The sequence below is a fragment of the Macaca nemestrina genome, chromosome 8, assembly GCF_043159975.1.
Source record: "Macaca nemestrina isolate mMacNem1 chromosome 8, mMacNem.hap1, whole genome shotgun sequence".
Classification (NCBI taxonomy): Eukaryota; Metazoa; Chordata; class Mammalia; order Primates; family Cercopithecidae; genus Macaca; species Macaca nemestrina.
Genome location: NC_092132.1, coordinates 85,913,730 through 86,057,908, shown reverse-complemented (window position 1 = coordinate 86,057,908; position 144,179 = coordinate 85,913,730). Strand labels below are relative to the sequence as shown.

The 144,179-nt window shown below is 37.5% G+C and overlaps 1 long non-coding RNA gene across 1 annotated transcript; it reads left to right on the top strand.

The window, feature by feature from the left end:
* Positions 1-54,828: 54,828 nt before the first annotated feature.
* On the top strand, positions 54,829-100,496 carry LOC105482237 (uncharacterized). Its single transcript, XR_987483.3, has 3 exons — positions 54,829-55,864; positions 97,503-97,600; positions 98,316-100,496. It is a non-coding gene; the product is annotated as an uncharacterized lncRNA (long non-coding RNA).
* Positions 100,497-144,179: the final 43,683 nt, after the last annotated feature.

Sequence of the window (144,179 nt, the reverse complement as noted above, 5' to 3'; positions counted from 1 at the left end):
CTGAGCCCTATGGGTAAATACTGCATTTTGGAAATGCATATTCTCCAAGTGGAAATTAACAATTGTTGAAGAGGGGGAATAGAAACTGAGGAGGCCGCCAATAGACCAGTGGGTTACAGGAACAACGAGTTTATTCTAGGATTATTTTGGCATGCAGTGAAGTTTCTATGGCAGTCCTGAGGCCAACCCTAGTATAACAGCCCATATTTTGAGAAGGCCAACTGTAAAATGGGAGGTGAACTGGCAGGTCAGAGGCCAGCTGATCATTAGGGAACCACAAGGCGAGATAAGCTGAAGCAAAAGAAAGGCCTTGGTGGGCCTAAGGAAACTGCAGTGACCTTCCAAACAGAGCAAACAGAGCTGAGTGCCATGGACAATGTGGAGGGGTGGCATGAGAACAAGCCAGGCCTTGGTTGTGTTGGGGCAGGTGCAAAACAGGTTGAAGGACATTAAACAGCAGTCCCTTATTGGCATTTCCAAAATGGCTCTACACAGCATCCCCCTCTGCTGGGAGAGGTGAGGTCATGCCGCCCTGCGCTCAGCTGCAGCGCACAAGGCCCTAACGACCGTCATTGTTTCCCACAGTGGTGTCCTTCACACAGTGAGGGAGTTCTGGGAAAGAAGGGCTTGCATGTGTGCACCAGAGCACCTGCGGTATGACTGGCATCGTGTTTCATTTGGCCCTGTCTCCATTTTAAAAAGAATGCTGAGCCCAGTCTTAAAAATGGTTTTATCCGTGAAAAATAATGTTACCTGTTTGTTTTTGACTAGAAAAGATAGGAACACAGTACCCGCATTTCTACAGGACAACTGCCTGGATCCAGTGGTTGCTACTTATTTTTAAGGAGTCTGTGGTGTGGCCCCTTCAGAGCTCATCTGGATAGTGCACGCAGTGGTTACACTCGCCTGCACCCTTGATTGACTTGAGTTTGGAGCCTTTGTAAAAACTAAGCAGAATTAATCAGAGAAGTAGTTAAAGGACCTAAGCCCATGGTTTGTTAATGCCTAGAGTAAGAAGCAAAATTATTGGTATCAAAGGCACTCTCCATTCCACAATAATTGTAAGCAACTTGAATCATCATAACAGATGGATAATAAAACGAAAAGCCTCCAAGACTTTGAAAGTGCTTTTTGGGTGGCAGACACACCTCTGGTGATAGCCTAAGGCATGGTGAGGCTGAGCCAAGGCACTTGAATTTCCACTCACCTTGTAGAGCCTGTATAGTTTGTCTCTTGATACTGTGGCCTAGCTTATAAGATAAATAAATATAATTAAAAACTTGCTTTTCAATAATCCTTTATCTTACTAACATATTTAATCCTTCTGTAGTGGGAACACTGAGGGAGGAGAAATTACTCACATATTTTTCTTTTTCTAATACGCCATTTATTTTCCAGTTAAAAAAGCAACATATACTCATTATAGGAATTTGAAAATATAGACTAATTACTTATCCACTAAAAATAAAAGGAAAGAAAACCACCCTCCAACAGTTTCGTCATCCAAAGGCAAACTTTGATTTATTTACAATTCTCCTTTCACCTCACACATTTCTCAATTCGCCTTTATCTCAATCTCCTCTCCAGCTGTTGACCTCTTTCTCTGCTGCTGTTTACGGAAAATGTCCTCAAAATAGTTGGCCCCTCTGTCTGTAAATCCTCCACTCCCCTTCTCTCAGGGGCCAAATCCAATCCTGTTAATACCACACCTAGAACTTTTGTTGTTCAGGTCACAAGTGAACTCTGGTCCTAAGTCCAGTGTTCAGTCCTCAGACAGGATTGACACATTTGTTAATTACTTCCTCCTTGAAACATTGTGTATACTGGCTTTAAGGATGCCATTTTTCTCTGGTCTCCTCATATCCACCTAGCTGCTCTTCCCATTCTTCTTCTTTGCTGTTTTCTTGGTCTTTCCCGTCTCTAAACGTTGACATCTCAGGGCTGACTCTCACTCCCTTGTATAAACTCATCCAGCTTCAAGTCTCTAATGTTATTTAGATGGCTTCTACCAGAACTGCTTTTCTCAGACTCACCTTTCCAATTGCACATCTTGATAGGCATATTAACTTGAACTATGCCAAGGTTTTTTTTTTTTTGATTCACAATTTATACATAGTTATGGGGTACATGTGATATTTTGTTACATGCATAGAATGTGTAATGATCAACTCAGAGTATTTAGGGTATTCATCACCTTGAGTATTTACCATTTCTATGTGTTGGAAACATTTCAAATCCTCTCTTCTAGCTACTATGAAATATACAATACATTGTTGTTGACTATAGTCACCCTATTCTGCTATCAAGCATTAGAATATATTCCTTCTATCTAATTATGTTTGTTCCCATTAATCTTCATCCCAACTCCACCTACACACATACTCTTCCCAGGCTCTATGATCTATTCTTCTATTCTCTAATTTCATGAGATCAACTTTCTTAGCCCCCACATATGAGTGAGAACATGTGATATTTGTCTTTCTGTGCCTGGCTTATTTAACTTAACGTAATGATCTCCAGGTCAATCCAGGTTGCTGCAAATGAATAACATTCCATTGTGCGTATATACCCCCTTTTCTTTCTCCATTTGTCCATTGATGGACATTGAAGTTGGTTATGTACCTTGCCTATTGTGAATAGTGCTGCAATAAACATGGGGTGCCAGTATTCCTTTGATATACTGAATTCCTTTCCTTTGGTTAAATACCCAGTACATGGATTACAAGATTGTATGATAGTTCTAGTTTTACTTTTTTGAGAAATCTCCATACTGTTTTCCATAATGACTACACTAATTTACATTCTCCCCAACACTGTATAAAAGTTTCCCTTTCTCCACATCCTCACCAGCATCTGTTACTTTTTTTCTCTTTTCCTTTTAATAATAGCCATTCCAACTGGGCAAGATGATACCTCATTGAGGTTTTGATTTGCATTTTCCTGATGATTAGTGATGTTGAGCCTTTTTCCATATACTTATTGGCCATTTATAGGTCTTCTTTTGAGGCATGTCAATTCACATACTTTGCCCACTCTTTAACGGGATTATTATTATTTTTTACTGTCAAGTTGTTTGAGTTTCTTATATATTCTAGATATTAGTCCCTTGGTGAATAAATAGTTTGCAAATATTTTCTCCTATTCAACAGGTTGTTCTTTCACTCTGCTGATTATTTCCTTTGCTGTGCTGAAACTTTTTCATTTAATATTTGTTGATTTTTTTGTTGCCTATACTTCTGAGAACTAAACCATAAAATATTTGCTTATATCAATGTCCTGAAATGTTTCTCCTATGTTTTCTTCCAATGATTTTATAGTTGCAGGGATTATGTTTAAGTTTTTAATCATTCTGAGTTCATTTTTGCATATGGTAAGAGATAGAAGTCTATTTTCATGCCTCTGCATATGAATATCCAATATTCCCAGCACCATTTATTGAAGAGAATATCCTTTTCTCAATGCATGCTCTTGGTGCCTATGTTGAAAATCAGTGGGCTGTAAATATCTGGATTTATTTCTGGGTTCTCTATTCTGTTCCATTGGTCTATATGTCTGTTTTTATAGCAACACTATGCTGCTTTTTTTACTTTAGCCTTGTAATATATTTTGAATTCAGGTAGAGTGATGTTCCAGCTTTTTTTTTTTTTTTTTCCCTCAGGATTTGGGTTTGTTTTTCTTTGGCTATTTGGGCTCTTTTCCAGTTCCATATGAATTTTGGTTTTTTTTTTTTCTAATTCTGCAAAAAATGACATTGGTGTTTTGATAGAGATCACATTGAATCTGTAAATTGCTTTGGACACTATGATCATTTTAACAATATTAATTCTTCTGCTCCAAAAGCATGGGATGTCTTTCCATTTGTTTATGTTCTCTTAAATTTCTTTCATCAGTGTTTTATAGTTTTTCTTGTAGAGGTATTTTACCTCCTTGGTTAAATTGATCCTTAGGTATTTTATTATTTTTTTTTTGTAGCTATAATAAATAGGATTTCCTTTTTTTTTGTTTTTTTTTTTTTACATTTTTTTTATTATACTTTAAGTTCTAGTGTACATGTGCACAACGTGCGGGGTTGTTACATATGTATACATGTGCCATATTGGTGTGCTGCATCCATTAACATTAACTCATCATTTACATTAGGTATATCTCCTAATGCTATCCCTCCCCGCTACCCCCTCCGCACAATGGGACCTGGTGTGTGATGTTCCCCTTCCTGTGTCCAAGTGATCTCATTGTTCAATTCCCACCTATGAGTGAGAACATGCGGTATTTGGCTTTCTGTTTTTGTGATAGTTTGCTGAGAATGATGGTTTCCAGCTGCATCCATGTCCCTACAAAGGACACGAACTCATCCTTTTTTATGACTGCATAGTATTCCATGGTGTATATGTGCCACATTTTCTTAATCCAGTCTGTCACTGATGGACGTTTGGATTGATTCCAAGTCTTTGCTATTGTGAATAGTGCTGCAATAAACATACGTGTGCATGTGTCTTTATAGCAGCATGACTTATAATCCTTTGGGTATATCCCCAGTAATGGGATGGCTGAGTCAAATGGTATTTCTAGTTCTAGATCCTTGAAGAATCGCCATACTGTTTTCCATAATGGTTGAACTAGTTTACAATCCCACCAACAGTGTAAAAGTGTTCCTATTTCTCCACATCCTCTCCAGCACCTGTTGTTTCCTGACTTTTTAATGATTGCCATTCTAACTGGTGTGAGATGGTATCTCATTGTGGTTTTGATTTGCATTTCTCTGATGGCGAGTGATGATGAGCATTTTTTCATGTGTCTGTTGGCTGTATGAATGTCTTCTTTTGAGAAGTGTCGGCCGGGCACGGTGGCTCAAGCCTGTAATCCCAGCACTCTGGGAGGCCGAGGCGGGCGGATCACAAGGTCAGGAGATCGAGACCATCCTGGCTAACACGGTGAAACCCCGTCTCTACTAAAAAAAATACAAAAAACTAGCCGGGCGAGGTGGCGGGCGCCTGTAGTCCCAGCTATTCGGGAGGCTGAGGCAGGAGAATGGCGTAAACCCGGGAGGCGGAGCTTGCAGTGAGCTGAGATCCGGCCACTGCACTCCAGCCCGGGCGACAGAGCGAGACTCCGTCTCAAAAAAAAAAAAAAAAAAAAAAAGAGAAGTGTCTATTCATATCCTTTGCCTACTTTTTGATGGGGTTGTTTTTCTCTTGTAAATTTGATTGAGTTCTTTATAGGTTCTGGATATTAGCCCTTTGTCAGATAAGTAGATTGCAAAAATTTTCTCCCATTCTGTAGGTTGCCTGTTTACTGTTATGGTAGTTTCTTTTGCTGTGCAGAAGCTCTTTAGTTTAATAAGATCCCATTTGTCAATTTTGGCTTTTGTTGCCATTGCTTTTGGTGTTTTAGACATGAAGTCCTTGCCCATGCCTATGTCCTGAATGGTATTACCTAGGTTTTCTTCTAGGGTTTTTATGGTTTTAGGTCTAATGTTTAAGTCTCTAATACATCTTGAATTAATTTTTGTATAAGAAGTAAGGAAAGGATCCAGTTTCAGCTTTCTACTTATGGCTAGCCAATTTTCCCAGCACCATTTATTAAATAGGGAATCCTTTCCCCATTTCTTGTTTTTGTCAGGTTTGTCAAAGATCAGATGGCTGTAGACGTGTGGTATTATTTCTGAGGACTCTGTTCTGTTCCATTGGTCTATATCTCTGTTTTGGTACCAGTACCATGCTGTTTTGGTTACTGTGGCCTTGTAGTACAGTTTGAAGTCAGGTAACGTGATGCCTCCAGCTTTGTTCTTTTGACTTAGGATTGTCTTGGAGATGCGGGCTCTTTTTTGGTTCCATATGAATTTTTAAGTAGTTTTTTCCAGTTCTGTGAATAAAGTGATTGATAGCTTAATGGGGATGGCATTGAATCTATAAATTACCTTGGGCAGTATGGCCATTTTCACAATATTGATTCTTCCTATCCATGAGCATGGTATGTTCTTCCATTTGTTTGTATCCTCTTTTATTTCACTGAGCAGTGGTTTGTAGTTCTCCTTGAAGATGTCCTTTATATCCCTTTTAAGTTGGATTCCTAGGTATTTTGTTCTCTTTGAAGCTATTGTGAATGGGAGTTCATTCATGATTTGGCTCTCTGTTTGTCTGTTACTGGTGTATAAGAATGCTTGTGATTTTTGCACATTGATTTTGTATCCTGAGACTTTGCTGAAGTTGCTTATCAGCTTAAGGAGATTTTGGACTGAGATGATGGGGTTTTCTAAATATACAGTCATGTCATCTGCAAACAGGGACAATTTGACTTCTTCTTTTCCTAACTGAATATGCTTTATTTCTTTCTCTTGCCTGATTGCCCTAACCAGAACTTCCAACACTATGTTGAATAGGAGTGGTGAGAGAGGGCAACCCTGTCTTTTACCAGTTTTCAAAGGGAATGCTTCCAATTTTTGTCCATTCAGTATGATATTGGCTGTGGGTTTGTCGTAAATAGCCCTTATTATTCTGAGTTCCATCAATACCAAATTTATTGAGAGTTTTTAGCATGAAGGGCTGTTGAATTCTGTCAAAGGCCTTTTCTGCATCTATTGAGATAATCATGTGGTTTTTGTCTTTGGTTCTGTTTATATGCTGGATTACGTTTATTGATTTGCATATGTTGAACCAGCCTTGCATCCTAGGGATGAAGCCCACTTGATCATGGTGGATAAGCTTTTTGATGTGCTGCTGGATTCAGTTTGCCAGTATTTTATTGAGGATTTTTACATCAATGTTCATCAGGGATATTGGTCTAAAATTCTCTTTTTTTGTTGTATCTCTGTCAGGCTTTGGTATCAGGATGATGTTGGCCTCATAAAATGAGTTAGGGAGGATTCCCTCTTTTTCTATTGATTGGAATGGTTTCAGAAGGAATGGTACCAATTCCTCCTTCTACCTCTGGTAGAATTCGGCTGTGAATCCGTCTGGTCCTGGACTTTTTTTGGTTGGTAGGCTATTAATTATTGCTTCAATTTCAGAACCTACTCTTGGTGTATTCAGGGATTCAACTTCTTCCTGGTTTAGTCTTGGGAGAGTGTGAGTGTCCAGGAAATTATCCATTTCTTCTAGGTTTTCTAGTTTATTTGCATAGAGGTGTTTATAGTATTCTCTGATGGTAGTTTGTATTTCTGTGGGGTTGGTGGTGATATCCCCTTTATCATTTTTTATTGCATCTATTTGATTCTTCTCTCTTTTCTTCTTTATTAGTCTTGCTAGCAGTCTATCAATTTTGTTGATCTTTTCAAAAAAACAGCTCCTGAATTCATTGATTTTTTGGAGGGCTTTTTGTGTCTCTATCTCCTTCAGTTCTGCTCTGATCTTAGTTATTTCTTGCCTTCTGCTAGCTTTTGAATGTGTTTGCTCTTGCTTCTCTAGTTCTTTCACTTGTGATGTTAGGGTGTCAATTTTAGATCTTTCTTGCTTTCTCTTGCAGGCATTTAGTGCTATAAATTTCCCTCTACACACTGCTTTAAATGTGTCCCAGAGATTCTGGTATGTTGTATCTTTGTTCTTATTGGTTTCAAAGAACATCTTTATTTCTGCCTTCATTTCGTTATGTACCCAGTAGTCATTCAGGAGCAGGTTGTTCAGTTTCCATGTAGTTGAGCGATTTTGATTTTCTTAGTCCTGAGTTCTAGTTTAATTGCACTGTGTTCTGAGAGAGTTTGTTTTAATTTCTGTTTTTTTACATTTGCTGACGAGTGCTTTACTTCCAACTATGTGGTCAATTTTGGAATAAGTGTGATGTGGTGCTGAGAGGAATGTATATTCTGTTGATTTGGGGTGGAGGGTTCTGTAGATGTCTTTTAGGTCCGCTTGGTGTAGAGTTGAGTTCAATTCTTGGATATCCTTGTTGATTTTTCTGTCTCATTGATCTGTCTAATGTTGCCAGTGGGGTGTTAATGTCTCCTATTATTATTGTATGGGAGTCTAAGTCTCTTTGTCAGTCTCTAAGGGCTTGCTTCATGAATCTGGGTGCTCCTGTATTGGGTGCATATATATTTAGGATAGTTAGCTCTTCCCGATGAATTGATCCCTTTATCATTATGTAATGGCCTTCTTTGTCTCTTTTGATCTTTGAAGGTTTAAAGTCTGTTTTATCAGAGACTAGGATTGCAACCCCTGCTTTTTTTGTTTGTTTGTTTTCCATTTGCTTGGTAGATCTTCCTCCATCCTTTATTTCGAGCCTATGTGTGTCTCTGCATGTGAGATGGGTCTCCTGAATACAGCAAACTGATGGGTCTTGAATCTATCCAATTTGCCCGTCTGTGTCTTTTAATTGGACCATTTAGTCCATTTACATTTTAGGTTAATATTGTTATGTGTGAACTTGATCCTGTCATTATGATATTAGCTGGTTATTTTGCTCGCTGGTTGATGCAGTTTCTTCCTAGCATCAATGGACTTTAAATTTTGACATGTTTTTGCAATGGCTGGTACCTGTTGTTCCTTTCCATGTTTAGTGCTTCCTTCAGGGTCTCTTGTAGGGCAGGCCTGGTGGTGACAAAATCTCTAAGCATTTGCTTGTCTGTAAAGGATTTTATTTCTCCTTCACTTATGAAACATAGTTTGGCTGGATATGAAGTTCTGGGTTTAAAATTCTTTTCTTTAAGAATGTTGAATATTGGCCCCTACTCTCTTCTGGCTTGGAGAGTTTCTGACAAGAGATCTGCTGTTACTCTGATGGGCTTCCCTTTGTGTATAATCTGACCTTTCTCTCTGGCTGCCCTTAACATTTTTTCCTTCATTTCAACTTTGGTGAATCTGAAAATTATGTGTCTTGGAGTTGGTCTTCTCGAGGAGTATCTTTGTGGCATTCTCTGTATTTCCTGAATCTGAATGTTGGCCTGCTTACTAGGTTGGGGAAATTCTCCTGGATGATATCCTGCAGAGTGTTTTCCAACTTGGTTCCATTTTCCCCCTCACTTTCAGGCACCCCAATCAGACGTAGATTTGGTCTTTTCACATAATCCCATACTTCTTGGAGGCTTTGTTTGTTTCTTTTGACTCTTTTTTTCTCCATACTTCTCTTCTCACTTCGTTTCATTCATTTGATCTTCAGTCGCTGGTACTCTTTCTTCCAGTTGATCGAGTCAGTTACTGAAGCTTGTGCATTTGTCACGTATTTCTCGTGTTATAGTTTTCATGTCTATCAGTTCTTTTAAGGTCTTCTCTGCAATGATTATTCTAGTTATCCATTCATCCATTGTTTTTTCAAGGTTTTTAGTTTCTTTGCGCTGGATACGTAGTTCCTCCTTTAGCTCTGAGAAGTTTAATCGACTGAAGCCTTCTTCTCTCAACTTGTCCAATTCATTCTCCATCCAGCTTTGTTCCATTGCTGGCGATGAGCTGCATTTGCTGGGAGCGGGAGGCTGGAGTTGTTCCTATTTGGCCATCTTCAGGATTGCCTTTTAAATTTATTTCTCAGCTACTTCATTATTGGTGTATAGAAACACGACTGATTTTTGTACACTGATTTTATATCCTGCAACTTTAAAGAATTTATTTATCAGATATAAAAGTTTTTTGGTGAAATTTTTAGGTTTTTCTCTATACAAAATCATGTCATCTGCAAAAGCAGATAATATGAATTACTTTTCTCTAACTTGGATGCATTTTATTTCTTTCTCATGACTAGTAGCTGTAGCTAGGAGATTCAGCACTATGTTGAATCAAGTGGTAAAAGTGAGCATCATTATCTTGTCCCAGTTATTAGAGGAAACACTTTCAGCTTTTCCCCATTTGGTGTGATGATGACTGTGGGTTTGTCATATGTGGTCTTTATGTTTAGGTATGTTCCTTTTATGTCTAGCTTGTTGAGAGTTTTTATTGTTAAAGGATGTCAAATTTTATCAAATGGTTTTTCTGCATCTATGGAGATAAACATGTGATTTTTGTCCTTTATTCTATGGATGTGATGTATCCCATTTGTTGATTTGTGTATGTTGATCCATGCTTGCATCCCTGATATAAATTCCATTTGATCATGATATATTTTATCTTTTTGACGTGCTGCTGGATTCAATTTGTTAGTATTTTGTTAAGGATTTCTGTGTCTAGGTTCATTAGAGGTATTGGCCTGTGGATTTTTTTTTTCTTTTTTAAATAATTGTATTCTTTTCTTACTGGGGTATCAGGGTTTACTGATCTTGTAGAATGAGTTAGACAGAATTCTCTCCTCTTCAATTTTTTGGAATTGTTTGAAGATATTGATGTTAGGTCTTCTTTGCAAGTTTGGTAGAATTTTGTGGTTTCATTCCTAATTCAACCATTTCTCATGATTTCCACCTTTACCAGTCTGATTTCGACCACCACCCTACTACTGGGTTATTGAAATTACTTTCTCAGCGATGTTTGTGCTTCTGTCTTGCCTCCCTGTAAAACCCAAATCGGATTACAATACTCTTTTGTTCATAACTTTTCAATGGGTTCCAAACTCCATGTTTTTAGCCTTACATAATCTGGCACTTGGATAATTCTCTAATCTCATCCCCATTCTCTCTTTGCCTGCTTTCTGCACTCCAGCCATATGGTCACATTTTGTTCCTTAAACACCTATCATGCTCCTGTTTCATGGTATTTGCTCTTGCAGTTCCTTCTCCCTGGAACCTTCCTTTTCTGGAGAGCCTCTCAGCTAATTGCTGCCTTGCTTCATTTGCATCTCTCTTTGAAGGAATTTTAATCTGTGAAATATTGAGTTTTCTGTCACATGGCCACAGTATATCTTTGTTTATTTAGGTCTTCTTACATTTCTCACCAATGTTTGGCAGTTTTTACTACACAAGACTTAGACATCTTTTGTCAGACTTATCACTAAGTATTTCATATTTTTTGATGTAATATTAAATGGTAGTTTTTTATGTCTGTTGATGTGGTCATATCAGTTAATGCAGAAAAAGCATTTGAGAAAATTAAGCATCCATTTCTTATTAAAGTTCTCAACCTAGTAGGGATAGAAGGGGAATTTCTTAACCTAATAAATGGCATCTACAAAACCCTAAAACTAACAGTGTACTTAATAGCAGAAGACTGTCAAGAATAAGAGTATTCAACTTTATAGGGAAGGTTCTACCAGTACAGTAAGGCAAGACAAAGAAATTAAATGCATCCAGTTTGGAAAGGAATAAGTAAAGCTATATTCACAGATGGCATGATAGTTTTATATAGAAAATCCTATATTATCTACTAAGTACTGAAACTAGCAAGTGAGATTGGCAAGGTTGCAGGGTATAAGTTAGTATACAAATATTAATTGTATTCCTAACAAAAGCTGTGGAAAACCTCTACCCTAAAAACTATAAAACATAGTGAGAAACTATTTAAATATGCTGCAAGCCCAATCAATAAAAACTTAAACATATCTTTTAATATCACATCAAAATACAGAATAGCTGGCAATAAACCCTTACTTCTCTGGGATTAATTATACTTGATCTTTATATGTATATGTACATATAATAGAAATGTAATATATATGTATAATATACAGGTAATATAATCCTTTGCTGGGATTAATTATAGTTGAACATTATATGTATGTCTTTTTATATATTTTGGAGCCATTGTGCTAAAATTTTGTTTACAATATTTACCTCTACAGTCATGAAACATATTGGCCTGTAGTCTTCTTTTCTTAAGCATTTTTGTCTGGGGTAATGCTGGCATCGTAGAATGAACAGGGAATTATTCTCTCCTCTTCAATTTTCTGGAAGAAATTGTTTAAAACTAGTACTATTTCTTCCTTAAAACTGTGGTAGAATTCACCAATGAACCTATTTAGACCTAGAGTTATCTTTGTGGGATAGTTTTTAAGTGAAAATTAAATTTCTTCCATAGAAATAGGCTTATTCAGGTTATGTATTTCTTTCTGAGTGAGGTTTGGTAGTTTTTAATCTTATAAAGAATTTTTTCATTTTATCTAAGTTATCAAATTACTTGGCATCAAGTTGTCCATGATAAGTTCTTATTATCTTACTGTTAACTATAGAATCTCTACCGATGATGCTTCTTTCATTGTTATTATTAGTAGTTTTTTTATTCTCTCATTTTTTTTTCCTGATTAGTTTGGATAAAATATATCACTTTTATAAATCTTCTCAATAAAAGAGATTTTGGTTTCATTGGCTTTCTCTAGTATTTTTCTATTTTGTATTGCATTGATTTGTTTGTTTTTGTTTTTGAGGAGAGATCTCACTGTTTTGTCTAGGCTGGCCTCAAACTCCAGAGCTTGAATGATCCTCCTACCTCAGCCTCCTGAGTAGCTTCGACTAAAGGCATGTGCTACAATACCCAGCTGATTTTTGTTTTCATTTTTACTATTTTCTTTCTTTTGTTTACTTTAATTTGCATTTTTTTTCAAATTTCTTAATGTAGAAATTGAAATAATTGATTTAAACCTTTATTATTTTGTAACATATGTATTTAATATTACAAATTTTCTATAAGTACTGCTTTAGCAGTATTCTTCTTATTTTAATATATGTGCTTTCATTTTCAGTCAGTTCACTTTACTTTCTCTTTCCCTTTTGGTTTTCTTCTTTGATGCAAGTGTTATTTAACAGTGTTAGTTTCCAAATATTGACGATTTTTCAGAGATCTCTCTGTTATTGATTTCTAATTGAATTCTATTGTGGTCAAAGAAAATACTTTGTATGTTCTCCTTTAAAAAATATTAAAACTTTTTTATGACCAAATATTGTTTATATTGGTAAGTATTTTGTGTGTACTTTAAGTAAATATATATTCTGCTATTTTTGCTTAGAGTGTTCTATAAATACCAACCAGATCAAATTGATGGATAGCATTGTTCAAGTCTTTTGTAAAAGTCTTACAGATTTTCTGTCTACATGTATTATCAGATATTGAAAATAGGATTCTGAAATCTCTGACTATTATAGGGACATTTCTATTCCTCCTTGCAGTTCTTTTTTTTTTCATCATGTACTTTCAAATTCTGTCTTAAGTACGTACACGTTTAGAGTTGTTATGCAATCTCGATAAGTGTACTTTATTATTATTATGAAATGACTTTTATCTATGACAATATTCTTCATTTTGAAGTCTTCTTTGATGTTAATATGGCCACTTCAGCTTTCTTTTGATTAGTGTTGTCAGTTTCCCTTTCCATCTTTTATTTATTTAAATAATTTTTTAAATATTTAAAATTTTTAAATTTCTTTAATTTAAAACCCATTGGTATCTTTATGCTTAAATTGTGTTCCTTTGATGTGGCATATAGTCAAATCTTTGTTTTTTAATCCAGTCTGACATTTGCCTTTGAATTGGCATGTTTAGTTTGAATTTATGGTTAGATTTAATTCTATTATCATGCTATTCACTTTCCAGTTGTTTCATCTATTCTTTGCTACCCTTTCCTTTATTTTCTTCTTTCTTTTGGGTATCTTTTATGATTTTTTAATTGTTTTAAAATAATTTCTTTTTTTTTTTGGTTATTGCTGTTGGCTTATTCGCCACAACTTGTTGTTTTGTTATTTTAGTATGTTTTTAAAAAATATACAGGTGGAGCATCCCTTATCTGAAATGCTTGGAAACAGAAGTGTTTTGGATTTCAAATTTTTTTCAAATTGTGGAATATTTGCATTGCGTATACTTACTGATTGTGCATTCCAAATCTGAAAATCTGAAATCTATAGTGCTTCAATTAGCATTTTATTTGAGCATCATGTTGGAACTTAAGAAATTCTGAATTTTGGAGCATTTCAAGTTCTGGACTTTTGGATGTGAAATGCTCAAAATGTGTATCTTTAACTTTGCACACTCTACCTCCAAATTATATTGAACACATCATGTATAGTGCAGGAGACACTCATTTGTTCCCTCCAGGCACTTCTACTATTGTTGTCATACCTTCTACTTTCTCCAATATTTAAGCCCCACACTATACTCATATTATTTTTGTTTTAGCAGCGAGTTATTTTAAAAAATGTATTTTTTGAAAATCTTACATATTTATTCAAATAATTAGCATTTGTGTTGTTTTGATTTTTTCTGCAGATCCATACCCTCTCCATCTGATATAATTTTCCTTCTTCTTGGAAGACTTTGGTATTTCTTATAGTGTAGCTTTGTTCTAAAAAAATTTTTTTTGAAAAGATCTTTTTGCTGGGTATAAAACTGTACATTGGGATTTTTTTTTTTCATTGCTCTAAATATGTTGTTTAACTTTTTCTTGTTTTTGTTGTTTGTATGAGAAACCTGCTCTCATCCTTATCTTCTTCTTTGATGTGTAACCTGTCTTTTATTCTGGCCACCTGAAAAGATTTTCTCTATCACTAGTTTTGAGCAGTTTGATGATGAATTGCCCTGGTGTCATTTTCTTCAGATTTATTGTGTTTGAATACATTGATTATCTTGGATCTGCAGATTTATAACTATCATCATATTTAAAAAATCCCTGACCATTATTTTTTCAAACTTTTTTTGTATAATGCTCTCTTTCCCTTATCGAGATTGCAAATACTTGTATATTAGGCCACTTTGTTGTGGCCTAAAGCTCATATATTTATTCAGCTTTAAAAATTCTTTCTCTTTATATTTAATTTTGAATTGTTTATATTGCTAAATTATTAAGGTCAATAATAATTTCTGCAATGTCTACTCTGCCATTAATCTTATCTGATATAGTTTTCATCCCAGACACTGGAGTTTTCATCTCTTGAAATTTAATTTAGTTCTTTTTCAGAACTTTCATGTCTCTGCTTAATGTTTTGAACATTTGGAGTGCAATTATATGAATTGTTTTAATGTACTTGGTTGCTAATCCTAACATTTATGTCAATTTTTGTTTTTTTCTAAATAGTTAACTTTCTCCTCATTAGAGGATATATTTTCCTGCTTGTTTGCATGTCTGGCAACTTAAGTGGATAACAGACATTATGAATTTTATCCTTATGGGTAGAAGGATAATTTATAAATATGCTTTTGCTTGCTTCTCAGTCAATGTTAAGTTACTTAAAAATAGCTTGATCCTTCAGGCCTTGCTTTTAAGATTAGGAGAGTCCTAGACTAGTGCTGATTACTTTCCTCTACAGAAGTTTTTCTACCATTTCCTGTATCTTACCCAGTTCCACAAGAATTATGAGTATTTGTAGTCTGGTTGGTCAGACAGGTTCCAGTCCCTGTGTCATGTGAGTGCTGCTGGGTACTGTTTTCTCTAATTCTTTCAGGTGGTTCTTTCCCCAGCCTCAGAGCTTGGTTGCTTCTTTATAAAATAAAAGTTAGAGAACTATGTTTACAAAAATAAAACAGAGAAGACAATAATAAAATGAGAAGTAAAATTTCTCTTTCATTGTTTTTGTTTATAGCAAAACCCTCTTCTAAAGTTAATTATTTATGACTTTTTTAGTACAACTTTTATGCATTTATTAGAAAGATTCCATGTATCATTTTATCCTACTGTATTATACTTGTTTATCTAGTTTCTTTGATTAGAATAGCACATACATAGTTATCTTTTATGAATAAATGTAAGTGCACAGCATATTCTGTATTCAGTGTTAATCATTTATTAAATTATTTTAGGAATATATTAATTATCAAATGAGATTTTTCTCATTCCCTTCATGATACCAAATAGATCTAGGTCCTAGGTTTGTGTTTTAAAATTAGATATATTAAAAATATTTTGGCAATTTGCTCAAGGAACCTAGTTCTTGGTCTTAATGAGGATTTTATAAGCTGTGTGCTATGTGCAAGTCACTTAGTCCTCCTCAGTCTCAGTTTTCTCGTCTGTCATTAAATCGTTTTGAATTAGGTTATACCTAATATTAATTCCGATTGTGAATTTAGATGACATCCTTAAATTTCTTCTTTAGGGCATTATCAATAAAAGGAAGAGTTTTGTTGGCAACCTGGCTTGTCATTGGTGGGTGATGATGAGGACACGTTTGCCTGATCTTCATACTCACAATGGTCTTATATTTGGTTTCATTTTTTAATTTTCAACTTTTATTTTACAATCAGAGGGTACATGTACAACTTTGTTACCTGGGTATATTGTATGGTGCTCAGGTTTGAGGTACGAATGATGTCATCATCAAGGTACTGAGCATAGTACCCAACAGTTATTTTGTTTATTTACTTATTTATTTTTTAACTATAATTTAAGTTCTGGGGTACATGTGCACAACGTGCAGGTTTGTTACATAGGTATACATGCACCATGTTGGTTTGCTGCACCCATCAACTCATCATTTACATTAGGTGTTTCTCCTAATGCTATCCCTCCCCCAGACCCCCCACCCCCCAACAGACCCCAGTGTGTGTTATTCCCCTCTCTGTGTCTGTGTGTTCTCATTGTTCAGCTCCCACTTATGAGTGAGAACATGCCGTGTTTGGTTTTCTGTCCTCGTGATAGTTTGCTGAGAATGATGGTTTCCAGCTTCATCCATGTCCCTGCAAAGGACGTGAACTCATCCTTTTATATGGCTGCATAGTATTCCACGGTCTATATGTGCCACATTTTCTTTATCCAGTCTATTATTGATGGACGTTTGGGTTCGTTCCAAGTCTTTGCTATTGTGAATATTGCCGCAATAAACATACATGTGTGTGTATCTTTATAGTAGAATGATTTATAATCCTTTGGGTACATACCCAATAATGGAATTGCTGGGTTAAGTGGTATTTCTAGTTCTGGGTCCTTGAGGAATTGCCACACGTCTTCCACAATGGTTGAACTAATTTATACTCCCACCAACAGTGTAAAAGCCTTCTTATTTCTCCACATCCTCTCCAGCATCTGTTGTTTCCTGACTTTTTAATGGTCGCCATTCTAACTTGCGAGAGATGGAATCTCATTGTGGTCTTGATTTACATTTCTCTAACGACCAGTGATGATGACATTTTTGCATATGTCCCCAACAGTTATTTTTTTAAACCCTCGCTCCTGTCCATTCCTACACCCCACCCCCCATAGTCCTTAGTGTTTATTGTTCTCATTTTTATGTCCATGAGTATCTAACACGTAGTATTTGGCTTTCTGTTCCTGCATTAATTTGCTTAGGATAATGACTGCCAGCTGCATCCATGTTGCTACAGAAGACATGATTTTGTTTTTTTCTTAATGGCTGCATAGTATTCAATGGTGTATATGTACCATATTTTCTTTATCCAATCCACTGTTGATGGGCACCTAGATTATGGTTGCTATTGTTAATAGTATTACAATGAACATACTAGTGCATGTGTCTTTTTGGTAGAGTTATTTGTTTTCTTTTGGATATATACCCAGTAATGGGATTGCTGGGTCAAATGATAATTCTGTTTTAAGTTCTTTGAGAAGTCTCCAAAATGCTTTCCACAGTGGCTGAACTAACTTATATTTCCACTAACAGTGTATAAGTGTTTCCTTTTCTCCACAGCCTCACCGACATCTATTGTTTTTTGACTTTTTAATAATAGCTCTCCTGACTGGTGTAAGATGGTATCTCATGATGGTTTTTATTGCATTTCTCTGATAATTAATGGTGAGAATTTTTTCGTGTTTGTTGGCTGCTTGAATGTCTTCTTTTGAGAAGTGTCTGTTCATGTCTTTTGCCCATTTTTTAATGGGGTCATATGTTATTACCAAGTGATGATGTACACATTATTACAGAGAAACTCTGACATAAATGAAAGAAAATGTTAGTCATAGAGCTTTATGCTCTTTTCCTATTACTAAACACTCCATTTGCAGTAATTTTTTTTTGTAATTATCACATGAGAAGCACATTTATATTGCATTGGATTTTTAAGTTAAAATGTTAATTTGTTAAGTGGAAATATTTAAATTATGGTGCGACTTTTGTAATATTGTTTTGAGATTTCCTTAATTTTTAATAAATTCTGAGTGTAAAAAATATCAGTGCCCTTATCCTCTCTTGACCTGACGGTTGCTGGAGTATGTGTGTCAGAAGGATTAAAGCTAATATGCAGCATTTCATTTAAAGTGCTTGGACTGGCTCTCACAATCCTACCAGCTGAGGCTATATTTTGAGTTTGTTTTCCTTCTACTTATATGCACATATACATATGGTAGGCCTGAGATAATGAGATTCTTTTCAATTTAAGCTGCCTGTAGTTAGACATATGAACAAAACACCTCCGTATAATTTGACTTCCTTCATGACATTTACATGGGTAGATGTGTTTTGATTTGCTTTTGTGTAGCAAATACTGTGTTATCTGGGCCAAAAACATTTCACCGTCAAAATTAAAGATGGTAAGCACAGCTGATTTTTAAGAGTATTTTGGGCAGCTGCAGAATTCTGATGACTATCCACTAGGCATTTTATTTTTTCCTTGCCCAAACTGAGTCGCTTTCTATCTTAAGGCTAACTTGATACAAAAAAAAAATCATTCTTTGCCTACTGATGAAATAAATATACAAGTAAAACAAAACTAAATAGGAGGTACATTTAATGGAAAAGCCTTATGTTTAAGAAATGCATACATAATTTTGAAATTAACATAAACCAATACCCACCCATGTGTCACTGGGCCAGAAGTTCATCATTTTTAATTCCATCAGTAATTGTTATTTATTTCTCTAAAATTATGTATCATTAGATATTTTCCTATTATAATGAAAATAAGATATATGGGCTAAACATATATTTAGGCTAGAATGTAATTGAAGAAAATTAATACTTGATTTAAATTTGCATGAGGGAAGATTTGAATCAGATGAAAAGTGATAATTGTGACTAAATTTAAGTATAGTCCTTGAAACCACTTTCTAAAGTTCTCTCAGATATTCGATTTATATAGCTTTTCCTATTTGTCATAGTATATTAGTTACTTTGAGAAAATTAACTTTATGCTTTCACCAATCCTACCTCAACATCATTAACCCCATTTTACAGCTGAAGAATCCAGAGCTTACTGGGCAACCCACGCAGCTGGAAAAAAAAAAGGCCTGGATTTTAATCCAACTCTGTCTGAGGCAAAGGGCCTGTTCTTCCACGCTGAGACACCCATTCTGCCAAGAGTTGTGTCTTGCTCTGCAGCCCATTCACTCTCCAACAATGCCTAGTGGTGAGGGATTGGGCTTCATGTGGACATGACCATGAGCTGACTCTCGAAGGGCCCTGCCAGCCCTTCCAGGAAATGGCCCAAGGCTGGGCATGCTGTTCTCCCTCCCCCATCTCCAATCTCGAGTTACTTTCTTTGTGCAAGGAGCTAATTTGAGTTGGGGTTGAGTGTTAATGGGTCACACCACTCAAGAAATGGCTGCTTTCTCCCCTCAACTCTCTACGCTAGCCCTGCTGGGGGAAACGCCTGAAGTAAGTACTGTCCAAAGTGTTTTGAGGAACTAGTATGTGTTAGAAGAAAAATAGACTTTGTGGTCAAAGAACTGCAAACAGTTGGTCCGAGTCAAGTTTAACAGGGTCAGAGTCTTTAATGTGTTAATCTGCTTTACTGGTTTCCAAGAGAGAAAGTTAATGTATAAGATACCCCAAATATATTTGACCACATCTAGCTGTTTTATTTTTTTAAATAGAGGCTTTTAGGGGAATAGTATTCTGTGTAAGATACTTTAAAAATCATTGGCTCGACCTAAAGAAGTGGTGGGAATTTCTGAAGCCCTTGATAGGTGATTAAGGGACAAATTTTGGGAAGTTTTCCCCTTTGTGATATTTGAGTTATATCACATTGGTAGTGTTTGTTTTTATATGGATGACCCTACTTCTGATACTCTCCTTAGTATCACCTTGGGCATCCCTTTTGGGGGAAGCTTCATAAAGTAGACATCGTCCTGGAGTGTGTGAGTGCCCTGGCTGAGAAAGGATGGAAGAACAGAAACAAGTACCCAAAGCCAAGAAGAAACGCTGAATCCAGGAGGTCCCAAGCACAGATGCACACATACGCAGTCACCAAATAAAGCAGGCAAAGGTTTCTTTTTTCCTTTGGAAGCATCGCAAAAAAAGTGAGTCCTGAGCTCAGTTTTATAGGAGGGGAGACTTTGGCAGGAGCGTGCTAAGTCTCCGGACGAGGCAGGGAAAAGTGTGAAACTAGAAAAGGTGAATCACTTCCTGGAGACAGTAAACAATTGATTTCTGTTCCCTCTATGTCCAGGCACTCTAATTAAGTTTATTCCCCATTCTAGAAGAGGGGAAAACATGGGAAAAGGAGGACACCTGTGATCTCATAAATCTTTCCTGCTGACCCTTTTATACTATAGCCTTTCTCCTTGGCTCCAGGTACTTGTTTTTGTTCTTCTACCCCCATTCTCAGCTAGAAAATTCCTGAAGAGTTTCCTCTAAGTAGACACATTCATACTTTAAAAAATATTGTTAATTGAACAATCACATTAGAGAAAGTGCATATTTTTTAAGTTCAAAATTAGGTTCTTGGAAATTAAAAGAATAGAAAATAATGTGCAGGAGCAATAGCCCTACTAGAAGAGCCTTAGAAGCAGCAAGATGGAAGATACCTTTAGCCTGCATGCATTGAGGAGGCATGACAGAGCCCTGCAAAGGAAGGAACAGGTGTTCATCCATCTCCTGTTCTCAGCCAGCTCCACTCCACCCTGTCTGCTCACCCTCTCCCGATTCCCTCTCACCAGTGGCACCTTCTGGGCATCACTCTCTATATAAAACTCATGCTAATTTTCTACACAGGAGGGAAACTGGCCTTTTAACAACATAAATTGGATTATATTATTTCCCTCGCTCAAAACTATTCAGTGGCTTTCTGCCTTTAGAATAATGTTTATATCCCTCACTGCCACCAATGAAGAATAATGTTTATATCCCTCACTGCCACCAATGAAGCCCAGCACATGGCCCCCCAGCCTCGGTGGTCTCCTCCTTTCTGAGGTGAACACATCACCTGGACTGGCTTTGATTTTGCACCTTGGGACCTTTGTGCATAATTGTTCTCTGGCTCCTATCTTCCTCTTTTGTCATTAGGGGTTGGCAAACTATGGCCCACAAATTGGTTTCGGCCTTTGCCTTGTTTTTGTAAGACCCTTGAACTAAGTAAAAATCATTTCTATGCTTCAAAAGTGTTCCAGAAAAAATATGCAGTAGATATGAAATGTGGTCTCCAAACTCCCGAATATTTACTATCTTGCTTATTATAGCAAGTTTGTCAACTCCTATCTAAATTCATTTGTCTCTACTAATGCATTCTAGTTATGTTCTTTATATCGCATACCTCACCTTGCAATTATATTCTTTTTAGGGTCCTTAATTGTTGAAGGTCTGATTCCTTTCTGCCTCTGCAAGGACAGAGGCCATCCTTGCAGAATTCTTGAGTGTATGGCTCAGTGTCTTCCACGTGTCTTGCTGCCATGAGTGCTAAATACATATTTCGGTTTCACTTCCCCATTCAACTTCTCAGATGTCCTTTAATGGTTGGTGCTCCTGCTCACATCACAGGTTAGTTACCAGGTTAGTTACCATTTCTGTGCTTACTTTTGTGTAATTAGTCACATGAAATTTCTACATTAGGAAGCCCAGTTCTGTTGTGGGAATAAAATGTGTACCCATTCCTTTCCAGCATGTGTGAATTCAGCAGTGTGACCCTGCATTTCTAGGGTTGTGCATAAGGGCTACCTATTGTGAGTTTCACAGACATCAGTATTCCTGTGGGGAGTCGGGAGGCTGGCCCCCGTGACGTGGTAGTTATAGCATTGCATAGGCAGGCTGGAGACCGTTCTTGTGTTTGTCTGACCGCTGATGATGTGTCTGGTTGAATCCTCTGTAACTGAAACCTAATCAAGAGCAACAATTCTGAAATGTTAGAAATTGGATTACTGTTGATAATTGTCTTTCTATAACCATGAAAGGTCCATGTTAATAATTCTTTGCCATACTATTCAAAGGTGACATCTGTTTAAGCATACATTATAAAAGTCAGATTCGTTCAACAGAGAATTTATTAATTTGTTACCTTCCCTGAGCAAATGTGACTGCACATTGGTTTAAATATTTACAAATGCAGGTGAATGAGCAGCAGAAGAAGACAAAATTAAAGCCAAATAGGACACATGTTTTTAAAGAAAGATAGGGTTTCATAGACTTTGTTGTTGTGTGAGTAATAATGCAGTACAGAAAATGTGATATGTTCACACTGTGCTTCTCATATTCACTGATTGAAAAGGGACAGTTCCATTTTCTGCAGTGCAAAACCAAGTCATTCTTATTAAAAGGTCACAGGAAACTGAGGAGAAATGTCAGGCACACAGACTGACCTATTCAGAATATAATCAAGCTTGCTTTAAAAAGACAACATCTACATTATGAAGGGGAGAGATCTGATTGTATTCTGTGTGCCTTCATAATGCAGTTAGTGCCGATAAGACCTGAGACAATGTTGCCCTTCAGAAAATGAGTGTTTGTGGTGGGTGTGGGTGGGTCAGAGGGAACCTCATGCTGTAATGTGGCTAAGATCATTTCTTCAGACACCGTTTCCTTTCAAATTATTGAACTTACCATTTCGTTACAAGATGAATTTCTTTTTTTACTTCCAAGATAACTTTGCTTCACTTTCATTTTCTCTTAGATTAATTAATTTCATAAAGGGTTGATGAAAGTGGTCCCACGGATCCAGTGGCAGATTGACAACCATGCGCTCCAGTCCTCTGCCCAGAGACTAAATGCGGTGCAGAGGTACCATTTCTGCAGTGCATCCTGCCATATTCTACCATTCCGTTTGAAGAGACCAGCTGTAAAGGCAAGATGGTAATTCCATTTTCATGCCAGTTCATCCTTGGCCTCTATCCAGATTTCTAGTATTTAGGGCTTGATTTTGCTGGCTGCCTCATTCCTTGTGTGCACAGAGCTCCCATTTACTTCATTATGATAAACAGAATGATGATAAACTTCAATGGTAAACAGAAGGGTTCTTTACTTCAATGGGAATTCTGCATGTATGAAGAGATATAGTCCAGTAAAATCAACTCATTTCATATCAAATAAATAAGCAGAACAGTGTGTGCAATGCCAAGTTGGTGTCATGTGACATATGTCTAAGAGAATGTGAACACTAGAGACTCCACTCCTGTGGTTACCAAATTACCATCTGATGGTTCATACTTGATTTCTTCAGTCTCCTCGTTGGAAATCTTCAGCTGGTTATATTTTCTTGTGACTGGTATGACTCTTTCAGCTGATATATAGTATTGGATATTATTATTATTTTTTTCCTTGTGAAGATGGATCACAAATAAGGCCCCCTGAAGCAGGTAGTTTATGGAATTTTAAATATTTGTTATTTCTTCATTGGTTCAGATGTGCATGGCCAACAATCTGGTATATATTTTCTCCTAAGGTGGTAATGTAGCAAACTGACATCATGTGGATGGCGCTGCCTGGTTACGTATTCAGGGTTTTAACCAAGAGGCTTGTTTAGGTATGCATAATTAGTTGAGTCAAAAACTTTAGCATGTATTTTTAATTGTTGTTAACTCTCTGTAAAGTAGTATTTTATTCAAATAACAAAATGACTTTTGCTAAAATTATTCATTTATTGTATTTAAAATGAGAAAATCCAAACTGGAGTATAATATAAAGAAAAAAAGGACGCAGGTACAGTTAGATATCCATTTTACTAATGACAAGCTTTTTTTTTTTTTTTTTTTTTTCTGATACAGAGTCTTGCTCTGTTGCCCAGGCTAGAGTGCAGTGGCACAATCTTGGCTCATTGCAACCTCCGCCTCCTGGGTTCAAGTGATTCTCCCGCCTCAGCCTCCCAACTAGCTGGGATTACAGGAGCACACAACCATACCCAGCTAATTTTTTGTAGTTTTAGTAGAGACAGGGTTTCACCACGTTGGCCAGGCTGGTCTCAAACTCCTGACCTCAGATGATCCACCCACCTCGGCCTCCCAAAGTGCTGAGATTACAGGCGCAAGCCACCGAACCTGGCCACTAATAGTGGAATCTTGTTAGTTAAATTGGATTTGTTTAGATTTATTTTCCCACACATATGGAATAAACTTGGCTTACTGTATATTTTTCTCAGCTTAGATAAATCTTCAATAGCTTCTATTAGCATCTACGGATAATAAACTATTCCATCAATTTTTTTTTCTGTTAAGTTTTCCTTTCAAAATGTATTTCCTTTTTTCCTCTAATAAGAGAAACCTGACAACTTTCTAGGTACAACCATTAAGGGAAATCCCCCTTTTGCCTTTAGGTTTCTTTACTTTCTGCTTTCTCTCTTTTCTTAAACTTTTTAATACTTTTTTCCCTTATGTTTCTTAGTAGCTGGCTTCTTTGTCTCCTTTTAAAAACACTTTACAACATTTCCCCTAAGTATTGTTGCTATCTTCCCCTTTCTGGTAGATTGATTAATCTAAATATCACTGGATTATTTATTAGCAGACTAAAATTTTATGGATGGTTTGCAGCTTGGCCTCTGGCACAGATTACATTTTTCGAAAAAAAAAAAACCTCTATTTTTATTTTCTTAGTATTCAGTTTCTGAACACACATCTGAACAGGTTTTAAGAAAGCATTTTTTCCAAGAAATACAAAGGGATTTCTCTGCAAAACTATTGTGTGGCCTAGATTCAAAGGCTCCACTAAAAGCAGCAAGACTATAAATAAATGAGTCATAAACAGATATTTCCATTTTTATTATATACTTTGTGAGCTACAACTAAGTGGGAGAAGTAAAATACTGCCGAGTAAACCTTAAGAGAAATAACTTGGAAATTGGAGTTTTAACAAAATTGGTATAATTTTCAAGGCAAACTTTTTTTGCCCATTTATTGGCCTATTTCTCAAGAAAAATTTCGCTTAAGAAGGCAAAAAAAAAAAAAAAAAAATTGGGAGACATATGGTCCTTTCCCTATAGCTAAAAATGAAACAAACTGAAAAGAAAAATGAAAGAAGAGTGAAAATATTTTGTCACCTCAGATGATGAACATCATAATTTTTGGTCTAATTCTTTATACCGAAGAATAAAAGATAGTGCAAATTTCAAAGCACTATCACAATTGTTTTATTAAGTTCCACATTGCCACTGTAAAGTCAAACATGGAAAAAAAAAGCCATAAATACAACAATTTGCTGTGTCTGTGTGTGAGTGTTGTTTTGGCAAAATAAGTTCATCAAATGACCGCCTGGAAAGGTGAGACACAAACAGGGATGATGACTCACTGCAAAACCAACAACGAGCTCACGCACATTAATGTTTTAAAGTCTCCAATTTCCAAACGTTGTTTGGACAATTCATAATACTGTTTGGACCTTCATTATATTGCTTATAATAGTGAAACAAAAAATGGAAAACTAGATGTTCAACATCAGAGAAGTGATCGAGGAAATTAGGGTATATCCTCTGGATGTAATAGCACGTCGCCATTAGCCCAGGACTTTTGGAGAGTTTGTCGTCACAGGGCAGATGCTTGTTCTGATCAGAGAAAAGGAGGATGCAAAATATCTGCAGGGAGATGCACAGTGAAGTGTTACTGTAAGCAAAGCATGTGGAAATGAAAAAAGAAGCATTTGAATCTGAATGGGATTTTGGGGAAAGGTTCTCCATAAGCCAGTGTTTCAACCAACCTTTAAGTGAATTGTGAAATTCTGCTAAATACACTGGTGGTGGTAAGGAACCAGGGTGGAAATAGAAACAGAGGAGTTCAGAGCCACATGAAATTCATCGATCATCTTTTTTGTCATTTTAAATAAATCATATGTCCCCGGATGCTTTGATTTTTCCTCATTTTGAGCTTCGTTTTTAAAAACTTATTTTTAAGAGAAATAGTACAATTTGACAGAAAAGTACCACCAGAAGGAAAGGTACTATAAAATACATATTGCTGTTTATTTTGTTTTCCATGTTTGTATTTCTATTACTTAATGAGAAAAAAAAGGTCTGTGAGCTCTGGCTTTAAGTGTCAACTCTGTGAGTTTTTCCAAGTCCCTTCCCCTAAGGCAGGCTCAGTTTCCAAATCTATAACTAATCATCATTATTATTTACTGATAATGCAAACACTAAATAGGGTTCATTGTATGCCAGGCCCTGTTTCAAGTGTTTTTTTTTTTTTTTTTGGACAGTTTAAACTAGATTAATCCTTATATAACTCTGTAGCAGTACTAATATTATCTCTCTATGCATGATGGGGAAACTGAGGCAGAGGACAGTTAAGTAATTTACTGGTGCTGGGAGACATGGGATTATAATTCAGGCAATATGGCTCCAGAATCTCTTCTCTTGAACTCTTCATTCTTCTGCTACTCACTAATTATAATAATGACATAATGATACTATTATAGAAATCTGAAAATAATGATAGCAGAATGATACAATAATGTTGCCTGAGAACACTAACTGGTGTGACCATGTGCTGTGCTCTGTAAATTTTCTCACATAATCCTAATCCTAATTCTCTTTCTGGGAACTGTGAGCAGTGACTGTTGTGAATACCTGCTGTTTTCTGTATCAGGGAGCTGAGAAACCTATGGTCACACAGAGACTGGATTCAAAGTAGGGTGAGTTTCTCTGCAAGTAGGGGTGCACCCCACTTAACAAGTGCATCCCAGTAGGAAGAGGGAATTTTCCAGGTGCTCTCTAGACTCACTGCCAGCTCTCCTTGCTGTGATTTTCTGCCACGAAGGTCTTTCAAGGCAAACTGAGAGGCCCTCTGGCTCTGGCTGAGCAGAGAGCTTGTTTGTTGACTGCAGTTAAGGGTGGATCTTCATAACAAGATGGAGGAAATCTGCTGCAGTGATGACAAATGAAACATTACAAAGCACAGTTTCAATATTATTTCGTTCTAATTAATGTGGGGGAAATCAGTCTTATAAAAATTATGGTGTATTTCCAGTGCCTAAGCAAGGTGCATGGCCGAGTAGGCACTCAAGGAATGTTTGAAGAGTGAATACATATTAAGATAGAAAAGTACTGGCCTCTTTCCATGTACTCCTCTCAGTTGGTAGACATTTGTTAAGTCATTAGTTCTGTGACTCACTTCTAGTAGGGTTGTATGTCCTGTTGAAATCCAGCCACATCAAGGGACTACTATACTCTAAGGAGATGAAATCCAAGGAGGAAAGAGCTGTTTCTCAGCATTTAGCTTCTCCACTAAGGGCATGGGATCTACCCCTTTTCTTCTTGCCGTGAATATGCATTAGCAAAGCTAGAGCCTTCAGATGCTCTGTGTTTGAGAAATATGCCTTAAAATAATCTATCTTTGAGAACAGAATTTTGTAATAGCATTTCACAAGCCTCTTGAAAGACTCTGTCTTCAGTGATATTGTGAGGCTGGTGTCATCAGCTCTGAAAGCAGGCATTTCTTTGCCTTCTGTAGAGAGTATAGGAGTGAAATAATAGTGAAAAGTAAAATTTGTCCCCAAAGTATTCTATATGTACCATAAGGGTGAGGTAGTGATGTTAACGCTCTGGAGATGAAGCTATTTTTGTGCAACTCATTATGTATATTTATGCCTGAAAAAAAAAAAAAGAGAGAGAAGTGTCTGTATTTCTTTCACAGTGTTCTTTTTAATATTTTATAGTATTTAGTTACAATGAAAATAAATATTCAACAGTAATGGAAGTCAGTAGAAATTCTGTTTATAAGAGTCTATTAATATACCACTCAGGAGGTTAGGGAATAGAGATGTGTTGAGTGGAAACATAGTAATTAAGTGGCTTCAATGTGACCATGTAGTTAAATTAGGTTAAGAATCATAGCAACAACAAAAAAAAAAATCCATAGAAACTTTTTTTTTGTGTACCCGAAAATAACTGGACAAAGAGCATAATGTATCTGTTATTAATGAATGTATTTAGGCTCTATTATTTGAACCTCTAATGGCATTTCACTGTAGCAACAGTCCCTGGAATCTAGCCTCCGAGAATATCTCAGAGATGAATGCTTAAAAAATGAAACTATTTTGACTTCAGTAATCTAATGTGTCTGGCCTAAAATCTCTGGTTTTTACTTGAACATTTGAATTCCTATTTTTCACACATTTTCCAGCTCCATTTTACTGTTCTTGAATTGTGGCCACTAGAACTATGTGAAATTTCACAGGCACAAATGCACCAGGATTTGTTTTACTTCAATACCCTCCAAGATGACACTCACCATTTGTTTGCCTTTTGAGTTGCAAAGGTAAAAAAATACTGGCATCCCTTCCAGGAAGGTATCATTTTATTGTCAGTATAACCCCTCTATCGAGGAATTGAAGTGCTTAGTGTTGCCTGATGGTCCCATGTCCCAGAACTAGAGTAGCTCCACACTGGTGGGAAATTGCAAAGACCTTTGATCAAGTACAATGGCTCATTGAATTGCCTGGGGAGTTTTAAAATCTGCTACCCAGCAAAAGGCGTGGAGGAATTACATAATACTTATCAAAACCCAGCTTTCGGTACACCTACAAGGCTTGTATTTTGTGATGGGAACTGGGAGGAATTAGAGTTGAAGTATGCCAGTGGACAGAGCCTCCAGAGAATCTCATGAATAGTAATCATGTTAGCAACCTTTTGCTTGAGTATTTCCAATGTCCTAGTCACACCGTATCTATCTACCAACCTACCTACCTGTTTATCTTTATGTATATGTATGTGTGCTTTGTGTGTTTCTATATATGGTCTGATTTCCCACCTGTAAAGGGTAGCATGATAACATGTCAGGCAAATCAGATAAGCCTGCCTGAAATATTATCATGCTACCCTTTACAGGTGGAAAAACATGGTCTGGAAAGTTTAAGTAATTTGCACTATTAAGCTGCCAGATGAAGGTTTGAAGATTTGAATTCAGGTCTGTCACTTGCACAGACCATGTGCTTTTTCACTATATTGAAGTGAGCCACGCATGTTAGACACTGCAGCACCAAACCTGAGTCTTAGGTATTAAAACCATCAATTACTAATCAGTAGACAGCAGGCAATCACTATAGTTCTTCATATACTTGGTTATATAGATATAAATAAATATAGATACAGATGGTTGCACAGGGATATATTTATAGATACCTGTATATACACAGGTTAATATACACACACATTATTTCCTTGCCCTGTAAGTTGAGAGGGCTCAGAATCAATGATACCCCAGAAGGAAGGAGCATACCTAGAGTCCAGATCTTGCTTTCTTTTTAGAAATAATATATATTCTAAAATAATATATATTTTAGAAAGAGAGATATATATATGTATAACCTATCTACAGGTCAATCACAATCACAAGTTGTTATTTGGGAGATGAAAGCCAATTGCTCTCAGTGGAGATAGAACAGAAGCCTCTAAAGTGATTGGCCTTCTCTTCACTGGTGTGTGCCTAAGGGCTGAGTGCACAGAGGTCCTTGAAGCAAATTCTGGAAACTAGGGTTGGTTATCAGGGGATCATAGAAGGATTTTGTGGTGATCTGAGACTCTTGAGTGAAAGTTTTAAATATGCTGTGCTTCTATCTCAGTGACTATCTGAACATTGAACTATTCTGTGTCATCTACAATATGGGTATTATAGAGCACAGTCGTGATTTAACACACGTGTGTTTATGATTAAATTGGTGTCAAGCACTCAACCTAAAGTAACCATATTACATTTTTTGATAAACATTACTTTGGAACAGATTTTGATCTTCATAAAATTGAAAAGAGAGTAGAGAGCTGCCATATACCCTTCACCTAGTTTCCTCAATGAATAATAACAGCTTGCAGTAGTATGGTACATTTGTTAACAACAAATGGACAATATTGATACATTATTATGTTTATACTTTATTCAAATTTCCTTAGTTTTTACCTAAGGTTCTTTTTCTCTTCCAACATCCCCTCCAGGTTACCACAATCACATTAGTTGTTGAGTCTCCTTAGGTCCTTGTTGGCTATGACAAGTGATCAACCTTTTCTCAATTTTTGATGAGCTGACAGTTTTGAGGAGTTATTGATCAGGTATTCTGTAGAATGTGCTTTAACTGGTATTTGTCTGGTCTTATTCCTATGATTAGTTTGAGTTTGTGGGTTTTCAGAAGGAAGATCAGAGAGATAAAATGCCATTTTTAAGTCTTTTTTTATTGTATGTATTGAAAGTATTCAATATGAGGTTCTGATATATGTATATATGTATATATATACACACACACACATACACATGTGCATACACATACACAGAGTGATATGATTACTGTGGTCAGGCAAATTAATATTGCCACCACCTTTATAGTTGTGCGTGTGTATGTGTGTGTGTGTAGTGTGGTAAGAGCACCTAAAATCTACACTTCACACATTTTAGTATCCAATACAGTATTATTACCCATAGTCCTCACACAGCACATGAGATCACTAATAGCAAGTTTGTAAACTTTGACCTACTTCTCCCCATTTTCTCCTCATCCCCATCCCTGGTATCTACCATTCTAGTCTCTATTTCTTTGAATTCAGCTTTTTTCTTCGAGTCCGCAGATAGGTGAGTCAGGCAGTATTCTTCTTTCTGTGTCTGGCTTATTTCAATTTATCACATCATATCATGGGTACATATTGTCAACATGACCGATCACTGTTGCTGTTGACTTTGATCTCCTGGCTCAGATAGTGTTTGTCAGATTTCTCTGCTTTAAAGTTATTCTATTTTTTTCCCTTTCCAAGCTTTACTTTTTGGAAGGAAGTTGATGTATTGAGCCCACATTTAAGGAGTGGGGAGTTATGCTCCATCTCCTTGAGGTCAGAGTATTCACATACATTGTTTGGAAATCTGTCTCTTCTCCCCTATTCACTTACTTATTTAATTACTGTGATTATGTTAATATGCATGTACAAATATTTATTTCATAGCTCATATTATAATTCTATATTATTCTATTTTGTTGCTTAAATTGTTCCAGATTTGGCCATTGGGAACTCTTTCAGCTGATTCCCAGGATGCTTTGACATACCTCTATGTTCTTTTATTTGAGAATGATATTAGAAAGCAAGATCTGGACTCTAGGTATGCTCCTTCCTTCTGGAGTATCATTGATTCTGAGCCCTCTCAGCTTACAGGGCAAGGAAATAATGTGTGTGCATATTAACCTGTGTATATACAGGTATCTATACATATATCCATGTGTAACCATCTGTATCTATATTAACCTAAGTATGAGTTCATGCTGATGTCCTCAACTTCAATCCATTGCCACTTGGATAATTGTAGCCTCCTACCTTGCTTATCTGTTAACTCCCACTTCAACAGTGAGAACCTGGCTCCCACCAGCTGCCATCCATTTACTTAATCGTTCAATTAAACATACTTAATTTCTAGTCCAGCATGTCTCCAAGTTGTTCTCTGCAGTTGTATTTTCTGTAAGTTCTCCCTTTAACAAAAAATGCTTACTGGTAAGTTGTTTGGTGTTGATACATTTGAATGTATTTGCATGAAGATATATTTGCATCGTGATTATTTTTTTGGCATATGTAAAAATTCTGAAACCAAAGCCCTTTATGTGTTCAGTGATTAGGTCAAGATCTCTAAATGCAAATTTCCACTACCTACAGCAGAACAAGCTGGCTTAAAAATGCTGTTGCCATCTATCCAGATGAAGTCATTCTCAGTGACAGGCACTGCTGGCTTTGGTGTTCTCTTAGCTACTTTTTCAGGATTCTTACTCTCTTCCTCACGATCCCCTCAACCAGGTACCTATGTGGAACTCATTTCTACAGGCCGTCCTTCTGCCATCTGTCAGTTAATTTCCATATGCTGTAGTTGAAACAGTTAGGAACTACCCTTTCCAATATATTTAAGATTTAATATGAGACGTTTAAGACCCTAAAGCATTCTGTGCTTATAGAAACATGGAATATAAAGGATTTAATTTTTAATCGTGAAATTCCAAGTACAGATATTTCCAAAGAGAGGACCCCCATCTAGTGCTCCTCAAGTGATGCCTACATACATACCTACTTATGTAACCGTCCAAATGAGGACACCTTTCTGTGTGTACATGCCTTTTATTTTCTTGCTTTTAAATAGAAACTTGAGAGCCGTTTTTGGAACTGGAATCTCACTTTAAACAGATGTGTGATTTGAGCATTTTTATTCATGTTAGAATTTAGTCTGAAAAAGCAACCACTTGACATTGTTCAATAAGCATTTCAACAACCAAAGGGATATGTTGTCAGACTCTTAATTAGAGTGATGTGACGGGGCACGCTCACAACACAACGTGAGTAATTGCATAAAACAATCGCCCACACCCACAAGTACCAACTGTCTGAGATACAGCATGTGAGGAATATGATGGCAATCTTTCCAGATTAATTGAGATCTTTTTTTTTATAAAACCGATTAGTTAAAAATAATTGATATAATTGATATAATAAGACAGCCTATAGTCTTTTTGCTTTTTAGACCTTATCCATTGCGAAATGACATGCCAGATAAGAGAATTCTTTTTGTGGTGCATATTACAGAATACTCACCATTCCAGGAAAAAGAAAAAAAGGATAATGAAGGACATGAAAATTAACTTAATTAAAGTGGAGAAATTATAGTGGAACATTTAAGAAAATTGACACAGAAAAGCTGGGTTTTTGAAAATGTAAAATATCCCTATACTTAAAAATATTGAAATAAGTGACTTGAAAGAATTGGACTGACCCCAGGTAAGCTGCTACCAAAGTCAGTGGCAAATAAGAAGGCTAAAGGCAAATTAAAAAAATTAAGTTCCTACTCACAAAACACAGAAATAATCATGGGAAAGTATTTTGTATTAGTATTCATGTAATCGCTGATACTTGTTTTAAAATTATGCCAATTGGTAACATATCTCTGGGTCTTAAGTGAGGAACACCATCCTGGAACCCGTGGCTTTCTTAGTCAAAGAGAGAAGCTTCTGAAATTTCACATTAGCCAACTTTCCATCCAACCCAGGTGAAAGCTCATTATACAGGTTTAGTTCTAATATGTTTACATTCTACTTTTACTGTGAAGTTTTCTTTCAATGTTTAACTATGGTTATTATTTATTTTGAGGTACTCTAGACATCCCAGCCTTACACTGAGATGGCGTGGGGATGAGGTGGATCATGGACAGTAGCTTTAAAAGCAAAAGTGAATGGTAAATGTTATTAGAGAAGAGCAGTGCTCTTCCTGAAGGAAGGGTGCAGGAGTGGTGGGTAGAGCGCTTTTTTCATTTTTTTGAGCAACTGCTTCTTGTTCTGACTTGTGGTAACCTAATGATGAAAGCCTCAGGCCCTCAATCTTTTGCATTTTAAAAAATCATCAGCTTTCAGATCTCCTCTGTCCTCTAGCTACCTTGCTCTGGATATCTTGTTCCTACAGAAAAATAACACCCAGTATGCAGAGACCATAGCAGAATTTTTGATTTCATGGAACTTAATCACACATTTGCCCTGAATGTGGTGAGTGAGCAATGCAGAGACCCAACACTCAAAGCAAAACAGACAGCAGTGCTTCATACAGTCATGATGACAACAGAGGCTACTCACCACACAAACACTTGCTGTATTCTGGGCTCTCTGCTTTCCACCTTCCAAGCATCATCACATCTAACTTTCCGCTTAACCCTATGAGGCTTACTCAAGCACTCATTCATTCATCTGATACTTCAGTGTCTCTCACCAGAGGCTTGTGAAGCCAAGGTGGCTAATAGGTAGCCCCTGATTCCGACCACTCACAATGTCACTGTAGGTTAACATGTTGGTGGAAGGTTGTATAAGTCAAGAAGGGAACAAAAGAGGGGATAGGCCTGGAAAATTCTGGGGCTCGAATAGAGAATAAGAGCTTGCTGGATAACAGGGAGAGAAAGCACACTCCAGGCAAAAATAACAATATGCGAAATCCTTTGAACAGAAAAGAACAGGTGTGTTGGGAAAAAGAAGCTCCCGTGTAAGGAGCATGACGGGAAAGGGAAGTCTGTGAGATAGTCAGCAATGGGTCCTGGAGAATCTCTGTGAGAGCTAAGAAGCTTGGGACTTTTTCCTCTAGATAAAGGAGAGTCAATTCACAATTGACTATTAGAAAACTTTTACACATGACAAATGTTTATTGGGATTAAAAATAGAAAAGCAAAAATAAGACAGTATAAATTGACACTAACCCCACCACATGAAGTAATCACCTAGCATAAATATGCAAATATAAATATCTGTGTATATAAATATAAAATACATATATATTTATATGAGTATATGTAGTCCTACATTTTTTCCATGTGTTTATGTATGTTTGTGTTAACATAATTTTTCTACAGATTTAAATTATAGTATACATGCTTTGGAATCTTCCTAATCATATATCATGAACATATTTTTAGGTCAGTAAATATTCTATTGCAAATTTAATTTTAATTGCTGTGTGTGAGGGGGAGGGAGGACAGTGTGATTGGTGTCAGACCTAGCTGGTGTGAATGGCAGGACTGGGCAAATCTGAAGGAAGCAGAGAACTGTTCACTTTTGAAGTGCCTCCTTTAAGAGGTCTGGACTTGGTTGTGTGTCTGATTTCTCTCTTGGGAAGTGAAGTATTCCCTTGCAATGGCTCTTAACTTTCCTCCTCATCTCCATTTATCAGATTAATTTTGGTTGCAAGGCTGTGCCCATGTGGGGCTTGCTTTGAACAGTGCTGGCTTCCAAGGCATATTCCATGGCCTGTCCTGGTCATGATAACCCTGGTATTATGATGGCCCAGCAGCCCTTTATTTTACAAATCCTTTGGTTCCACTTTGAGTAAAAGTGGCATTTAAATGTTGGTGAAAAAATAAACAAAATGGCAGCAATTTTTAACTTGACTTTAAACTCAAATGTCTGAGAATTAAGAATTAAAAGTATAATCCTTGAATCAGGCTAATTGCATACCATCGAAAGGGATTAGTTTGATAGACTATGTTTGGTGTATGATGTCAGAGGGAGACAAACTTTCCTCCTAAATTTACCTTTAGGCAGTTGTAGGGCTCTTGTTGGCTTCTTTAAAATAGAAAATGAAACTTTCAGCACATGTATCAAAAGATATATATATAATTGCTGAAGACAATTTAGAAAATTTAGAGGAGGAAAAAAAAGAGAAAAGAAATATTCCAGAATTATTAGATTTTAGTTCCAATTGAAAAGTAATTTTGTATTAATATAGTTTGATGAAAGTTGACAATATTAGTGTCCTAAAAGGAGAATAAGCCTGAAATTGAGTTTCTTCTGTGAAGGAGATCCTACGTGGTAAGTTACATGGTCATAAAATAACAGACCTTCTACATTGATTCTACTGGCTCTGGAACTTTGGTTTAGGAACCCATGGTTGGCTGTTATTTCAAAAGCATACTCATTTATATAGCTGGGCATATCAATCCAATTAAAATATAAAGAATTTACTAACTGTTGCCTGGTATAAAGAGTGTGGAAATTTCTGTGGGAGGAAACTCAGCATAATTTTTACTGCTTTATTTTGACAACCTAATATCTTCAGAAATATAGGCAACCTATAGTTTGATTGTGTTATTTTCATCATGGAAAACGCTGCTGCTTAAGTAGAAACAAAATGAATTTGGTAAGATACAGTATTAAAATTCTAGGATTCTGACTTTCTGTAATTCTGTACCAATCTATGTAAGAATAATGTTCAAAGCAGGTGCTAATGGTAAAGAGACATAAAATCAAGTTTATAGTTGGTAGACCACGATTAGTTAAAATTGTTGAGAAAATGACTGTTTCAATGGATATGTACTCTACTTCTTAGGAAACTGAGAAATTAACTTATTTCAAATATACTACTCTCATTTCTAAACATGAATAGGGATTTTAGAGAATAAAAAGCACAAGACTTTTTAAAAAGGAAAAGCTATGGTAGAAATTGAAAGGTTGTTGAAAAAGTTTTAAAATAGCTAATTGTTTAAAAATGTATAACTTTCTAAAAATCTTGAGATACTAAATATTAACTGATACTTTTGCCCAGTATAATTTCTTTTCTTGTCAAGGGATATACCTGTTAATTAAGGAAAAACAATTTTTATTAATGAATATTTTCACGAATGAATATTTTAAAAGTATACTTTTTATCTTATCAAAACTGAGGTGAGAGAAGGGCATAAAATATTATAGAATCTTCCGCCATGGGGTATGGGAAGGAGGCAGGGAAAAGAGAAGGAAATACCATCAAGAGAAACTTGATTCTAGCATTGTCTGTCCTAGATGGAGCTCCCACCTCAAATTGAAAACATTTGGGTTTTAATAAAAGAATGATTTTTTATGTAACTGCGGTTTCATTTTTGCTTGGATAATTGGAGGGTAAAAAGATACTGCATGCGTTCCATATGTAACTCATTAGGCTGCAACAAAGATTCCAAGCACAATTATTTTGTGAGTCAAGATTTCAACTAAGGGTAAGCTATGATCTCAAAGTGTACAGTCACAAAGCTCACCTGTGCTGCCAGGTTCAGTGCAGGGTGCAATAATAAATCTCAAGGAAGACCAGTTATCTTTAGACATAGAGTTTCTATTTGTTCATATATGTTTGGCATAGGAATTCTATGGTTCACCAATCAACTCTTCCTGGCAGTGCTTTCTGTGGTCTCCATATAAACTTTCAGGAAATAAGGCCATACGTTACATGTTCAAATTTAGAACTTTAACTTCACAGTATTTGTCACATATAATAACCTCTGACAAATTGTAATCTATGGGTTACTTAAATGTGAAAAATTCTAGCACTCAAACCACAGATAGCATAGTAATTAGACAGTTGAAATTAACCTTGAGTTAGATTATGAATTAATATCCCACAGAGTATGGTTATTATTATCTATGATTGTGGCTTAGGAATTTTCTTTTGGTAGGCAAAATTCTTTAGTTTTGGATACCATAGTAGGTAGATTTATAAGATAAGTAATAAATATATGCACACAAAAATTTAAAAATATAGACAATCTCATAAATACCAGGTAATTTTTTTTTTTGATAAATTAAATAACATGCTATTGAGCCACTTCTTTCTCCAAATTCTGACCAGAATCAAGATGATACTTCGTAGGTTTGTGATTGGCATACAGTGACTCATCCAGGGCTACAGTAAGTCTCCCAAAAGCATGGTTTTTGTTTTTTCCTGTTGAGTATTCCTTACTTCCTGTAGGTGTTTCTTACAGGAATTCATTGTTCTCTTGTTTGATTTTGGCCTTTAAATTATTGATTCATCATTTAAACACTGTTGGTTGAGTGTAAATTAGTTCAACTACTGTGCAAAGCACTATGTCAATTCCTCAAAGACCTAAAAATACCATTCAACTCAGCAATCCCATTACTGGGTATATACCCAAAGGAATATAAATCATTCTACCATAGAGACACATGCATGCACGTGCTCATTGCAGCACTATTCACAATAGTAAAGACATGGAATCAACCTCAATGCCCTTCAATGGTAGACTGGATAAAGAAAATGTGGCACATATATACCATGGAATACTACACAGCCATGAAAAGTGAGATAATGTCCTTTGCGGAAATATAAATGGAGCTCAAGGACATTATCCTTAGCAAACTAACACAGGAATAGAAAACCAAATATCACATGTTGTTACTTATAAATGGGAGCTAAATGATGAGAACTCATGGACACATAGAGGGGAAAACAGACATTGGGGCCTACTTGAGGGAGAAGGGTAGAAGAAGGGAGAGGATAAGAAAAAATAACTAGTGGATACTAGGCTTAGTACCCGGATGATGAAATAATTTGTACAACAAACCCTGTGACACAAATTTACTTATATAACAAGCCTTCATATGTATCCCTGAACCTAAAAATAAGTTTAAAAAATAAAAATAGAAAAGAAATGTGAAGTAATAAGGCGATTCCCTCCAGTAAAAATATAAAAATTAAAAAATGAAATATTTCAATGTGACTCTCAATCTTCTCCAGTCTACCCTGCCATAAATTGATAACAATCCAATAATTATATCTCATCTTATTTCAGAAAATTTCCCTGACCCCACAGACAGAATCCTTTTCCTAATACTTGTCCAAAATGTAACCTGAAATGATTCTCCTAATATTGTGAGAACATCTATTGATTAGCCAATTGTGTGCATGTAGCAAATTATAGTTTATAATGCATTGAATATATATAGGAATAGTCACACTTTTAAACTTACTTTATACTTCTTTATTTTACAGATTTTTAACATTGAACCAGACACCAGACTCTCAACGATCAGATTGCTAACCTCTATGCCAGATGTAATACCCATTAAATTTTCATAAGAATACCTTGAGGTGGAAATTTGTATCCCTTTTTACACCTGAGGAAGTGGAGTTCAGAAAAATTACATAAATTCCCCAAGGGGGCAGAGCTTTATCTCAACAGTGAGAGGTCCTGCCACACATGGTTTGTTTTGAGACAGAGCCTTGTTCTATTGCCCTGGCTGGAGTGCAGTGGCATGATCTTGACTCACTGCAACCTCTGTCCACCTCCTGGGTTCAAGCGATTCTCCTGCCTTGGCCTCCCGAGTAGCTGGAATTACAAGCATGTGCCACCACGCTTGGCTAATTTCTGTATTTTTACTAGAGACGGGGGTTTCACCATGTTGGCCAGGCTGGTCTTGAACTCCTGACCTCAAGTGATCCACCTGCCTTGGCCTCCCAAAATGTTGGGATTACAGGCGTGAGCCACCTCAACTGGCCTCACATATGGTTTTGCAAATTGACATCCCCTAGAGTTGTGCAGGGCACATGAAAGCCCCACGAGGATACAACTCAGGTGTTTTCTTTACAACCAGATCCCTTTCTAGTATGTTGCGCTTTTGTGGTAGGAGAAAGGTGAGGTTAGAGAGGTTTGTCTACAGCACCTCGGTGCCATTCCCCTTCACCTTCCACCTGGGTCTTTACTTTGTCTTCCCACTGGCCTGTGACCTCTTGCTGACTCTGTGAATGAGACTTCTAACCACCCTCTCCAGGTGTGGTCTCTCCCCTGGGAAACAATACCTCTCTTGAATCTCTCTTTGCAGATTCTGGCTAAGGACTATTATGGCCCTTGCAAATTCAGACTTTCTCATTGCTGTTTATTGGCTCTCTGACATTGAGTAAGCGATATATCCACTCTCTATCTCAGTTTCTCATGAGTAAAATGAGAATACAAATAATAGTAACATTATTTTTTACAAAAGTATTTAAAGAAGCAAAACATAATGTTATTATTACAAAACTTGGAATGTAGTAAGCTCAACAAATGTCTCTTCTTTCTTCTTTGTCTTGGTCTTCATCTTCGTCTTCTCCCCTCATTTTAACATATATGCATTTTAAATTTGGCGTTTCTCTCTTTGCAACCTACTTTTGTAGTCTATTAAAGTAACTAAGCAGTGGGATTTCAGGCTAATCTCCAAGGGCAAGGAGGGAACCCAGGTAGACTAATAGAAGAGTCATGAGGCTTTTTCGTTTTTCTGGCAACCGTCAAACCACACAGGTCCTGGCGGCTAATATCATCCGGTTTGCACTTAAATGTTGAGATGCTCTCACAGGTTTTGTGTTTTTCATAAAGGATGTAATTCAGAACACTTTGCTCCATCTCAGGAAGTTTAGGCAAAAAGGCAGATGGAGACTCAATTATAACACTGTCCTTACCTACCGCTTCTCTCAACTCCTTTCCTCAGAGCGTTCTACTGCCGCTAGAACTTGCCTTTAATCCCTTACCACTCCTTTCCTTCTCTAACCGTTCCTCTCTTCCCTTTCCTCCCTTGCCCTTCCCTTCCCTTCCCTTCTTTTCTGCTTTCTTTCCCTTCCTTTCTTTTTTTTGAGATGGAGTGTCACTCTTTTACCCAGGTAGGAGTGCAATGGCGCAATCTTGGCTCATTGCAACCTCCACCTCCTGGGTTCAAGTGATTCTCCTGCCTCAGTCTCCCGAGTAGCTGGGATTACAGGCACCTACCACCACGCCTGGCTAATTTTGTATTTTTAGTAGAGACAGGGTTTCTCCATGTTGGTCGGGTTGGTCTTGAACTCGTGACCTCAAGTGATCCACCTGCCTCGGCCTTCCAAAGTGTTGGGATTATAGGTGTGAGCAACTGTGCCCAGCCTCCCTCCCTATCTTCTTTTCTCCCTTCCTCCTTTCTTCATCCCGCTTTCCCTCTTTCCCTTCCTCCTTTCCTTCCTTTTTTAAAAAATTTCTTTTTCTTTCTTTCTTTGTAATAAATCTGATGCTACAATGATATTCTCATTACCTATGCTTCCTAACTTAAGCCATGCATATATTTCTGAGTAATGGTAGTTGTATGTCTAGGCTTGAATTCTATGAATATTATATAGGTTAATAAATCTAGCAAAGAACACATTTAAAAAATATTTTTTTCTCATGGAGCCGTTGCATACACTAAGAATGCCAGAGCATTTTCCCCCTTCATCAAACACCTGGTAATGAAATTTATTGACATATAAACTTAATAAGCTACTAATTGAGTAATTATCGATTGACGGAAATGTGTTTTTAAAAGTCACATTAACAATTGGCAGAAAGACAAAAATAGAACAGACTCAGTTTTCGACTTACTTTATAGCATTACCTTAAAATTGTAAAGAGTTAATCTTATCACACTACACATGGCTGAATTTATAAAAGATAAAATCACAAACGAGTAATGCACAGTTACTTGTTACATATTCTTCCCATTACAACTGACAGGTTCATTAATCATACAGTGTATTTTACTATTAGAAGCTATAAAGGAGATCAAATCTCTTGTAATTTTTCTTCTTCTCTTTCATTTGATAAGTGTGTTGTTTCAGTGTGCAGATAAAATATAGTGTCAGTCAGCAACAGTCTCAGGAGATTTTCATTTTTCCAGTAAGAATATCCTTGCTTATTTGCAATGTAAAAAGTCCCTAGATCATGCATCATTTCCCTATAACTTGACCATCAGATTGAGTAAAATGTCTGTAACCACAGAAGTGGCCATCCAAAAGGAAGTGCTGTGGGAGAGGAACACTGTTTTTGGCGATAGCGGTGTTGCTTACTGAGCGGTGAAGGCATTAACGACGAACACCTCTATTCATAACGAAACATTGATTCATAATTAAGGTTCATGTAAATTACACAGAGAGCTGACAGATTTCATAAGCTGTTCTGGGGAGAGGTGGCAAATTTTACAGCTTGTCACAGATTGCCAATGAAACACTTGAAAGCATAAATGAAATATAGGACTATTTGCCAATAAATAAGGGAGGCTATGATATCCTTTCATAGAGAGTGATGAAAAAAATATGTCTTAAAGGGCTACATTCCTACTTTGAAAACAAAGGTTTTTTTTGTTTGGTTGTTTCTTTCTTTCTTTTTTTTTTTTTTTTTTCAGTCTAGGAAGAAATCCTGAAAAGAGAAGCAATCAACCCGTAGAGCAAAAACAGATGGGCACATTTTAATTTTTTTAATCAGTTAAAAAAATGAGATGTCTTTTTATCTCTTGTCAATTTAAAGAGGGGAGAAGTCAACCATGAAAATTCTTCTGTGTTTCTCAGTGTTTTCATTTTCTTTATTTTTAAAAGTATAACTTATAAATAAAATTCTTAGGATTTCTTAGTTTTGGTGATTTGTGTGACACTGATGTACTGTAATTTATACAAGAACTACTTCAGTGTATGTTTTTCAGTGCTTCTTGCCAACCTAAGTATTCTAAATATAAACTGAAGAAATTCAGTCTGGCACAAAACAGCTGATGAAATATTCTGGGCTTGCATTCCGCTATTTTCCCATAAGACCTTCTATGAGAAGCAGGGAATGTAAAGAGATCTTGATTAAAGTGCAAAACCGTATGCAGTCCAGTTGGTTGTAAACTCAATTTAAAGTCTACCATGAGTGGCCTTTCAACTCCATCGTACAGCGCTTCATTCCTGACTGGGACACAGCCTCATAATTGTCTATTCTTAAGCAACAGCTAGTCCCACATTATAACTCTCCCCGAGATAGTTGCAATTTTGTCATGTCTGCATATTAGGATTTCTGCAGAGGCTAGATTGGTAAAGCTATTTACTCAGCCCGTAACTAATTTCAAACTGCATTTTCACAGCACACTGGAGAACTGAGTAATCATTGGGTGAAACTGAGGGGTGTAAATAGTCAATCTCCACTTGTTCCTCCCATAGTGCTTCTATTTACACAGATAATTGCCCCAGTTCTACATGTTTTTATTTGTGTATAAGTACCATGCTTTATATTTGAGATATGAGTCTTACATTCACTTTGCTTTACTAAGGGTTACATATAGTAGATTAGCTCGACAAGTTGACTAAGTGTTCCTATTCAATGAGATCTGAGGCTCTAGCTTGCCTGGGAAGTTCAGCCTGCATAACTCCACCCTGGAATTTTACATAGGTTCTTACACCTGGATGCTTTTTTTCTTTTTCTTTTTCTTTTTCCCGTTTGCAAATGTGGAGATTACTTATTGGCTTTTTGGCTAAGATCAAGCGTACAAGTGTAGAACATTGTTTAGGGGTCTGTGTGTGTGTGTTTCCTTAAAGCGCACAATTATTCAGTGGAACATTCACTGGAAGTTGCCATTAGAAAGACAAAGAGGGAATTTCTAAATGAAAAGATTAAATGGATTTTCCCACAGTTATGCTTACTGTGCTGAAACGTCAATTTGAAGATGTGATTTGATTTTGCGGGAACACCCAAACCAATGTGTCTGCTTCTCAAAGGGTCATTAGGATGAATGGGTGCATAGAAGTTTAAGAAAAACAGTCACTTTAAGTGCCCTAATTTCTATGTCTAGAAGAGTTTATTGTGATTTTAGTTCTAGACTTATTCTTTACCTGCTTCAGACCAGCCCACAATTAGACCTGAGCAAACAGCGTCCTGCCCCAGGCCTGAGTTTGGAATGTCTTCCTGGAACTTCTTGTCCCGAAGGGGAGGGCAGGGGTGTGTCCCACAGCACCATCTCTGCAGAATAACAGGGTGGCCCCAGAGTGGACCAGACCTGCTGGGTTCCTGGCTGAATTTCTCCTCTGCCAGGAGATCTTCAACCCTCTACACCACAGGCCAGCGGTGGGTGCCTTGGCTGGCCCTGTTTCTAGTTGGGTGGCCTGGCAATCTGCTTGGCTCCCTGGATCACAGGAGATTGGGCCCCTCATTTAAATAGGACACAGGGCTCTTACTTGGGCTCGAGTCGTGTATAGGGTGAGAGGGAGGTTCCTGGGTTGGCCACAGCATCCATGGTGGTACAGAATGCATTCAGGGCGGTTGCCCTGTCCTTTGAAGACTCCACACTGCGTGTCAGGCAGCCCTCTGTTTTGTCTGAGGGTCTTCCAAACCCAATTCCCAAGGGCCCTTCAGTTTGCTGGCCGCTCTTGCCTGCAGTGGCTATGGTGACATTGCCCTTCCGGGTGCATCTTACTTAGGCCGTGTTGGGGTGGACTGATTGCTTTTCTCACTTTGTGCATGTTCCTCCTGTTGGTGGCCTGGTGGAGTAAACACCGAAAAACATCTCATTTTAGGAATGCAGTGAGTGTAACCTAAAGCTCATACTTTGGAGGATATGTTGCCCTAAGTTGATGCTAGAAAATTCTGAAAGGTAAATGTAATAGGAACAGAAAATGAATCAGCGTTGCAATTTTCCTATGTATTCTGGATAAGACTTGCATTTGGGGTCACTATCAAGGAAGCAGGGTAACAACTACTGAGAGTGTCATTGGCAACCAGAGTGCCGTACACGGTGGCTGATTCAGTTCATTAGCAGTGATGTAACCAGCACTACATTAATGGTGCTGGGAAATGCAAAGGTAAGATCAAGATTTTCAATACAAATATGTTCCAGAAAGTCCTGGCATTGCTACCTTTTCCTGCGACAAAGAGATTTGAAATTCTCCATCCAGGGGTGACTATGCCTCACATGGGCCCCTGAATTTTGCAGTTCATTTAAAAATCAAGTTATCTATATAGACAGAGTCCCCACTGACAAATATTACACAAAGCCCCACACAATCTAGGAGTGGCTCTCCTTCAAGCAACATATATCAAGGGTCTAGAGACGTTGGAAGTAAAGGCATAACGTGGTGTTATTTTGTTGTTGTTTTGATTTCATTTGCTATTGATGTGCAAGATTACCACATTTGGCTTCCATTACTATCATCTCCAGCTTCAGGGTTATTGAGTCTTTTCTCAGATAATCTTCTTTAAAATTATAAATATTTATTACTCTATTACATCTGATTCTGCCAAGTTTAATAATAACTTAATATGGAGCAATGCCAAATACACAGTGGGCAGTCAATACATTTATTTGGAAGTAAGGAAATAGTGTGCCATATGTAACCACACGAGAAGTCCGAGTCTGTCCATTTTAACCTCTTTTTTTCCAAGTAATGGATGGTGATGAGAAGGAGCTTCCTCTCCCTAAATGATGCAAATATATCTTAATATATCTCTATAGTGGATAATATATACGGTTTCCTTTGGATACAAAAAGGGAAAAAGAGGGCTGGTTTAAATTCAGAGACACCCAGGCTTTGATATTTAAAATGCATTATTAGAAGGAGAAATATTTTCCGTACTTTGGGTGTCAACGCTTGTTACTGTGGATCCCCTAAGCAGAAGGGAAATGGTTTAGAAACAACTAGCTGAGTTGACCATCTGACTCCTTCTTTTGGATCTTCAGGGATGGAAACATTTTCTTTTAGACTCTGCTAAACATACTGGGTCCTTCCCTTTGTCTCATTCCCTGTTCATAAGTTCTGCTTCAAACAATGTATTTGCTCATTGTATATCATTCAGTTTTCTCTGTCATAACTGTCTTCACACCATTTTCACACTTTGAATCATGCCCGAATTGGATATTTTCCTTTTCCCCTCCAGTTCTACTTCTTTTCCCTGCTTGGTACCTTGCTAGGCTGAACCTTATGAACTGGCGTTAACAGACTCTCTGCTCTTTGCCTCTGGTTGGATTTGCCAATGGGAGGCCCCAGCAGGAGACGAGTGAGCATAAGGAGATCTCAGGGTACTCATTGCCTTGCCTCCCTCCCTGACAGGACCTAGTTGCTGCATTTCCCTCCTGAAGGTGAGAGTTTCTGTCAAGTGCCTGGTGGTTAGAAGGCAGAGGTGGGAGCAGTTACTTCCAGTTACTTCCAGTAACTGCTCCCACCTCTGCCTTCAGGCCTGAGAGTGCCCATAGCTTCCTACTTTGCTAGTTCCCAGTGCTTCATTAGTGCTGTTGGCTTTGCTTAACCCTGCATTGTTAGATAAACAATATCTTCATTGCATTCTCTTAATCGCCTCTTTTGAGTGTGCCTCTCACTTGGGCCAGGAGCCCTACCACTAGAGATTCTTTCTGTCTCCTCCAGTTTTCCAGAATGTATATTGCTTCTCATTTATAAACAGAGAAGGACCTGGATTAGGCTCAGATTGCTATGTGAATCTGTTTATTTTATTCATTTGTTTTATCTCATCCCTGGAGCATCCTGAGTATCATTGATTAAATGTTAGGATTAGGTTTGGCTGATAATAGAAATAGCTCAAATAATGCATGCTTAAACAGGATGAAAACTCATTTCTCTCTCACATTAAGGAAGTTGAAATGTATATGCCAGCGATGTTATGGCATCAGGGAGCCAGGCTCCTTCCTTTCACTACTCCAGCCACCTGAGGAGCACCAAGATGACCGCGGAATGTCTAGGCAGTCCGTCTGTCTTAGGGTGGAAGAACAGGCAAATGGCATGCTTGGGATTTGCACCCTTTCTATTAAGAAGACATCTTGGAAGTAAAACATCACACTGATTACATATCAGTAGCCAGAACTGAGTCCTATGACCACAGTTAGATGCACGGGAAACTGGGAAATGTACCTGTATATCTGCCTGACAGTATGCTTACTGAAAATAAGAGTTCTAGTATTAAAGAAGGAATGTATTAATATTGGGAGACGATGGACAGTCTCTTAAAATGGCACCATGGTCTAGTGATCCTGTGAGGCTGTCAACACCTTTCCTACTGACTGTGCTTATGAAGTAGGTAGGGAAACTTCAGTGGTGGCATCTTGTCTAATTATTTACTATTTCTTATTTATTTAAAGTCGAATGAATTGTCCATCTTCATTAACTCTTCTTTCCTACACTATTCTCTGTTAACCTTCTGCAATATGATTTTTATCCTGACAAATTTATTTCATCTGTTTCTTGAAAGATATCCAGTTACTTTCTTCTTTAAAAATTCAGTGTTTTCTTTTTTGTTCTCATTCTTTTTAGTGTTGTCACAATGGATACTGCTTCACTGATCAAATCTCCTTCTTCCTTAAATTTTCTTGTCACTGGCTTTGGACATACAACAAGCTTTCTGTCTGTCCACCACCTCTCTGGACAGACGTTTTCTTGTTTGCTTTGATGACTTTTTTTTTTCTGTTTCCATTTCCAAATTCTGGCCATTCTTGGAAGGTTTAGGCCTCCATTCTCTTCTAGCTTCCTTCCTTGACTTAATGATTAGATATCCTCTTACCGGTCAACCATGTTTTTCAATGGCCCAAACTTTGGCACAAGCTCTAATCTCACGTCTTTGAATGATCTTTAAACAATTTCTCAACGCTTCAAAAAGGATTCCTGAAACCACAGAACTCTTCCTTCACAAATCTCTTTCAGAACTACTCCATTTGTTAACACCACCACGTTTTTCCTAGTTTTCTAGGCACAAAACTTTGGATCCATCTTTAATTGCATCATTTTCTTCTATCTATCATTGAGTCAAATGGACAATTCTTTGAAATTTCTTTTGGCTGCATCCTTTCCCAACCTATTGTCATTCACATAGTAACACTGACTACTAAATAACTATAAAAACTTTTTTGTTGATCTATTTGAAGAAGCTGTGTGTGTGTGTGTGTGTGTGTGTGTGTGTAATCATTGGTATATAATAGCAATAGCCTAACTTTTATTGAGCATGTACTATATTTCAGGGACTATACCTGTTATTTTATAAGTATTAACACATTTAATTCTCATAAGAACCAAAGAAGGATATATTATTGTTATTTATATTTTTGAGGAAACAGAGGCACTGAGATGGGAAATAATTTGCCCAAACTCACATCCAGCGAATGAAAAATCTGGGACTTGTCTGAGGCAGTATAGCTTCAGAGACTGAACTCTTAACCTTTTTTCTGCATTGCCTCTCCTTCTGCTGCTTGATCACTAGATCATGCCATGCTATCACCTCTGTTTCCTAGTTACATCAAGTGTAAACCTAGCAGTCTCCTCTTCTTGACCTGCCAGGATCCATCCCTATCAACCCATCCAACCCTATTTGTCATTGCAGCCTAATAATGTATGTAGCATCCTAAACTACCTATTTCATTTTTCTCAGTTCCCCAAATTCCATTTCTTTCTTAAGCTACAATATACTTGTTTTCTCCTGGAATAATACTTTCTTGTTCTTGTGTCTTGGCAAATATTTTCCATTCTGTTTGGCCTCAGAAATCATCTCCAAGGCTGCCACTGAGGAGCCTGTCCCTTTGCCTATCCATCCTGAGAGGGGAGGGCATTCAAAGGGAGAGGGGTCACATAAACAGAGATGAGGAAGGGCACCCCACTTTGCTCGTTGTCTCTAGCATTCTTTAAACCAAAGCTCAGGTATAAGAATCTACTGCATGAATCAATTATTGATACTCATCATAAAAAATAGAAGTTTTGAGCAAAAGTGGTCCAAGACGTTCTTTTTGAAATTGAGGAAATGGTAGGGTGTTGTATTTAAATAATTGATGACGTCTTCACAAATTATAAGAGAACCAGAACAAAAGCCTGGTTTTCTGATTCCTAAACCACTGTATCAGTGTTGCTCCAGAGCTTCTCTGAAAGTGCAGTTACAGACAAATTGGGTGCTTCATTCTCCCTCCTCATGTTAATTTATTCATTGTCTTCATTGTGCTCCATTGCCAAGTTTCATTTGAACAAAGAAATCTGTCGCTGAAATCATTTTGAAATGCAATGAGTTATACTAGGGGTCAGCAAATCATGGCCTGTGGAGCAAATCTGACCTTACCCTTAATTTGTGTATGGCCTGTGAGCTTGGAATGGTTTTCACATTTTTTAATGGTTAACATAAATCAAGAGGAGAAGAGTATTTCATGACATGTGACAGTTATGTAAAATTTGAATTTCAATGTCCAAAAATAAAGCCTTATCCGAATACATGACACTCATTTCCTCATGTATTGTCTATGGGTCTGTGGCTGATTTTAATGGCAGAGTTAAAGAATTGCAACAAAGACCGCAGGGCCTAAAGAGCCTAAAATGTTTTTTAAGTGACCCTTTGCAAAACAAGTTGTCCCTGTTTGTGTTAAGCCACATTACAGAGACTTGTCTTACTGAGCCCTTCTTTCTCTGAACATGTTAAATTTGTATCACAGAATTTCGCTGCCTTGTGTGTCTGTGTGAATAACAGTTTTAGAGATTTTAATAATTGTTTCATGTATTTTACTTTGTTTTTTCTATCAGACTTGAAAGCTCCATGGGGCAAGGATGAGATCTTATCCAACCAATTTATCCTACTTCTCACTTACACCAAGAGTTCTTAACATGTGTTGATTGAAAGGACAGGTAAACTTTTGAGTGCACAGCAAATATTCATTGGTTAGTAAAGTCAAATATGTTATATTAGTTTCCAGCAGAATCATGAATATTATACTAGTTTGCTAGGGCTCCCGTAACAAAATACCAAGGACTGAATGTCTTAAGCAATAGAAATTTACTTTCCCACAGTTCTGTAGGCTAGAAGTCCAAGATTAAGGTGGCAGCAGGGTTGGTTTCTCGTAAGGCCTCTCTCCTTGGCTTGCAGATGGCTGCCTTGCTGTGTGTGATCACATGGCCCTTTTTTGTGCACATGTATGTCTCTGGCGTTTCTTTCTCTTTTTATAAGGCCACCAGTACTACCGGAACAGAGCTCCACCCTGTGACCTCATTTAACCCTAGTTACCTCTTTCAAGCTTCTACCTCCAAATACAGTCACATTGGGGGTTATGGTGTCAACACATGAATTTTGGGGGATACAATTCAATCAAAGCAGACATCAGGGGATGATCTTTTGGAATACTTCCTAATTGGAGTATGATATACTGGAGTAGAAATAAAGAGGTATGTAAGCATAATGCGATGGTCTGATTGTCATATTCAGCAATAGCAGTCTGATGAAAAATATGTGACTCTCTCTCTCTTATTATTGCTGACTCTAACCACGTTGTCTTAGGTGGCTGACAGCATCTCTTTTTCTCATTTTTCATCTCTAGAATGCAAAGGCTTTGTGTCTCCCTAGACAAATTACATAAAGGAAAAAGTACATTAGACACTTTGAAGGAAAAAAAGGCTGTGTAAAATATAAGGGCATTGTCAATACTTTCTAATGTCATTAGAACATTCTTCTGTGACCTCAGGTAGACATTGGAAGATGAGAATATGGAAACAAAAATAATCAAGCAGGTATACTGTCAATGCCAAGTGGTTTCTCTCTGTTGTCAAAGCCTCATTCTGATAGAACAATGATCAATGATTTGAGACTGTTAATAATTACCACTGAACACATTGAGGACTGGTCTCCTGGTGTATCAGACCCAAGAAATGCTTCCTCTAAATAGAAATGTCCTAAGTACGGAGCAAACTTGGTGTCTGACTTTGTCATGGAAAATTTGAAAATTATATAATTTTATAAAGGATAATTACTTAAGCTTGTGAGGTAGGGAAAAAAATAGAATAATTTTTAAACTTAAAAGTGAAAAAATTGGCCTAACCTAAAGAACATATGGAAGAACACATTTCTGAACTACATACTGCTAAAAAAAAAACCCTTCTTCAGTCTCAGTTTTTCTCCCCACCACTGTTATGCCAATTTCAGTTCCAAATATGTAAATCTTGCCACGACCATATCTGAGAGTGTGGTTGTTCAACCAAAATCACACCAAAGGATTCTTATTGCCAACTTCGACTTCCTCTGGTTCTAGATCTCTCCTTTTAAGTCGTTCATAGCCACTGGTTACATGAAATGGTGGCAGTGAAGGTGGAGATGGAAGTAGGTGTGTGTGTGCCGACATGTGTGTGTGCACACGTGTGTGGGAGTGTATATATGTGTGTGTAGACGTGTGTATTAGAGTGTGTGTGTGTGTATGTGTGTGTGTGTGTGTGTGTGTGGTATTGGTATTGGTAAAGGGACATATTCCATTTGACAGAAAACATGAAAAAGGTTAAAGCTTTTGAAAGCATCCAATGAGTATTTGATTAAATACTTAGAGGATGCTCATGTGATTTAAGGAAGTTGTGTGCTAAAATGGGAAAAGCATAATCTTGGGAGACAGTGAGCGACCTGGATTTCAGCCCCACTTCTGCCCTGTTCCAGTAGGATGACCTTGAGGAACTGGATAACTTCTCTAGTTACCTAATCTGTACACATAGGATAATTGTTTCTACCACAAAGGTGTATTTCCAAAAAGTTCTTATTTGGAAACAATTTTGGACCCATAAGAAGTTGTGAAAATAGCTCAAAAATACAGAAAATAGTTCAAAAACAATGCAAAAATAGTTGTTCCAGTAGTGTATTTTGGGGGTGAATAGTTCCATACAATTTTACCTCATGCATAGTTTTTCTAAGAACCATCTAATTGGAAAACAAAACTGTCCTATTAAGACTTAGAAACCCCTGAGGATGGTTTTGAATGAGAATAACTGCAACAGCCAGTATACTCACATACCTTTCTTTAAACAGATGCTTTTGTGGTTTTCCCACCTATAGGAATCTTAGCTATGATAATTAGGTGAGGTCTTTCTCATTATAAGACATTTTATCATAACACTGAGGATGTGTTTGAAATCGGGTCTTTTTGAAAATGACAAAAGGATTTGTTAAAACTTACTGAGCCCATTCTCTGTAAAGAGGGTAGTATTCAATATGTTGTACTAGAACAAATGCTAAAGGTTAGAGATAGGTTCTGATGTAACTAGAAAATTCATACCAACCCTAAATCTTTGTTCAACCAGCCTGCATCCTCTTTTGGGTGTTTGGTATGATCGGATCTTTTGAGTGGGCCATCTTCTTAACTTCAGGGCTAGAATTTTCTATTGCACAGTTCTTAGTCATTGGTAACCAAAGGTATCCTGTTTGCATTAGAAGTTCTTTCTCTCCTGAGTTCATTTATTCTTTCATACATATTTGCTGGGTACATATTCTGTGATGAGCACTGAGTCAGGTGCCCTCCATACAAAGGTGTATTCCTGCCCTCATGGAAGAACAAACCTGGTAGGAATGAGAGACAAGCAGAGAAGCAATTAATCATAATACAATATCCTATGGAATCCCCAGAAGGGTATCCAGCCTGAACCTGTGAAGAATCAGGAAAGGGTTCCTCAATGGAGCAACATGTAAGCCATGTCCTGCAAACCCCAAAGAAGTTATCCAGGCCAAGAAGAAGAGGGAAGGGCATCACAGGCATAGAAGGGAAACTGAGGCTCAAACGAAAGAATACACATAGTATGGCAACAACACCTTTGCAACACCATTCACACCAAGCTCTCTCAGTCCAGTGGGACCTGCTCTGTCATCATCTCATCACTAATCTTGTGAGGTTCATCCCATGCATGGTAGGGCATTTGATTCTAGAATGCTCCTGCTCTTGCTCTAATTATGTAACTTTTACCCTTGCTTTCCTTCTGGCTTGCTTTGATTCCTTTTTACTTGAAGGGAACCTCCAAAATGGAGCCTGTGTTTGTACAAACTGTATTCATTTCTGTTTTAGTAAATGAAGTTGTATATTCTTGTTTCTGCTTTTTTAAAACAGAAATTCAAACTCAGAAAAGCAAAGTACTCCAAGCCAGTTTACTTTTTCATTTAATGAAGCAAAGCTATAAGAAGTAAGGCTTCTTATAGTAAAAGTACTAAAATATTCACACGGGATTTTCAAAATATAGCACAGGAAAGAGTAGAATGCTTCAAAAAAGAATATATGTTTCAAGAAGAGCAAGAAAAATGATGGACTGAAACAGCTCCTAGGACACAGGTTCTATAACATCTGAAGGATATTAACTCTGACACCAGTCAACTACAATAAGTGACTAATTTTATTATAGCCTTTGAAAAGAGCCCTATACCCCAAGTGATTACAAAACAGCTGTAAAGATTTGACTTGACCCCTCTCTGGTACAGAAGATTTTTCTTGTTTCTCATCTGTTGGGTTATGGCAATAGCTTTGACCATCTTTATGCCTGTCTTCCATAGAATACTCTTAATTCTGTCCTGAAGTTCTTATCTCAAGTATTTTTAAGCAACAACATGAATTAAGTGTTAAACTTTTATGTTGCCCTTACAACAATAATTTCAAAAAGGCATATTTATAAACTTCTACCTTAACAATTGTCGAATTTAACAACTCTCTTTGAGTGCTCACCAAGTGGAAACAAATTTGGCATTTTATGATCATTAAGGGGCCAAATATTGGCCATATCCTGAATTTATCAAAGCAAAAGTCAGCTTGTTCTAGAGTGTTGTGCCTGCTAGATTCAGCCAGCAATTGCTTGGATTAAATGCTCAGGTTGTGCAATTTATCTTAATCTCCTACTAACAAAGCCATCCCCATTGTGCTGGTAGGATTTCCCTTGTTAGTAGTGTCTTTTCTGAGCTTTCTCATTATTCTCCAGAATTTCCATTAAGAAAACAAATATATATAAAGAAACCACCTAAAAATTAGACATAACACACGGACATTCAACCCATGGGTAGCTACATAAGACAGAAATTTGAGCTGTCATTTATTGGTTTATTCAACCAAAATTTATTGAACACATACTAGGTGCATGAAACTAATGCAGCCATCTATATGATGCCAAATATATAATACATTCAGTGTTTTCTTAAAACTTCAGCTTAATTCTGATTATAAAATAGATATAGATAAAACATTTTTTTGAAATTATTTTGAGAGCTGGGTGTCTCGCCTTAAAACATAATGTCTTTAGATGACTTGTTCACTAACGAGTTATGTATAAATAAAAGGTAAGAGCTGACAATATGTATGATTGACCGGAAAGGCAGTATGGGTCATCCAGACCTCAAAGTCTACCCCAGCCTGCCCCAGCCATCTAGAGTAATGGCCAGCATTGGCTGTCCACACCAATTAAATTAAAGTGTCAGCTCACTTCCACCCTTTACAATCAATGTGTAATGCCAAAAAAATTAAACCAAGTGGTCAATAATTTTTCCCAAATTGATTCAAACTTGGTTATGTGCTTTATTGTCAAATGTTTTATTTTGAGATTAAAAAAAAAAAACAAACTACCAGACAAATCTGAAGCATTTTATTGTCAAATGTATTTCGTACTTTACGTGGGAATAATTTCTATAGAGAGCAATGTATGTAATTGTAAGTGATGAATGGAAGTGTAGAAGTGATTATGATCCATCTGTCATTGATATTTTCCTAAAGTTGAATTCATTTAAATTAACTAATTGAAAAAGAAATTGTTGTAGTTGGCTGGGGAAAACTGCAACTACAGTCATGTAGAGCAACAAGTTTCCAAGTATAAGATTAGAAGAGGAGTAGGTTGTTTGTACTAGTTTTCATTCTTGTTACAATTGTTGTTATGAGAATGGATTCATGTTGTGCCATTTTCTGTTTCTTTGACATTTTTTGTCACAAGAACAAGATATGAGAATCTCAATGGCTAGTGTTATCTATGAAAGGCAATAAACTATTCTGTTTTAACCTTTTATATGGTCTCGTTTTGATTGACTACCTCTTTCTCCTAAGTTACCAATGCTGTTAAAAGAAAAGAAGAGAAATGGTTGCCCAATCAAATGGGAGAACATTAAAAAGGTCAGAGCAGTAGACTTTGCTGCTGGCTTTCACAGCATGGATGAAACATTTTTTTTAAAAAAGAAAAAAACTTATTCTTGTGACAAAGATTGCAATAAGAATAGAAAATGTCAGATCAAGAATCTATTCATGGGACAATGATTGCAATGGGAATGAAAATAGTGCACGCTTTACCCTTTCTTTTTATAATCATAGTAAAGTAACTTCATGTGGTGCTGCTTGGGAGCTCAACTTGAGAATTCTGAAACTAGAAGAAAAAAATCAAAAGGAATAGTGCGGCATAATGTAAGAAGTATCAACATTTAAGTGACCACCCAAGGTATCGGCATGTCTCAATTACAGAATGTGGGTGGTTTTAACTTAAGGGCTGGTAAAATTGGTCTGCAGATTAGCCACATGCAGTTAAACAGGAATTGTATTTCAATACTTACATTGCTTTTGAAATATCAAACTGTGGATCTTTCTTTATTATGTAAGTCATAAAACATGTTTCTAAATACCCGTAAACTAGTAAGTCATTAACAAACACTATAGACAGACACTTAAACATTTTTTCCTGTGACTACAAATGACAAATCACTCACTTGCTTCTTTTTAAGTTCTTCCTAGAACAGAACCCTAAATTGAGACTTCCAGTGTGCTCAAATAATAATTGTAAGATATAGAATTGGGCAGTAATAGCCCTTCCCAAATTTAAAGTGAATTTGAATGAATTACTTCAATATACATGACAGTTAAGATATTATTTCTAGAGTAATAGTATAATTAGGAAATCAAGTAATATCTCAAAACTATCATGTAGAACTCCCACAATACATTTACTGAGAAACACAACCAAGTAACAAAAAGAGAATCTTTCTTTTAGCTTTCTAACTTGATAACTCATCTATTTAAATACTGGGTGTATACCTAATATTTGCAACCAGAACCATGGTCCTGGGCGCACACAATCCCATCCTGGCTCTGTGGTTTCTTACCAAGGCACTGTAATGTTTCCAACCCCCCCCCCCCCAAGGAATCACATATATTTATACTTGTATTTATGAATTTTCATTAGCCTTATACATATTGGAGGAAAAAATCAATAGCCGACTGCCTTTTAGACTTCCAAAGTCAAGGAAATTGTTGAAATTAAGATTTTTTTTTTTCTGATTCTAAATGAGTGTTTTGAACAGAGAGCAGCAGACGTATCATCCCTAACTTGAGACCACTAAATTTACTTCTTGAGAATTTGGGGTTTCTCTTCCATTTGTGGGAAGATCCTTAAAACTCAGAGCAGAATCTTAGCTTTAAGCATAAACATTAGTTCCAAAATGGTTGTCCATATGCTATATTGGTATTTACATTGCATGATATTATATAACAAAACTAGCAAACCCTGCAAGTTCTGGAACACACAGATTTGAAAAAAAAAAGCAGTAAAGTTCGGTTCAAACTCCTACATGTGTTATACTTTTGAGTTTGCCATCACAGTATGACTAAAGGAAAAAATTATTTGGCTGGAGTTTAGACAGTAGCTTTTTTGAGGAAAGGGACCCTGTTTTATTCATTCCCAGCAGTGAAACCTGGTGGTACTCAATAAATATTTTCTGAATGGATGAATTAATGGCTATGTTAATAAGACATTTGTGGTCATTGAGGGTCCAAAGCTCTAGCATGTCCCAAACTCAGATATGGTGGGGGAGCTCCAGGTGCAGCTTTTCATGGGGAACTCTCATGATGCTAGAAGTCAATGAAGCATATTTATTCATGCCTGTTTCAGGGTAGGCATTGCAAAAATCACATCAGGGAAACGGCAGTAGCTGCTGTTATTTCGAAACTAGGAATTCATGGAGATTTCTAGGTATGGTTTGAACTTTAGGACTTTTTTGTTTCAATTATATATTGTTTAAAATGTATCTATATCTATCATCTATGTATCTGTTTAAAATGTATCTGTATCTATTATCTATGTATCTATCTATGTATCCTTGTGTCTATCTATCTATCTATGAATGACCCAAGGTATTATTTGACCCAATGTAATTGTACATGTCTACAGGGTACAGGAATTTTAGGATTTTTGGAACAGCCTTTTCTACCTCCCTCAGGATGATTACAACATGCTACAGAAGAGCCTGAGAACTAAGATCCCAAGTCTGTTAAAATGTGAGTATCCTGGGGATGGTTGACACCCAACACCCTAAGCACCCAGAGAATCTTGACAACAATAAAAATGTTTTCCAATGACGTGAAAGAGATTTTGACATGATCTGGAATTATTACTTACGAACTTGGTGTGAACTCACTTACCACGCCCTGTGCTGTAAATAGGCTTTAAGGGAGACACAGAAGACACCCAAAGGTGAGAGTCTGAGAATAAAGTGGGAATGTTGAAACAGTCTTCCTATTCACTATGTTGGGGGAACACAGGCACACTCAATGTATCTTGTTAGAGTTATTAGGATTAATGAAAGTGACTTTCTTTCATAAACCTTTACTGGGATCCAGTGCCAATACATTTTTAAAAATAGAGTTTTATTTTCTCTTTCCTGGTTGGTGTTTTTTGCCTTGACTAACTTCTACCTGAAGCACCTAAAGCACTCAGTATTAATAGCTCCTTGAAGAAAAAAGAGATAATTTGGTTACAGAATCTTCCTTTCTTCTCCACCAGGTCTAGTCTCTACTGTCAACCACTGACCCAAAAGTGCTTAAAACCAGAATCTAATATATGCTTTCGCTCATCATTTAAAATCTTTCTGCTCTACTAGGGAGAAACATTTTTCTCTCATAGCCTTACTAACTGCTGAAAAGAGCATTTTTATTCTTAATTTATGTTCTGAAAGCATGTCAGCTTTTGTCTCTGTCATTTAGAAGCTACGATTCACAAACATGGGTGAGTTCATTAGCTGCCAAGGTTCGGATGGCTGTTGGGGTGGCCCTTGGTTTGATGTAAAAGCACAAGTGCCTATAATATCCTGAGAGCCAGCAGAATGTTTTTCAGCTGCATAAAAGAGATTTTGATACGATCTGGAATTCTTTGGCTAACTGGAGACCAAATTGCATTCAATGTCTTAAAAGCCAGTATGAATGATTACAGAACATCCATTTCATTAGCAGATGGTCATTTGTTTTCACTTTCTGCTTAATTTAATGTAAATATTCAAATTGACCTTTGTTTTTCCACAGTCTTACAGACTGTCCTTGAAATATCATGTCAGAGAATCTGGTTTATAGGGTAGCTTTTCAGAACAGTAATTCTTGCTTTTAAAGGATCTCAATTTTATTTAAAAAATGTAAAATCACTTTATAATGATTTAATTCTATATCAGTGAACACTGATGAAAAATGTAAAATTTGTAAGAGTAAAGGCCACATTACATGTAATCACGGAAAGAAGCAGTGATTGATGGCAGAAATGCACAATGATCTTCCTTTCATGGATATCGTTTTGAGAAATTTTGAACTGGATATAAATTAACGGTTTGGCTTTACGTTTTCAGATTGGGGGAATATTCATTACAAACTCATCAGAATAAAGAAGAAAAAATGTTTTTCTACCTACTGTCTACTTTCTTCAATTCAGCTAAAGAATTGACCTAGTTATCCTTTTGGCTGAACTGTGGCTTGGGAGGTAGTGCATATTTTGTTTCAGAGAGTCTTGATTTGTTGAGAAATATAGATGTCCATTAATTTAGCTTGGTTCAAATGTAGAAACCCACTTGATAAGACCCATGATAGTTGACATACAGCTTCTGCTTGTATATGGTCAGTAATATGGAATTATTTACTTTTCAAATAAATCCATTTTATTTTTAATAACTCTTACTGTAGAATATTCTTCTTTTTAAAATCAAACTCGAAACTGCTTCTCTGAAATTTCCAACCTTTGCATTTGGTTCTGCTTTCTGGAACATCATTGAATAAACTGCATTTCACTTGGAGACTATTCATATATGTGGCATGCTGATTTTTCAAATCAAATATTCCAAGCTTCTTCAGCAGTTCCTCATATGTAATGGTCGAGGGATTTGCCTTTTTTGCCCCTCTTTTGATGTCTTCTAGATTGCCAAATGTCTTTCCTATGGAATACTTGGCAGAACTAAAAATGTATCTAAATGTGATCTGAATAATAAAAAATAGAATGGATCTCTCACCTCTTAATATGCAAGCCATAATTTATTTATTTATTTATTTTTAAATTATACTTTAAGTTCTGGGATACATGTGCAGAATGTGCAGGTTTGTAGCATAGGTGTACACGTGCCATGGTGGTTTGCTGCACCCATCAAACCATTATCTACATTAGGTATTTCTCCTAATACTGTCTCTCCCCTAGCCCTCCACCCACTGACAGGCCCCGGTGTGTGATGTTCCCCTCCCTGTGTCCATGTGTTCTCATTGTTCAGCTCCCACTTATGAATAAGAACATGTGGTGTTTGGTTTTCTGTTCTTGTGTTTGTTTGCTGAGAATGATGGTTTCCAACTTCATCCATGTCCCTGCAGAGGACATGAACTCATCCTTTTTTATGGTTGCATAGTATTCCATGGTGTATATGTAGCACATTTTCTTTATCCAGTCTATCATTGATGGGCATTTGGTTCCAAGTCTTTGCTGTTGTGAACAGTGTTGCAATAAACATACGTGTGCATGTGTCTTTATAGTAGAATGATTTATAATCCTTTGGGTATATACTCAGTAATGGGATCACTGGGTCAAATGGTATTTTTCTGCTTCTAGATCCTTGAGGAATCACCACACAGTCTTCCACAATGGTTGAACTAATTTACACTCCCACCAACAGTGTAAAAGCGATACTATTTCTCCATATCCTTTCCAGCATCTGTTGTTTCCTGACTTTTTAATAATTGCCACTTCTTATAATGTAGCCTAGAATACCTTGTGCTTTTCAGCACTTACTAATTGAACTCATGATAATCTAAAATTCCAGGTATTTTCCATGAAGAACTCTGACAAATGAATACCTCTCCCTTCTATTCTGGTGCAAACACTTGAAGGGGAAATAATTAAAGATTGTTAATATTTTAATAAGGTGATAAAAATCATCACAGTATTTTTTGGAACTGGATTGACTTTAGAAGTCATCTAGTATGATCCTTAAATTTTACAGATGATAAATTTGAGAGTCCAGAGAAAATAAGCACACTGGCCAGAATATTTGACCGTGTGTGTTGAGACAGGGCCAGGCCCCCAATTCTTCAATTTACTTGACAGCAGAAATACTGTTTAATAACTTCATAACGAAGACAGAAAAGGCATTGGTTATTGAGCATTGGTAAAGCAAACTGGCTGAACCCACTGGCTAATTTTAACAACTGTCATCTGCAAATTAATTTCAGGAAGTTATATCCAGCTAGAGATTTGAACTGTGAAAGGCCGCTTGACATTTCTTTAAGGTGAAAGTGTAGAATTATTTTATTGCCTTCCAAGTCCTCAGCCGCTGGCCGTAGTAGGGTCTCAATGGGATTATGTTGTTCTATCATTTTCCTCCTAGTTCTATTTGTTTCAAGTTGCAAAAGGACAGGATAGCAGAAAAAGATGCAGTAGAATTAGGAACAGGAAACCGCAGACAAGAAACTGTTTATTTATCTTGCTCCCTGGCAGTTATTCCTCCTCTAACAGTGAGAGAGGAGCGAGGCTCGTTTCTGTCAGATAAGCGGCAAGAGGTGCTTTGATGATGGGTTAGCGTGAAGATGGAGTACAGACTACCTGCAAATGTAGAATTTATTTCAAGGAAAAGACAATTTCAGGATTAATGAGAAAAGTATAGAATTTTCCTCTAGGTTGTTATTAGTGGGAGGCTGAGAAGTGCCACACGGTTGGTCACAAGCCTCTCTGCATAACCCTGTGGAATGGAGGCTGCTCACAGTCTGATTCAGTAGGCTTGGGGAAGTTCCAGTGCTTTTAGAATTGCTTCTCAAGTTACCGCAATGCACTGTTAAGGTTCACAATCACTGATAAAATAGTTAAGAGCCTGGGCTGTGTATGTAGTTGATCTGCTGATTTGAATCTGAGCTGATCTCTTATTAACTATATGTCTTGAGTTGTGCCCTCTAAGCTCAGTTTTCTCATATGTAAAATGCAAGTGATATTGGGAAACTATTATTATTATGAGCCAGCTTCGTAAGGTTGTTATGATGATTAAATAAACTTATAGGCAAAGTACTTGGTAGAGTAAAGATACTCAGTAAACATCCGATGCCTACTGGTATCCTGAGCATTTATTTAGAAGTGCCTCTAAAATGCAATCTTCGTAAATATGATACTGTTCAGATATTATGACAAATACATATCACACACGTATATACATAATACAATTTAAAAATTGGAATGTGAACAGCAAAATGTGAGAACTGGCTGGAAAGGGCTGGATTTGCAAACAAGATGTAGTGTATCGCAGGACCAGAAAGGACTCAAGTGTGTCCCTGCTGTTAAAGAATAGTTTGAAATTCTTTACAAACTATAAGATATTGGATTAAGGGAAAAGATAAAGAATTCCAGCTGGTTAATACACATTGAATGCCTTTGTATCCTGTTATTTTATTTAATTCTCAGAACCAATTATTTATGAAGTCAATACTGATATTATTTGATTTCAAACTGAGAAGTCAGGGCTTGGAGTGGTTAAATAATTTGTAAGATATATTGTTAGTAAGTGATGAAGACTCTCAAACATATGGACTGTATAGTAATTGCCATCTAGACCACAAAGTAATGACTGAAGACCTTCTACCACCTAATGGCAGAATATCCAAATTGCAGGTTTTGTTTATTTGAGGGTTGAAGAAATTTCACATTTAAAATTTTAGCAGAAATCTAAGATTCTGCAGGGTGTGAACAGAACTTGAGTCAATATTTGTCACCACACCAACAAATTTGACTAGGAGGTATCATACCATATTTTAGAATATGTAACATTGTTTAGTGCTCAGAAAAACATGAGTTGGGACTTCGTCACTTTTGGGATCTTGTGCCAACTCTGACCTCTGTGAGCAAGCTTTATGTCTTATATAAAATAGGGACAAAGTTTTATACTCTTCAAGCTCCTTTATGCATTAGAAATAATACACATTGAAATAATTTGGCACAGTTCCTGGCACATACAAGATGCTTAGTAAATGATAATGCACTTGCTTCCGGTGCACACTTCACTTACCTAAAAGCAACTATTCAGAGGGAAAGAGAGGAAGAAGAGGAGAAGAAATGGGGAAGGGAAGAGGGATGAGGATGGAGAGGGAGAGATTTTTAACAGAGAAAGAAGCCTCTAGACCAAAAGCAGAGAGATAGGGAAAAAGTTAACAAATGGGCTGGGCACTCTTGGTGGCTCACACCTGTGATCTCAGCACTTTGGGAGGTCGAGGCAGGTGGATCACCTGAGGTCAGGAGCTCGAGACCAGCCTGACCAACATGGTGAAACCCCATCTCCAGTAAAAATACAAAAATTAGCCGGGCATGGTGGTGCATGTCTGTAGTCTCAGCTACTCAGGAGGTTGAGGCAGGTGAATCACTTGAACCCAGGAAACGGTGGTTGTAGTGAGCTGACATTGCACCACTGCACTCCAGTCTGGGCCGTAGAGCAAGACTCCGCCTTAAAAAAACAAAAAACAAAACATCAACAAAAAAGTTAATAAATGCTCGATTGGAACTCCTAAGTGTCAATTTCTAGACATTAAAATGTGATTTAAATGGTTTTATGGGGACAATTTTGACTTAATTTCCCTTTAAACATTGACTAGAAAACTAAAAATTGAATGTGTTTTACTCTACGGTCAGTAGTAGTATTATAACAGAATAATAATATTCTAAATGTGTTGCTCTATTTTAAAGGTATTGATGAGGATTCAGTAAGGTAAGATTGAAAACTTAAAATGCCTTGCCAATAATTGGCGCTTTAAAATGCGAGTTCTCTTCCCGTTGTTGCAGGCATGTCCCCTTGAAATTTCAGTGAAGTGTGACACCGTGAGAATCTTCACACGGGCCCCTGAATCATAATTTAGAAAACTTAGGTTTTTTTTACTCCCATAGAAGGTTGAGAACTTCCTGTGAAATGATTTGATTATTTGTTTTCACAGAGCATTAAAACAGAGTGTTTTTCTTAGTGATTACAGACTTAATATGGAGGTAGATGGGTTTTGTAATTTTTATTGAAATACAGAAAATTTTAAATTACATATCTTAATATTCTTCAAATCAAAAACTAGTTGTGATCTTTCCTTATTTTAGTACTTTTTTTGTTGTTGATGTTGTTGGCAACAGTGTCTCGCTCTGTTGCCCAGGCTGCAGTGCAATGGTGCGATCTTGGCTCACTGCAACCTCTACCTCCCAGGTTCTAACACTTCTTGTGCCTCAGCCTCCCGAGTAGCTGGGACTACAAGTATGTGCCGCCATGCCTGGCTAATTTTTGTATTTTCAATAGAGACAGGGTTTCACCATTTTGGCCAGGCTGGTCTTGAACTCCTGACCTCAGGTGATCGACCCACCTCGGCCTCCCAAAGTGCTGGGATTATAGGTGTGAGCCACTGGGCCCGGCCCATTTTAGTCTACCTTTAAGACCTATATCTGTCTTCCACTCCCCAAGTTTTTTTTGGTCTAAATTTGTTATCATTTTGATTCATTTGACATTTCGCATAAAAATATATCCATATATATATATAACAGACATTTAAAGTTTGGTTCAATGATAGGATAATCATCTACCCTTTTACCTGTTCTCCTAGGAGATTCTTGCAAGCCTGAGGTGTCTAAGCCCTGTAGGCTAACCTTGAATGTCAACTGTTAATTTTTCCACCTTCAGCTTTTCTAGAAGGCATGGATGACAGCTGACCAGAGAGTTTTATTGAACCTGACCATTGATGTCACATGAGTTATAGGGAGGATGTCTTTTCACCTTTACTCAGGCATTCCTTAGCATAGACACACAATAATATAAGGAGTAACCCAAACACTTCTTCATGTGAAAAGTTGAGAGTGTCGGCCAGGCGTGGTGGCTCACGCCTGTAATCCCAGCACTTTGGGAGGCCAGGGAGGGTGGATCATGAGGTCAAGAGTTCAAGACCAACCTGGCCAAGATGGTGAAACCCTGTCTCTACTGAGAAAAAAAAAAAAATTTGCTGCGTGTGGTGGCAGGCACATGTAATCCCACTTATTCGGGAGGCTGAGGCAGGAGAATCACTTGAACTTGGAGGGCAGAGGTTGCAGTGATCCAAGATCACACCACTGCACTCCAGCCTGGGTGAGACAGAGTGAGACTCCATCTCAAATAATAAAATGAAATAAAATAAAAAAGAACAGTTGAGAGTGTCATTGAGGTCGTCATTGCTTTGCTCTGTCATCAACATTTAATAAACAGATCACTCCTACAAGAGTTGCATTGCAAAATGGTAACTCCATCCACCTAAACAAGATACATTCAGATACATCTATCATGTCACAGACTAGAGATGTTAAAATGATTATGACTGTACTGAGGTATTGATATTACTGGAGATGTACACAGCAGGAGGCATTATCTAGTTTCATGATCTACCTGAAATGCAAAACAAAAAGGCCTTTTTTCTGAAGGCACCTGCTGAAATCCTTCTCTTCCCTTACTCTGCGGTTTAAGTGACAATTCTTCCAAGAAGTCTTTATGAGATCCTTCAGGCACAATTAACTGTTCCCTTCTCCAAATTCTCTGGTATTTATTAGAGTCTGTCTGCTATCAAACTATCAAACTTTGCTATGTGTCTGTCTTGTGTATTCACCATGGGAACTAGCATGTTGAACGGAGTAATTACAGGAATAAAATATCTTTCCAGTTCGAGCCTCTTTCTGGCTGTTGTGCTCAGTGATTTCCCATCTCTCCTACTCTATGTAAGCTGCTCCATACTGTACCCGGTGTGTTCTACCTAGGAACCAGGACAGAAATCTCTCATCTTTTCTTTCTTGCTGACTACCACGGAAAACATGTTGGTTGAAAGGGTCATCTGCTTATTATTGTTAAGAAACACACAGGAGATAATAACAGGAAACTATTCCGAAGAATGAAGACGGTACAGAGATTTAAGGTGCTTTTCCAGGTTCTTATGGTCATGCTGCCTGGTTTATAGTTTCTGACTAGTTTTTCTTTTTCTTTTAAATTTCCTTTCCTATCCCCTTTCCCCCGCTTCATTCCCTCCCTCCCTCTCTTACTCTGTCTCTTTCACTGGCATGCAGATTCCTGCTGCTCTTTATTTAGAGTGTGTGCTGCACCTCATTATAGTTCCCTTTCCTCGGCCACTGCTTTCTTTCTTTATATCTTTCTCAGAGCCTTTTCCATAGAGGATACTACAGCAGAGAAGAAACATCCACTCATGTATTTCCTTGTCTCAGGGTGTTAATTTTTATATCCGAAACCTCTAAGTTGACCTCAGACCTATTATTCTCTTCTTGGTCCAACCCTGTTATTTATTTATCTATTTATTAGCACCCAAGCTATTTCAAAGATAAATAAAACATGGTCCTTATTATTATCAAATAATAACTTGTCTTCTATTTGGATAAAGTTCTAGGTTCAAAATATTGCAATATTTTGTTATAAGTTCCAAAAGGAAGATGCATTAGGTAGACTTTGTGCAAAGGCAATTCTATGGAGATAGGATAGTTAAAAAGCAAAAACAAAAACAAATAGTGCTGAAACAATTAGATCCCAACAAACAAAAAATGATTCTGAGCCCTGATTTATACCACATATAAAGGTTAATTCAAAATACACCATAGCTCTATATGTAAGATACGAAACTAAAAAATTTACAACAGATAAATACACTAACCTCATTAGTTATTAGGGAAATGCAAATTAAAACCATAATGAGACATCACTTCACACCCACTAGAATGACTATAATGAAAAAGATAAGAAAAAGTTTTGGCAAATGTGGAGAATTCAGACCTTTCAAATATTACTGGTTGGAATGTACAATGGCACAGCTACTTGCAAAACAGTTTAGCTGTTTCTTGAAAAGTTAAGCAAAACATATAGTTACCATATGATCCAGCCATTCCACTCTTAGATATTTACCCAAGAGAAATGAAAGCATGTGTCTACACAAAGACTTGCATGTAAAAGTTCAGAGCAGTTTTATTTTAAGAGCTCTGAACTGGAAACAACCCAGAATCCATCAAATCCTAGTCTGCTTGTGAGGAAAGACGCAGTCTCCCCAGCTCGCATTTTCTTTCTTGATACTGAAGACAGGCACACTGACCATTTGTATTTTTTAATTTTTTGTTGTTAATCATTATGCAGAACTTTCAAAGGATAACAAACACAAAAATCACAAGACTGGAAGCAAGGCTACCAACCCTGAAAAATGTTATTTGTGCTGGTTTTATTCTACTCTTGTACTAGCTGGTACAAGAGATCTGGATACTACTAACCAATTTTACTCACCTACCTTTATTCCTGAGGATGAGGCTTACCAAATCTCTTTCTGAGTGTTCTTTCCTACCCTTTTAAAAACAAAGCTTGCTTTCCTAAAGATTCAAAGAGATTAAATGAAGGCATGTTGCACATTTCACCTTTTCTCATGTAGCCTAATTTAGACCACTAAGCACCTTTCAACTGGATGACACTCAGCCTAGGATATTTTTTCAAAACCTCAAACACAAATAAGCACTCAGTTTCTACTTTTCTGAACTGCTCATTTGTTTTTCGCATTATTAAGACAATGGGTACAATAGAAATTAGAAAAACAAGCACAAAGAAGAAAAAGAAACCCATCTATATATTACAAGGCAAATTAATAGTTTGGTACATTTATATACATAGCCTACAGTTGTAATTGGAATAAAACTGTAAGTATGGCTTTATAAGGCTTGTTCCACTTATATGTTAAGTATTCTGCAATATGACTAAATAATTTGGAACATATAGCTATTGTGGCTACAGAGTATTCCATTGTGTGGATTTACTATAAATTTAACTACCTCTCTTACTATTGGAAGTTAAATTTGTTCTAATTATTCAGTCTTACAAAGAATACCTCAGTGAAAATCTTTTTACACTTTTATCCCCATTTCTGATTGCTAATTTTAGTTAAGTACCTAGAAATGGAATTTCTCAATCAAATAGTCAAATATAATTTTTTTTTTTTAAAGAACATGTAATAAAATCACTGACCAGAAAGGTTACATCAGTTTAAGAGAGTTTCTGACACAAATCCTGGCTGGCTTCCTTCTGTGGCTTTATCGGGTTTCCAGATCTGAATTTAACAAACACTCCACACCAGGATGTAAGCAAGACAATCCACTGAGTAAAGGAAATAACACGTTGCCAAGAACTTCTATTCCCACATCTTAAAGGTCTCATTGTTTTTAGTGCTTTTTTAAAAAAATAGTTACAGAAACAGTGTCAAACATTTTTGTATACTTTTTACCCAGCTTCTCCAAGTGTTAACACATTACATAACTATTAGTACAGGTAACCAGACCAGGAAATTAACATTGATACAATACTATGAATTCATTTGAAGACCATATTCAAATGTTGCACATTGTCCCACTGGTGTCCTTTCTCTGGTCCAAGATCCAATCCAGGATCTCACGTTTAACCATCATGACTCCCTCTTTGTCTCCACTCTGGGAAAGATTGTGGGTTTGCATCTTTTATGAACTTGACATTTTTCAGTCATATTGGCCAGGTGTTTTGCAGACTGTTCTCTAATTTGAGTTTGTGTGGTGTTTTCTTTTGATTAAATTTAAGGGATACATTTTTAGCAGGAGCACTACAGAAGTGATATTGCCTCTTTCTTGATGCATCTTATCAAAAAGCATGTGATAATGATATCTATAGCCCACTCATGTTCATGTTCATGTTGAATATTTGCTTAAGGTGCTGTCTGCCTGGTTTCCCCATCTCCATCATGAAATTTTTATTTTATACTTTGTAATTGATACATACCTTGTGAGGAGATATGTTAGAATTTCATCCTTTAACATTTTCATTTTTTTGTATCTTTTATAATGTATATACTTTATCAGTTCAATACTGTTGGTATATAACTTATAAACAACTGATCAATGCACATATGGAGGGTAAATGCTCTAACAACTTTTGTTAAGTTTACCTAGGCAAAAACATTTTGGAAACAACTGTTCTCGACAATTTATGTTCCTTCCTTACCCTTTAAACTTGATCCCCCATTCCTTCTTACAAGAAACCTTCTATGGTAGCTGACTCTATCCTGTTGTAACTTTTTCCTTATCTACATTTTATACTGTGCCAGATCTGTACATGTTTGCAACAGTTTGCTAGTTTTTAAAGCACTCTTCATTTTTTCTCACACTTCAGTGTCATGCATCCTATCTAGATTCTAAGCTGGTCAAAGACAGGGATCATATATATTATATTTGCTACTAGGCTAAGTCCTCTGAGGGTAGTATCTGTGCTTGGTTTATTTCTGTACCTTCCATAATATGAACATAATGCCTTGCACATAAAAGCCTCTCAATTAGCCTTTGTTTATTGACTGCGTGAGAGGATAAACATCTGGTACAATGTTTGCATAGTGAGGAAACACAATTACTTTGGTTCAATGACTGTGGCAGACACTCTTGGGTGGCTAACCAAGCCTCTATTTCCAACTTCTTTCTCGCCAACTTCCAGTTAGTGTCGGGCCCATGACATAGTTTTAGCTAATGAAAGAGAAGGGGAAATCTGATGTGTAGTTCTGGGAACAGCTTTTATTTTCCTCGTAAATGTACTGTTGCTTCTTCCTGCTCCTGGCTTCAAATGTAGAGGTAGTGGCCGGCTGCAGCCTCCTGAAGACCATGAAGGAGAGAACAAGAGAAAAGCAGGGAGATTGTTCTTTTCATCTTAACACTGAGGAAGCAAAACCAAGAACAAGCTACTTTTGAACATCTTCTGTGTGAAAAAATAAATCCATATTGGCGTAAGGCATTATATGTGGATTTCTGCCTTCCTGTTTAGCTAAAGTATTTCTGACTTAACCTCAATAGGCCAGAAAAGCAAGAATTATTCTTTGATTGATTTGAAAAGGCTTCGTTGAGAATGAGAATTTCATGATCATTTTTTATAGCAGAAGAAATGGCCTGGGGTACTTGAATTAAAAGAAATAGAAATTCCCATAGATACGGTACTGCTTTGAATGTGATCTGGAGATGGAGATAGAATGAGCAAAATAAAAAGAGCTAATTGCTGGGCTATGCCGATGGGTGGCGGGTTGTGGGGTAACCAGAGATGGGACAGACGCAGACCCCCAGGAGGGCTTTGAGAGCTGGCAGCGTGAGGGAAAACTCATAATGCTACAAGGAAAGGTAGGAATTAGGTAAAGATAATGCAGCAGGCAGGTCAGAAACAGGGCTACACTTACGAAAATGGAAAACTGAAGAGGCCACCAGAGATGTGATGAAATGCGGAGCAGCGGGAGGTAGCAGATAGCTCAGGATGGAGAAGCTCAGAGGTAGGAGTTCAAACCTCACTCCTGCTATGTCCTAGGTGAGCGTGCTGACCAGTTCATACACTTTCACAAGCGCATGTATTGTGCAACAGTCATAGAAGAGGGTTTATTATTTTGTGAGGCGTATACCTCAAGAGAGGTATGAAACAACCGCTCCAATGGGAAATGGTAGAAAGTAGTAAACACATGACATTTGTTGATACCAAACTGTCGCTTGGCTTGAGTGTGATTTTGTGCCACATGTTCTCTATCAATATGGAAGAGAATTCTTGGCAAAGCGTTTTGTCCCTGTGACCAAGGCTCAGCCAGTGGAAGGGATGGCTTCCAATATGATGGTGGGCCTCAAGGCTCAGGGTCTCTGATGTGCTTGGGTTTCAGTGGTCCCACATACAAACTTCTGGCACTCTGCTCAATTTCAGAGGCAAAGGCAGGAAAGTTTGATGCAAACAATCTTAGCAGTTTAAATCCCTAATAGTTTTCAAGCCAATAGTAGTTAATGAATGTTACATTTTTGTCTTTTCACCTATTTTAATTGGGGGACCTTCTGCAAAATGCTATTTTGGGTTCTAGCACATTCACAAGTAGGGGTTACTACTCAAAGCCAAACTCATTCAGCCAACAGCACTAAAAATATTCTTGGTTTCTGCCAGTCAATTTTCTTCTATTTTCACAATTAGTGGTTCTGCCTGGAAACTGCCTGCCAACATGCAAATCTCGTCCAAGGGCTGATGGAAATTTGAGAATGTGCTAAGCTGTGTAAGGTTTAAGAGCAACATTATTCATTCACTATTTGAAATATTTAAACAAATGTAAATCAAAAAAGGGGATGAAATCTCATTATAAGAAATGAATGGCTGCTTTCCACTCTTTCTACAATAGTCTTGATACCATTTACATACCATTTGTAATATTAATATTATTGTAGTAAAATAAATCACATCTTTCACTTTTACATTTTTAATTACATTTTACTGCATTTGTTCTTTTGTTTATAGTTAACTAATAAAATATTTATTACATCTTACATATATGGTGGTGTTTCTGTATTTTAATCAGATTTTACACATAATCTTTTCTCTCTCTTTTAGTATCTTTTTTATGACCCTACACACCACAGGATGTTGTTTTGTGGAAAACCTCATTATTTTTTAATGCATGGCTATTTATTAATGTATTGTGTCTATAACACACTATGCATTTCCTTGAATTGATGAATACATTTACATCCACTTGAGAATAAAAATTCCCTTAAGGGCCAATCTCACATTTCTCTCGCTGTGCTGCCAGAAGCCTATACTGATTGTTTTTCTTATTTTGTTGAGAAGTGGAAAGTGAAAAGGAGAGAAAAAGATGGAGAAAAAAAGGGATACAATAATCAGTATTTTTAAATTTCATTTTCCGGAAAACCTTTCTGCTGAGGTAAAAAATTAATGCCTCATTGCAAAATGGAATTTTTTAGAGCATGCAAATTAATTTACCCTTTGCAGAATCTTATATTTGATATGCATTTTATGTTGAACAATTGATCTGCTGTTTCTCAAGTTATTTTCCATTGTATTTGTTGAATTATCCCCTCTACTGCTTCACTATGTTGCACTTAGAGGATTAGATATTAATTGAATGCTGAGTGAAGAACACAGTTAGCTAGAATAGCAGGTACCACTGAAGATAATTTTAAGCTGCAATAAACAAAAGACTTTTTCTTATTTAAAGCTCTGCTATTAACCATGAGTCCTACTCCTTAAAAGTCAGAGAGTCTATGTAACCTGACAGACCAGGTTAGAGAGAAACAATACTTCCCTCCAGGTGTGAAGAGCTGGACACAGCAGCCCAGTTAATTCATCCACTATTTGCACTATTTGTGAATTACCCTGGGGCTTCCTGGGTGTGGGCCCTGGGCATGCATCATGCTAAGCACTCTTCCCCACGATCTTGGAAATCTTGTAGGGACACTTGTCCGGACTCAGTTTTGGAAATAGTACAGAAAAGTGGCTAACATAAATGACTAGAAGACCAGAGGATTTGACGTCAGCAGAATTCTCCTTTGCTCCGGTGAATGTGAGCCAGGTTTAAAGGGAGGAAAGTGAAAGAATGGGGAGCACGACTGAAACTCTATTTTCTACAGAAAGCGTTATTTTGAATGGTGCAGAGAGAAAACATGATACAGGCAGAAAAGTGTCCCTCTGTCATTTTCTCCCTCCTGCCCCACTATACAGCTTTGCTTGACATCATCAATTGCCTGCACACTCACAGTGCTCTTGGAGGCGTTTCCATGATGACTCTCTATATTTTAAATGCTTCTCTGTTTCCAAGAATTAAATTTAATTTTCATATGGTTCGAAGAGGCTACTGAGCAGGAAATTTATTGTGACCTTTAATTTCAAAAAGGAGTCACAAAAAAAAATTGTGACTATGTGTTCAGCAAATAAGAATGTGAAATGCTTTCTAAGAGAATGTACTAGAAGGAAGTGTTTCCACCTAGTCACAGAGAGACACCACGTTTCTCCATCTTCTGAATAAATCAGACACACGTGCCTCCATGTGGCCTGGATGCAGGACCTCTTTGGCAATTAGGGGCACTCTTGATAGTCTCTTACAAGCTGTGGGAGATAGTCCGGGAGCAATTAGGTATCAGCAGCTTTTCAGGCATCACACTGACATATCACTGGCTTAGGGATGCTCTCAGAGGTCTAAATTAACACCCTTGTCACCTCTCTGCTCTCCTAGAGCCTAAGCAATGGGGAGATTTTTTTTTTTAATTTTTATTTTTTAATGATTGGCTAAGCACATATTTAAAGGTAATTATTCCTAGTTTTCTCAAAGATCTAGCAGCAAGTTAGATCTATGGGTCAAATGATATTGTTCATTTGCTATTAAGTTATTCAAATTCTCAGAGCCTCAGTTTCCTCATGCTAAAATGGGAACACAAAAATAAAGTCTTCACAAATGTTAACTGCCAATAACAAACACTTCTGAGACTACTTAAATGCTAAATATCTTATTTCTCTCTCTCTCTCTCTCTCTCTCTCTCTCTCTCCTTTTTTTGGGTTGTTGTTTTTGACAGCATCTTGTTCTTTTGTCCAAACTGGAGTGCGGTAGTGTGATTATGGCTCACTGCAATTGCACAATTTTAAATGTTTAAGAGACAGGGTCTTGCCATGTTGCCCAGGCTGGTCTCGAACTCCTGGCCTCAAGAGATCCTCCTGCCTCAGGCTCTCAAAGTTCCAGGATTACAGGCCCTGAACCATTGTGCCTGGCCCTCATTCCGTTTCTTTGTTCCTTCCATTTGTCCTCTGCCCGGCCTTATCCATGTACTCTAGTTTCCTACAAAAATTGTGCCTTGACACTGCTTCTGACATTTCTCCTTCTCCTTTAATGGAATCCCTTGAGTTCTTTGAAGATGAGCCTAAGCTCTCACTCTCACGTACCTTTGGCTTCTGTTCACCTCACAGGGCTATATGCTTAACACTAATCATTGAAACAAAATGGGCCTTCTTGTAATGTTGATTTGTTCTTTGTGTCTTTGTTCTCTTCTGTACTCAGAAATTAGCTTTTCACTTTCTAATTTGGTGGTGGATTCTGTACAATTAATCTCTGCAGCATTTCCAACACCAGCTGGCCCATCTTCCTTCCATCCTCTCTGTGGGTCCTGAACATGGCGATCCTTCTCTCCTCTCCCTGTTCTGGTGGATACTACCTGTTCATGGAAGTTTTCGCATTTTCCCACCGGGAGTAGAAACTGGGTTTTTGTCCCTCAGGGCATGGGATGCTTTTAATAATTTGCAATTACATACATATTTGTCTTTTTTGTTTAATGACTTTCCGCCAGGAAACATTTCCATGTGGCTGCTGCTGTTGTTGTTCACTATTAGAAAGGTAGCCTAACTCATCTTCTCCCCACCTATGATCCTCATTGGTCATAAAGCAGATAGTACCATTCTTCACACATAGATACTGGTGCATAAAGGTACCCAAGAAATGAATTAATAAATTGACTGTGTATACATACATAGTTATTACATTGTGTGTGTGTGTGTGTGTGTGTGTGTGTGTATAATTATTCACATGCTTTTGAGAATTAATATTTTGTTTCTCTTTATTTTTCACTGGGACTACTGGAAGATTCCCCAAAGCTCTTTAATGTCTCACAGCAGGCCACTGTTTACATGCCTGTCTGAATCGTGTGCTTAAATAAAAGTGAGGTGATGCAATTTTCTTGCCCCAAATTTACTAAGCTTCATTTCACTGCTTTCAGATTTAAGTGTTCACTCTTAAACATAAACTTCTAGACTTCTCAAAATCGCACTCCTCCTACCTTTCCAGGCTCCTCGCCCTAAGTCAACACCACACAGTGGTCCTCTGGCTGTGAGCACGTGGTTTCGACAGCTCCGATTCTCTGTGCCTGCTGTCCCCTCTTTCCCAGGCTTCCTCTCACCCCTCGTTTCCACTTACTCTCTGACATGCCTTGAGATTTTATTTCCTCTGTGGGTCTTTTCCCGTAGCCTCTCTGTGTGATAACACTGTTGTAGACTTCTGTGATTTAGTGTTTATTGAGCACATCTTTGTTTTCTGTGCAGTGCTGTATGATTGGTATCCCATCAGACAGTAATAGCCATGAAGGCATGGACTAGCCCCTTAGTCTGGCTCCATTGTCTTTGTCACAAAGTACTATGATTATTCAACTCTGCTGAATTATTAATAAACCTAGTAACATCTGCTTCAAACTTTCTAATGTAATGTATTCTGGTTTGAGAGTGCTCTAAACAGAGACATTTGAACTCCTTTTAAGTGCCTTTGAACAGGTGGGATAGGTAACAGCTCAGCCAAGTGTATTGACATCATGTAGGTTTCGTACTGTATTCACTAAATGGAGTTTTGCATTTAGAAATTACCTAGAACCTACCCAGTACTCACATAACTACTGCAAATGAGGAGAAAAACATATTTTTATTGGCAAAGAGAATAATGGCATAGGCCTACTATAAGGATCCTGATTGCAAATTGAAATGTGACTGCGAAGTAATTTGTCTAAAGACGAGTGTGCCATTAATCCATGACCAATTCTGTTCTTTGTCCCCAGGGGGATCATCAACCTTGTTTTACAGGTGGATTTCATAACAATTTTATAAGCATATATGTTTACCATTATGGAGATGACTTTTGCAGGATGGAAGTCTTATTTGGAGATGTTGTATTTCCCCCTAACTTTTAAAAATGTGTGAGAGCAGGATTGATGATAGTTTATGTAAAATTATCCCAAGTACACTGAAAGTAAATAATCAAATAGTTTCTTTGCTTTCATAACAAATAGAAGGTTTGATCAATCTGTTCTCTGAGGAATATGCCAAAATGTGAAACCAAAATAACTCATTCCCCTGCACTGTCAGATATTCCCAATTGACTGTTATGTTTGACTACATCAATTTTACTAATTTTTAAAGATTTCTTTAGACACTGAAGTTTGGCATTTACTAAGAGACATGCTTTCTTCCTCTCTTCTTTCCTGCTTAGGTGTGTTTTACAAGACTTGTGCTACTACCAATGGGTAAAAGTTCCAGAGTTTTTGACTCTCTTCTAGTCTGTTTACAGCTCACTCATTTGTCAAAATGTGAGAATTAAGAACATCAAGCTTCAAAACTGTGTCATTGGTAGTCCAGAAATATTAATTAACAGACAAAACTGAATTCACTTTATTCCCAGTGATTTTGATTCTTAGCAAATGAATTAACTAAATTTACTATACATAGATGTCATCTTTAAAATATGCTTTGAATGATATATGCAAATGGTAACCAAATTAAGACATGATTTTCTGACAAAAATTGAAAATCCAAAGTATGTACTAACCAAAGTGGTATAATTCATTAATTATTTTTACTCTTCCACTCTAAGTACCTTCTGAATTGGTTTTTCTTCATAGGTATCCGGCAAATAAATAAATGTACCAATCCTTTTTGAGGAGAGATAACACTCAGTGTCACTGTACTTACATCTTGGTTTGTCAGATTTCATGAACAGAGCAAAATATTGCTTCCCTCGCTTGTATATTGTATGCTCTGCAGAATGAAAACTCACAGATAGCCAAGCAGAGAGAACTTTCCTCATCTGTTTTGAAGTTTTAAAACTTTTGGGTAAGCTATGTGTAAGTGTATGGGGAATATTGCGTGATGTCAAGTTGTTCTTTCTAGGACCACAGAAGTAAAAGATATAAAGTGTAGTTGGAGTGCAAATTCTTACTGCTTGTTTATTTTGTGCTATTAACTTGATGCTATTCATTTTGTTCTGTACCTGTTTAAATAGCCTAAATACAGTTTATGTCTTTTAAAATATTGTGTATGAATTAAGCTTAATATTTCATATCATAAAATACATTATGTGCATTTTAAACTGTTTATATTAAAATTATACATTTTAAATTTTAATTTTGTACTACATATAATTATCTATATTATAGTATATATCTATATAATACACTAAAAATATGTGTAATTAAAATTTTAAATACATAAATTTTATGTAGATTTTAATACTTTTAAAAAATAAATATGAAGTTTAATTGTGATCTAAAGTTTTAAATATAATTTATATTAAGTATTTAAACAAGTAGAGAAAAAATAATATTTTACACACAAATATATGTAAACTATATTTCTGTGTTTGACTCTGAGGGATAAGTAAAAATCAAAACTGAGGGCTTCAAATAAATTACTAAAATGTGTGTGTATATGACATAGATCTAGATCTATCAATATGCACACACAAGCACGCACACACACACATGCACGCACATACAAACACACGCATGCGCAACTTGGACACCCAATCAAATCAGAAGTCATTTTTCATTCAGCACCTGGCTGACTGCCCTCATCAGCTCTCACTGCCTCCTCTCTCCTTCCCCAATTACACTGGCCTCCGTGGTTGGTGCTCAGTCATTTCAAGCCTCTCCTAACTCAGGGGCTTTGCACTTGCTTAGGTCATCTTTCCCTAGGTATCCACATGCTCACTTCCTTCAAATCTCTGCTCGCATGTCATCTTATTGACAAGGTTTTTTTCTACCCACTCTATAAAAATGAGTAAGACTCACCCTTTCCTCTTTAGCATTTCCTCATCCTTTGTTGTTCTCTACAGCATTTTTTATAATCTGCCGTGCTATGTATGTATTTCCTCTCCTGCCTTATCTATGCTTGAAATGATTACTCCTTCTGATAGAAGAGGAAAAAGAAGATCTGTATCATTATGGCATGCTTGGTGAATGACGACGAAAACGAGGGGACGTATCTGAGATGTGTGAAGAGTGTCAACCTCCTCACCCGATCTGCATCATGTACAGCCCAGTTCCTGGAAGGTGTTAGGTGCTGAATGAGCTCTTATTAACCAGAATAAATAGAGAGACAACAGGTGACAGGGAGCTCATCCCAGCCATGTGGTTCCTGTTTGTCCCCCACCTATTTCATATACCTTAGGTATTTCTTCACATTAAAAGAAAACCATTTTAATTTTGCTCCCGTGCCTTTACACTTCAGAATCTAATCAGGTTAAATTACAAGGGAATTATAATTGTGCTCCATTATTTAAGACTTGCGAAAACTTGCCCTCAGAAACTTTAGTAAAAAATTAATGTTCTTCTAGAAGATACTTGATATTTTGATAATTTTCTCAAATCATCAAACCTCAAAGGCATTTTTGAAAGTAATTTCTCATTAATTTTAACATGAATATCAAGAAAGCCATGTTACAAATTCTCATTCTCTTTGGCAATAGGATACCGAATAAGATATTTTATAAGATATTATTAAACATATTATCTATATCTAATAAAAAACTTATAGCATAATTCACATAAAAACAAAACAAAACAAAAATTAACAAATATTACCATTGAAAGATGTGCCCACAAGGTACAATAATGACTTTAAAATAAAATTAAGTATTTCTGATAAAGAAATGAATGTCCAGGAATGCCTTAATTTTCTAGACTATTTAAAAGATCTAGATAGTCAAACATTACTAAATTTATATCTCTCTTCCTATAAAACCGTAGTTGAGGGTGAAATATCCAATATATAACAAGATAACCACAAATTCTCCAGCTTATGTAGTGTTGCCAAATATTTATGTCTCACATAATACAAATGACATATTGCAATCCACATTTTATCTTTCTAAGAATTGCCAGAGAAAATATTGGAAAGGCATTCATTATAGAAGCATTTTATTTGGACCTGGCAATGTAAGAGGAGTGAAAGATGGACAGAGCCCAGTTGCCTGGCAATAGGAAGGTCCAATGTTAGAGATCATGACATCAAGAAACAGACTGACCTGCATAAAATATGATGAGTTAAGTATGTATGTGTACTTTGTGTGTCGGAGTTAAGTAAGATATCCAGGTGAAGGAATCTAGAATTTAGTTAGAAATGAAATAAAGCTGAGCTTAAATAGAGATTTGTGATTTGCTTATGTAGAATGGTAACTGAAGAAGAGTTTGAAGAATAATGAAAGGGCTAAGGCTAAAGCTTTGTGGAATCTGAAACAGTCCCTTCTCTTTTCTAAATTATTGTGTAAACTGGGTCTTACTGCATAATTCAGCTAGAAAATAATTAGTTCAGATAGACATAGAAAATATAGGAATTTTAAAAGGTAACAATTGACTACCTCAAGAATATTGTATGGCATAACATAAGGCATGCATATAACCCATCAATTACCAATTACGTGAATATTTAGGGAAATAGGCAGTATTGTAAGTAATTCTTTGCTTTGGAAAATGTTTCCTCCATTCTAACTCTCAACTGTGTGTATACCAGCCAATTTATTTCTTCCTTGCAGAGTGTGCATTTAATCAATGTTTACAAATAAACCACTAGAGACTTAGTTTGAAATGGGAGATTAAATTTTGAAATTTGTTTCAATAAACTGATGAAGGTTTAATCATTGTTGACTTTTAATGCTGATTTAATGGGAAGATATTTAGATGTTTAGAGAAATATAAAAAATGAGCCTGAGATATATGTTTCTAGGCAATAAATAAAATATTTACATCTATTTTGTGAGGCCCCTCATAATGACTTCCTTTAACCATATTGTATCTGCAAGAGAAATTCTAATATCATAAAATGTGAGGATAATTGTACCTCAGTGATCATGAGCCCTAAAGTTTAGGAGTAGAGAAAGTAAGTGACCACTGTAGCTCCAACTCACTTAAGTTTGTAAAGCACCGTGTTTGTCTACACTAGATTAAATGGAGGCTTCTTCCAGTAGCTTTAAGGACCCTGGGGTCTATAAGTCCTACTCTCAAATTGTCTAAGGACAATCAGTGATTGGCTCATGGATGAGCAAGCGACTCAGACTTAAATCTGGAGATTTTGGCCTATTCTTCTGGGAAAGAGACTCTTGCTCTTTTTCACTGGATTTGAAAGTGAAAAAATGTAAGGAGTGAAGGTGCTATGTGAACTTGTTCTCTTGAAGGGAGAGCTTGCTGAAAATGAAGCTTTATGGATGAGAGACACATGGAGTGGAATGAGTGGAATTGGGGCCTGGTAACAGTATGTGAGCCTTGGTCACATTGCCCTGAAACCAGCTGTATCTTTGTTTTTTGTTTTTTGTTTTTTTCCAGTTTTGGTGCTTAGTTCCTTTTTTAATTCTAAATTCAACTTGAGAGGAATTTTTTGTCACTGTAAGTGTCCTCAGTGATAAGATAGTTTCCTGTTGGTGATTTTGCTTTTCTCTAAGAAATTCTTAGCTATAACCTCAGAGGAAAGTCACATCTTAAAATCTAGTACCCAAGCTATGGCTATGCCTTGCTCAATATTCAGGAAGTCTTCTGGGTCAATCTGGTCCTCCCACAGCTCCAAGAAAAGTTAGGTGCCTTCTATACTCAAACAGTTTTATGTCCTTTGCTGCTTCAGTTTGGTATTTGATTTGAGACTGCATATGGTGGAAACTGAAATACCATTGCCTGCTGTGTTCTGAGCAGGAGCCTCATCGGACTACATGATGTTGCGCACTGGACATTTTTGTGATGTGTGTTGGGATGTCTGTCAACCGCAAGCATGCATGGCTGAACCATTATGATTTTGCAGAATTCATGTAGCCTGTGTTCCCTCTGTCTCTCTCTTGCTTGTTTTTGGTTAAGGATGAGGAGTTAAATGTAGACTTCACGTGAAACTCTATTTCCTTCACATTTGTTTTAAGGCCAGAGCAGGTGCACCCCTGTGCAATCCAGTTTTGCATAAGCACTTTGTGAGTGTGTCCTCCCCTGGCCTCAATACCCAAGACTCAGTTTCTACTTGTGCCTACAAAGATAGGGTAAGGATTCTTCATTGTTGGACAGCACTTTACCAAACATTTGCAAGCCTGAATTTGGCCATAGGAAGAAGATGGTTATGCCCTTGATTTATAGATGAGGCTATTGCACCTCAGAGACATTGAGACCAGAAGGCAGATCTTTTAATACCAAGCCTAGGCTTCTACCATCATTCATCAGTATGGTTTTGAGTGATAAGGGACTCACACAGCCATCTGTCTTCAGATGCAAGGATGTGCTCTACCTTCTCCACGTGGGAGTGTTGGAGAAAACGATTGCATCCTGTGCCTATGCTGTCCCCTACACCTTTTCCTTTCCTTTGACATTGTCCCTCTCACATCATCCCAGTGCAAGAATGTACGGGCAGTCATGTCCAAAAGTGTGCACACACACATAAACACACACACACACTCACACTAGCTCCCTCTCTCACACACACAAACACGCACAGCCTCTCCTTACTTAACTGTCTTTGGACTAGCCCTGTTTGCATTTTGTCTTTCTAACTGGGACCTGCCAAGAAGCTTCAAACCAGTGAAAAGGTTATTATACGTTTTTGAAGTTTTTGTCCATGGAAAGGACAAAATTCTTATGGAAAATTCCATTTCTTCTTTTTTATGTGAAGAAAATGGAAGACAGTAGTTGGCTGCCTAAACATATTAGAGTCTGTCATTAGTTAATAAAATATGTCCATGTTTACTGTTATTTGGGGAAATGTGTTGTGCCATACCAAATATTTTGTAGTAATTCCAAGCTGTCAAGAAAGACAAGTCCCAAGGAATTATTTTTAGTGTGATTTTAAGCCCTGTGAAATTAGCTCCTTTTTGAACTCCGGTTAGTGCAATACAGCATGAGATCTTTTCCAAAAGCTCACAACTGGTGCACCTCCTGGAGCTTGCATCCTGTGTCCCTAGCTGTTCGGCACGGCATTTGTGGTCAGGTGATAGTGAGGGGAAGCCTCCAGGAACTATTTCTACTAGTTGTGCTGCCCAAGGACTAAATTAGTGATGCAACGTGCTTGGTCTCTTCATGGAGGGAAAGTCTACCCTAGCCTTTCCTATTGTTTGTTTTTAGAACAGCTCCCAAGCATGACAGAATTTCCCAGGAAATATTTCATATTGCACTGCACGGAGAAATAGCTAACAACGTTCTCACTTCTCATCTCATAATCTCAAGAACTCTTATTTTATGAGATTTTAAAGATTTTTAAACTTGTATTTTATTTCATTTTAGATAACTTTTAAGAACATGTCTTGTGCAAAATAGCGATTGTATTGGAGGAGAAACTTATTTGGTTGCATTTAAAATTATAGGAGAAGTTTGATGCTGGCTAAAGTAGGGCAGGGGAGGGCATAGCTGGGATTGTGGGCTTCTTCTTATAGCTCAAACTATACCTTTGAGTAGATCACACAAATCTATATCTTTATGTGGCCGAGCTATTTGTGCTATATTATTAGTTTTTAGAGTATAGCAGAACCATACTTATATAAACCATTTAATGGGAATTTAGTGTTTAAAGATACTTATAAATATCTTTATGCCTCTGAATAGTGTGCTATTGTTACATATTTTTGCTGGAGTAGATACTTTAAAACTAAATTTATTAGCTATTCTTACACATTTTCCTATAATGAGTATGCCTTGTCAAGCATGATTTTGATGAATATTTACTCTCTAAGAACATATCACCCAGAGATTGTAACACACACCAGATTGTTTTGAAGAATTCTTTCAAAACCCTCCCTGGCAACAAGTTAGAAAAAGAAAAAAGTAGTTTTACTCTTGGTCATCATTCAACAGCATCTAAGTGGAATTGATGTGCTGCTTTTGAGGATTAGAAAGAAAAAAAAAATCCATGTTTTTCTTCTCACTTCCTTTTTTTAAGCAAATATGTATGACGGATTTAATTTATTTTCTTTTCTGCAACCATTAGCTAATGATTCACCAATTTATATCTTCTTCCCAGATCTTTCTCAAGCTCCAGTCCCGAATCCAACTTGACATCTTCCTCTGAATGCTCTTCAAGCCCCTCAGGCCTATGTTGCTCCCAGACCTGCCCCTTCCATAGCTGGCCTTACGCAGTTGGCAGGCACCACCATCCACCCAGTTGGCCAAACTAGGCTTCTGTGGATTTCCTGATTCCTGAATTTTCTCAAGGGCTTTTTCTAACCACTTATTGCCATCTTTTTGGAAAAGACTGTTAGTCCGGGCTGTTCTGTCATTCATCTTAGAAACAATCTTCATCTATTTTTGGACCCAATGATAATGAGTTCTGAAAATTTTCACCCATATATATCAGCCTAGTTATGGCCACGCAAGTAAAGACATGAGATGTGAGAGAACAAGGATGGAACCAAACCACCTTCCCTGTGTTTCTTTCACCTGCATGCACACAGGGGTCTCGCAGTGATAACTCAGCCTGTGTTTGAACTCCTGAGACATACACAAGGTGTTGGAGAGAAGGCACACTGTGTCGCTGTCCTCCTGAGGCCTCTTGTTTGAGTGAGGGAAATGGGGGAGATAAAGGCTCATTGCTCCAAAGGATTTCAGAAGAAGCATTCCATTAAGTGGGAAAAGTGGGGCTTTCCAGTACATTGGGAAAAGAGTGAATATGCGCCTTACATCTGCCCGATTTCTTGTGCTGCCATTAATTTATTATGGCAATGGTCCGGGTGCAAAATGTTAGCAAAGGCAAAGTGGTTTGAGTCCCAGTTTGTTAACAAACAATATAATATTAAAGCTGTGTTTCAAATGTGATTCATAAGGAATCAACATTTAAAATATAATTCCTAGGACTTCTAGATTTATAGAGTAAGTATGTTAAACATTTACATATTTCTCTGATTACAAGAAATTGTTAAATATCCTCAAAGTTTTAATACATTTATCTTCTTTTCAAATAACTTATTTTGTTTTTCCTGAAATTCAGTCATTATTGTTCTTAGGAGTAACTCGATTTCACCACACTTTCCTTTTTTATTGTCTCTTAAATTATAGATCAGATAATGCTATATTTAAACATTTAATCAGTATAAAAGCTCATAAAGAGTCCTTCTTCTTCTTCACCTCCCATTCTGTCCTAAGCTCACTACCTGCTAGGTGAAGATATGGTAGTTAACAGTGTAGGGGCCGGGCGCGGTGGCTCAAGCCTGTAATCCCAGCACTTTGGGAGGCCGAGACGGGCGGATCACGAGGTCAGGAGATCGAGACCATCCTGGCTAACACGGTGAAACCCCGTCTCTACTAAAAAAATACAAAAAAACTAGCCGGGCGTGGTGGCGGGCGCCTGTAGTCCCAGCTACTCTGGAGGCTGAGGCAGGAGAATGGCGTGAACCCGGGAGGCGGAGCTTGCAGTGAGCCGAGATCCGGTCACTGCGCTCCAGCCTGGACGACAGAGCGAGACTCCATCTCAAAAAAACAAACAAACAAACAAACAAACAAAAAAAAAACAGTGTGGGTTCCTCCAGGCCCTCCCAGCCACTGGTACACTGTATTTGATAGAACTTAACAGCAGCTTATATAAGTCTTACGAACTTTTTCTCTTCAGAACATGCACCTTGGCCTCCATGCTTCAGTGTTACAAAGTATTCTACATATGGGAAGATCAAGTCATTTAACAATATCTCCAATGCTGATTATTTTAGTAGAGGAAATAGATGGAAATAGTAGTAACTATTCTGTGTCAAAACTACCTCTTAAACATATTTTCGGTTTTTTTTTCCTCCTTCACAACCCTCCTGCCAGTACAGTTTAGGGTGCTATCTACTGATTCCTGAATTACTCTGACAACCTCTAAACAGTCTATCTCTTTTTCTACAGCTTTAATTTCTCTCTAATTCATTGTCACCTTGTCACCAGTGTGATTCTTTTTCATTGCAAATTTCATTATATTGTTCTCAGATTATACTCTTTCAGTGGTGTAGGATGAACCCCCTCACCTTAGCATGATATGCATGGATGCCTATGGAAGAATCTTTCTTGTGTCTCCCTTCCCAATGCCCCTCTTTCCTTTCGCCATGTGCATCCTGATGTCATATGAAACTCTTTGTTGTTTTCTGTATGTATTCTGACCATACGTCAATGTCGTCTGCTTTGCTGCATTGTACATCTGGAAAAACCTGTCCCACTTTGCCTGTGTTGTGAACTCCTCTGCACCCCATTCAAATGTCATCATCACTTGCCTGGCCTTCTTTCACCGTTAGAGACCTCCTCTTCCCTGCTTCTATAAGCTCTTGTACATATCTCTATTGTATGTATTTAAATGATTATATCCTATGGGGACCATGTTTTATTAATTTTGATATCCTCTGTATCTGTCAAAATGCCTGAAAACTAGTAAAGGTAAACAAAATAAATATTTATTCAAGGAATGAATGTATGAGTGAATCAGGAAGATCTTTGCTTTGGGCAACTTGATCACCGGAAAATGGAATTGAAAGGAGGGAGAGAGAGATACAAAACATATGCGATTAATCAATTTTTTGGTCAATTGATTGAAAATCCACAACATTTTTGAAAGACCAATAAAAATCAACATTTTAGACTCAAAACTGTCAACCTGACCCCACTCCTCCCCACCTTCCCATCACCATAGCCCCTCCTCTTACAGTCTCACATGGCCTGCTTGACTTGTAGGTTTTTCTGGCCCACACTCCTCATGTACATCAGTGAGCATCTGCTTTCTCCTCACCTTTGGCCTGTGCTTAACATTCTTGTGATTCTTGCCCCTTTGCTCAGCCTGACAGTCTGACACCTCCATCCCAATGCTAATATAGATTGAAGAGGAAGATGTAACATTTGTGCATACTATACCTTAGTTGAGATCCAGGGGAACTGAGATTCAGTTTGGATTTTGGATGCTATTGTATATTTTTTTAACGTACAAGCAGATTCGTGTTCCTTCAAATGTACTATAATATTTATTGCTGTTTTTAATTTGCAAGGTTAAATTTTCAGTCTATTTTATCCAGGGACTTACCTAAAATTCTGATAATTGGTTCCAGATGAAGAGTGAGCATGGAAATGTCTCTGTGGCTTGAACTGCGAGACTTCACATAACTGAGGATAAATAAAATGGAATCTAATACAAGAATCATGCAGTTATGCCTTTCAATTCAGAAATTGTATTCAAACAATGAGGCACAGAAAATAGTTTCTAATTGCTGACTTTAAAAGAAATGATGTACAATTTAGGGCAATATTTTAAAAATGTACATGTCTAGGTATTCTCTGAAGCTTCATCATGTACATCAAGAGTTATGTGATATTGTTTATTCTAATTGTATTTAATCATATTTCCAGCTCTAAGACTAAGAAAAGAAATTCAGCTTGCAAATTTTTAATGATAGTAAAATCTGTGACTATTGTATGTAGCTAGTATTTTATTTACGTCATTTGAGTTAGGCCTTACAACACGTACTGAGGTAGGCATTATTTTCTTTGCTTTGCTAATGAGAGAATGGGCCTTCAGAGGTAACAGTGACATACCCAGGATAAATAGCTCTTGAGTGAAAGGGCAGAGCCTTGACACCAGATCTGTCTGACTCAGAAGCCTGAACCATTGTCACTGGCCCATACTGCTTGCCACCTGCCCATATGTGTTCCCTCCATGGTTAGAGTTGGAAGCATCTCAGGGCATATGAATTTAGCTCTCCTGCTTTGGGACTTTGATACATTTTAACGTCAACCTCCTTTGTGGGTTATCTCGTGTACTGAGTCACTAGATGGGTAGACTTAAAGAGATAAAGGCTGTTTTGTTTTATTAATGCTCCATTTCTTCACTCACTCATCATTCTGTTTCCATTGTGATAAACAGAGAGGAAAAGAAATAATATCTGAGGCTTGTTTTTGGAGCCAGTTAAAATGCAGACTCCAGGGCCTCATCCCTCCACATGTGTTTTAGTAAGGCTGAGATGTGGCTCAGTTGTTTAAATTAGTAACAAGCCCCTCCAGTGTTTCTGACGTAGGTGCTACATTGAACAGACTCTAAGAAACACTGTTTAGACTCGAAAAATGCTGTCCAAGAGAAAAATTATGTGGATCATAAATGGGTTACTTAAAATTTTATAGTATTCACACTTAAAAAGTAAAAAGGAACAGGCAAAGTAAATTTGAATTATCCCATGCATTCAAAATACCATTTAAAGTGGCATCAATATAAAAGTTATTGAGCTACTTTAAAGTTTCTTCATACCAAGTCTTTGAAGTATTTTGCAATTAGAGCACTTCTCAATGTGGTCCAGTCACATTTCAAGGGCTCAGTAGCCCCCTGTGGTTGGTGGATGCAATGTAGGAGAGTGCAGGTCTAGAACTAGAGAGAGGGACATTGTTGAGATTTGGTTTCCATGGCATATCACGACTGAGGCCCAGATGAGTTAGCAAGCGTGTCTTCAAATCAATTGCTGTGTCAAGCATGTCACACAAAGTGGAGCTAAGCATGAAAACAAGTCTATTAGACTTAGGAGTGCCCTCCTGGAGGGGACGAAGAGAGGTAATAAAGCAATGGCATGAAGGAGACAGGGACTTTAGGTAAGGTGAGGGGACTCTCCCATCCTGGAGGCCAGGGCCAGGATCCTGGGCCACATCCTTAGGTGTACTTTTGCTGGAGGGGGAGGCATGTGCCTAGGGCAGAAGGGCTAGATAAATTTAGTCTTTTGTACAATGAGAGTATCAGAAAAGATTGTCTCTAAATCCTCATTACTAAAATGAGATGATTCAGTGACTATGAACTCTATGCTATGTGCACAACTAATGCTAATGTGTCCTTTGTCTACCTGGAGAACATTTCTTTTGTGTGATTGAGTTCTGTCAGCTCCTGGCCTTTTGGAATGGAAGTCTGAACTTTAACATGCAGTTTCCTTTGCTACAGTACACAGAAATCAAGGTTTATATCCATACCTAATTCTAATTCTTAAAGGGCCAGACCCCTTTCCCCAAAAGGCAGTTTTAAATTGCACCAAAACAGAAGGCACCATAGCTTTGATACAAAAATATATGGTTGGTTAGCCACAAATTACATAAAAGCATGGCTTTTGAGTTGCATAAGAGGACTCTTTTGTGTCTTGCATTTGAAGTATGTGTAAAATCCCAAACTACCAAAATATGAATAGTTGACAGAGGCATTCTGCAATTTGTAATTAATTAAATCTTTGAGTTCATAATTAGATGGTAGCTTAGGTTGTTTAAGGCTGTTGGCATATGCAGTTTCATGTATCAACACATTCTAATGGTTCAAATAGCTACCATCTTACCTTATACACTGATACAGACACACAGATGCATAACAAATCAATCATGACTAAGCTTGTAATCTATAGGAGTACACCGGGTACATTGTCCAAAGAGGGGTGAGGTAAAGCTAGCTAAATGATATAGTACTCATAAACTATTAGGAGAAATGAAACACAAATTTTAAAAAGAGGCATATTTGCAACACAATAAAAATAAGTACATGAAGTGTTCAGAGAAGGGAGAGGTTACTCTGGGTCAGGTTCATAAGAGTAAGATTCTTAAAACCAGCGGAACTTGAATTGGGGTTTGCTGCTGAGCCTAAAATTTCTAATACTATAGCCATGAGTCCACCGTATGATACAATAGAATTGATTTCAATAGTTGGGTAGAACTGCTGCAGCCACAGTAGCTGCCATACGCCTTTGGTGTCCCAGCATATTTCCCCCTTTAGCGTGTGGTGAATGTCAGCTGGCAGGAGGAGTTTTGTTTTCTACCTCTGGTGAGCTTGGACGCTGGACTCGAGGCTCAGAATAGCCCATGATTTCTCCACACCCAAAAGGGGATAGAGTGAGTGCTCTTCTCTACACAAAGGAAGGATGTGGGCTAGCATGTTTTGTACCAGTAAAGATAGTGAAAGGAAGAAGAAGGGAAATTATAGATTAGAAACCCAAGTTCCACTTTTTGACACAACTGCAAATCTGTTTATGGTCATATTAATCTTCATGAGTAGTCAGCTGTAGCCTTCTTAATCTTAATTGTTCCCCTGGTCAATAAAAATACAAATTTTACTAATTTCTCAGCAATAATGATACTAATTAAGATGTTTTACAGTTCTAAAGCTCTTTTTATTGGAGCTTTGTACAATGGTTCTGAGAAGAATAATTACTAACTATATATGGAATTGCTTTGAAATAAAGTTCCTAACACCTATCAGTTACCAAATAGATTGATGGGGTGCCCTCAAATACCACAGATGTTGTTAAGAAGTTTGAGAAATTCTTTTCTTCACTGCATACAGATATTCCAGTTAATTCCATGTGTTTATGAAGGAGTGGAAGTCTCCTTCATAAACTTTGAGATGTTTAGGGACAGTCACAACTATTCTTTCTTTAAAACGTCTTCCCCACTCTCCATACCATGGTGTTTGGTGTTTCCTGATTCTTTCCCCTTCCTCCTCTTTCTCTTCCTCCACCTCCTCTTACCAGAACCTCGAAAATACCTGTTAAATGTAAATGTTTTCTATGTGGGATAAGATTCCTCAGCATTGACAACAAGTATATATTTCAAATCCATGAATCATTACATTAATGATGATGCTGGGTCTAGAAGGCATGAAATTTAGGAAAGAAAGATGCATTTTACAGAAGTTATCAATAGGGGCTAAAACATGGAGTGTGTTTGGGGAGGAGGAGCAGTGTGGGGGCTGTGAATAACTGAGTGGAATTGAAAGTGTGAGGCACTGAGTGTGAGAATTAGAGAGGGATGGTGGGTGGGCAGTTGCCTAAAAGAAGAAAAAATATGCAAAAAATGGCAAGGTGACAGAAAAAAAATGTTGCTTAAGGTCAAAATGCCATTTATCACTTACAGCGTTTCTCTCGTTACCAGGAAGCCGGCAAAGGGTCTTATGACTTATTTATTCACTGTGTCTTCTACAAAGGAATTAAAATTGAGAAGTCTCAGAAGAATGTGTAATATTATTTAAAAACTGAATGAAGGCAAAGAAAATACAAAGGGAGAAAGATAAGAGAAAGGCTAGAAGTAGAAAGTAGATAGAAAAGAGTGCTGAAAATTCTTATGATTACTAAATTGATTGGTTTACTCTGCTCTGAGCTTCTTGGTGGCAAACACCAAAAGAGGAGTAGGGTCATTGATAAGGTTTATGTTGAAAGAAGAGACAATTTTCCAATGGAGCTATATAAATCTTTCTCATAAAATCTTATAAAGTGAACATTTGATTAAGTAGCAGTTAAGTAAAGTCCAATGGTTTAGCACCCAGAATATACAAAGAATTCTTACAAGTCAACAGTATAAAGTCAAACAACCCAATTAAAAATTGGCAAAAGGTTTGAATAGCTATTTCTCCAAATAAGATTTACAAATGACCAATAAGCATGTAAAAGGATCATCATCATTAGTCATTGAAGACATGTATATCAAAACTACAATGAAATACTACTTCACACCCATTAGGATGGCTATAATCAAAAAATCAAAAAATAAACGAGTGTTGGTCAGGATTTAAAAAAATTGTAATCCTTGTACATTGCTGGCCGGAATGTAAAATTGTGTAGTCACTGTGGAGAATGGTGTGGTGGTCTAGTTCAGAAAGTTAAATATAGAATTACCATATGAGTCAGCAATTCAGCTCAGACACCAAAGAACTGAAAATTGGTATTTTAATACAAATTTGTACTTGAATTTTCACAGCAGCACTCTTCATAACAGCCAAAAGGTAGAAACAATCCAAATGTCCATCAACAAATGAATGGATAAGCAAAATGTGGTCTATCCATACAGTGCAGAATTATTTGTCATAAAAAGAAATGAGGTTCTGATGCTATAACATGGGTGAACCTTGAAAACATTAGGCTGAGTGAAAAACAGGTCACATATTGTGTGATTTATATTTATATGAATTATTTATATGAAACATCTAATATAGGTAAATTTATATGAAACATCAAATATAGGTAAATTCATAGATACAGAAAGTAGACTCATGGTTTCTAATCAGTGATTGCTGGAGATTGGGTGGGTGAGTAGGGGAAGGGGAATGACTACTCAAGGGACATGGGGTTTCTTTTTGAGATGATGAAAATGTTTTGGAAATAGATGGTCCTGGACTTCTTTTTTGTTGGTAATTTTTAAATTAGCATTTCAAACTCACTGCTTGTTATTGGTATGTTCAGGGTATGTACTTCTTCCTGATTTAAGCTAGGAGGGCTGTATTTTTCCAGGAATTTATCTATCTCTTCTAGGTTTTCTATTTTATGTGCATAAAAGTGTTCATAGTAGCCTTGAACAATCTTTTGTATTTCAGTGGTGTCAGTTGTAATATCTCCTGTTTTGTTTCTTAATGATGCTATTTGGATTTTCTTTCTTTTTTCCTTGGTTAATCTTGCCAATGGTCTCTCAATTTTATTTATCTTTTCCAAGAACCAGGTTTTGTTTCATTTATCTTTTGCATTTTTTAAATTTGTTTGTTTAAATTTCATTTAGTTCTGCTTGGATCTTGGTTATTTCCTTTATTCTGCTGGGTTTGGGTTTGGTTTGTTCTTGTTTCTCTAGTTCCTTGAGGTGTGACCTTAGATTGTCTGTTTGTGCTCTTTTAGACTCTTCAATGTAGGCATTTTGGGTTATGAACTTTCCTCTTAGCACTGCCTTTGCTGTACCTCAGAGGTTTTGATAGGTTGTGCCATTATTGCCGTTCACTTCAAAGTATTTTTAAATTTCCATCTTGATTTCATTCTTGACCCAATGCTCATTCAGGATCAGGTTATTTAATTTCCATGTATGTGCATGGTTTTGAAGGTTCCTTTTGGAGTTGATTCGGTTTCATTCCACTGTGGTCTGAGAGAGTGCTTGATATAATTTCAATTTTCTTAAATTTATTCAAGCTTGTTTTATGGCCTATCATATGGTTTATCTTGGAGAAAATTCCATGGCTGTTGAATAGAATGTGTATTCTGTGGGTTGTTGGATAAAATGTTCTATATTTATCTGTTAAGTCCATTTGTTCCAAGATAAAGTTTAAATCCATTGTTTCTTTGTTGTCTTGATGGCTTGTCTAGTGCTGTCGGTGGAGTATTGAAATTCCCCACTATTATTGTGTTGCTATGTATCTCATTTTTTAGGTCTATTAGTAATTGTTTTATAAATTTGGGAGCTTCAGTGTTTGGTGCATATATTTTTAGGATTGTGATATTTTCCTGTTGCACAAAGCCTTTTACCATTATATAATGTCCCTCTTTGTCTCTTTTAACTGCTGTGGCTTTAAATTTTGTTTTGTCTGATATAAGAATGCTATCCCTGCTTGCTTTTGGTGTCCTTTTGCATGAAATGTGTTTTTCCACCCCTTTACTTTGTGTAAGTCCTTATGTGTTAGGTGAGACTCCTGAATGCAGCGGATAGTTCGTTGATGAGTTCTTATCCATTCTGCAGTTCTGTATTTAAATGGAGCATTTAGGCCATTTATATTCAATGTTAGTATAAAAATGCGAGGTATTGTTGCATTCATTGTGCTCTTTTTAGCCTGTGTACTTTGTTTTTTGTTTGTTTGGTGTTTTTTTTTTTTTTGTTTTTGTTTTTGGTGTTTTTTTTTTTGCTTTTTAACTTGTATTTTTGGTCCATAGGTCCTGTGTGATTTATGCTTTAAAGAGGTTCTGTTTTGATGTGTTTCCAGGATTTGTTTCAAGATTTAGATCTCCTTTTAGCAGTTCTTGTAGTGCTTGGTAATAGTGAATTCTCTCAGCATTTGTTTGTCTGAAAAAGACTTTCCTTCATATATGATGCTTAGTTTAGGTGGCTACAAAATTCTTGGCTAATAATTGTTCTGTTTGAGGAGGCTGAAGATAGGGCCCCAGTGCCTTCTAGCTTGTAGGGTTTCTGCTGAGAAATCTGCTGTTAATCTGATAGGTTTTCCTTTATATGTCACCTGGTACTTCCATCTCACAGCTGTTAAGACTCTTTCCTTCATCTTAACTTTGGATAACCTGATGACAATGTGCCTAGACGATCTTTTTGCGATGAATTTCGTGGGTGTTCTTTGTGCTTTTTGTATTTAGATGTTTAGATATCTAGCAAGGCCAAGGTAGTTTTCCTCGATTTTTCCCTCAAATATGTTTTCCATGCTTTTAGAATTCTCTTCTTCCTCAGGAACACCAATTATTTTTAGGTTTGGTCATTTAACATGATCCGAGACTTCTTGGAGTCTTTGTTCATATTTTCTTATTCTTTTTTTCTTTGTCTTTGTTGGATTGGGTTAATTCAAATACCATGTCTTTGAGCTCTGAATTTCTTTCTTCTACTTGTTCAATTCTGTTCCTGAGACTTTCCAGAGCATTTCATATTTCTTAAAGTGTGTCCAAAGTTTCCTGAATTTTTGATTTTTTTTTTCTTTAAGCTATCTATTTCCTTGAATATTTCTCCTTTCACTTCTTGTATCATTTTTTGATTTCCTTGCATTGGACTTTGCTTTTCTCTGGTCCCTCCTTGACTGGCTTAATAACTAACCTCCTGAATTCTTTTTCAGGTAAATCAGGGATTTCTTCTTGGTTTGGATCCATTGCTGGTGAATGAGTGCTACTTTGAGGGTGTTGAAGAGCCTTGTTTGGTCATATTACAAGGGTTGGTTTTCTGGTTCCTTCTCATTTGGGTAGGCTCTGTCAAAGCAGAGGTCTAGGGCTGAAGGCTGTTTTTAGATTCTTTTGTCCTACGGGGTGTTCCCTTGATGTAGTACTCTCCCCTTTTTCCTAGGGGTGTGGCTTTCTATGAGCTGAACTGTAGTGATTGTTGTCTCTCTTCTGGGTCTAGCCACCCAGCGAGTCTACCTGGCTCTATGCTGGTACTGGGAGTTGTCTGCGCAGAGTCTTGTGATGTGAACCATCTATGGGTCTCTCAGCCATGGATACCAGTGCCTGTTCTGGTGGAGGTGGCAGGAGAGAGGGGGATGCAATGGACTCCATGAGTGTTCTTAACGTTGGCTCTATTTTTGTGCTGGTTGGCCTCCTGCCAGCAGGTGGCACTTACCAGAGTGCATCAGCTGTGGTAGTATGGGGAGGAACTGGCAGTGGGTGGGGCCCTAGAACACCCAAGATTATATGCCCTTTGTCTTCTGCTACCAGGGTGGGTAAGGATCGATCATCAGGTGGGGGCGGGGCTAGCATGTCTGAGCTCAGACTCTCCTTGGGCAGATCTTGCTGTAGCTGCTGTGGGGCACGGGGGTGAGATTCCCAGGTGACTGGAGTTGTGTACCTAGGAGGATTATGGCTGCCTTGGCTGAGTCATGCAGGTTGTCAGGGAAGCGCGGGAAAGCTGGCAGTCACAGGCCTTTCCCAGCTCCCACACAAACTGAAGGGTCAGTCTCACTCCCACTGTGCTGCCCCCCACAACAACCCCCAGTCCATTTTCTGGCAGAGAACTATAGGGGCTTGAAACCCTGCCCCAGGCTACCCACCTCCCAGTTGCAAAAGAAAAGGGCTTGGTTCTTCCCCCGCCTATGGAGTTTGCACACCAGATTTGAGCCCTCCCTTGAGTTCTGGCCAGCAGGCTTCTTAACCCGTTCAAATTATTACAAGTTCAACTAGAGATTTCCTTCTCCCTGTGGAGTTATACTGCCTGCTCCTCACCCGTTGGATACTCTAGTGCCAGCCAGGAATGGGCTGCTAGGGGACCCAGCGAGCTCCCAGGGCCTTTCTCCTGCTTTCTCTATCCCTGTATTTCGCTCCACTCTCCAAATTGACACAGTTCCAGGTAAAGTCGGAAACGTCTCCTCCAAACAGACCTTCAGCTTCTCCAGTGGGGGTGTGTCGGTTCAGGAGAGGAGAGTCTCCCTTTCCCAATTCTGCAGTTTGGGCACTTACAGTATTTGGGGTGTCTCCTGGGTCCTGCAGGAGCAGTCCGCTTCCTTCAGAGGGTCTGTGGGTCCTCTCAGGATTGCTGGTTTGTTCTTGCGGTCCATCTGGAGCTGAAATTCACAGTGTAAGCCTCCGCATGCTGCTCTGTCCAGAGCTGCAATCTAGTCCTGCCTCCTGTCTGCCATGATGATCCTCCTCCCAAGAATCTTCTTTTGTATTGAAATTAAATACATTTAAATTTAATTATGAAGATAGATAAAAATGAGTATCATTAAAATCAGAGTACGAACCTGGTACTTTGCTCTGTGATATCACCCTCACTTCCACAGTGTGTCCCCAAGAATCTTTGTGGATTCAGAAACTCTGGCGAACATGGTCTGAAAACCATTGTTCTAAGTTACACAAAGCTAGATTTAAATGACTAAGGTACAAGATGAGACAGAGACACACTCACATTGGGTAGAACAGGCAGACAAAATTTTGTTTTTCCTATTTGACATTAACACTTAATCTGCCAGGATACAATTTACTCATTCTGACCCCATGTAAAAAAAAAATTATATATTAAAGAAAAAGCTCTAAAGAACTTTCAAAAAACAGAGATGTCCATTGAACTCCTATCTCTACAACTGCCGAATGTGGCTACCCATCCAAGCATCTTACACCATCTGTGAAAGCTAAAGATCCCAAGGTCCTGTACTGAGATAATTATGCTTTAGAAAGTCTAAATGTTAAATGTAACTAGATCTTCATTAAAAGGGGCTTACCACTGGGACCATTTTTCAGTCCATAACTTTTCTTGTTCTTAGATTCATAGTGTAAAAAATGACCATTTCAACCTACAAATTATATTATTCTTAACACATTTCTGTGGAAATTGATCAAAAGTATAGTAATAATTACTTGTGGAGCAGTTTTTTTTTGTTTTTTGTTTTTTGTTTTTGGTAAAAAGACCTATTTGGACCTCATGTAGAATATAGATCTAAAAAAACCCAAACTTGTAACTTTTTAAGCTCTCAACCATAATTCTGTATACATGGTAAACACCTTAGTCTTTATGTTGATTTTTTCTGTCCCCCTTTGACTATGAGAAAGGAGAACTTTGCTCCCCCACGTACATGTATTGTGGTGCTCAAAGTCCTGGGATGTCAACTTGATCATGGTACAGAAATACAAAAAGGTCATAATATGACCAGATAGTGACCTACTTAAGGTCCTTGTTTAAATGGAATCTTTTCTGAGACCTTCCCTGATCCTCCCATTAAAATTCCAAATTCCTTCTCCCCCAAACTGCATATCTGCCCTTCCTGCATTACTTTCCCCCACAGTGTCCATTACCACAAGTATATATTATGCTTATTTACTTTTTAAATGACTTCCTTGACCATCAAAATATAAGCTCTATGGGAGCAGAGATCGTTGCTGGGGCTCCCTGAGAAGCACCCGCACGGTGATGATTCTCCTATCCTATGATTCAGAGATGGAGCTAGGCCATAAATGAGGACACTCCGAGGGTTCACATTCTCAGGTAGGAGAGATTAGAAGGGCTGCTTCATAGCACTCAATGGAAGGTACAAAGTGGCTAAAATAAAGACAGAACTTTTATTCACCTGGGCCCATCCAAGGAAAACAGACTGCATCTTATGAACAAAATGACCTAAAATTTGAAGATTTGTCACTGAGGCCTTAATTCTTGACATAGATCTGATCTCTCTGTTGGACTCTTTTCTCTCCAACAATAACTTCCCCTTGCTTGTTGTCTTGGCAGGTTAAACATCCACAATGTTCAGACACATGTGGTTGTGTCTTCAAAACTTCCCTAGGACCAACAGTTCATTGACCACTTCCTTCTCTTTAGGTGCCAGTATTCTCTGTCACAGATCACCCATGAGGGTGTTCTCTGATCATGGATTCACACTGCAGAAGCACCGCTCCTTTTACTGGAACAATCGTGTTGTAAAATCCCAGGCTGAACCAGTTCCTTCTTGTCAACCTTCCTGGATGAAGGTTTCTGAAGAAACTTTTGCAGGGAGATCTTTCTGTTAACCCACTGACAGAGAAGAAACTTACCAGGATGAGAGGCAGGACTGGCTACATAAATAACAGCCCGGTGAAAAATAAATATGTGAGACTTCCATTCAAAAGTTAGTAAGGATTTCAAGACGGCAAGAGAAACACTAAAGCACAGGCCACTGCACTGCTGGGAGGTGAGGGAGGTGTCAAAGAGAGCTTTCTTGAAGAAGTCATGAGGCCTCACACAGAAGAGAAGTTTCCAAGGAAGAAGAGACAGAAAGTGTGAAGACGGAGGCGTGGAAGAGCAGGTGGTGCAGAGGCTCTGTCAGCCAGTGTATGAGGAGCAGGTCAGAAGGTGTGAAACTCTAGCCAGAGGGTGAAGGGTTTGCAGCAAGGGAAGGACATACTCATTTGCATCTCAGGATTGGGAGTGGGATGGAGAAGGAACTGGAAGAGGAGAGCCTGGTGACAAGGAGATGTTGGACACGCTGAGTCTGTTTAGAAGGTTGGATAATGGTCCCAAAGACATAGGTCCCAATCCCTGAAACCTGTAAATGTGACCTTAGACATTAGCGTACTAGAGTGGTTGGAACAATGTGCCACACACTGGGGGGCTTAAACAACAGAAATGTATTGTCTCACAGCTTTGGAGGCTGAAGGTTGACATCAAGGTGTCAGCAGGAAGGATTTATTCCTGGCCTCTCTTATAAGCTTGTAAGTGGCCATCTTCCCCCTATGTCTCTTCACAGCATCTTCCTTCTATGAATGTCTCTATGTGCAAATCTTTATAGGGATAAAAGTCTTTAAAAAAGGGGAAATTTGCACATAGAGTGGCCCTTGGATTAGAGCCACTCTAATTACCTCATTTGAACTTGCTTACCTTCTTAAAGACCCTGTCTCCAAACAAGGACACATTCTGAGGCATCCAGGGTTAGGGCTTCAACATACGAATATTAGGGGGATGCAGTACAACCCACAACACTTTATATGGCAAAGACATTGCAGATGTGATTAAATTAAGGATCTCGAGATGGGGGGTTATCCTGGATTATCTGGGTAGGACCTAACTGTAATCATAAATGTTCTTATAAGAAAGAGGCAGAGGGAGGTGGAAACACATGGAAGGGCAGAAGACAACGTGACTACAGAAGAAGAAATGAGAGTGATGAAGCCACAGGCCAAAGGATGCCGGAAGCCCTCAGAGGCTGGAAGGAATACGGTCCTGCTGACACCTGGGTTTTGGCCCAGTGAAGCTAATTTCAGACTTCTGGCCTCCAGAACCCTAACACAGGAAATGCTGTTTGTTGCTTTCATAAAACAGTGTGCAGTTTTAAGCCACCAAGGGTGTGGTAATTTGTTACAGTGGCTATAGAAAACCAATAAAAGCAGGAAAAGCTGATGGATTAAACTAAGCCTATGGCAAACGGAAAGGAATCAAGATCTGTAAGGGAGGAAATCACATGGTATGGCTGGCCATGTAATGCAGGAGAAGGAGCAGCTCTCTTTGATGGCTACTCAATTTCCATCTTGAGTGCCTGTTGTTCCTAAATTCAGGGCAAGACAGGAGAACATGGTTTGGGGAATTGAATCATGGGTCTAGTTTTAGGGTGATGATGTTTGATTTTCCCATGGTTATTCAAGGTTAGCTGTCTATTTGATCTCATGGCCAAAACGCTAAAAGAGTAAATGTTAGGCTAATTATGGAGCAGCTAATCATGCTATAATATCCTCCTTCCCACATTCTGATCTTTATAAACATTTTGATTTTGGTCAAACTTCTCTATTTTTATAAAGCACCAGAGTCAAGAGCTTGACCCTTTGCCTTCAGGATAAGCTAGGGGTAAGCTGGCTACGTGTCCTGCTTTGCCCGGGCAGTGCCAGCTTATGCCTGTTGTCTCAAAGACTCATCAGATATAGGCACCCCCCTTTCACTCTGAAAGGAATGGTAGGAGAAATATACTATGTGGTCATCTCGACACCGGGTGGGGGATGGGATCTTTCTGTCTTGCACTTTTCAGCCTAAGGTACAAATTAAAGTCCTGAACAAGGGACTTGCCCAGGGTGCTTAACTCATTAACTTGCTTACTTTAATGTAACCTTCATGCTGGGGGGAGGGAGAAAAAGTTTATACTTGGCTATAGAGTATTAGCTCCAGTGCCTGGCGGGGCACAGTAGCTTATGCTTGCAATCCCGGCACTTTGGGATGTGGGAGGATCCTTTCAGCCCAGGAGTTCAAGATCAGCCTGAGCAACATAGTGAGACCCTATTTCTACAAAAAGTAGAAAAATTAGCCAAGTGTGGTGGCACATGCCTGCGATCCCAGCTACTCTGGAGGCTGAGGAGGGAGGATTGCTTGAGCCTGGGAAGTTGAGGCTGCAGTGAGCTGAGATCACACCACTGCACTCCAGCCTGGGTGACAGAGCAAGACCCTGTCTCAAATAAAATAAAATAAAATAAAATAAAATAAAATAAGATAAAATAAAATAGCCCTAGTGCCCTTCTTTCCTCTAAAAGAGTAAAGAGTGGCTGCTTCATGGGCAAGGTCAGGGCAATTAGGCGCTTAGTAATGCTATGGAAAAAAATAAAATAGATGTTTTTGGAAGCTAGCCAGAATGAGTGCAGGGAACAATGACTCTAGGCTTTCCCTCTTTCAGGCTGGCTGAAATGCTTTTTCATTTTCCAAATATTTGCCATTATCTTGTCAGCGTTTGCATCTCCATTCGTGGTCACTCAGTCTTCACTTGCGAATGAGCAGACATGCCCTCCATGCGCTGCATGCTGGAGTTTGCATTTCCTGCCGCCAGCCACTAGTAGCACACCTGAGTGAACTCAGACTTGCTGAGGCTAGAAGATGAAGCATGGACATCGAGGGCGTCCCCATGCCATTGCCCTGTCAATCAGAAGTGACACAGTAGACTATTCAGTGCCTGGGATGTTGCCTTGATTGTCTGTATCCTGGTAGCGAACTTGGCAGTCATTTTGCCTGGGGAGTACTGGTGTGTTCTGGTGCTGGGAGCTTTGTGTTGCCTGGAAGGAGCCTTCCCTTCTGAACATCAAGAGTGTGCATTTCACGCTCCTAACAAATGGATTTAAAATAGAAACTTGCTTGTATCACATTAGCCTCGTGTGCCAAGTGAACTAAAATGTATTGAATGTCAGACACTGCTAGTTATTTCACAGATAATCTAATGAGTGGAACTTGTAAAATATTACCATCCTATTACAGATGCAGAAACATGGACTGAAGGGGCTAAGTTCCCAATTTGCAAAGGAAGTTCCCAATTTCACAAAGAAGGGAAAGACAGAAGCAGGACATGAATTCAGGTATTTTAATCTCCAGAGCCTGTTCTTGTTTCATTTTATTGTTCTGCAAGGTGAAATGTAAACACAAATACACCAACTAAATAATGGAAAAAATACACAAACTAAATTACTGGATGATTTTCTACAGCTACTCTTTGTACTACCAAAGAAGTACAATTCTACCCAAATTTGTAGTACACAAGGTTGGTAATGTCAGGCTTCCACTTTTTAAAATGCTAGTCTAGTGGCTAAAATTTCTGTAGAGTTTAGCTGTTACATCTTCCTTCAGCAAATTCTTATTCAAGCTTTCATGCTCTCACAGAAGACGAAGATGAAGAAGTTAATCTTTATATTTAAATGGTGCTTTGTATTTAAAGTCAAATTGGGGTTTGAGGCCCAGTACAGAATAACACGCCATCCTACAGCAATGAGACTTTATTGCTCTATTACAAGCATTATTTCATGTCCTGCTGTTGAAGTCTGTCCCTTTTCAGAGCTTAAAGCAAGCAATGCAAAGTGCTTTGTCATCCATGATATATGCTAAAATCACAGGTGGGGAGATGTGAAGAATTTTTATTCTTACAGTCTTTATGATGTTAATGATTCTCCCGACAAAACCACTGCATTTTATGTAAAATTAAAAATTCATAACCTGTGAAACTCATAAAGACTTAGCATCAGCTACCATGGAGTATCACCGAAGTAAGTATGGTCAATTTTGTTTGTATTCTTACAGATAAACAGAAAAAACTTTCAAAATTCTTTGACCCTGCTTTTTGCCGTTTGAATGGTCATGGTTGAGTGGAAAATCAATGAAGTGCTGTGAGAATTGCACCTCAGTGTTGCCGACAAGCCACACAAAAATCCAACTTTTCACAGGAGATGAAGATTGCCTTTGCTTCATTTACTCTCTTAAGACACATTAAAATCAAAGCTATCACCCCATTTGGCCATCTGTCAATGCTCCCTACACAGTAAGCGGGTAGACTTTGTTCCTGGAACACCAGAATGGGAGGATGTTTTGTTGTTGTAATAAATGGTTTTAGGCTTACGAGACAGAATTAAATCAATGCAATTTATAAAGTTGGGGTAAAAATGTTAGATGCAGTTTTCTAAACTACAGAGAATTATATATGGATGAACTACAATAAATAAAGCACAGCTTTAGCAGTTTACAGAAATAAGTGATAAAGATGAAACACATTAATGTATAGTCTTTCATTTGGAATCTTTTCTTGCTTTCACAACATGCATACAACCATTCTTTACTTATTAAATTGCAAATTTTATGTTTGAATATAATACAGTAAATAATGGTTCCCAATTTCCTTCCTAAAGTTCAATTTCCAGTTTTGTTTAGAGTAGACGAAAACCCTGAAAACCTAAGTTTTCGAAGGCTTTTGGACAATTGTTCTCCTGTTTATTAACAATGCACTGCCTTTTAACAATGGCGTGTAGTTTTAGATTGAACATACTGAATCCAGTGTGCTGACCCTGAACTCAGATGCGAGTGCTCGCTCTGCAAATGCTGATTAATAGAACTTGTGTGGCCAACATCTTCAGAGCTGTTCCAGGCAACAGAGATGCCCTGGGCCTTGCTGACAAGCTCATAGAGACTTCTGTTCTTCTCACTACCAAACTCCAAGTCTACTTCCATGGTTTGCCATTTGCAGCAGATTAAACTCTTGCCTATATTGGTAGATTTCACCAGGCATGATGAGGTTCCAGGGATAAGCCACTGTTTAGTAATCAGTCAGTCACAGGTTCTTTTAAACGTGGTTTTATGCAGAAATTTGTAATTTAATCTATTGGAAAAAGATAAAAATCAAGAAATCATAAAATGTGTCATATTAGAAAAAAATTGAATGATACAAAAATCTAATAAAAATGGCTTCCTCTCAAAAAGGACACTTAATTTTCAAGGCTCAATTTGTTTTGATGGAAATCTCATTTGCTCTAATACTATCACTGTGTTCCTGGAACAAGTGAAATAATGATAACAGCAATAAAATAGTGATCTATGGAATGTTTAGTTCCACTGGTTAATAAGGATTTGGGTTTAGGCAACAGTTTATCTCATTACTTTTTATCTTTGAAGAGTCACATGCTCATTTAGATATTAAACACTCAGAGAAAGCCTATGATAAAAAGTGCATTTAACTTTTTCAACTCTCTTGTTCCCAAATCTACTAGAATGCAGAAACTCTTGTTTGCCTTAATATTTACTTGTATTTTACAGAACAAATTTTTGCAGAATTCATTTTGGAAAATGCAGCCACTGACAGCTGGGATAATTTTCTAAAGGAAATCATTACAGCCTTCTTATCACTTTCAAGAATGTCCCTACAATTCATAAAAGTTGGCTTTTTACTGTCCTCCCAAGCATTTTCCTTCTTACAACAAAATAAAGTTACAACAAAATAAACTTACAACAAAATAAAGTGTCTGCCAAAAGTGAATGGAAAGGTAAAACGTGGCATGTGCATGAGGGAGTTCAGAAGTGTGAAATAACTTCGTACACTACAGTGTGGAAGTTCTCAAAGATACATTGTTAAGTCAAATAAAGTATGGGAAAAATGATTTATCACACAATATTATTTAAACAAATTATACAACAAAATTTTCAGTAATATACACATACATAATTGATATCATATACACTATATATATAAAAATATGTATGATGTAACATATACCTAAATAAAGATATGAAAGTTGGGTTAAAAATACATGCATTAAATATTATAGGCTGGAGTGCCCATAATAACAGGGGAATGAGCTAATAAGAAAAGAGAATGATGGAAAAGTATACAAAAAAGTAAAGCAAAGTGCAATGCAATAAAATAGAATGAAATAAGAGCCTTCCTTGGGCCAGTCATGACAATCTGCCATGATTCAATTCTGGGCACTTAAGGTCCAAAAGACAGAAAGAAAAAGGGTTCCAGGTCATTGTGATGTATTTGATTTTTGTTCCATAGTACAAGAAATCCAGGTCCACTTACTTGGTCCAGCTATAGGATTCACTGTGTCCGCGTCTTCTCTGAAAGACAGTGGCACCTTTTGGGGCTATTCAACCTCTCCATGTGGGAATCAGAGGGGCCAGAAGCTCTTGCAGCTTTAGGAATCTTCCTGATTTGGGGTCCAGTACCTGGAAACTAACCATAGTTAGTCACAAATTCAGGCCCTTTCCCTGAACATGAGTGCACTATAAGGGTTCTGTTTACAAATACTGGGAAATTACATGGTTAAGACCCAGACTATTTTCCATCAAGGTCAGCTGCCTCTGATAGCCTATCCTCTCTGGGGCATGCAGTAGGAGCTACAGTTGCTTGTTCCTTCTCTTTGACTTTGTACATCTGTGTCTGAACCTCTCAATCCCCATTCCCATCCATATACATTTCAATATTTTACATATATATCTGTCTATATAACTCTTGGAATAGTGCTTGATACTTAGCAAGTACTCTAAAGGTTAATAATTATTTGTTTGACTTATTATTTAAACCTGCTGCTACACAGTCTTTCCTTTGGGAGCTTTGCATCCCAGGACATTAAATGTAGAAAAAGACTTTCCTGCTTATTCTAGAAATAACCATTTCTGCAGGTATCCAACTGTGATTGTCTGAGAGGAACAGCCCAAGAAAATAAAAATTAAAAATACGAGGCAGTCACATATACTAAAATATCCTACATGGTTCCTACAGCATTGTCCCTAATTTTTGACTCCATTGTTGAGATGGCAACTGAGAACCTCACTTGTCTTTGTTTTCATTATTTCAAGAATGAATCTCATTAAATATTTTCTTCACTCATTTCTTTGCCTAACATTTCCATGCTTGATGAAAAGCACACAGAACTCCTCAGCAATACAGACCTTGAGCCCCAGTACATGGTCATCTTCATTTCCCATGGGAGGAATGGCATGTTTTCCCCGCTTACTCTGCTAGAGGCTAAGCAGAGTCTCTATAGAACTTTTCTCAACACACTTACTTTTCTTCTCAGTTATACAAATCTCATGGAATCATCCTACACTCCCTTGCGTCTAAGGGTTTGCCTTTAATCCTCTGCTAGTTGATTATTTGCAACCATTGTGAAATGCTGTAACAGAATGGGTGAATATTTCTCTTTCTTATGTAATTTTTGTTCAGAATTTAATTTAACAGGCTTTAATATTGCCATATGACAAGAAGAAATCAATCAATTTTCCTAGGATTCTTTCACCCAGAAATACTTTTTCTTTCTTAAGTTATTGAAGGCCCAGTAAGAGTTGATACAACTGAAAATAAAAGGTTATGATGCTAATAGGTTGGTGGCTTTTTTTTTTTTTTTAGACGGAGTCTTGCTCTGTTGTCCAGGTTGGAGTGTAGTCGTGCAATCTTGGCTCACTGCAACCTCCGCCTCCCGGGTTCAAGCGATTCTCCTGCCTCAGCCTCCTGAGTAGCTGGGATTACAGGAGTGCACCACCACGCCCAGCTGATTTTTGTATTTTTAGTAGAGACAGGGTTTCACCATGTTGGCCAGTATGGGATCCAGTTCCTGATCTTGTGATCTACCTGCCTTGGCCTCCCGAAGTGCTGGGATTACAGGCGTATGGTCTTTTATTTAATTGACTAAGGGTCTCTCCAGTTGGACTCCTGTTATGTGAACTTCTGGGCAAGCAGGATTTACTATGTGTATTTCTCGATATAAAGTCAGAAATATTCAAAGTGCTCAGAGAAGACCCTTGACCCTGTCTGATTACCAGATTGTTTTCCTATTGATTTTTATCAGACGTAATTTGAAGGAAAGCCTTTCTCTCTTTCTCTCGCTCTCTCTCTTTTTTTTTTTTTTTTTGTTTGAGACAGAGTGTCTCTCTGTCACCCAGGGAGGAATGCAATGGCGTAATTATAGCTCACTGTAGCCTCAAACTCTTGGGCTCAAGTGATCCTCCCATCTCAGCCTCCCAAGTAGTTGCATAGTCCCAACTACTTGGGACTACAGGTGTCCCCAGTGTAAAGGGAAAAAAATGTGTCTGGGTGTGCTGCATCTAAATATTCACCATAATTCTTGACATATTACTATTTTACTTTCATTTGTTCAGGTCCTGCATGTTTTTTTTTTTTTTTCCTCCTCCAAGAGTGCCACAGCCGAGGCTGGCTGCCCCAGCTGAGAGTGATTAAAATCTACTTCCTCAGATGCAATGAGGCCCAGGAATCATCAACATCTGAGTCTGACAGTCTATAGGGCTCCTTCTCCCATAGCAGGTACCTTCTGGAAACCCTTAGTGCTCATTGTTAGTGTGATCAGGGACCTCATGAGTGCCCAACTGTCCAGGTCCCTGGTGCTGAATTTGTCTTTTGACTAGGATGCTGAAAATTGTTGAATCCCCTTTCTTTTGGGGATTCCTAATTCCTCAGAGATTTGAACCCTACCTTCCATTTGATGTTCGATCACTTGGATAGGCTTCACAAGTTTATAATTTTAAACCCACTTGAGTCTAAAAACTATTACCCTCTTTGTCTTTGGCCACATCCTTTCCATTCACTGATACACTGGTAACAACCCAGTTGGGCTGAAATTAACCCATCCTCTTGGTGTTTTTTGTCCTAGTTAGTTCTCTAGTCCTTTAGTATTAATCTTAGCTCGTTTACATTACCTATCTTATTTCCAAGGATGTGATAGTTTGGACACTAAGATTTTATATCTTTATATATAGTATGTATAGAATATGTACTAATTCTTTTATACACATATTCTTTTTTTTTTTTTTTTTTTGAGATAAGGTCTTGCTCTATTACGCAGGCTGCAGTGCAGTGAGAGATCAGAGTTCATGGCAGCTCCAACCTCCTGGGCTCAAGTGATCCTGCCTCAGCCTCCTAAGTAGCTGGGACTACAGATGCACATCAAAATGCTAGGCTGATTTTTTTTTTTTTTTTTAAGCAGAGATGGGTTTTCATCATGTTGCCCAGGCTGATCTTGAACTCCTGGGCTCAAGTGATCCACCTGCCTCAGCTTTCCAAAATGCTGGGATTACAGGTGTGAGCTATTGTGCCCAGCCCACATACATATCTTACATATATTATATATGTATATATGAAAGGCATACACATAATTTTGCAATCTGATAAAAATGAACCCCCCCCCCCATCAAAAATAAAACCATCATTACCTTGTGCATGTGTTTTCTCAGTATCCCTTCCCCTTTATTTGCAATTGGAGGAATGGTGTGTTAGTTTCTATTCTTTTCTTCTTAGGCAGCAATGAATATATAGCACTGGGAGTATATGGGACACTGCTGCGGCATATGAATAATCAAGATGGTATAGGGTTTTACTTGAACATAGTGACCATACGCATAATCCTCAATCTAACTGACAGACAAGCTGATAATGGTATAAGGTATTTTATATAAATATTGTTCCACGAAGTCTAACATAATATTGTATCAGTCACTCTGAAATTGGTAGAAAAATCACCTCTCTCATGACTGAGAGAGGTAGCATACAAGTGCATTTTACAATAAAATGACTTCTTCCCATTTTTCTGGATTGAAAGACTGTATTGTGAATGCGGACTAGATTGTTAATGTAAAGTACAATGTTGGATACACTTTTGGTGTTTGAGATCCTTAGAACATTAAAAAGAAAAAATTCATGAAAAAGAGAATTAGGTTGAGACATATATTTTGAGCCTTTGAGTACATTTTGGAAGTGAATGTATGTATTCCTAGGCTTTGGATCAGAAAGCTAATGGAAGTTCTTCTCCAAGGTAAAAGAGACAATGCAAGGAAAAGATCCAGCTGTTCTTTGTATCTGCTGGAGACACGCATCAGAACAAAGCCAAAAGCAGCAGAGGCTGGTAGGTCATTAATGCCTTTCACACAGGCAGCATGGAAAGAAAGATGGCCACCCTCAAACACTCATGAATTGGAGGTAGCTTTCATTTTATCCATTCTGCTCTTGAGAAGTTGACATTATAATAATGAAAAACATGTCAGGGTGGTGAGATTTGAATTGAGTGTGCACATTTGTTAGCATTGCTGGCTGCATGGGTACTTTTGTTGATAAAATGAAGTGCTCTATAATATTAAATCATTATTTCATGCCACTTATATTGATGTTCTGAAAGGCATTGCAAATTATATTATACTATTTCTCATAGTTGATTAACTTCATAAAGCTGGTCATGTCCTGTTTGTGGGATAAGATACTGGGAGATTTTTTTTTTTAAGAGAAAAGGAATGATTATTTACAGCATATTTATTTTTTCTCATACATTTGAAATCCAATGCATCTTTTCCAAACATGCTAGAATGGATGAAAAATAAAGACACAGAAGGAAGCAAAAATAAGAGCGAGCTGGAGAGATCCCATGGGTTTTCTATGCAGTATTTTATTTTCCCTTTTTTGTCCCCCTAGTTATACAAGAGGGCTTTCAGAAAGACCTTGCATGGAACAAAGAAGCATAAAAGAAAGACCCAGGAAAAAGAAAAATGAAGGATTGAAATAATCCTAATAAGCCCTCAAGAAGAGACAGGGATTTCTTATTGTCTCTCTGACATCATATGGGAGTCCAATGGTGACCTGAGCTCTGTGGAACTCACTTTCTGTACTGGCTCCAGATTAGGCCTACTTCTGAAGAGCTGCACAGCACGGAACCCACAAAACCCTTTTTCTTGTCAATAACCATGCCTCCTGCAATTTTCTTCAGTCTCTTTATGAAGTATACAATAAGTTTAGAATACAATAGAGAAAAATTTATGAGTAGTACTTTAGTCAGAAGACCAAATAAGCCTGTGCAAATATCCTGGCAATGTAGTCATATGTTACTGGGGCCAGTAAATGTAGCTGATGTCTGGGAGAGAGCTCCCAGATGTTTCTGGCATCCTTAGAGGCAGCTGGAACTGAATGTTGGGGATGTCCCCAAGCATATTGTACCTTCTTAATGTGAAACTTTCAGAGCCGAGTGAGTACTAGCAGGAACCACACTGGGAGCAGGAATTAAATGTTGAAAGTACTTTGAAGGTGCTTTTCTTTATTCACCATTTGCTTCACTGGGCAGTCTATTAAAATGTTCTTTGACAAAGTAGAAATAGTAATTCTATTATACTATACTATATATTATTGCCAGTAGTATTTTTAAGAACAGTTATTAAGAATTAACTGAAAAGCTCCTGCACAATAAAAGAAAATATCAATAAAGAGACAACCTACAGAACAGGATAAAATATTTGCCAACTATGTATCCAAAAATGGTCTAAAATCCAGAATCTATAAAGAACATAAACAAATCAACAAGCAAAAACCAAATAACCCCATTAAGAAATGAACACAGAACATGAACAGACACTTCTCAAAAAACAAAAAGAATAAAATATCTAGGAATATAGCTCACTAGGGTGGCGAAAGATTTCCACAATGAGAATTACAAAATGCTGCTCAAAGAAATCAGAGATGACACAAACAAATGGAAAAACATTCCACATTCATGGATAAAAAGAATCAATATTGTTAAAATGGCCATACTGCCCCAAGCAATTTATAGATTCAGTGCTATTCTTATCACACTACCAACGACACTCTTTATAGAATTAGAAAAAACTACTGTAAAATTCACATGGATCCAAATAACCAAGACAATCCTAAGCAAAAAGAACAGAGCTGCAGGCATCACATTACCTAACTTCAAACTATATTACAAGGCTACAGTAACCAAAACAGCATGGTACTGGTACATGAATAGACACATAGACCAATTAAAAATATGGAGCACTGAAATAATGCTGCACACCTCTAATCATCTGATCTTCAACAAAGTTGACAAAAACAAGCAATGAGGAAAGGGCTCTGTATTCAATAAATGGCACTGGGATAACTGGCTAGCCATATGCAGAAGATTGAAACTGGACCCCTTCTTTACAACATAGGTCCAAAAATCAACTCAAATGGATTAAAGACTTACATGTAAAACTGAACCCTATAAAAACTCTGGAAGCTAATCTAGGAAATACATTCTGGATGTAGGACTGCACAAAGATTTCATGATGAAAATGCCAAAAGCAATAGCAATAAAAAGAAAAATTGACAAATGGGACATTATTAAACTAAAGAGCTTCTGCACAGCAGGAGAAATTATCAACAGAGTAAACAGACAACATACAGAACAGGAGAAAATTTTTGCAAGCTATGCATCTGACAAAGGTCTAATAGAATCTATTGTAGTGAATCTACAAGGAACTTAAACAAATTTACATGAGAAAAACAACCCCATTAAAAATTGGGCAAAGGGCTTGACCAGACACTTTTCAAAAGAAGACATACATGTGGCCAACAATCATATGAAAAAAAGCTCAATATCACTGATATTACAGAAATGCAAATCAAAACCACAATGTGATACCATTTCACACCAGTTAGATGGATATTATTAGAAAGTAAAAAAACATAATAGATGCTGGCAAGGTTCTGGAGAAAAGGGAACGCTTATACACTGCTAGTGGGAGTATAAATTAGTTTAGCCATCATAGAAAGCAGTGTGACAATTCCTCAAAGAGCTAAACACAGAACTACCATTTGACCCAGCAATCCCATTATTGGGTATATACCAACAGGAATATAAATTATTCTACCATAAAGACATATACATTTGCATGTTCATCACAGCACTGTTCACAATAGCAAAGACATGGAATCAATCTAAATGCCTATCAATGATAAACTGGTGGTGGGAATGTATATTGGTTCAGCCACTGTGGAAAGAAATTTGGAGATTTCTCAAAGAACTTAAAAAAGAGCTACTGTTTGACCCAGTAATACCATTACCGGGTATACACCCAAAGGAAAATAAATAGTTCCACCAAAAAGACACACACTTGCATGTTCATTGTTGTGCTATTCACAATAGCAAAGACATAGAATTAACCTAGTGCCCATCAGTAGTAGACTGGATAAAGGAAATGTGGTACATATATACCATGGAATGTGACACAGCCATAAAAAGAATGATATCATGTCCTTTGCAGCAAAATGGATGGAACTGGAGGCCAGAATCCTAAGCGAATTAAAGCAAAATCAGAAAACCAAATACTAATGTTCTTACCGTTTTTATTTTTATTTTTTATTTTTTTGAGATGAAGTTTTGTTCTTTTTGCCCAGGCTGGAGTACAATGGCACGATCTCGGCTCACTTCAACCACCGCCTCCTGGGTTCAAGCGATTCTCCTGCCTCAGCCTCCTGAGTAGCTGGGACGACAGGCATGTGCCACCATGCCCGGATAATTCTTCTATTTTTAGTAGAGATGGGGTTTCACCATGTTGGCCAGGCTGGTCTTGAATTCCTGACCTCTAGTGATCCACCTGCCTCAGCCTCCCAAAGTGCTGGGATTATAGGCGTGAGCCACCGTGCCCGGCCCATATGTTCTCACTTATAAGTGGAGCTAAACATTGAGTCCACACTGGGAACTTCTAGAAAGGGGAAGGAGGTAGTAGTGTAGGTTGAAAAACTAATGATTGGGTACTATGCTCCCAAACCTCAGCATCACAAAATATTCCCATGTAACAAATCTGCATGTGTACCTCCTGAATCTAAAATAAAAGTTTAAACTATAAAAAAGAACATTATTTAAAAATCAGTCATAAAATGATATATTTGATCAATGTGACAGTAAGAACTGAAGCTATCTCAACCTTGCACATTTAATAGTTTGATGATTACTAATATTTATTGCATAATACTTCCCTACACACTATTCTAAGCCCTTTATATGTGTTAAGTCATTTAAACCTCTTAACAACATTACTATGAAGTATTTTTAAGGAAACTCAAGCACATAGAACTTAACTTGCCCAAAGTCATTCAACTGTTAAGTTAATGAGCAGGAATTTGAAGACAGGCAGGCTTGGATTGTATGTTAGAATTTCTTCTCTACTTTCTTTTAAAGACTAGTCAAATAGAAGACAGCAGTGATATCTGACCCCCATTATTACTGTCTTGTCAATGAGAGCATGGTAAGAGAGCTTTTCATATGGTCATGTCATCAACCTATCCATCACTGTACTCATGATCTTTTTTACTAAAATTTATCTCTGCTTGCGTGGTGGCTCATGCCTGTAATTCCAGCACTTTCGGAGGTGGAGGTGGGGGGATCACTTGAGGTCAGAAATTCTAGACCAGCCTGGCCAATGTATTGAAACCCTGTCTCTACTAAAAATACAAAAATTAGTCGGGCGTGGTGGCGCACACCTGTAGTCCCAGCTTCTCTGGAGAATGAGGAAGGATAATTACTTGAACCTGGGAAGCTGAGGTTGCAGTGAGCCGAGATTGCGCCCCTGCACTCCAGCCTGGGCAACAGAGCGACACCCTGTCTAAAAACAAAAATAAAAACAAAAAAATTGACCTCAACAATGTAACTTTTCTCTGCTTTGAAAACACCATTATCTTTGCAGAACACATATTTAAAATATCTGAGGCCCCACACTCTTTGCCTATTTACCAAATTCCTTTTTGTCTTCCAAGGTTTAACTAAAGAAATACTCCTGCTGAATTTCCCCCAAACTCCCCAGGGAGGTCAGGCATCTTGTGAGCCTCTTTCTCTTGCTTCCCAAATGCTGGCCTCTACATCAGCTACCTTGAATCCCTGGGACTTGAGCTGGAGATCCTTTGCCAGTCCTAAGAGATCTGTATACCTGACCCCCAAATATATATACACATATATACACACATACATAGTGTGTGTGTGTGTGTATGTATGTATATATATATATATATATATATTTTTTTTTTTTTAACAAAAATTCTCTCAAGTGATTATGAGGTTTAGCAGGTTTCGGAGCTACCCAAAACTGACCACCCTCTCCCCAGCTTTCCTTTCATCCAGCCTCTTGAGCATTCATTCCTGGAACCCAGTGCTACACCTGGCACAAAGCACATGCCCAACAAATACCACTGAAGGAATGAAGGAAAAAATTGATTCAGATCGAGTTGACACCAGGCAGATTTTCAGGATGATAAATTCTAGAACATATGTCAACATCAGCCTAACTCAATTCTCAATTCTATCATTAATGTCACATTATTATTTATAAGAATGACCTAAATTCAGGAAAAATCTATTTATATTCTGTAAAGTCTAATTATCAGAGGAGATAGTTTATAGTTTCATGGTAATTTCAGATAAGCAACATTTTACATTTGCACCACCAGTCATATGCCACCACGCCCCACTAATTTTTGTATTTTTAGTAGATACAGGGTTTCACCATGTTGGCTAAGGTGGTCTCGAACTCCTGATGTCAAGTGATCTGCCTGCCTTGGCCTCCCAAAGTGCTGGGATTACAGGTGTCAGTCACTGTGCCACGCCTCTCATGACCCTTTTCAATAAACACTTCCCAAAATATATTGATATTGACCACTTCAACACATTGCCATTATCGCAGCTAACGATATTAATGGTAATTCAAAAATATCATCTACTCTTCAACCTACATTTAAATTGCAGCAGTTGTCATAAAAGTACTTTTGAGAATCTCTTTTTTTTCTTTTTTTGGGGGAAAGGGTCTCACTCTGTCACCCAGGCTGGAGTGCAGTGGCACGATCTCAGCTCACTACAGCCTCGACCTCCTGGGCACAACGGATCCTCCTGCCTCAGCCTCCCGAGTAACTGGGACTACAGGTGTGCAACACCACGCCTGGCTAATTTTTCTATTTTTTGTAGAGATGGGGTTTTGCCATGTTGCCCAGGCTGGTCTGGAACTCCTGGGCTCAAGTGATCCAATCACCTTGGCCTCCCAAAGTGCTGGGTCTACAGGTGTGAGCCACCTCACCTGGTCTCCTTCAGAATCATTTCTTAAAAAATAAATAAAATCAGCAGTGTTCAAGGATAATGGCTACTCTAGTTTATTAGCCTCTGAATGTATAAGGATCTATTTTCTATGCATAAATAATCCATTGACTTTTTGAAAGATCAGCCCATTGTCTTTTAGAATGTTTTTACCTTTGATTTGTCTGACAGTTTCCTCATGGTTTTAACTCAAGCTTGTCCAATCTGTCTTATTTTGTTGTTGTTGTTCTGTTTTTTTCTGTTTGTTTTAGGCTTTTAGCAGCCTGAAGCCATGCTTTCTAGTTTCTGTCTTTAGTGACAAGTGGAAAAGTGGAATGAGAAAAGGGCTTTACCGGCCCAAGCAGGAACAGAAACTAAGAACCTATGACTCTATTCTCTCCCTTGGACACCCTGGTTCAACTTATTTCTCTTTCTTCCATATTTCTCTTAGTCAGGAAGTTAGATCTAAATATTTGACTAAATTTAGGCTAAATGCTTTTGGTGGGAATACTCACTAGGGAAGCTGTGGAATTTGTGTTGCATTGTTTCAGTAGGTACAGAATGTTTAGTTGTGCTCCAAATAATTCTTGATCAGCAGGCAATGATACAGGGCAGTGTTACTTATAAAGGAGGGCTGGTGCTCTGGTAGCTTTTCTCTGGGCAAACCTTAAAAGCCTCATTTGCCACAGATAACTCTCCCATTGTCTCTGGCATAATTTCTGGAATGCTGACATCATTAACCTTTGTTTACGCTGAGCTATTGGAAGCCCTTGATAGGGTTAACCAATTAAAAACCACTCTCTGCCATTTGCACTTTATCTTGAACCATATTATTGGATTATACAGCTATTGATCCAGCAGGGTACTTGGGGGAAAACAACAGAGAGCACATGAGTCTTTATGGAAAGGAGAAGTACAGAACAGTGGAAATTAGAGAGCCTGGTTGGCGATATTACCAGGGTCTCTTAATAGTTGTCCTGCAATGGGACTGGCAGTTCATGTAGACAAAGAAGTTAATTTGGGGGTGGGGTGGGTAATGAGGGGTGAAAAGAAAAATGTTTTAAAAAATTGGTTTGGAATGATTCTTATCTACCAAAGTATGTTGCAGCCCCAACCTGCTGGTGTGTAACTGTAATGCTGAGACCTCCATAAGAGGGTTGCCTCACCTGCAACAGCACAATTGACTTTACCATATCAAGTTCCCCTTTTATTTTTCTGTCTGAGTTTACTAATTAAAACATGAGTTGAGAATAGTTAATAGAAGGACCTAACAATCTTGATTTTTTTTTTCATTCTATAATCCAAATATATTGTCCTTTATATTTATTTGCTTATTTGTCACCATCTTCTGGATGAAGGCAGAGGCTGATGGCCTTGGTCTCTTTTCTGTGTCCAGAGCTAGAACCAGCCTAGCCCATAGGAGAGGTCCAGTAATATTGTTGTTAAGTGAAGTAATGAATTAACAACTTGGCAACAGCCTGGAACCTTTGTTTTCTATTGGATGTAACTACTTTGCATTACTAAGCCTATTAACTGTTTTTGGTGGAGTTTATTGGATGATGATGTACTGGCTAAAAATTACAAAACATGTTTCCCCACTTGCAGTTCTAAAGAAAGGACATACCATTCCCATTTACCTTGAGAAACTGTAGGTATACTCTTGGATTATTTTAGGTATATTTCATGCAATCATATATTTTGAAAATAAGGAAGGAAATAGAGTTTAAGAGTTTTCTCTCTGTGATGTTTTGTTTTGGTAACGGTATATATTAAATTGAAGGGATTGTTGGCATATATAGAAACTTGGAGCAACAAAGTTTTTTCATTTGTTGGATGAAATGCAAGTCCACTTAGAAAACAGTCTTCCTGCATTTCCCTCATGAGAAAATAGTGAATGAGTAAAGAATAAAGAGTTATGGATATTGACCTTTGAAACTCTCCCCAAAGCTTTGTGACTACTGATGGGATGACACGAAAAGTCATTTCACTTATAATGAGATACAAAGTCGGTCTGTCTTCTTTTAAAACCTGGCATTTAAAAATACATTTACTTCTATTACGTCCTGGCCTAACCTGCACAGGCTATTGCATATGACATATTACCCCAGCAGATGTTTTAGACAACATGCTGGCAGCGATGCAAGTAAAGAATAAAGTTTATAGTTTTGTTTCTTCAATCTCAGAGTCACACAATTGAGAAAGCTTTTTTATCTGGCAATTTATTGCAAATGTTATGTAAACTGCCTATTAATTTTATGCCTACTGTGCAGCAGAACTCTTTAATATGAAGAAATGGGAGGAAATAGACATCTAGATGATTTTCTTCCATAAGATGTCTTCTCACCTTAGAAAAATCTTTTGTAGCCAATTTGCTTCTGACCTTATGAATGAGGAAGCTGGTTAGAGGGACATGCAGATGTTTGGGGACTTGTATTTCTTGATACTAATGGGGGTGGAGAGGGAAAAATGAGAAGAAAGATATGATGATAGGAATTTCTATAGTTGTATTATTTTGAGCAACTACCTAGACTATTCCTAGGTTATAGAAGAAGTGTGAGGTTTTAAAAGAACTGTTCCAGGGAAATGATTGCATTCATTTTACTGTCATGACCTCTACTGCAATTTATATTATGAACTCAAAATAAGCCTGTTTAATATTTCATTAAAATGTATAAAGTATAAACATACAGTATATTATGTTACATAATGCATTTGCAAGTTTATGCTCAGATGTGGAAGATTTCTGTATTCATGAAGGAATGACCTTCATACCCCAGTGGAAGATCACCAGTTTATGCAATTCTATAACATTTTTATTTTATTTATGTGCCGAATGAAAATATGACATTCCTATCATCTTCTTTAACAAATGTATTATCTATCAGAGAGGGCACAAAGCCATCTCTGTTTTCACTGGGTGGCTGGCACAAATATTTGTCCCAATGACTTAGCAATGCCACCTTCACCTGTGTACGTGCTCAAGCATTTGCATTTGTGTTTCTGAAGTTCACTTTTCCTTATCCAAACGTGTAAAATAATAATTTGAAAAATAGGGAAAAAACCTATGAGTTTTATGCTATGTAATCAATAGGAAACGTTCCTAAACAGCAGATAAGTGGAAATTAGGGAGATGACAGGAAAATTAATTAATCCTAAATCAATTAAACACCTCCACCACCACAATAAAATCAGAATGTCTGAACAATTTCTGAGTTTCACATGGATAATTCATCAAGATAAACAGATGTTCATTTAGCACTATGACTTCCTGTCTCCCAAGCAGCATTGATTCTGTTCTGATCAATCTTTAGTTTTGAATTTCTAACCAATGGAAGGCCTTGAAAAAAGCAAACCATCTATGTGAATTGGCTGTTTTTGTAGGTGGCAGGACAAAAGTTGTTGATTTGGATTCAGAAAATACTTAGTTATAGATTAAGGGTGAAAAAAAAAATCAATGTTTTAAATTGCTTGGTAGTTTTGACTCTGAGCCTAGTGGGACCTAGAGTCTCATAGAGTGAATGTATTGAAGGAAATAGGGTAGAGAATAAAGTTTATATTTTGTTTCTTCAATCTCAGAGTCACACACGTGACGAAAATGCAAATGGACCTCATGAGAGGCTGTCAGGCTCTGTCTCTCTGGGACCTCCAGATCTCTTCTGAGCATTGTTTCAGATTTTCACTTCCTTTGAAGATTTTCTCATGATTTCTATGCATTTTTATTTTTCATGACTTCTATGCCGAAATTTGATCACATGGGCACCGGTACTAGAGTCTCTTCCAGTTTGGCACTGAACAAAGACTAATTGTAGTCTCTCTGTCCCAATTCACAATTCCCACATTCAAGGTTCCCGACCCCCACCTCTTCCCTTCCCTTCCTCATCTGGGTCAGGGACAGTTGAGTTCCCATCAGGGATGGGCAAGAGTTCTGGCTTTTATTACCCTCTGGTAGGTTGTGGGAATTCACTCTTCCAGAAGACGATGTGGGCAGGTCTAGTCATGAAAACCTGTGAGATTTTAAGATACCTCTGGAACATCAAATCATATAACTTTACATCTAGATTGCTCTGTAGCCCCCTATCTCACCTTAAAAAATAGAAGGAGATTATCAATTTTTAAAATTGATAGCTGACTTTAGCTTCAGGTAAACAGCTCTCACTTTTTTATCAAAACGAGAGCAAAACTAAGTGCAGCAAAATATATTCTTTTGATTTTCGTGAAATAACTTTCCTGCTAAATTATTCCTCAGAAAATTGGCTTAGTGTAGTGAAAGCTCCCCCAGTAAAGCTCAATATAATTGTTTGAGAGAAGTATTGTTTTACTGAATGTTTATAATGCACTCTGGGGGAATAACCATGATTTAAGTACAATTAATCTGACTAGCAGCATTTTCCACAAATACTGCAGATGTAGTCTAACCAAATATTAGAGCTCCATTTAAAATATACATATATTATTTCCCCTTTACATTTTTTCCTTCATACATTTTAACTGAGGTGGAATTTATACAACATAAAATTAACCACTTAATCCCTTTACATTTTCAATAGAGTTTGAATGTCAGGCTTGAAAAATAATAAAATTAAAAAAGAAAAACAACTCTAAGCAATAACAATCAATGGAAAAGAGTTTTAAACAAATGGATTCGCTACAGGAGGCTTAAGGCAGACAGACTGCCTCCAGCAGCAACAGCAGGAGAGAGAAGGGAGCAGTGAACCCTTTTCCCCAAACCCAGAGGAGTTCAAGAGATAGATGGCTTCATCCCTAACTGTGTTAGAAGTTGTCCTGTCTCTGGAAGCTGACTCCATATGGTGATCTGTTAACTTAAATGTTGGAGGGAAGAAATGGCTTAGACCATTTAAGAAATTGAAAGTTTCATTGTTCCACGTATATATGGCTATAGAAGAAGCTTTTTAAAAAATTCAGATTATTCAGCCATCGACTTATGTAATCCCAGCTCACTGACACTAATATGTTGAAATTAATTTGCTTTATACAAGGTTCTTACAGATCATATATACCATGATTAAGCTCTCAAACCCAATTATTCATAACACCTTAGCTGAAGTTAACCTTAAAAACGTAAATAGATTGTCATTGTTTTCATATCACACTTTAAACAGTAAGAACAACATCAGACAACAATCCAAGGTGTTAAAATAGCTCCCAGCCCAACAGGGCCAACCTCAATTTCCACCACTTTTCTCCTCTCTTTTCTCCAGTCACATGGGCCTTTTTCCTAGTCCTAGAAAATACTAAAGATACTCATTTCTACAATCTTCATTTGGATTGTTTGCTCACTTCATTTAGTCTCCTTCCAATGCCACTTGATAAGAGAATTCTTTCGATAAGTCTATTTAAAGTAGCACCCACTCCACCCCCCCTTTTTTTTTTTTTTTTTTTTTTTTGAGACGGAGATTCCCTCTGTCCCCCAGGCTGGAGGGCTGTGACGCGATCTCCGCTCACTGCAAGCTCCGCCTCCTAGCTTCACGTCATTCTCCTGCCTCAGCCTCCCAAGTAGCTGGGACTACAGGCGCCCGCCATCACGCCCGGCTGATTTTTTTTGTATTTTTAGTAGAGGAGGAGGTTTCACCGTGTTAGCCAGGATGATCTCGATCTCCTGACCTCGTGATCCGCCCGCCTCCGCCTCCCAAAGTGCTGGGATTACAGGCATGAGCCATCGCGCCTGGCTGATTCTTTATATTTTGATAGTGCCTTACTTTTTCTTTATAATACTCATTGCCACCTGATATTACATTATTTATATTTCTATTTTTTTTCTCCTCTGTTGGAACATAAACACCTTGAGAGCAGGGGCCTTGTTTGTTTTGTTCTTTTAATCCACAGTGTCTAGAATAGAATCTGGCACATAGTAGGTACTCCAGGTGTTAGGCTGTAAACTTTGTGTTATCAGTTCATGGCAAGATAAGTACGTTGTGTGAAAAAAACATTTGGAAACTTTTGTAGCAATTTGACATTGATAGAACATTCAAGCATAGGATTTTGTAGATTAAAATGTATCAGCCCACGGTGAATTGAGGAAAATTAAAAAAAAAAAAAAAAAAAAACCAAGTGGTTCTTCAGCTGGAAAGTTTGAGAAGTACAATCCTCCTCCTACCTACCTTCGTTAAGACACCTCTTAACTTAGATGGTGGAAGGTAAATCCCACAAAAATACACATTCCACTGGTCTGTGCTATGTAGGAATATGAACTCCAAAGTGTAAAATCTGCTGCTGGATCTTGCCCCATATGTCACTAAAAAAGAACCCCAAGGCATGGCTGTCCTCTTTGTATTTTGGAAACAACATATCCCACATGTGGGTGTGCAGCTCTGATCAATATAACAAGTAACCTGCCAGAGAAGGCTCTGCGGTAGATCCATACTGCAGAGAGAATCCAGCTGAACTTTGTGGCAACTCGGAATTCTTTTTGGAGCATCTAACAATTACCCACTCGAGAATAACGGAATAGGGCTCTAGTGCTTTAAAATAAAATCATGCTGTATTTTCTAGAAGCTCAGTTTCTGTTTGGTAAACAACTACTACTTTGCTAAAAGATCCAAATAGAAACAGAACACATGACTTTGGGCCATCAATGACCAAGTAGGCCAAACCATTCAGGATGAAGTGGGTGTTATGTAGCTTACCAGGCCACAACATTGGGAGCAAACAGCAGTGATATATTAATATTGTGATTGGAAAACATACACATATATATTTTCTCAGCAATATATATAGTACAATATTTTAGCAATAATGTGTAATAGACACATAACATATAACAATTAGCTCTAAGTATTAAAAAAAAATCTGAAAAGCAACTCAATGAAAAGAATAACCTCCAAACAGTAACCTAGAGTATATATTCACTGAAAGTACCCTACAAAAATTAGAGGAAAATAAACATTTTCAGGCATATAAAAACTAAGAACATTTATCAGTAGCAAACCCAAATTAAAATTAAAATGAACAATTTTCCTTATGTAGAAGCGATTTTGTTTGTTTGTTTTTGAGACAGAGTCTCACTCTGTCACCCAGGCTGGAGTGCAGTGGTGTGATCTTGGCTCACTGCAACCTCTGCCTCCTGGGTTCAAGCAATTCTCCTGCCTCAGCCTCCTGAGAAGCTGGGATTACAGGTGGCCGCCACCACACCCAGCTAATTTTTGTATTTTTAGCAGAGACGCAGTTTCACCATGTTGGTCAGGTTGGTCTCCAACTCCTGACCTCATGATCTGCCCACCTCGGCCTCCCAAAGTGCTGGGATTACAGGCGTGAGCCACTGGGCCTGGCCAGAGGGATGATTTTTTATGGCAATTTAGAGACACAGGAAAAAATGATGGCAGGATAAGTTGCAAATATATAGATAAATGTGAATTAACATTGGCATATATGTAATAATAATAAATTGACTATTAAAATATATAATACACAACATATGATGGAGTATATAATGCTAAGAGTTTTAATATAGTTTAATTATCTACGAAATCATGAGTATTAATCTATGATAGACATTTGTAAGCTAAAAATGTATGTGATTTTTAGAATAACTACTAGTAAAATAGTAAATTGATGTATAACAAGTTGTAATGAGTAAATGAAATAATAAAATTACATATTTGAGTTAAAATAATACAAGTAAAAAGGAAAAGGGGGAATGAATGACTGTTGGAACAAATAGAAAGTGAAAGCAAATAGTAACTTGGTAAATTTAAACATTCAAATTTCAGCAATCACATTAAATATTTACTAAATATATTAATTACATGGCAAAAATTTTCAGATCTAAAAAATACCTACCATTTGCTGCTTATAAGCGACCCATTTGAATATAGGATGTCAGAAGTATTGAAATTAAATTGACAGATATATTATGTTATGTAAACAGTATCTAAAATATATTAAAGATTAATGAGTCTTTTTATAATAATGAAAAGGTTTACTAAAAAGATTTAATAATCATAAATGTACACCTAATTTAGCAAATATGTAAAGTAAAAATTGGCAGACCTAAAATAAGAAGTAAATAAATTCACAATAATAGCAGAAGATTATAACACATCTTTCAGTAACTAGGAGAACATCCTGACAAAAAATCAGTAAGGATGTAGAAGATTTAAATAACAGAACAAACAACATTGATATAAATGATATATGTATTAATACAACATTGCATGTAACAACTGTGATATATATGCTTTTTAATTACATATGGAACATCTACAAAAATTGACCATATACTAGGCAACAAAGTAGGTTTCAACAAATTTTGAAAGATTTCAATCATATCAAAAGCATATCAAAACTTGTTGGATACAGTTGAAGCCATGATTAGAGCAAAGTACACAGTCATATATCAGAAGGCAAGATAGGTTAGAATCAATTTTTATTAGCTATCTAAAGAACTTAGAACAGCAAGTTAAATCTCAATGGAATTAAAGAAAGGAAATATAGAAAACTATAGAGCCAAATGGCTTCCCCAGGAATTCAAAGACTTGAGATTGATCTACAGATTCAGCCCAATACCAATGAATGTTCCAGAAAATATATTAATGAATATTGGCAAATGTTTCCTGGAATTCATATGGTAATTGAAAAGCCAAAAACGGATGAGAAAATCTTGACGAAGGATAACTAAATAGAAGTATTCACTTACTTAGATTTCAATACTTACTTTGTAGCTATCTTTTTTTTTTTTTTTTTTTGAGACGGAGTCTCGCTCTGTCGCCCAGGCTGGAGTGCAGTGGCCGGATCTCAGCTCACTGCAAGCTCCGCCTCTGGGGTTTACGCCATTCTCCTGCCTCAGCCTCCCGAGTAACTGGGACTACAGGCCCCCGCCACCTCGCCCGGCTAGTTTTTTTGTATTTTTTTAGTAGCGACGGGGTTTCACCGTGTTAGCCAGGATGGTCTCGATCTCCTGACCTCGTGATCCACCCGTCTCGGCTTTGTAGCTATCTTAATAAAGACAATGTGGTATTGTGTCCGGAACTGGTGGGTTCTTGGTCTCGCTGACTTCCAGAATGAAGCTGCGGACCCTGGTGGTGAGTGTTACAGTTATTAAAGATGGTGTGTCCGGAGTTTGTTCCTTCTGATGTTTAGACGTGTTCAGAGTTTCTTCCTTCTGGTGGGTTGGTGGTCTCTCTGGTCTCAGGAGTGAAGGTGCAAACCTTTGCAGTGAGTGTTACAGCTCATAAAGGCAGTGTGGACCCATAGAGTGAGCAGCAGCAAGACTTCTTGCGTGTAAGAACAACGCTTCCACAGTCTGGAAGGGGACCCCAGGAAGTTGCCACTGATTGGCTAGGGCAGCCTGCTTTTATTCCCTTACCTGACCCCACCCACATCCTGCTGATTGGTCCATTTTACAGAGAGCAGATTGGTCTGTTTTGGCAGGGTGCTGATTGGTGTATTTACAATCCCTGAGCTAGACACAGAGTGCTAGACAGAAAAGTTCTCCAAGTCCCCGTTAGGTTAGCTAGATACAGACTACTGGTTGGTGTATTTACAAACTTTGAGCTAGACACAGAGTACTGATTGGTGCATTTACAATCCTTTAGCTAGACACAAGAGTGCTAGACAGAAAAGTTCTCCAAGTCTCCACTAGGGTACTTAGATACAGAGTACTGATTGGTGTATTTACAAACTTTGAGCTAGACACAGAGTGCTGATTGGTGTATTTACAGTCTCTCAGCTAGACATGAAGGTTCTCCAAATCCCCACTAGACTCAGAAGCCCAGCTGGCTTCACCCAGTGGATCGCTCACCCTGGCTGCAGGCGGAGCTGCCCACCAGTCCAGTGCCATGAACCGGCACTCTTCAGCCCTTGGGCGGTTGATGGGACCCAGTGCCACAGTGCAGAGGGCGGTGCTCCTCGGGGAGGCGTGGGCAGCCCACCTAGTGAGGGGGATGGTGGGAGAGGGAGGCTCGGGGGTGCCAGACTGCAGGTCACGAGCCCTGTCCTGTGGGGAAGCATCTGAGGCCTGGCTAGAATTCGAGTGCAGCTCAGGCGGGCCACACAGCTGGGGGACCCAGCGCACTCTCTGCAGCTGCTGGCCCAGGTGCTAAGCCCCTCACTGCCCAGGGCAGCGGTGCCGGTTGGCTGCTCTGAGTGCAGGGGCCCGCGGAGCTCACACCCACCCAGAACTTGCGCTGGCCCGCCAGCGCAGCGTGCAGCCCTTTTCCCACCTGCGCCTCTCCCTCCACACCTCCCAGCAAGCAGAGGGAGCCGGGTCTGGCCTGAGCCAGCCCAGAGAGGGGCTCCCACAGTGCAGTGGCGGGCTGAAGGGCTCCTCAAGTGCCACCAGAGTGGATGCCGAGGTCAAGGAGGCGCTGAGAGTGAGGGCTGCTAACACATTGTCACCTCTTGGTATTGGCACAAAGAAAGACAAAGCAACCAATGGAACAGAATAGAGGGTTCAGATATAATATACAGATATATATGAAGTCACTTGACTTATATTGATGGTACCTTTGCAGAAAAGCGAGCAATGGACAGTCTTTCAATAAATGGGTCAATTGGGCATATACATACACAAAAACAAAACTTGGCTTGAAATTACATCATAGATAAAAATCAATTTCTGGTATATTGTTGCCCTAAATATTGAAAGTATAGCAATAAAGTTTCTAGAAGGTAATATAGTGGAGTATTTCAAAGTTATAAGGTAGGTAAGTATGCCCTGAATAAGAAAAATAAATCACTGGTCATAGAGGAAAACACTGATAAAACACGATTTTTTTCGACCAGGCACAGAGGCTCACGCCTGTAATCCCATCACTTTGGGAGGCCTAGGCGGGCAGATCACAAGGTCAGGAGATCGAGACCATCCTGGCTAACACGGTGAAACCCCGTCTCTACTAAAAATACAAAAAAAATTAGCCGGGCATGATGGTGGGCGCCTGTAATTCCAGCTACTTGGGAGGCTGAGGCAGGAGAATGGCGGGAACTTGGGAGGCAGAGCTGGTAGTGAGCCGAGATCTCCACTGCACTCTAACCTGGGCAACAGACCGAGACTCCGTCTCACAGGAAAAAAAAAAAAAAAAGATTTTTTTCTACTAAGACCTTTGCAACACATAAACCCTCAGAAGGCTTGTCCCCAGAATGCATGTAAAGCTTCTACAATGCAAATAGAAAAGATTTAAATATAGGCCAGAAACTTCTAGAGGAACTTATGAAAAGAAGGTATCCAAAGAGATAATAAAGGTATCAAATGGTGCTTAACCTTAGCAGTTATCAGGAAAACATGAATTAAAATTTGAGACACCACTGCACTTGCATCAGTATGACTAAAAATAAAAAGACTGGCAATATCAAGTGTTAGTGAGGATGGGAAGCTAACTGTGATGCTCTTCTGCTGGTAGAACAAAAATTGTATAATGCATTTGAAAAATTGTTAGGCAATAGTTACTAAATTTGAAGGCACACATGTTCTACAACCTAACAGTTTTATTCTTAGTTATATTCCCACAAGAAATACATATATATGTGTACAAAAAGGCATAAATAAAAAGTCACAATCGTCCCAAACTGCAAACATCTCATATACCCATAAACAGAAAAATGGGAAAATAAACTGCACTTTATTCATGCAAAGGGATACCATACATCAATGAAAATGAACAAACTTATATAAAGTAATTATCGATGAATCTCATGAATATGACATAGGATGACAAAAATACATAAAACAACTCAAACTGTAGGATTCCCCTTATACAACATTGGAGCACAGGTAAAAACCAGTATCTGGTATTAGACATCAAGATAGGGGTTCCCTTTATTGAGGAAAGAGTGGTCACAAGAGAACTCCTGGAGTGCTGAAGATGTTCTATTTCTTGACTTCTGAGGTATTACATGGATGGGTTCATTTTGTGATAATTCATTAAACTATCCACATATTATTTGTACCCTTTTCTGTGTGTATACTTTAATAGGTATTTTATGTGTCATAATTAAACAAAGTATTTTACTACAAAGCAGATAATACAGATTATTACTTATCTATTGACAACTAAATGAGCATATTAGAGAATAGTCAAAGTTCCTTCCAGGAAATAGAATGTAACCACAGATTTGCCCGTCTTAGCCGAGACTAGAATCATTTGTTAATCTATTTCAACACTTGACAATATTTTTTCAATTTTTTAAAAAAGTACTAATAATCCCTTATTACTTATGTCCATCATGACTCCTGGGTATTTTTTTAGTTTTGTCTTATGATCATAAGCTCCTACAGGCTATGTATAGTTTTCATATGACACACTTGGCGTAATACACAGATCTTCATCATTTTGTGATTGCACAGAAAATAGTCCTCAACAATGCCCTGCTCAGTTTAAGCTATGGCATCATATTTGATTTACCCCAGAGTCAATCTATACTTAAGTTTAATAAAATGGCATTATAATTTTCTAAAAATCTATGCTTTAAATATGCAAAGTGAGGTAAAATTTTAACAATAACACAAAGCAGTCTATGTTAAGTATTTATACTACTTACATTGCTTTAATAAAAAATCTTTCAATTAGCTCTTCCAATTTTTTCCACTTTACAAAATCTACTAGTTGGGTGGTTGAGTTGGCAGAATGAAGACTGAATTTTGTTTATGTGCTGGAAAGCTATTTTCTGTTAGTAGAAAGAAGGTGATCTAGCCATCCTTGTTGTTGGATTTATGACTCTTTGTTAAACTTTTCTAAGTGTCACCTTTAAAGCATTTGGGATTTCCATCCTAATTCCATGCTTCAAATTAGGAGCATAAAAATGTTATATGAATTTCCTATCTTCAATTTAATAGATTATGTAGAGTATTCCATTAGCAGACAAAAAATTTCATGATATCTTTAAGACAAGATTTTCAAAATTTGGAGAGGTTCTAAGCTTGATTTTGGGCTCAGTCAGGACAAATTGGAAAATGCTTTCTTTGTGCATAACAACTTTTAAAATACAGAAAAGATATACAAATCTTTAACGAAACAGTTCCTTAGTTCTATAAAAACTTCTCTTGGCTAAACTCATTCTACGTGATGAAGTTAGAATACTTCCTATGTTGGGAAACCCCGACCTCAGTAAGCTATCTATTCCACATTTGGATAGATCCTATTGTTAGGTTTTTCATTTTAAGTTCTAAATGCGAAAAGCTATTGTTCATCAACCCAAGGTCTACCTCTAAGACTGCTCTCATTCTTCTTGGCATATTTGACATATTACAAATGTACCTATGTGCTCCCTCTCTTATATTCAGGCCACACAACCATAGTTGTTTCTACTCTCCTTAGGTGTTGATTGCTAATCTTCATGATCTTAGTTACCATCATTTAAAAATAGAGGCGGCCCTTATTTGGTACCATAGGTGGCTATTCTTATAGCTTAATTGGAAATTCTTACGGAATCTTTCATATAATAAATAAATCCCTTACATTGTAAATGTAAACTCTTACTTAACAACTCTGAGTAATAACTGAGTCTATTGGCTCTGGACCAGTGTGTTCAAGAGCAACAAGAATATGTGATCTTCTGATTCATGAGGCTGAAAGACTTTACATAATACAGAAGAATGAAACCATACTCCTCTGAAATGAGCAATGATTTTGGCAAAAGCATTATTTTTTTCTCATAACAGTGAAACACAGTTCTGGAGGTGAGGCATGGAAGCCCCCAAAGAGATTTTCAATATAGAAAAAGGATGTTGCAATCCCTTCAAGAAGGACACTGGTTGATGTAAATGATATCAACGATTGAGAGAAACTGCAAGAATTGATAACCAATACATGTATTCCTGCCCCTGTCTCTCAATTTAGTATAGTCTGACCTGTGACCAGAGACAGAATAGGTAATAAACAGGAGATCCAGACTGACAATGTTTACTTTTAAATATGGCATGTTGGCCAGGCACGGTGACTCACGCCTGTAATCCCAGCACTTTGGAAGGCCGAGGCAGGCGGATCACGAGGTCAGGAGATCGACACCATCCTGACCAACATGGTGAAACTCCGTCTCTGCTAAAATGCAAGAAATTAGCCAGGTGTGTTAGTGCATACCTGTAGTCCCAGCTACTCAGGAAGCTGAGGCAGAGGAATCGCTTGAGACTGGGAGACAAAGATTGCAGTGAGCTGAGATCACGCCACTGCACTCCAGCCTGGGGACAGAGTGAGACTCCATCTAAAAAAAAAAAAAAAAAAAAAAAAAAAAAAAAAAAAGGCATGTGCAATGAAATACAATACTAAATGCAATCTGGCAATCTGAAAAGTGTAGAATAATATTGGAATATTATCATTCCTCAAATGAACAATGTACTTGTATTTAATGGGACCTAAGTTTCCATTCAATACAGTATTTGGTAGTGATTTGTATTCTCATATTGAGTTTGTAATAAGTTAAAACTTATATCATCACTTGAACTTTTGCTAAGCTAGATCTCTACATGTTACTTGTACAATCAATTGAATCAAATTAGAATATAAGATGTTTTTATTCATTCTTTAAAAATTCATCTCTTTAATTTCCCCTTATTTCCAAACTAGAGATGATTTTGGACCTTGATTCCATCATCCCACATCATGCCTACCCCTTCTCATTTTGTATTTTTTTTTTTTTTTTTTGCAACTGTGATAAGCCACATTTTCTCAGCAATGTTTAATAGGCTGGCACAGAAATAGTATTGGTGTTATGCAATGGGGAACCACTTTTCAGTGCTAATTCCAAACATAAAGTAATTTCTTCTGCCAGAAAGATTTTAAAACCACCTCCTCCATTGAAACTACAGATAGTGGCAAACATAATAGAGAGAATGGCAAGGACAGAAATCCTGCATTCAGGTTAGACAGAGAGACAACTTGCCACACCCTGACAGGCATTCCCATTACCTGGTAAAGCCAGCAGCCAGAGTTTTGCAGAACATATTATAGATAAGAAAGCCTTCGATGGAAATCTGATAAATCCGCAATTCTAAGGGAAGAGAAGCATGTTTGTAAAGTCTCAAAACCAAGCAGTTATGCTTTTCAAGCTAAGAAGTGACATCCTAGTGAAATCAGCTTGAGACAGGTCTTGAGAAACACACAGATGTGGCTGACCAGTAGGTCAGCTGCTCAGGGGGCACTTGGCCAGGTCAGGAAGACATGGAGACGGCAGGTGGCTCTAGAATCGGCTCTGTAAACTTTTAATTTAATGGTATAATGTCTGGAAAAATATACATGGTTCTTATTAAGAGCATGATTTTCAAAAATATGTATTTTTTGTTAGTAACATTAACTAGGTATTACAACGAAGACTCTGGTTCTCAGATGAAAAAGAAACAGACAAGCAGCCCCTTCACAGAATATTGTTTTTCCTAAGATGTATTTCTGGTTTTCCAAGTCTTCTGTTTCGGTATCACTGAGGTCTTAATACTCCTTAAATAAACAGGTCTGCGCTGGCTTTTAGTAAGCACCTATCTGTGCTAAGTGATCACAAACCACCTGATTAACAGTTTGTTCTAATGTTAAGATATCTTTAATTATGATAACTAATATCTGGATTCCATTTTCCTCCTTTTTTCAATTCAAGAAATATTTTCTTACCTTTAGTACACTAGTGCCTCTTCTCCCCATATTCACAATATTTTGGGTAGTTATTTTTAATGTCATCTGAGTTTTTGTAGTACATTGAGATATACTTTTCCTAGACACTTGAGTTTACTTAAAACAAATAGTTAATTTCTTATAGCCTCCTTATGTAATCTCCTTGGTGTTAGTCCATTCCTAAACATTCTTTACATGTTTTTCCATGTTCTTCCTTTCTTTTTCTCTTTTACATTGTCCAGTGTTCACCACTGTTCATCATAAGGAAAATATTCTCAATAAATACTTAATAGCTTATCTTGTCACTCACGACATTACAAAAGCCGCTGTCTTGGAGATGTTGGAGAAATGTCAGATATCTTTGGCTTGTCATTTCACCATCTGTTCTTCACTTTAGATTCTTTTTGGAAACTTTGCCTAAGCACATAGATGATTCATTTTCTTTTCCATAGTGTTGATGACATTTCCCCAAGTGTTAAACCTCATGCTTGTGGTTAATCAATTCTTGGATCCTATCATCATTCCAGCCTGATGATTCTTGCTATAGAATCCATGTGTCTTTGGTTGAGGCTATAGATTGTGGTCCTCAGATCACTTCCAAGACTTCTGACATTGGCTCACTCACAACTGGGAATTAAAATTTGCCAGTTTTTCTGCTGAAGTGAGAGGGCCTTCTTAATGAACGTGCCTTTTATCTTTCATTGAGCTAACCAACTGCTGTCAGGACCTCTTTAATAGTTAACTCCTTTTCAGGGATTTATGAGACTTTTGAGCAAAGTAGGCTAATGTTATGCTGAACACTTGTAAGGCCAAAATTCCCAACAAGCTTTCATCAACAAGTCATTCATTCCGAAAATTCTGATGAATGGAAAACTCCAGAGAACATTCAACACTGCCTCTATGAAATCATGTAATGCTGAAGTTGGAAAGGAATTTAGTAATAATTTAGCACATCCTCTTCATTTTACTTATGGGGAAAAATGAGACCCAGAAGAATAAGTGATATGCCCAAAGTAGTTCTATAAGTTGTCAAATGACAACTAGAAGCCAACATTTCTGACAACAATCCTAGGGCAGGGCCCCTTCGGTGGAGTTCTACCATCCATTCTGGCTTTTCTCAAAAACATAGCTTGCAAGAGTTGAAGAAAGGGCAGAATAAAGTAGCGTAGAGCTAATGAATGGGTTCTGGCTGCAATTTGAACGCTCATAAGTGAAAAACCTTATGGGCTCAGCAAAGGAAATTTGGCTATTTAAGGAAAGTGGTCAGAGGTTTGGTGGGGTTTGCTGGAAATGATGATTGATGTGGTGATTATGATGGGAATGAAAGGTGAGGAAAATGGTGATGTTAATAGAGGCAGAATGTGACAGAGTTCTGAGTGATTAGGGTAGAGGTTAGCAAATTTACTCTCTCATCAATAACAGAGTGTACCTTCATCTTCCAAATGTGATGAGTTTATAGCCAAAGGGTAGCAAAGAATTCATTGTTTCTCAAAACATCTTCTGTGAAAATATCTGTATTTCTTAAAGGAAGGCTAATTGTAGATAGCGTCTCTTGATCACAGATTTAATCAAATACAGTTTCCTGAATTGGCGCTGTCCACATTTCTACTTTTCTACTTGGCTGGTGTATGTGAGGACAATGGTGCTTTTTGCGGCAAAGTAATTATTGTAGAATACATTTTTTTGGACTTGCTGCATTGGCTCTGTTCCTCAAAGCTCATCTTGTGAAGGAGTGAAGGGACTGAAATTGAATTGTGTGATATTGAATCATTTCATATTGGCTTTGTTTTCATACATATTTGCTGGATTGTACACCCATTTCAATCTATGTCATTTGTCACACCTGCTACTATTTTATTATTTCTCCAACAACTAAGAAATTTGTCCTCCTGTTTTGTACACCTTCCACTGCATGAACACACAGCCTCTGCTAGAGCAGCACGCAGCAACTTTCAGAAGTTTAATTCTTCCTTGAACATGCATAACAAGTCAGCAGCTTTCAAAGACAGTGCTTTGAAAAAAAAAGAGATTACTTTTAATGAAAAGAACTCCACATTTACCATCTATTACAAAATTCAAGCACACAGAGCTTGGAGCAAAAAGACAGGACAGAATAAACCAGCATTGTGTGGAATCATAAAAATGTTAGGAGTACAAAAGACACAAAAGATGCTATATTGAAGAAGGATATAAGGTCACAGAGGAGAAAAAAAGTGAACTACAGTGATAAGAGGAGGTGAAACGTAATTGTCTGTGTACCTGAGGGTAGGCACCACAGAGGACTAAAACTCAGAATTGCTAACAATCGTCTCTTGAAGAGGACCACTAATACTTCAGAGTCTCTAGCACTGGAAGTCAGAAAATCAGAGAAATGTAAAGGAAGTAAATTTGTACTGCTGAATATCTTCTGAATAATTATATGTGCTGTGTTATAAAAAGAACCATATCTTAACTTGGAAAATATATGGTTTGGGAATAAAATGAACAATTCAGGTAGAGAATACATTTTTAAAAACTGTTGCAAAAGGAAAAGAAAAAATATTATTATCTCTTTATTCTGGTGGTTACTCTGGGTTTTCTTTGTCCCATTTATATAGCAAAGACTACTTTCCTCCTTTTTGGAATTAATCAATCCATGGTAAGTACTTTATTTGTTGAATTTTGTGTGTATTCTGTGGGAGCCATTTTGCAACTGTGGTGCTACATAGTTAGATGAACTCAGACTCCTAATACTGGGAGTAGGTTTTCATCTTTTTTGTTTGTTTGTTTGCTCCCGTGATTTGACCTAATCCTCCTATAGACAGTCGAGGGTGATACAATGTACAGCCATATATGTAAGTTGGGGTACAACTATAACCAAACCCTGACCCCCATGGAGGTTTCAGTTTAGTGAGAAATATAGGGGAGAAAGGGCAAACAAACAAAAAGTATGATATTTGGGGTTGGTTATTGTTTGTTTGTTTTTTGAGCCAGAATCCTGCTCTGTCATCCAGGCTGGAGTGCAGTGGTACGATCTCAGCTCACTGCAACCTCCACCTCCCAGGTTCAAGCAATTTTCCTGCCTCAACCTCCCACATAGCTGGGACTACAGGCACTTGTCACCATGTCTGGCCCATTTTTGTATTTTTAGTAGAGATGGGGTTTCACCATATTGGCCAGGCTGGTCTCAAACTCTTGGCCTCATGTAATCTGCCCACCTCAGCCTCCCAAAGTGTTGGGATTACAGGAGCGAGCCACCATGCCCTGCCAAGGGTAGGCTTTCTGGTGGGTAATATTTGACAGAATTCCATACTCTAGTGGTGTTTGCATTTCTCCCTACGTGTACCTGTCTATCATTCTGTGACAGTATATTTTTAAAACTCCTCTCCCAGCCAAATGTTAACTATGCATTCATCTCAGATCTTCACAGAATCTCTTGTGCTGGGCTATGCATCCATGCTTTCTCTCTCTGCCTTCCTAGGTGGCTGAGAGGAGAAATTCATAGCTCTTTTATTAAAAAAACTGCAGTTGCAGAACCTACTTAGGGGCTGCTCAACACATGGTAAATTCCTGCATGAATTTAATGTGAAGAAAAACTGTGGCTGTGTAGATTAACTTGCCTGCTCCCTGTTGTGGAAAAAGAAGTGTGTAACCAGACACATTTTATTTTCTACTTCTCTTGACAAAAATCATAGTGATTAATGTCTTACCCGAATGTTACAATCTGCTCAATTCATTTGCCTGAAAAACACCTATTCCTCTGCTTTCTTCAGATGGTATCTGTTCTAGTTTATCTTTAAATATATGTTCATGAGGTAGTGGGGGTAATTACATAATTATGTGCAGTCAAGTTCAAGTTCAATTCCATTTTGCTACTGTGAGTAGAGGATTCCTGGACAAACTCTTCTCTTATGTGGGAATTGCATGCACCTCTTGCATTGATCAGGGTTTGCTAATTATTCCTCTTTTCTTGCAGCATCATTTTTTTTCTTTCTGATGAACTTTTGCAGCAGCAAACACTTATGCTTTAACATTTCCTGTATTTAAAAAGAATAAAATGCTTTTATTTCACCTATTCCCTTCCACCTCATCTTTCTACCTCTTCATAAAATACTCCCTTACCTCACATTCTTTTCTGGGTCTGCTCTGACTGGCGTCTTTCCTCACCACCCTACTCAGACTGCTTTGGTCAAGGGCTTGCTCACCTCTCTGATGAAAAATCCCGGGGACACTGTTGTCCTCTTTTCTGACTTGACACCTCAGCAGCATATGATATAGTGGATGCCCTCTTTTTCTGAAAAACTTTCTTTACCTATGAAAACACCGCTTTTTAAACTTGTCTTCTATCTCATAGTCATATTTTGTTTTTAAGGTGAGCTTTAGTAAGTTATGATTCACTTACATAAATTCACTTGTTTTAGATGTACAGTTTAACACATATAATGTTCTGTAAACTTTGCCAAAAATCAAATTATAAAATATTTACATCAGCGCAAAAGGTTCCTTCATGGCCCTTTGTATTCAAACCCTCCACCCAAACTTCCCCAGCCCCTGACAGCCACTGATCTGACTTTTCTCTCTGTAGATCTACCTTTTCCAGAGTGTCTCATCGATGGATTATACCGAATGATCTCACCTCTTATGTCTGAGTTTTTTTCACTTAGCATAGCGCTTTTGAGAATCACCTGTGTTGTTGCATCTATCAGTAGTTCATTGTTATTTATTTACAAAGTCCATTGTATTGGTGTACCACAATATGTTTTTCCTTTCACTACCAGATCATCATTTGGGGTGTAACCAGTTCTGGTGATTGTGAATATATCTGCTTACATTTGCATATAGTTGTTTGTGAAGGCGTACATTTTTCTTTTCCTTGAGTAAATACTGAAGATGATCTTTTGACGAGCAGAAGCTTTAAATTTCATTAATTTCGACTTACCAATTTTGTCTTTTACAGTTTATGCTTTCTGGTTTTCTATTAAGAAATCTTTGCTTGACCCAAGGTCATAAAGATTTTCTCATATACTTTCTTATGGAAATTTTATAACTAGTCTGTGATACAATTCAAGCTGAATTTTATATTCAGTGCCAAGTAAGGGTTGGGTTTCATCTTCTTTTCTTTCCTTGTTTCTTTCTTACCTTCTTACTTTCTCCCTTTCTTTCCATGGCTGGTAGATTCCTACTGTCCTTTATATTGGGTATGTGCAGCACCTCCACGCAGTTCCCTTTCTTCTGTTTCTGCTTTGTTCCTCTGTATCTTCTTTAGAACCTTATCCATGAAGGAAACTGTAGTAGAGAAGAAACATCCCTTTACATACCTGCTTTTCTCAAGGAGTTACTTTTCATATCTGAAACCTCTATGTTAGTGTCAGATCTGCTATTCTCTTTTTGGTCCAACTCCTCCCTCCCTCCCTCCCTCCTTTCCTCTTCCTTCCCTTCTTTCCTCCCTCCCCTCCCCTCCCTCCGAGCCTCCCTTCCTATCTTCACTCCATCCCTCTTTCCCTCCTTTCCTCCCTCCCTCCCTCCTGCTTTTCTTTCTTTCATCATGACAATTCCTGAATATATTTTGTTAGATTTATCCCTACACATTTCAAATTTTGATGGTTTTATAAATAAAATCGTACCTTTTAAATTTCATCTTAAAATCGTTCATTGCCAGTACACAGAAATGCAATCAATTTGTGTATATTGGTCTAGATTCTTGTAACATTGTGAAGCTAATTTGCTAAATCTAGTAGCTTTCTGCTTTTTGAGTATATTATTTGTGTTGATATAATAATCATGTAGTTTACAACTATAACTATTATTTCTCTTTAAATCGTTCAGACTTTTATTTCTCTCTCTTTCTTTTTTTTTTTTTTTTTTTTTTTTTTTTTTTGCCTTATTTCACTGGGGTGGAACCTCTACCACCGTGTTGAATAAGAGTTTTGAGAGTGGACTTCCTTGCATTGTTCCCAATCTTAAGGGGCAAATATCCAGTATTTTACCATTTCAGATAATATCAACCGAAGGCCATTGATAGATTTCTCTTATCAGGCAAAGAACTTTACTTCTATTCCTATATTACAAATATATATTTTTTAAATCATAAGATTGACTGTTTTAAAAAGTTTTTTCTACATTTGTTGAGATTCACATGATTTTTCTCTTCCAGTATATGGATATGGGTGATTACATTAATGTATTCCAAAGTTGAACCATCCTTAATTCTTGGGGTAAACTTCAATTGAACATGATATATTGTACTTTGTATGTAGTGCTAGAATATATTTGTTAATATTTTGTTAAGGATTTTTGTCTCTATGTTCATCACTGATATTGTCCCATAGCTTTCTTTTGTGGTAATGTCTTTGTCTCGTTTTGGGAAATTTGGGGATATCTTTCTGTTATTCATTTCTAGTATAATTACATTGTGGTCAAAGAGCATACTTTCTATGGTTTTAATCAGTTTTAAGTTATTGTTTTATGGTCCAGAATATGGTCTGTCTTGGTGAGCTTTCATGTGAAATTGAAAAGAATGTGTTTTCTGTTGTTATTCAGTAACAACAGAAGTACACTGGTTGATAAATGTCAATGAGGTTATATTGGTTGTTTTGTTGTTGTTCAGGTCTTGTATGCCCTGTTTTCCCTATAATTATTGTATTGTTTACTGAGAAAGAGTGTCAAAATCTCCAAATAAAACTGAGGCTTTATTTCTTTTTCATTTCTATTAGTTTTTGTTTTATGTATTTTAAAGATCTTTGTTAGAAACACACACATCTAAGATTATTTTGTTTACTTCTAACTCAAGATGCCATTATATCCTTCCCCCAAACTTATTCTTGATCTGGAACTCTCTATTTTGATACTGTCACCATTCATCTAGTTATCTAAATCAGAAACTCTGAAATAAGTCTTTATACCTCATCTCTATAGTCAATCACCTAATCCATCCATTTACATATCTACTTGTCTAAAGGAGTTACTTTTCATATCTGAAACCTCTATGTTAGTCTCAGATCTGCTATTCTCTTCTTGGTCCAAGCCCTCCATCTCTCCATCCTTCCCTCCCTCCTTCCATCTTTCCTTCCCTTCCCTCCTCCCATCCTTTCTGTTTTCCTCCCTTCTTTCCTTCCTTTCTTTCTTTCATCATGACAATCCTGCATATATTTTGTTAGATTTATTTCTACGTATCAATTTATATCCTAAGTATATTCTTTATATTCCCCTCATCTCCTGCACAGTTAAAACAGAGGTAGGTTCATGCAGTTACGTAATTAAAAGCAGAGATACTGAAACCGGCTCAAGGTAAACATATTAGTTTTAACTCTTTAACCTTGGGCAGTTACTCATCCCCTTCAAATCTCAATAATTTCAGATGTCAAATCCAAATAATAGTACGTATCTCAGAGGGTCATTATAAGTACTAAATGAGATAATGTATGTGAAGAGCTCAGCACAGTAACTGTTACATAATGAATATTCAACAAATAAGTTTTGTTAATATCATTGTTATTATTACAAACATATCCTCCGGTCATGCCTTTTAGATTCTAGTGGTTGGAGAGCTGTTATTATATCCATTTTATAAGTAAGGAAATTGAAAGTTCATGAGATATTAAAAAACCTGTCCATTATAACCCAAGTAGCAAGTGCAAATTGAACCCTATTCATTTCCAAATCCCAGACTTTGGCTGTAGTGTGTGAATTTTAAATTTTTCTCTTAAGAAAAACAAATGGCCTATATTTTTCCAGTAAAATTAAGGTGCAATCAATTATGGAACTTGTATTATCAGAGTGGAGAAAGCATGCACGCTCTTTCAGTGACACATAGCTCTTCCTGATACTGAATAATATAAAGAAAGAAATTTCTCGTGATGGACTTTAGTGAATACTAAGTTTTGCAGTAGGCACTGTTGTCAACAACATGCTTTCAGAAAGTATAATAATGGATTTCCTACGACCATTCCTATATTACACATAATACATACATATTATACATAATACATAATACAATATTCAAATACACATCAGTTAAGTAAAATCTGAAAAGGAATACACTAATATAGTTTAGCTCTAACCCCTAATGGCCAACAAAGTTATACAATATGTGGAATAATTGTGTGATTTAATAGTTTGGCAGAAGCAAGGAAAATGAGCGCATTCTGCATTGCAGACAACTCATCTACTTTTGCTCTCACGGAAGTGTTTTCCTTCCTAATTCGTTTTCCACTGTTTCCTACATTAGATTCCTTTTCTCTTTCGTCTCTCCTTAGTTCTAATAATAGAGTCATTTCCTTATAATTATCTGGAATTATGAAATTCCTTTAAAGGGGCAAAATGGAGGTTTCCTTTGGAGGATGAACTCAGCCTGTTTTAGACTAATTTTGTGCCCTTTTGCTCCTCTTAGTTTATTCCATTCTCTTTCAGTTGCTACAATGTAATCCCAGCTACTCGGGAAGCTGAGGCAGGAGAATCGCTTGAACCTGGAAGGCAGAGGTTGCAGTGAGCCGAGATCGCGCCATTGCACTCTAGCCTGGGCGACAAGAGCAACAACAACAACAACAACAACAACAAAACAACACGACACAAAACAAAACAAAACAAAATGGAAACAAAAACAGACAAGCAAACAAAAAAACCCCAACTAACCAAAAAAAAAAAAAAAAAACCACACACATACATGCACACACAGTGTGCTATTTGATTTGTTTTCATCTAGCTCCAATGAATTGATCCAAATTTTGGCCTCTTGTGGCTCTGATTTTTCTTAAATGATAGGATTTAAGGTTTCTTGATGAGGAAATCAGGTACACATTCTTCAAACAATTTTTTCTAAATTGTAATTCTGTTAGACTTTGAAGGAAGTTGGACTGAACTGACTAAAACAATTTGCTGCTGTGATGGGATGGTCAGAATGAAGAAACCCTTTAAGAACAGAGTTCAGCATGATGGAGCAATCAAAACAGGAACAGGAATTTAGCAGGTATGTTTAAAGTTATGAGTTACTGAAAAGATACTAGGTTATAAATTGCTAATATGTAAAGCTTCTCAATATCCCTCAATCTGCTTTTGGATTTTGTTTCTGCATCTTAAGATGATGCTCCTTGAAGTAAAAATAAAGATATTTCATTAATTTAGCTATTGTTTGTAAAGTTGGCAGAGACTAGATCAAATTTTTTCCCCGATAAGCATTTTCATAAGGGCTCAGTGTTTTCTGACACGGTCTTGCTGTGAAACTGTTTCATGAGTCGTTTTTTTTTTGAGCCAGATTATAAACAGAATCTATTTCCTGTGAGCAACGTGGCTAGGAGAACTCCTCTCAAGCCAATATTCCGGTTAAATGCTCCAAATTACCAGTTAATTGCTCTGCCCTGATGTAACTGGCTTATGCATCTTCCAGGTTCCAAGACAGAAGGAAATAGTGCAGATAACTATAAATTATCCAGTGGGTTTTGAGCCATTTATACAGGTAATCGAATATTGGACATGTTTAACATTTACCCAAGTATACGTGAATTGACAAAACCCACATCTCAGAATAGCATATTTTCCTCATTAAGCAGCGTATACAGTGATTAATAAATCCAAATTATGAAGTCAACATATTAATTGCTACTGTACTTGGATGCTTCTAATATAATCTTTTTATTCCATTTATTTTGCATACCATAATGTATTTCATAAAGAAAATACACTGGTGTAATCAATTTATTAAAGAAATAATGTGTACAGAACAAAGTGGAGACAATTGGTTGTGGATTACTGGTAGCCAAATTATTATTTGAATATTAAAAGGACTATACCATAAAAATAATAGCTTTAATAATTTAGGACATATTCAAAATTACTTTAGGTGCCTTATCCAGATTTGGAAATGAATGCAAAAGTGCCTTATTAAATACCAGTATAACTATATAGCTTGAATGAAATAAAAAAAGACTTTTGAATTATAACAGGCCACTCATGCAGAATAATTCATGCACAATACAGGATTCCAATTGGGGACTGATTTAATAGTGATGTTAATGAAGTGCCAAGAAGAGGGTGAGTAATAGGGTAAAATTCCTTTGTAACAATTTCCAGGAGAGGGATTTTTTTTTTTTTTTGGTAATAGAACTTTTTAGAAATTTCAACTGGAGCAATTTCATTTGGGTTGGGAGGGATCGACTGAGAAGACAGAGAGGAAAAGATGAGGAGAAAAAAGGGCAAATAAGGGGGAAACTGATTATCTTTCTTCTATGTAAGATTAAAATGTGCTCATGTAGTATAAAATGAAATTGACTAAATGTAAATAGGAAATGAATCTGCCTCATACATTTTCCAAGCTGAACAAATTCTAACAATAGAAACAATAAAGAGTAAAGATATTTTGTAAACTTACCCAGTTTTAAAGATCTTGTGCTCCTTTGGTATATTCTTTAAAAAAGATTACTATCTCCAATGCAACAACTTTGCCATATTATACAATTTAAACCACAAGTAAAATAAAAATGCATTTTGTCCCTGTAGCTGAAAATACCATTTTCCAGAAGAATTATAACAACAAGAAAACATCATTTTAATGGACTAAACTCATTCAGTGGAAGATGTTTTAATTTTGTTACCATCTTCATTTCAGAAAGTAGTCTGTAAAGTTAAACATACGTGATGTCTCATCTCTTCTGGAGACAACAGTGGCTTATTTGATAAAGTTGTCTACTTGTTTCAACTGTATACTCCTTCCCAAATTTGCTAACTACAGAACATTTAAAGAACAGAAAAAGTCCCAAAGCAGAAGGCTGGATAGTTTAATAAGGCATAATTTTTATATATTTCAGAAAATAGAAAGCTTACTACTAAAATTTTATGGCTTCTTAAAGATTTGAAACATTTGAAAATGGTATAGGGGTTACCTTTTACCCTCTTATTCCAACTTGATCCAGTGGGGAACACATTTCTTATTTTCTGTCATTTATTTGGGATTTTCCTTTTTGTGCCCATCTGAGGATATTAAGTTGTGAACTTTCCCCGAAACTATAAAGAACATTTTGAACTCATATTTTGGAAATAAAAATGCTGCTTCTGACGGGGATGTGATACCTCATGCCTGTAACTTCTGAATTTTGGGAGGCTGAGGCGAGTGGATCACTTGAGCCCAGGAATTTGAGATCATCCTGGGCAACATGGCAAAACCTTGTCTCTACAAAAAATACAAAAATTTGTGAGGCATAGTGACATGAGCGTGTAGTTCCATTTGAGCCCAGGAGGTTGAGGCTGCAGTGAGCCGTGATCAGGCCACTGCACGTCAGACAGGGTGACAGAGCAAGACCCTGTCTCAAAAAATAAAAATAAAAATGCTGCTTCTGTTTCTATAAAATTTTGTCTTCGTTGCTCCATTCACATACCGTTTTATTTCCACCATATTAATATGTATAAACTATCACTAATAAGGCTTCTCTGTTACGAAGTTTCAACATCTATCCTGCCTATTGAATAAAGTTTAGACACATTGATTGGGCAAACTACGTCCTTCAAAATCTGTTTCTTTACTCCTGTTTGAAATTAATTTTCTACCTAGAAGTGCTACTTTGGCGAGGCTGATTTGTTCCTCATGTTTAAGAAACACGAAACAAAGCTAGAACCAAAACCCAACCCCTTTTCATTTCTTGCCTTACTCATGTTGGCTGTACAAATTCTTCTGTGGAATTTGTCATCTATGGAACATCTACCTGCTTCTCCAGATCTACAGAAAATGCTGTTGCTTCTATTAAGCTTTTCCTACCTTCCCACAATCACTTTGTTTTCTGAACTCTTACAGCAATATTTTACTCTCTCAAATTGGAGAAATCAATAAGATACATTTATGTCTAAACTTGTAATAATCATGTGTAGGCCTGAATTCTAGTGTGGATCTGAGCTTTTAGTTGTGGTCAGAAAAAGAGTAGACTCAGTTAAGCTAAGCTACCTGTGATCAAATATCGAATCTGGAAATTTTTAGCTCTATGACTTTGAGCAAGTTACCTAAACACTCTGAGGTCCAGTTTCCTCACTTCCCAAAACGAGATATTAATTGTTCCAACTTGAAAGAGTTGGTATGTCCAAAGCGTATACATACCTTGCACGTAGTTTATCTTACTTTTTTTAAACTATTAGTGTTGAGCTCCTAGTGGCAAGGGCAATACATTATTTATTCTTGTGTGTAAACAATGTTGTCTCCAATAATATTTGCTGACTAAATGTTTGAGTTCTAAATTCCCCCCAAAAATTGTTTGGGATTGAATTTTCTATGATAAGTCTTCTTTCCTATAAAGCTGTCAATACTTAAAACTACTTGATTGGTTTATGCTTATTTAGTCATCTATGAAATATTGATTGGGCACTTGTTTTATGCAAAATATAGAGGTAGAACCAGTGAGGGACAAAATGCGTACCCTTTGGCCTCAGAATATAAAATCTTCGTTGATACTGAGTTATGCCATGAAAGCAGAATGTGTAGCATTATGCAAAGAATATGTGTTTTTAACTCTGAAAGACCTGAATTTCAGTCTTAGTTCTGCAACATCCAAGCTATGATCTAGAGCATTATTTAAGCACTATGGTTTCCCCAAATAAAAAACAGTAACCCCAATAATATAATATCATGGCTTGTAATGCTGACAAAAATGAGGTTATATGCTTTAAGGAAAAGTGTAGCATATTAGTTGAGACATAGTGGCCACTCAGAAAAATACTAGTTTTCTTCTACAAATTAAACAAAATATATTTTTAAAATATCAATTTTAGATAAATATTAAAAGATTAACTGGATAGTAAGACAAATTATGAAGGCATAAAGCATATAGAGAGCATTTACTTACATGTTCATTAAAAAGTAATGATTCATTTCTATTAAGTACAAGATACTACAGTGGACACCATGAAAAAATATAAAAATAAATAACATTTAGCTCCTACCTCTAAATAGCATATAACGCAATGGGTAAGTTGAAGTATACTGAGAAATAATCATGGTGAATACTATAATTGTGTATTTAAAGAAATTTAAATAACATGCTTTGAGGTTTCTAAAGAGTGAGAGCACATTTCTGCCTTGAAGATTTTGAAGGCTTTATGGAGTATGGTGCAAGCTGAACTTAAAAGCCAGCTAGGATTTAGACAGGTCAGGTTTTAAGCTGCATATTCCAGTTAAAAAAATAGAGAATTATGAAATATCAAGTTTTATTGGAATAGAGGGTACATTTTTTAAGAAACATATAACCTACATCTAGAATGGAGGTTGGGGTTAGTTTACACGTTGCCAGGGAGATGGTCAAAAGATTTCCATTGAATTTAGTAGATAAAATGTAAAGATATTTGGGCAGATGACAGTAACACAGGTGACATAATGAGAGCTGTACTTTCAGAAGTTTAAACTGATGGTTTAGAGTTTAAAATAAAAGTGTCTAGTGACGTGAACCTCAGGTTGTTTAGACAGAAATAACAAGTTCTGAATTAGGGTTAGGATCATGGGAATAAGAAAACAAAAATCTACTAGAAAATATTGGCTATTATCAGTGTTGTCTGCAGAATAATTGAAGGTATAGAAAAATAAAATAAATTGGACAATAGAACTAACCTTTTTTCAGCACATATATATCAGGCATAGATAGTGCTGGGCACTTGACATATTAATCTCCTTTAATCCTTCCACGATAGGTCAAGATAAACTATATTTTCAGATGGATAAGCAACAATCCCAAAGCTACATGGCTCATCAGTAGAGGAACTGGAATTTGAGTCCAAGTGTATTTGACTTGAGAGTCTAAGGGTGACAGCATGTATGCTTGGATTTTCTTCTATCATTGAATAAATGTTGAGTCCTAGCAAAAAATTAGACTCTAGTTATTTCAATAATGAATGAAAGAAATACAATAAATAAAAGTCAGTATTTGGATAATATTCTACATTAAAATGAGTTTTTGTTTCAAAACAAAATGTCTTTGAAAATCATAGTAAAGAAACAAATATGCATAAACAACTGGGCACAGTGGCTCATGCCTGTAATCCCAGCACTGTGGGAGGCCGAGGCAGGCAGGTCACTTGAGGTCAGGAGTTCGAGACCAGCCTGGCCAACATGGTGGAACCCCGTCTCTACTAAAAATAAAAAAATTAGTTAGGCATTGTGTCATGCGTCTGTAATCCCAGCTACTCGGGAGGCTGAGGCAGGAGAATTGCTTGAACCCAGGAGGCAGAGGTTGCAGTGAGCCAAGATCGTGCCACTGCACTCCAACCTGGGTGACAGAAAAAAAACTCTGTCTAAAACAATAAAACAAAGAAAACACCCAAAAAACAAATATGCATAAACACACAACAGAAAAGAAAATGACAAAGAAGTTTCCAATAAACTGTTGGATGGGAAGCTATTGGAGAGATCAGACTCATGAAATAGGGAAAAGAAGCCACAACCTGCTTGAAGGGCATACAACTTAAGAGTGAGCCTATATTCCCTACAAAGCCTAATAACCTGGCCTTGGAACTTAGAAGTGCTACTTATAAAAGAAGGTAGAATGTGGTATGGGACTTAAAACTGGATTTATTGTGAATTTGTAAGCAGTTCTTCCACATGCTTCTTGAATTATGTACTGAATTAAATTATTGACAACAGTATGAGGGTGGACCTTTTCATACTGGCGAGATTCAGAAAGTTTACCTTCTACAAATCTTTTCCTAAGAGGGCAGAAACAAAAAGAAGCCATAAGATTCAGAAAACTGACCCAGGAGAGCTATGGGAAAAAGTCTGGAACCCAAAAGCCTGGAGAAAGACTAGGCAGCTGCTAGTCCAAGTTACAACAGAAAGCTGGAGAACCCTGGCAGGGGGGTGTCTGAGACTTACAGGATCTCAATATTGTAACAGATAGGAGGAGAGTCTTTTATTTTTTTAAGGTTCTAATAATGACAGATAGTGTTCAATGGCATTTTGTACAGAAAAATGAAAAAGAAGAGCAAGTAACCCACAGTACAATATGATTAACATAGATGAAGACAAGTGATTATTGTAGAAAGCTGAGCTGTTAGGTGAAGTTGGGCAGATTGAGTCTAGACAGATATGGATGAGGAGCAAGAAAACTTCTGAAAAAAATTTAAAGTGTTTGATTTAGAAATTATACAATCGTGGAACAGCAAAGTCAACATGTTTATGTCAAGACATCGTTTTAGATAGTGACCATTTTGGAGAGAGGGAAGTTGGATTTGTGTGTGCAACAATTGGGTAAATTTATCCAAACAGAAATACTTTATTAGAGTGTGTAATTGCCATGTTTTATCAAATATAACTTAAAGATGAATAATGGTGACTTCTGCCATATATCTGTACCAATCTAAGTAGAATAGAGACTTTAATAGTTAAGAGGATTAAAATCTCATTAGAAACCAGGCATGGAGGCTCAAACCTGTAATCCTAGCACTTTGGGAGGCTGAGGCAGGCAAATCACTAGAGGTCAGGAGGTCAAGGCCACCTGGCCAACATGGTAAAACCATCTCTACTAAAAATACACACACACAAAAATTAACCGGGGGTGGTGGTGGGCGCCTGTAATCCCAGCTACTCGGGAGTCTGAGGCAGGAGAATTGCTTGAACCTGGGAGGCAGAGGTTGCAGTGCGCCGAGATCATGCCACTGTACTCCAGCCTGGGCAACAGAATGAGACAACATCTCAAAAAAAAAAAAAAAAAAAAATCATTAGAAGAAGGCTGCATGTATTGCCTCATACTTTCTGTCATTCTTAAGAAAACATCAGAAAACAGTACAGTATTTGAATGAAGAGATTAACTTGAACAAAAATTCCTACACAAATCCTAGTACACCCCTGAGAAGCTGTAAAAGACAATAGCCAGACTGACTTGTTCTTCATAAGAGTTTAGTTAGTGCAACCCAACTCATATGTTGAAAAAAACATTTTTTTTTTTCAGGGGAGGTATAATTTTTTCTCTACCCTCTTAGGGTCTCTGACTGGGTCTAGGTATGAAACTGACATAAGGCAGATTAACAGGAGGAAAACATACATGTTTTATGTTGTAATTTTTACTTGTATATGGGGACTTTTACAAGAAAAATGACCCAAAGGAGAAGTTAGAGCCAAAAGGTTGTATACAAGTCTGGACAAAGGGTAGTGAATTTATGAAAAAATGACAAGACAAAGGGGTTTGGGCTAAAGCAGTTAATTGTGGAAAAGTGACTAGAAAGATAAGGGCTATGTAGTAGGCCATTCATTCTTGCATTGTGAGACAGAACCGTTCGCTACCCTGGAAAGGGGTGCTGAAGCCAAGGAGCCAAGTGGTCTGGCTTGGTGGGTCCCACCCCCATGGAGCCTAGCAAACTAAGAGTCACCGGCTTGAAATTCTCGCTGCCAGCACAATAGGAGCCTGAGATTGACCTGAGACACTTGAGCTTAGTGGGGAGAGGGGCGTCCGCCATTGCTGAAGCTTGAGTAGGTGGTTTTACGCTCACAATGTAAACAAAGCAGCCAGGAAGTTCGAACTGGGTGGAGCCCACTGCAGCTTAGCAAGGCTGCTGTGGTCAGACTGCCAGATTTCCCTTCTCTGGGCAGGGCATCTCTGTAAAAAAGGCAGCAGCCCCAGTCAGGGACTTATAGCTAAAACCCCCATCTTCCTGGGACAGAGCACCTGGGGAAAGGAGCCACTGTGGGTGCAGCTTCAGAAGACTGAACCGTCACTGCCTGATGGCTCTGAAGAGAGCAGCAGACATCCCAGCACAGCTTTCAAGCTGTGTTAAGGGTCAGACTGCATCCTCCAGTGGCTCATACAGAAAAGCTCTGGCTGGCATCTGGCAGGTGCGCCTCTGGGACGAAACTTCCAGAGGAAAGATCAGACAGCAGTCTTTGCTGTTCTGCAGCCTCTGCTGGTGATACCCAGTCAAACAGGGTTGGGAGACCTCCAGCAAACTCCAGCAGATCTGGAGCAGTGGGGCCTGACTGTCAGAAGGAAAACTAACAAACAGAAAAGAATAGCATGTCCACTTAAAGACCACATCTGAAGGTCACCAACATCAAAGACCAAAGGTAGATAAATCCACAAAGATGGGGAGAAACCAGTGCAAAAAGGCTGAAAATTTCAAAAACCAGAATGCCTCTTCTCCTCCAAAGGATCACAACTCCTTGCCAGCAAGGGAACAAAACTGGACAGAGAATGAGTTTGACGAATTGACAGAAGTAGCCTTCAGAAGGTGAGTAATAACAAACTCTTCTGAGCTAAAGGAGCATGTTCTAACCCAATGCAAGGAAGCTAAGAACTTTGAACAAAGTTAGACTAATTGCTAACTAGAATAACCAGTTTAGAGAAGAACATAAGTGATCTGATGGAGCTGAAAAATAGCATGAGAACTTTGTGAAACATACACAAGATTCAATAGCTAAATCAATCAAGTGAAAGAAAGGATATCAGTGATTGAAGGTCAACTTAATAAAATAAAGAAAGAAGACAAGATAAGAGAAAAAAGAATAAAAAGCAACCAACAAAGCCTCCAAGAAATATGGCACTATGTAAAAAGACCAAATCTACATTTGACTGATGTACCTGAAAGTGATGCGGAGAATGGAACCAAATTGGAAAACACTCTTCAGGATATTATCCAGGAGAACTTCCCCAACCTAGCAAGACAGGCCAACATTCAACTTCAGGAAATACAGAGAACACTACAAATATACTCCTCGAGAAGAGCAATCATCAGATTCACCAAGGTTGAAATGAAGGAAAAAATATTAAGGGCAGCCAGAGAGAAAGGTCGGGTTACCACAAAGGGAAGCCGATCAGACTAACAGCAGATCTTTCTGCAGAAACCCTACAAGTCAGAAGAGAATGGGGACCAATATTCAACATTCTTAAAGAAAAGGATTTTCAACCTAGAGTTTCATATTCAGCCAAACTAAGCTTCATAAGCGAATGAGAAATAAAATCCTTTATAGGCAAGACAAATGCTGAGAGATTTTGTCACGACCAGGCCTGCCTTAAAAGAGCTCCTGAAGGAAGCACTAAACATGAAAAGGAACAACTGGTACCAGCCACTGCAAAAACATACCACATTGTAAAGACCATCGACACTGTGAAGAAACTGCATCAACTAACAGGCAAAATAACCAGCTAACCTCATAATGACAGGATCAAATTCACACATAACAATATTAGCTTTAAATATAAGTGGGCTAAATGCCCCAATTAAAAGACACAGACTGACAAATTGGATAAAGAGCCAAGACCCATCAGTGTGCTGTATTCAGGAGACCCATCTTATATGCAAAGACACACATAGGCTCAAAATAAAGG